Source organism: Populus alba, chromosome 10 (genome assembly GCF_005239225.2).
Source record: "Populus alba chromosome 10, ASM523922v2, whole genome shotgun sequence".
Lineage (NCBI taxonomy): Eukaryota > Viridiplantae > Streptophyta > Magnoliopsida > Malpighiales > Salicaceae > Populus > Populus alba.
Window position 1 is genome coordinate 486558 of NC_133293.1, and position 144179 is coordinate 630736.

The 144179-nt window shown below is 32.7% G+C and overlaps 11 protein-coding genes, 1 long non-coding RNA gene and 1 pseudogene across 19 annotated transcripts; 7 read left to right on the plus strand and 6 right to left on the minus strand.

The window, feature by feature from the left end:
- Positions 1-4382: 4382 nt before the first annotated feature.
- Positions 4383-5768, plus strand: LOC118057362 (uncharacterized). Its single transcript, XM_035069920.2, has 3 exons — positions 4383-4542; positions 4648-4732; positions 4852-5768. The coding sequence occupies exons 1-3, from the start codon at positions 4435-4437 to the stop codon at positions 5565-5567; spliced, it is 909 nt and encodes a 302-aa protein (XP_034925811.1). The 5' UTR covers positions 4383-4434; the 3' UTR covers positions 5568-5768.
- A 3302-nt stretch (positions 5769-9070) lies between these two features.
- LOC118057363 (uncharacterized) lies at positions 9071-15655 on the minus strand. Its single transcript, XM_035069921.2, is given in 15 exon segments — positions 9071-9478; positions 9804-9965; positions 10052-10126; positions 10996-11110; positions 11349-11428; positions 11552-11709; positions 12480-12617; positions 13156-13702; positions 13838-13926; positions 14231-14385; positions 14564-14679; positions 14781-14856; positions 14858-14922; positions 15130-15223; positions 15531-15655. Coding segments are annotated over 13 exon segments (1848 nt in total). The 5' UTR covers positions 15220-15223; positions 15531-15655; the 3' UTR covers positions 9071-9478; positions 9804-9821.
- Positions 15656-25063: 9408 nt separating this feature from the next.
- Positions 25064-28653, plus strand: LOC118057364 (probable polygalacturonase). Its single transcript, XM_035069922.2, has 6 exons — positions 25064-25270; positions 26340-26657; positions 26826-26946; positions 27039-27213; positions 27309-27379; positions 27611-28653. The coding sequence occupies exons 1-6, from the start codon at positions 25265-25267 to the stop codon at positions 28279-28281; spliced, it is 1362 nt and encodes a 453-aa protein (XP_034925813.1). The 5' UTR covers positions 25064-25264; the 3' UTR covers positions 28282-28653.
- Positions 28654-32217: 3564 nt separating this feature from the next.
- Positions 32218-37824, plus strand: LOC118057365 (pumilio homolog 24). Its single transcript, XM_035069923.2, has 17 exons — positions 32218-32548; positions 32657-32710; positions 32978-33039; positions 33147-33228; positions 33338-33461; positions 33596-33679; positions 34062-34176; positions 34308-34458; positions 34581-34694; positions 34847-34918; positions 35405-35455; positions 35552-35602; positions 35945-36052; positions 36152-36349; positions 36450-36524; positions 36971-37218; positions 37316-37824. Exons 1-17 carry the CDS (start codon positions 32303-32305, stop codon positions 37446-37448), a joined length of 1968 nt encoding a protein of 655 aa, XP_034925814.1. The 5' UTR covers positions 32218-32302; the 3' UTR covers positions 37449-37824.
- Positions 37825-38164: 340 nt separating this feature from the next.
- On the plus strand, positions 38165-41519 carry LOC118057366 (uncharacterized). Its single transcript, XM_035069924.2, has 4 exons — positions 38165-39396; positions 39495-39546; positions 39665-39732; positions 40792-41519. The coding sequence occupies exons 1-4, from the start codon at positions 39247-39249 to the stop codon at positions 41350-41352; spliced, it is 831 nt and encodes a 276-aa protein (XP_034925815.1). The 5' UTR covers positions 38165-39246; the 3' UTR covers positions 41353-41519.
- Positions 41520-45861: 4342 nt separating this feature from the next.
- Positions 45862-50166, plus strand: LOC118057368 (uncharacterized). The gene is made up of 7 exons (XM_035069925.2): positions 45862-46303; positions 46914-47111; positions 47938-48210; positions 48360-48462; positions 48772-48890; positions 48984-49160; positions 49331-50166. Exons 1-7 carry the CDS (start codon positions 46031-46033, stop codon positions 50078-50080), a joined length of 1893 nt encoding a protein of 630 aa, XP_034925816.1. The 5' UTR covers positions 45862-46030; the 3' UTR covers positions 50081-50166.
- Positions 50167-52279: 2113 nt separating this feature from the next.
- LOC118057369 (EP1-like glycoprotein 3) lies at positions 52280-53791 on the minus strand (annotated as a pseudogene).
- Positions 53792-60666: 6875 nt separating this feature from the next.
- Positions 60667-63282, minus strand: LOC118057370 (uncharacterized). Of its 2 annotated transcripts, XM_035069926.2 has the most exons (7): positions 62747-63274; positions 62555-62632; positions 62353-62397; positions 62172-62216; positions 62019-62070; positions 61535-61631; positions 60667-61025 (listed from the first exon to the last, which is right to left on the minus strand). In XM_035069926.2, the coding sequence occupies exons 1-7, from the start codon at positions 63185-63187 to the stop codon at positions 60860-60862; spliced, it is 924 nt and encodes a 307-aa protein (XP_034925817.1). In that variant the 5' UTR covers positions 63188-63274; the 3' UTR covers positions 60667-60859. The 2 variants fall into 2 exon arrangements, with proteins under 2 accessions (XP_034925817.1, XP_073267751.1); XM_073411650.1 differs by lacking the exons at positions 60667-61025; positions 61535-61631 and adding an exon at positions 61638-61869 and having other exon boundaries at positions 62747-63282.
- A 635-nt stretch (positions 63283-63917) lies between these two features.
- Positions 63918-66855, minus strand: LOC118057371 (probable protein phosphatase 2C 34). Of its 5 annotated transcripts, XM_073411770.1 has the most exons (7): positions 66419-66853; positions 65730-66073; positions 65330-65638; positions 64926-65043; positions 64586-64809; positions 64042-64283; positions 63918-64007 (listed from the first exon to the last, which is right to left on the minus strand). In XM_073411770.1, the coding sequence occupies exons 2-6, from the start codon at positions 65970-65972 to the stop codon at positions 64050-64052; spliced, it is 1128 nt and encodes a 375-aa protein (XP_073267871.1). In that variant the 5' UTR covers positions 65973-66073; positions 66419-66853; the 3' UTR covers positions 63918-64007; positions 64042-64049. The 5 variants fall into 5 exon arrangements, with proteins under 5 accessions (XP_073267871.1, XP_073267874.1, XP_073267873.1 ...); XM_073411773.1 differs by having other exon boundaries at positions 63918-64283; positions 65730-65984; positions 66470-66855; XM_073411772.1 differs by having other exon boundaries at positions 63918-64283; positions 65730-65984; positions 66419-66855.
- A 2771-nt stretch (positions 66856-69626) lies between these two features.
- On the minus strand, positions 69627-71942 carry LOC118057372 (probable protein phosphatase 2C 41). Its single transcript, XM_035069930.2, has 6 exons — positions 71736-71942; positions 71285-71539; positions 70838-71146; positions 70534-70651; positions 70213-70436; positions 69627-69962 (listed from the first exon to the last, which is right to left on the minus strand). The coding sequence occupies exons 2-6, from the start codon at positions 71525-71527 to the stop codon at positions 69729-69731; spliced, it is 1128 nt and encodes a 375-aa protein (XP_034925821.1). The 5' UTR covers positions 71528-71539; positions 71736-71942; the 3' UTR covers positions 69627-69728.
- Positions 71943-94344: 22402 nt separating this feature from the next.
- Positions 94345-105773, minus strand: LOC118057374 (phospholipase D zeta 1). Of its 3 annotated transcripts, XM_035069934.2 has the most exons (20): positions 105223-105772; positions 104770-104871; positions 104516-104631; positions 104280-104421; positions 103232-103399; positions 102089-102262; positions 101291-101533; positions 101078-101194; positions 100410-100549; positions 100152-100301; positions 99562-99718; positions 98955-99467; positions 98358-98468; positions 97123-97269; positions 96834-97031; positions 96571-96672; positions 96157-96288; positions 95988-96053; positions 95072-95133; positions 94345-94996 (listed from the first exon to the last, which is right to left on the minus strand). In XM_035069934.2, the coding sequence occupies exons 1-20, from the start codon at positions 105499-105501 to the stop codon at positions 94750-94752; spliced, it is 3366 nt and encodes a 1121-aa protein (XP_034925825.1). In that variant the 5' UTR covers positions 105502-105772; the 3' UTR covers positions 94345-94749. The 3 variants fall into 3 exon arrangements, with proteins under 3 accessions (XP_034925825.1, XP_034925826.1, XP_034925824.1); XM_035069935.2 differs by lacking the exon at positions 100410-100549 and having other exon boundaries at positions 100152-100264; positions 105223-105773; XM_035069933.2 differs by having other exon boundaries at positions 94345-95133; positions 105223-105773.
- A 7391-nt stretch (positions 105774-113164) lies between these two features.
- LOC140956010 (uncharacterized) lies at positions 113165-118467 on the plus strand. The gene is made up of 3 exons (XR_012170926.1): positions 113165-113448; positions 113746-114017; positions 118068-118467. It is a non-coding gene; the product is annotated as an uncharacterized lncRNA (long non-coding RNA).
- Positions 118468-127183: 8716 nt separating this feature from the next.
- LOC118057378 (uncharacterized) lies at positions 127184-128124 on the plus strand. The gene has a single exon (XM_035069940.2). The coding sequence runs from the start codon at positions 127412-127414 to the stop codon at positions 127979-127981; it is 570 nt and encodes a 189-aa protein (XP_034925831.1). The 5' UTR covers positions 127184-127411; the 3' UTR covers positions 127982-128124.
- The last annotated feature ends 16055 nt before the right edge of the window (positions 128125-144179 follow it).

Genomic DNA, 144179 nt, shown 5'->3' on the forward strand with positions numbered 1-144179 from the left:
AGGAGTTCTATGACTTCAAATTTTTTAGAAGGGATAGGAACTAGGTGAAATGGGATTTATTTAAACCACATATGCTCGTTTGGCTTAGCTTGGCACGACACAAACATGGACTTGGGTTTGCATTTGCGTTAGGGTTTAGGTTTATTATAAAATAATTTTTTGATCCATAGAAAATTATCTTTTGCCAGCTTAGCTTATTTTATATATAGCCCATCCATAAATAAAATATATTTAGTGATTATTTTATATTATACATAAAGAAAAAACCCATTAATGTTTTACTATAGATTGTGAACAGTGCAATCCACAATAAAATGATGATTTTTCCCTTCAAACACCAAAGGATTGAACACAAACTCAGGGCTAAAATAGTGTTTTTACACTTTATTGCATAGTGTAATCACGCCTTTGCCCTAAAAAACAACAACACAACTTATAACCGAGGGACTTTTGTGATTTTCATATTTTTATATACGGTGTAATTACTGCATAGCTCTTGGGTCAACATTGTTTTGCCTAAGGTCAAAGGGCATTTTTAGTTTTTTTACCTTTTTTTTTTTGGCAATTAGTGCTTGGGTCAAGGGTATTTTGTTCTTTTGATAAATAAAAACGCAAGTGGGAGGCATTCCCGCCCTTTCAGTAGTGCGTGCAGTGCCTCCCAATGGCTGTTGGTTGCCTTTTGAGGTTGCTTCCGCAACATCGCGCCACCCTCTACACGTGTCAGCCTCCATGACACAACGAAGCTCTAATAACAATTTTTCTCCTCCCCTTGTTTTCTCTCTCCTCCACCTTAAAAGGTGTGATGGCCTTGTAAAGTTATAAAGTGATCCTCAATATTTTAATTATATTAAATTTAATTTATATGTTTTTTTAATTACATCCCTTCCTTATTTTTTTATTCCTATTTATTTTGCTTTTAAACCTTTTTTATTGGATTTTATTTTTTGATTTAATCCCTAATCATTTGATCTTAATTCCTTTTTTTGTTGAGTTTTATCATCATTCTTATGATTGCAAATCCTTTTATTTTGAGCTCTCATTGATTATTATTGTTATTATTTTGCAATTTCATCCCTCATTGTTTAATTTCATTGAAATTTGTTATCATATTTGATGTTTATTTTTTTATCATGCTTTTAAAACCCGGCCCCGGGAGTCAACCCCCATCATGTCCCGAGTCACAGGTTGGGTCAAATGACTAAGGTTACCAAAGTCAATCGGAATTTTTATTATGTGGGAAGTAAAAACGATATTATTTAGATAAAAAAAAATGGCAAAAAATAATCAATGGATTTTGACATGATTTTCCCTTAGCTAATTGCTTGATTTTTTTTTTTTTTATTCTTCTAAAAAGTAGAAATGGTATTATTTTGATAAAAATAAATAAAATAATGGAGCAAAAAATTCAATTATAATCTTTTTTCTTTTTATTGGTTTTTCTTTGTTTTGAATTTAGCTTTTTTAGATTTTTTTTTTTTAAGCTTCATCCATTTCCATTTGATTGTTTATATATATTAGATATGGCACTCATTATCTTGATTGTTATTTTTTTATTCTTTTTTTTTTGTTTGTTTGTTTTTAAATTTTGTCCCTTAATATTTTATTTTATTTACTTATTTTAGATTTAGTTTTATTTTTTTAATTTCTTTTTTTTATATTGTTCTTAATTTGTTTGTTCTTGCAATTTTATCTCTTAGCATTTTATTTCATTTGTTTTTCTTATTCAATTTTGGTTTTCATTCTTTAATTGTTTTTTTTATCCTTTTTCTTTCTTTTGTTTTATTAAGTCCCTCATTATTTTCTTTCATTACTTTTTATACCAGATTTAGTTCTTATTATTTTGATTACTATTTGTTTCTTTTTAAAAAAAATTATGGTTAAGAATTTTGTTCAAGAATTTTTTTTTTTTTTTTATCTTCTCTATGATTATCTCGGTCTCATAACCAGAGTTGTTGATTTAAAAAATTAACCCGATTTAACTTTAATTTTTTAAACTTTTTTTATTTCATTATTTGACATTAGGGTACTATTGAGCCTTGAACTTTTTATTTTTTCTCCCTCTAGAATTATCTCAGATCGTGGATTAATCAAGTTAATCGGGTTCACTCAGGTTATCACCATTTGAATATCTTTTTTTATGTTAAAAAAAAATTGACCCATCCTGCAATATGGATTGCGGGCAAAAAAATCTAGTATATTGCTATAATTTATAGTAATCTCATATATTTAGTTGAATAAAATTAAACCTAAACAATTGCAAATGATTTTTTTATAATAATCTTAAGGTTGTGATGATAAACATAGTTTATTATTACTAAATTAGTTGCCAAGTTGAGCATGTATAATGTTGTTGCTCTAGAACTTTGCCCTTTCAAACAATGGTGGCTATTGACCATGACAAAAGTCACAATAAAAATACCCAGAGAGAATATAAAAGTTGTTGTTTTCATTGTCCTACCGACATTTGTATAGGATGGATGGTCCTCAGCTAGTCAGGAGCACTACAATCAAAAGTTTGTAGGGATGCCTTGAGATGGAAATTCTATAGCATATGTTAATTTCATTGGAATCATCCCTCGCCTAGGAAGTAGTGACCAATTAAATGGATGAAAACAATAACTTTTCAACATTTATACAAAATGCGAAGTTAGGAGACAAAAACATTCAAAAGAGTTTAATTTGTTCTACCAATATCACATGATATAAATATCAGATAAAAAAAAAAAACGTGTTTGGAAACATTGAGTTTTTGTTATTCAAAATTATAAAAGATAGAGAAAACACATGTTTTTTTCTACTGCCATATAACATACTTAGAAATTTTATTGTCAATTTAAAAAATACGACTATAGTTTGATAAATACCCTTCTTTTTATTAGAGTATATTCTATCATTTTTCAAATTTACTAAAAATACGACTATAGTTTGAGTTAAAAGTTAGATGAAAAATTATTCACCACTCTTACCATTTTGCAATAATTCCATCCAAACACACTATAAAATGATAAATACAAACAGGCACGCTAACATAATATTTCTGTCGATAAATTATAGTGAGTTTTTCTAGTTGAATATATCCTCGCAATATCCCTCAATAAACACCATAACCCTCACCTGCGTTATCACAAAGCAACTTCTCACTATAATTCTAGTCATCACAACAATCAATTTGTCAGCATCTCTGTTTTGATTCAAAATTTATTGAGGATTCTTCACTTCAAGTAAGCAAAACTATCTATTTTTTATTGTATATTTTTATAGTATATGTATTTTTGTAGGATGTTTACTTGTTTTATAGCTTTTTTCCATAGAATTTTGTTGTATGATTTAAACGTGTTAGAGTTTGTTTGAGATTTCATAAAATTATATTTGTTTATAAATTGATGAAATCTAATTTGAATTTGTGACTTAGGTATTTATAAAAAAATAAATAATGGTTTATTTAACAAATCCATTTTGTTTTTTTTTTTTTCAATTCTATGAGTCGTTAGATGTCGACCAAAAACATGCACTTGAGACACGGGCATTGGCTCATAACGCAGGCTCATCGAGTTCGATGTCGTCATGTCAAGGGGGGTCCCTTCATAGTGGGACCCATTTATCAAGAAGTATTATGCTCGATGACCAAAACCATAATATCAGCGTTGAAAATTTCATTGTTTTAATAGAGTTAAGTTTTCAAACATCCTGAATGAAAATCTATGATTGATGCATGGTTTGAAATATTTAAAATTAGATTAAATTTTAATTTGACAAATTACTGGATTAACCTTTAAGCCATACCGGGTTTGATAAAAATGATTAATTATTAAATGGTGTATAAAAGCATGGACGTAAGGGTAAAACCCCACCACCCACTTTAATGACACTTCTTAATGTATAACCTCCACTAAGGGAATCAGCTCTTCAGTGTCTCTATCAACCTCTATGACTAAAATGAGAGGTGGTTTTGTGCCTTGCAACCCAAATAATAAACAACAATTTGTCATTTTTATTTGCCTTTGTCATCTTTTCTTGTGACTAAAGGATTCCTTGATAGTGGATATCCTTACGCCTAGAAAAGCTACTTTGATGATTTTTTCTTGATGATGATGAACCCCCAAATGATCAAATCAACTGCTCTTCGCTTTAATTCTTTTCTATGGTCGGTCTGGATATCCTAAATGCATGCGTGCGCCTCCGTCAATTGCTGTAGATAGCCATCCATGCTAAAGCAAATTCCCTTTGGGAAGGTCCATACAAAAACACCGGCCTCTTTCTTGAAACCCTACCTCCGCCCTCTCCCTTCCCTTCTTTAGCATTTGACAATGACTCCTAAAGAGGTAAACAGTGCAGCAAATGTCATCTTCTTCCTCTCCCAGAGAGGAAAAAGAGATTCCTTTCATGTCCCACACCCTTTTGCCTTTCAAATATTCCCTCCTTTGGCACACATAAATGCCGCCTATTGATTCTTCATTCTTACTGATCTCGACCCTCTCTCCATCTCAGACAAAGCTTATCTCCTGGTTTCTCCATTCATGCCTCATGTTTCCAGAGTTAGAGGTATTCCTGATGATCCACACAGAACATGCATGAGCATCTAAGCTTTGATCGATATATGCCATCTTCTTGTCTGACCGTTCGGTTTTCTTCTCTTGTCGTGTGCAGAAACCTCGAGTCACAGAGATACAAGTCCGAATGGACTGTAATGGGTGTGTGCAGAAGATCAAGAAGGCATTGCATGGCATCAATGGTAAGCAATCAGTATGAGACTTGATAAATCCTCCAATCTAGTTTCTTCCACTTTCAGATTATCATCTAGGCTTTCACTTTCATGTTCCTTGTATCTCATTTCGTTCTCCTTTTCCTCAGGTATATATGATCTCTACATTGACTTCCCACAGCAGAAGCTGACAGTCATTGGGTGGGCAGATCCCGAAAAAATTATCAAGGCGATCAGGAAAACTAGGAAAATTGCCACCATATGTTCCCACGCTGAACCATCAGATCCTGCTGCTCAGACAACAGAAAAACCACCCGAACAAGCACCTGAAGGTGGGGCACCGCCGCCACCGGCCTCCGACCAGGCAAATCCTCCCACAGCAGAAGCTCCACCTGCTGAAACAGCAGGGCCTCCAAAAGATCCACCACAACCTGAGAACCCGCCACCACCTGGGGAGAATCCATCACCTGTTGCTGAAGAAACCAACGCAAATCAGCCACAAAAGCCCCCTGGACCCAGAGATTCAGGAGAGGTTCATGTTATATACCATCACCCACCTGACTATGGCTACAGATATGCTTATGGTCATAACTATGGCGGTAACTCGAGCAGATACCCTATTAGCCAAGGAGTCCCACAAGCGGCGCCAAGGCCCATCTACGTGACTCACAGCTACAACACATACAGGCCATCACCGAATGTCACTGAATATGAATATCTCCGACCACCACCACCACCACATCACACAATTTACAGTAGGATGGACCACTACAATGAGGATTATCATGACAACAGTCGCAGTAATAATGGAAACATTACATCTATGTTTAGCGATGAGAATCCAAATGCTTGCCGAATAATGTGAGGAGGCTCATATGAAAAATAATAGAATCCAATGGCACCAATCTTCTTCTAATATGCATGTGAACACGTTTTGAGAGGAGAATGAGATTCCAAGCTTGTATTGTGCGGGAAGAATTTATTCTGCGTTCCACTTCTAAGCTCTAAGAGGAAAAACATACCTTGTTCTATTCCTGTTAAGAATTAATTATATATTCTACGACTATGCTCTCGGCCTTCCATTTTAAAAACAGTATTCCACCAGCAGTTTCAATTCCCGTAGCTTGTACAGCCTCTGTATCTGCATAGGGACACTAGAAAGTTGAAAATATGCTTCCAAATGCCTTCCCCGTCAACCAAAAAGAAAACGTGCATGCTTCTCTACACGCATCTCAATATATTCCACTTCTAATTCTATACACCATGTCCAACCATGACATTGGTGGATAGATGATTCTTCTACTAATAAACCAAAAGAATTGGGGAAATTGATGATTATGTTGTTTTTAAAAATACAACTGAAAGATAAATTATCAAAATTGACATTTCACTCGTTAGTTGTTCCAATGATGTACAAATGTAGTTTCATCCCTCAATTTTCACTTTTCTCATATTCAATCGCTCTTCTTTACGCCTTTTACAATTCAATTTGTAAGGTCATTTTTCTTTAGTTTCGTTCCTAGATGTACAGAGAAGAGGGAAAAATCAACAAAAAAAAAAAAAAGAGAGAAAGCGAAAGTTATCAATAACAAAACTTCAATCACCAATTAATAACTAAAATTTGATATTTTTGAATTCATTTTTCAAAAGATAACACGATGGAAGTAGTTTTTTATTTCAATGATATCCGAAAAGATAGATTAAGCCTAAAAAAATATTATTTTAGTTTGGTTTTGAGTTTTTTTATATAATTAAAATATGTTTTGAAGTTGGCAATAGAATTTCAAATGTCCATATGATGTTTTTGGATCAAAACAATATTGAAATTCAAGTTTTTAGGGTCCATAAACTTGGACCCCAATTTTCCAACTTAAAAAGCTAGCTCTGAAGGTCAGAAAATATTTTAGGTGGACAATGAGTTGTCCATAATATTTTGAATATATATATATAAGCGAATATCTCATTTTAAAAAAAATAAATAAAACCCCAGACATGCTAGGGTCTGGAAGACACATGGGCCTGGCTTTCCAACCCCAAGCGTGTCTCTGCTTTATGGTTTGGGTTAGGTGCATAGGTTAGTCTCTCCATTCAATCATGCTTGGTTTCTTTATAAGAAAAAATTGTCACAACGTCAAATTTTTTGTCAAAAATTCCTAGTCTTATGCGAGCAGTCTAATTCCCCTACTAAACTTGGCATTTCTCTCAATTGTACTTATGTTTAGCCTACAATTTAAGTGTTTCATACACCCAAGAATCTTTCCTCCAATCTCTTGTTGATTATAAACAAGTAAATACAACATAGGTAATGAAACAAAATACAAAAGTACAAGTATTACATGAAACAAATCCCAACCTTTATTAACCTTTAACAAAAAAATACACAAAAGTCTTTTGTGTGTGCCTTGCATAATTAACTTTGCATGCCACAGAACCCTTTGACCTAACTATATTACAATAATATAAAAGCTATAAAAAAATTGCCTTCCAAAACAAATTTAGACAGTTTTCACCTAAGACAACCAACCACCGATAAATGCTAAAAATGCCTAACCCACCGCAACTTTCACTGGTCTGAAACTCATCAAGCTATAAGCCAATATAAACACTGCTAGAGTTACACCAACATGCAACCAACATGCATTGGCATTGGTTAATTCAACAATAGTATGTATCGATACGTGCAAGCAATGGGTTCATGTTCAACACAATTTCTGACTTGGATGGTAGGTTATCTTTTTTATAATATGATTGCCTTTAAAAGAATTCATTCAAATGATATTTAAATAATTGTTTCGATTATGACATATTTTGCAAATAATATTGTAGTCTCTCCATTCAATCATGCTTGGTTTCTTTTTAAGAAAAAATTGTCATCATGTCAAATTTTTTGTCAAAAATTCCTAGCCATATGCGAGCAGTCTACTTCCCCTACTAAACTTGGCATTTCTCTCAATTTTTTCACTCGTGTTTAGCCTACAATTTAAGTGTTTCATATACCCAAGAATCTTTCATCTAATCTCTTGTTGATTATGAACAAGTAAATACAACATAGATAACAAAACAAAATACAAAAGTACAAGTATTACATGAAATAAATCCCAACCTTTAACAAAGAAATATACAGAAGTCTTTTGCGTGTGCATTGTACAATTAACTTTGCATGCCACAAGAACCCTTTGACCTAGCTATATTACACTAATATAAAAGCTATAAAGAAATTGCCTCCCAAAACAAATTTGAACAGTTTTCACCTAAGACAATTAATCGCCAATAAATGCTAAAAATGTCGCCAATAAATGCTAAAAATGTCTAACCCACCGCAACTTTTACTAGTCTAAAACTCATCAAGCTATAAATTAATATAAACACTGCTAGAGTTACACCAACACACATTGGCATTGGCTAATTCAACAATAGTGTGTATCGGCACATGCAAGCAATGGATTCATGTTCAACATGATTTCTGACTTGGATGGTAGGATATTTTTTTTATAATATGATTGCATTTAAAAGAATTCATTCAAATGATATTTAAATAATTGTTTCGATTATGGCATGTATTGCAAATAATATTGTAGATTTTTATGATAATATTAACTTTTACTTTTAAAAATAATTATATATGAACCTAAATACGGATCTATACGCATTGATTGGAACTGGCCTCGTTAGGGGGGCTAGCATAATTTGTTACGTCAGCTCAAAAAGGATAAGTTGCTTTGACGTCAAGAAAGTTCCCTGGAGTTCATAATACTCACATAAACATTTATCTTTTGCTTTTGACAATGAAAACAATTATTTTTTTACAATTTATATATTTTTTAAAATAAAAACATTTTTTTAATTTTCAATTAAAAATTTTATAATAATGGAAAACATATACACAGCAAGGGAGCTTTCTTCTTTTGTGTTGCAACTTAGCTTGAAATCTTCGCACAGCGTAGCACAGGTAACCCTAAGTAGTAAACTCCAGGATGGTTAGTACTTCAGTTCCAGAACTTTCTGCTTGATGCAGTAATCAGCTGCTGTCCATGATTTGGATCAGAAGCTCGAACCACAAAAATGATCCTTTTTTTCTATTGATTTCCTAGACAAACGAAAATCAGTAATATGAAACAAGAGTTGTATGTTCATTGTTATAGACTACGTAATTCCTGGCCTCTAGTATTCTCATGGCCATGGAAAAGTCGCTAATTCGCTAGAAAGATTCTTATCAAACACAAGCAAGCCTAAAACGTTCGTGCATAGCTTTTTAGTCAGCTAAAATGACCTCTGCAATATAGATCAACTGCACACTTCTACAATGCAGAGAGATGTCAGCATGTTCAGCCACAGATGCAAACAAGATGCAGATATAAAACTCATGAAGAACTAACAGAGATGAAACCTCAACTAATTGGCTATAAGGTTATGCGGTAGTATCAGGAAAGGGGGCCTAGCAGTCATTGCCTGTTTACATGTTACAACAAGTATAATACATTCACATTTGAAAAAACTTGTGGGCTGTTAAAGGGAGGAAAAAGAAAAAAAAAAGTTAATTAGAAACGTAACACCTAGGCTTACCATGATCATTTCTAAACAAAAACATAGAGCAAAAACAAGATAAGAGGAATAAGCAGGTACAGAAGGAAACAAGTATTGCTGTACTCTATAAAGGTTGAAGATCAGTTTCGGTTATGCACCAAAAAATTCTGTGGATAGGCTGAACCAAAATGATAGAAGCCCACGCCAAAAGATGCCTCTCTGGGTAACAAGCCGCTATACTCACTGGGAAACCTTCATGATAACAAATTTAGGGGTAAATGTCAAAACGACCAAATCTCCACCAACAATTTTGAGAACTAAAAATCTAGCAGTTTTTTATGATCAACCGGGAAGTTTAAACAAATTGTGAAAACTCCATTTGGGAATTTTTTTTAAACATGAACATACATAGAACAAGCTGTGCTTCTTCCAAAAGACATGTAAATTCTCATCGGGAATAATGCAACCATACCATTGTGCAGTTCTATATTACAATCACCATCCAATCGGTCAACTTCTAATCACTCAAAGTTTGGCCATAGGCAGACAAATAAAATTATCTGTCAAGAATGATTACCTGGTATGGTGATTGCAGCTAACTGTCATCATCACTACTTAACTGGGATTCGTCATCTTCTTCCCCATAAAGATGTTCGTCGACATCATCATCATCCTCGTTATCATCCATTTGGTCATTATGCAATGAGATAGGGTTTTTGCTCAGTGCAACCTTGTCAATCTGTTAAGAGAGCACAGATAACAATATAAATATCAACAGACCTTATTAAAACCATCAAAGTAATGCAACAAAGAAAAGTTCGGAACCTGTGCTGTTACAAGCTGCAAACGACCTGCTAATTGCAACAAAGGTTGAACAGCCACAGCCCTTGATTTGGTGATCTGAGAGAATAGAACATAATTTGAGTCTGCCAGGCAAATAATATGACACTAAGGTCTGGTGCAACAGCATTATAATCCAACACCTTTTCTAACAGTCTCTATGAACTGGGACCTTTGAAAGAAGAAAAATGGGATAAAGGGATGGGATTGGAGATGAAAGCCGCCTTATTTCTAGATGCTTAAAATGGACAAATTGCATGTGATGGACCTGTATGGAAGGAAGAGCTCTTTTCCCTTCTCTCTACATAGAGATGGTGGAAGTACCCATCTCTTCCTCCACCCTCTTTTGCCCTGTGATCGTGTCCTTCCAACAAAACATATCATTGGAGAATAACCACAGATGGAAAAGTAATGCCCCCCCAGATGATAACAAAGCTCAGTCACTCGACATAGCATCACCAGAATGTTTATTACAAGGCCCCTGCAAATAAGATCAGCTTTGGAGTTGGCCTGGTCTACATGTTACAATGGCCAAAGTTGGTCTAGACCACAGAAACAAAGAGGCTGTCTCTGACCAATATGCTACTTTACTAGTAACCTCAGCCTATCACAACCTATTTGGCTTGACATCTTTCATCCTAGAAGTTAGAGCCACTAACAGAACAAGCCATGTTGTACAAGAATTTGAATACAAATGTTAATTACAATCTATAAGTCCAAGCATCTATAAACAAAAGTAAAGCGAACAAGTTATAATAGTGTATATAATTTTAAGCAGTACAGTTTTACCATGAATATGACACAGGGAAAGAGATAAGGGGTAAAAGGAGCTAACAGCCACAACAAGATCACTTCAAGTTATGACACAGCAAAGATAAAAGCATGAAAAGAGAAACAAATGATATGCCTACACATTCACATTATTATACCTTTAATAAGGAATTAAGCATCTGGGACTCCGGTTTTTCTTGAGCCACAATATATTGACCATGATTGACCAATATACAGTATATCCATGGTAAAACACACTTTCCACTATTTGACCTGCTGAAGACAACCACAGTTTAGAAATTCCTCCATAATTAGTGAATAGATACATGATGGCTTCCTATAATAAAAGTCCTTCATAAATATCATAAGATGTAACAAGATCAATGAACATATTCTTCTTGGCAGAACCTTATGTTCTACATAGAATTATCTGTTGTCTTTTAAAGAAGTCTACAATAAGAATAAATTAGAAGTTGAGAGTCAACACAATTATAGAAAAGTAAGAGCAAACCTAGATTGCCACTTAGCCACCAAGACTTCCAGTAACTTGTATGCATTGCTAGGTTCCATAGACAAGACTGTTGCCCTCATCTGATAAAAGAAAATTATCAGCTACTATTAGAAATGAAGAACATACATGAAGGAAAACACAAGAACATAATTTGGATGGGGATAAAAAAAAAAACCAAAACTGCCTTTAGATGAAGAACAAACCTTCTTTAGCGGGATATTGTCTTCAAGGTTAATACCCTTAAGTGTTGCAGAATCAAGTGTGGGGCTCAATATACCATCATCTTTACTACCAAGTATGTTCAATAATCTCAACTGCTTCTCCATGCCAGTTGTTACAGCATCAACCTCTACCATGACATCTGTAGAAACCACCATAATAAACAGATAAGAGCGCGCAGAAGAATTGACAAAACAACTCACATTAAACCAGAACTTCACAGTAGTAACTCTGAAGCAAAAGTATGACTTCACATTACTTATGCCAGCATGGCGATAGAACAATTTCAATATAATGTTGATTTACCCATTACATATTACAGAACTATATTGATATTTAGCACACACATTTTCATATTGAAAAGCAAAATCATTGCACAAAACTTGTGACACTTTTCAAAACAGTTCTTGGGTTCTTGAGGATCGACCTTTCCGTTCCTTTCTCTCATATCATTTCTATTTGTATATTATTTTCCTTGCTATCAGTTGCTCAATATTTTCATTTTCTCTCACTTAACAATTTGCATTCCATTTCGTCTACTTTTTTCCTCTTTCTCAAGATATATTATATTAAGTTACAGCTAGCCATTACTCAGTTGCAGCAGTATTCTCATTGGCTCATGTGATAAGGAATAAGCATATTGTAGATAAAAGCTTAATGAAATGAAGTAAAAGAATCATATGATGCAAGTTAAGAAAAAGGGAGAAATCATAAGATTCCCCATATTCAAGCATCCAGACACAGAAGTTATCAAAAGAAAAAATAACGGTTAAAGCAAGCAACCATTACTGTCCCAAAAAAGTGATCTGATGTATTCAACAAAAAAAAAAAACCTACCGGGAATAGAGAGATGAACCAACATCGGTGCATTCATTTACATAATCGGAATTTTCTGGAAAATAATAGATGTACCTTTGCTCTCAGCAGATTCTTCCATAACCTCATCATGGTCAACAATATTCATATTTCTCATCTTCTTCTCATGAAGATCATAAACTTTTGGGAGAGGAAGCAAGGCATCTTCCACATTGGCACGGTCTAATGCAGTAACTGTTGAATTCAAAGAAAAGTAATTAGCAACCATGCAAGAGCAACAATCCACATAAAAATGACATTAGAATTAAAAACTATCAGAAGAGGAATCTATAACATCAAGCAAGAGCTAGCATAATGAAGAGAACATGTTAGGAAACAGCTGAAGAAGCAGATTTTCAAAGGATGCAAAAAACATCAACTGTCTAAGCAAACCATAACTACTGAAATCGACAAAATATAAAACTAAGAACATTTTGACAGAGGGCTCCACCACAAGGGTTTGCCTCATCAGTCAACATGGCAAGCAAGGGCTGTAAAGGATATAGAAAATGGTCTAAGCACACAGTCAGACAAGGCAAAAGGAAATCATTGTTCAATCGAATGTATCAAAGAAGTCAAAAACTAATTTTTAGAATTCTTTTGTCCAGAGTTGGTGTCAGTATCAGAAGAGTTTGTCTACAGACAGATGTCCAAGATAGCATGTGGAAACCAATAACTCTCACAATATATTTCGCCTTATCCAAAAATATAAATAGTTATAGTCAAGAGTTACCTCGATTTTGTAAGTCTCTGACTTTCTTAGAGTTGCTGAGAGACTGACTCAGTGGTAGCAGAACTCCATCCTGAGAGCTATTTAACTTAATGTCTGTCCCAGGATGCATTAATATTTTCTGAAATGAAGGCTTTACAAGCAAACCATAGGCAATAAACACATTTGCAGCTGTAGATTTGGCAGTGCCTTGTAATTTTGCAGCGAGTACTGTTGGTAATGCACCCTTGTGATTTTTGGGAAATTCTTCGTAAGATAGTAAGACTTTTGTGGGTTTGGAATTGCGTAATTCCTCAACATTTTTTCCACACCACGTGTAACAAACACCAGTTTCTGAAATGGCCAAAACATACAGGCCTGCATCATCAACTCCCTCATTTTCAAAGCACTTGCAATCAATGAATACAGCAGGGTGCTCCATTGCGAGAACACAGCTTGCTGATTGCCGTTTGCCACCATCTATTCTCCACAGTGCAACATATCTTTCACCAACAGCAGAAGAAAGAATGTATTTTCCATCATCAGTAAAGACCATGGAGCGAACAGCTCCCTGTCAATATTGAGAGAGACTGATTTAGCTGAACATAGAAAGCCAAGGAAGATAACTGAATGGAAATGAAATATAGTGCCAGAAACATATCTTCTGCATAGAAACATAGAAAAAAAGGAATATGGAAGCACTCACAGGATGACCAGAGAACTTCTGCATCTTTTTGTGGTCAGAGCAATTGAAAATCTTCAATTGTGCGGCTGCTGTTGCTAATATCTTCCCATCTGAATCCCAGCAAAAGTATGAGAAAGCAGTAAATATTGCATATTCACAAAGCATTCACTTCCAACACACTCTAAAGAGAGTATCTTTCATTGATGATTAGCAACCCAAAAAATACCAAATGCCTAGAGTGTAGTTAAATTGAATCATTCACAACTAATTTCCCGAAGTACATCTTGGCATAAATTTTCCAGATTCTACACTTCATAAAAATAACTAATTAGCAAGTGAAAAAAATTACAGAGAAAATGTTTGGTTTCCCTACAACCATAAAGCAAGAGTAACACAAATGGAGTGAATGAATACCTGATGAAACAGACATGCAGGATATCGCCTTTGTAGAAGCTCTAAACTTCCCCAGAGTATTTCCTGTTTGTGGATCAGTTTTGCAAATCATTCCATCAGCACCTGAAGTGTAAATGCACGAATCACGTGTAGAAAATGAAACAGCACTGACACCCCTGCACATCAGAGAAAGAAAACTATTACATCTAAAGTTACAAGTCAACTTTTACTGTACTTTTTCTATTTTTGGCAATTCTGAAAACTGATGCTTACAAAAACCTAGGAACAGTGTGGTTCCAATTCATAAATGATAAAAGGCATGACAACATAATAATTATTCAGCAAGGAACTCACCCAGGATGGCAATCGCTAACACCCCACTTCAACTGACCAGCAGACACATCAAGTGCCAAAACATCACCACTGCCCGTTCCTAACACTAACAATGAACTTCCTAGCTTCCTTTTCTTCTGCAATCACTCATGGGTTTGAGCACAGAGTTATTTCAGATAGTAGGAAGCAAAGATCAAACATTTAGTAGCACAATTACAAAGCAACTTTTATATTTAACCTTCTTATCCAAAGACAACCACTTCATGCATTTATAATCAACCGAAAGGTGTCCTCGTTCAGGTTTAGCATAAAAAATCTCCTTCACTTGATGTTATGTCTGCAAACTCAGTTTGCACCTGGCCCTTTAGTGTATCCCAGATCTGAAAGGAAAAGGAAAGATTAGTAGTTCCTACATGAAAAGAAGAAGAAAAGCCTCCTTTATCAGACAAAGGATATTATCACACAAATAGCACTAAGCTGGCCAGAAATTCAATAACGAAGCATTGTCGGAAAACATATTCCACTATCAATCTCAATTTGCAAAAGCCCTAGCATTTTCAGAGTTCAAAGATAAGGGAATCGAGTACCTTTATTCGACCATCTCCCGAGCTGATTGCTAAGTAGTCCAATGAAGGACTAAATGCTGTCAAGAGGTCTCTGATATTCAAGGACACCATACTCCTGCGAAAAATTTAAAGTGACAAGCGACACTAATAACCTTTTCATTCTCATAACTCATAGCTTGTATAGTTAACAAATAACCATTCAACATAAACCAACATACCCGCCACAGAATTTTATGAGAATCATTGTAAATCCCTCTTAAAACGCATTTACCCAACAACAACTTCCAATCATGAATGTAAAGAAAGATTAAAACTTTTTTTGACATATGGGATTATGAGTTAAAAATTTGAAGTTTAGAATGGTTTCTTTTACACTGTGTTTTTAAGAACACAAAAGAAGAGGAGTGGAAGCAGAGGCTTACCTGAAACGGTGATGCCGGAGAGAGGAAGGTGGAGAGGTGGCGGTCACTGGGGTTTTAGGGGTTTTAGAGTTTCCTCAATATTCTCTCTGTCGTGGTTTTTGTTTAGGTTTTTGTTCTGTGCTTTTGTATAACAAAAAACACTTCATTGGGCCTGGGCGTTTTGGAGGGCTATCTTATCATGGGCTTGTTAGAAAGTTTAACACTCTATCTCACAAAAAAAATTTATTGTTGTTATTATTATTATTATTTGGTTTACATGTTTTAGGGTATTTAAAAAAAAAAAAATCAACCCTGAACAACCTGGTTCGAGAAATTATTAGAAGTTTTTCGGAAAAAGAATACTACTTTAATTTTTAAAAAAAAATTAGAGTTGGAAAAAAAAACTAAAATTATTTATTCAAATGTAATATTTTTTTGTTTATAAAATTATAAGACTAGTTTTTTAGTTTTATAATTTTTTACTGAATTTGAAAAATATATTTAGACGTTTTTCACAGTTTTTCAATATAATTTTTTCACTGTTTTTCAAACAAAAAAAACAGGAAGAATATAATTTTTATATATACACATAAGGATTTTTTAGCAAGGTAAAAGATTAAAATTATTTTTTTATATTTTTATATTTAGTTGGTGTCATATATTTAATCTTTACCATAAATATTTTTTTTTTAGTTTACAATATAGCATTTTCATGATAATTTTTAATTTGAATAAAATAAAATTAATATTAAGATGAATATAATGATTTATGTTTTCTTAAGAAAAATAATTATAATTTTGATGTATTTATTTTTTATGAATAAATTTGTCATCATTTTAAACAAATGAACATATTTTTTAATTCCTCCTAGAAAAATAAAACAAAAATGAAAATAAAATGGAAAATAATTTTATTTTTTACCCAACACGGCTTCAGATACCCTATATTTATTTATGATAGCGTTTAGTTACTGTCTTGAAATATAAAATATAAAGATGATGAGAATAAAATATATATATATATATATATATATAGATTTATTTTGAAAGTGTCAATTATTAAACTATATAGATTTATTTTATATTTTCATTTGTTTTTTTTTTCAATCTTGAAATACAAACCAAATATTAAAAAAACATCCATAGATAGTAATTATAGTGTATCCTATTAATTTTCATGCAAGTGGAAGAACAACATACCAAAATGTATCTAATAATTTTTCATATCCTTCTGTGTTTAAGTTTAAATAAAGTTATTTAAGTCTCTGTATTTACAAGAAAGAAAAAAGAAATCTTTCTCTTATCTTTTTCAAGACGCCAGATGATAAATTGGACTCTTCGTAAAACTTCTGAGGCGCACAGATTACATATTCATCGCTTATGCCTCTGGCAATCACCCTTTAAATGAATATTACGCATAACCAGGGCTTAAATTTCACGATGCCATGAAATTAAGAAAACGGCGAAAGAGAAGGTAAAAGATTCTTAGCTTGCTTGCCTTTCTCGAAAATTAAAAAAGAAGAAAAAGAAATCGGTTGAGAGTTCATACAGATGGGATTTTGTGTCCTGCTTCATACCACTGTGTTTGAAACCAGCCTCAGCCCGGCAAGTTAATCCGGGTGATCGAAGATCTAGATTGAACTTGGTTTCAACAAAAATAAAGAATAAACTGTCTCGATTGATCTAAAAAAAACTAAAAAAAAAATAGTATTATTTAACACAATATCATTTTTAATTTTTAAAGATTAAAAAAAGGATCAATTGAGTTAACCCGGAGTTATGCCTGGATGATCCTAATATTCTAGATTAGGTTTAAAAACGATGTTTCATATACATCATCAACCATCCAATACCATTGAATTCCAAGATTTCTTTGGAGCTTAGAGTTCAAGATTTTATTTACAGTCGTAATCTTCGAGCTCGAGCACCCTGACATTCTATCTATCTTTCCTGCTGCATGCTCCCTTGGATTTTCTTGGCGTTCCACGTGTCAATGACAAGGTATGGAGTGAGCCCATAAAAAAAAAGGTTGATAGTTACAGTACTAGGCCGGCAACTAGACTAGCATGGAGAAAGTTGCTTGAAACGCATTCCAGTCATAGCATGAACGCAGTTCCATGGTAAATAGTCATTGCATCATGGAACTGTTTACCTTTACAATAATTCAAGAAGCAGACAAAGGTTGTCTGATGTAAGCCATCTGAACTGCAAGCTTGAGAAGAGACATGGATCTCCATATCCATTAAACCTAGAGATTTTACTGCAAAATATCGTCAACTATACATGCCACTTTCACTTCTGTCCTAAATCCATAAATGGTAATATTATATTCTGCTGATTCCATCCACGATGCGGGGCACTGCAGTTCTCCCGTGGAACTCTTGTCAGTTGTCATCATGAAGAATCTCTGGGTAAAACTTTAGCACTGTTGCTTGCATTTAATTTATCTAGCTTGGATTAGCAGGATCTGGGGATAATTTCCCGTCTCTGAACTGTGGATGAGAGATCAAGAATAGTGATCTGGGAATAATTCTCTGTCAACAACAACAAAGCTAAGCCACAGTTTCGGGCAATCCTACATTTGTCCTAGCTACAGGATTGAAACACGCTAACATCAAAGCCTGTGATCTTGTCATGATATATGGTTAGCACACGAATGTGCTTATGATTTACATAGGGCCAAATTTGATTGTAGAAGTGAAGTTAGAGATCTCATTTTCTTTCAATTAATGTCAAAATTCACCTGAATCAATCTCTTTCAGGCTCGGGTTCCTCTCCCTTCCTTCCTCCTTGATCTGTTGCGCACCGTAATGCAAAACAAAAAGACAGCCACGTGATAAGGTGGATAGTTCTTGTACTTGAATAGAAAACACTTTGTTTTTTATGGAATAATGCCCGTCAATCATGGCATGTTATATAATCTTAGCCAGAGATATGATTCAGTGACAACATAGCAATTGCATGGCTGTGTTTTTTTTCTTTTCTTCCCTTGTGGAGTTTCTTCTTTTTCCCAAATGACCATATTTTCTATTGACCAGTCACTGTGCAAGAATGGGACACGCCTGGTTGGGGCCTTTTGCTGCCATGGACTTTTGTCACTATTAGAAGAAGATGTGGATCAGCTGCCTTCCACTGCTGATGTTACTGCTCACCACCAGAACGGTTCCAACAGGGCATGTTTCCGTGTAGGGACATGCCTGCAACAGTCGATATCCCCCCTGCCCTTCAATATTTGAGTGTTTTCTTCCATGAAGAAGAAAAACGTTTCAATTTCGGGGTGGACTTTCATGGATAAGCCATGACACAGCATCGGATGCTGCTACCAACTTGATTTTGAGCCCTTTAACTCAACATTGGATGCTTTAATCCCTCGGTATGATTTGCGAGAGTTGAAGACAACGTTGTTGCTTGCTAGGCTAGGAGATCTAGTGCTGACCTTAAAACACTGCAATCAATTAGTATGCTTGTTGGATTGCCATATTGTGGTTGCAAGGCAGGCACTTGCAGTTGTTATATTTATGGCAAAGATCCGAGGCCATGGTGAGAGCAGCCACGTGGAACTTCTAGGTTAGGTGTCATGTCATTTTATGTCTCGCAGATGGCTCTAATGATCACATGCCTGCATGGTTTAATCTTTGCTTAAAGTGTTAATTACCGCTACCCTTAAATATCGGCGGCTTAACCTTGCGATATCACCATGCTTTTTCTTTACACAGCCTGTCAATCATTTTGAAGCTTGGGTGACTGTCGTTTGGCTTGCAGTTTTTGACAAAGACAAGCCCACCAAAAGAAAATGGATATCATCATTATCAGATTAGATGTAATTCTGAAGCTCCCATGGAAGTATTACCATGCTTTTGCTTTTGTGATCTTGACTTGTGTGGCTTGTTGTCTTGGATCCATGACTTCTTAATTAGCTGTTGTGTTCAAATGTGCAGGAGCCGCGACCTCCGATGGGAAGAAATTATCCATGGGGAATACACAAATATTGCTCAAATGCCCCCGTGTTCTTATTGACTAAGGTCCCGTTTAGCCAACTGCGTTTCGAACTGCGATTAGCTGCAGAAATATATGTTTTTTATACACGGTTAACCGCGATTTGAAACGTGCTTGGCAGCGATGATGTCTCATATACTTTCATGGCTTTTCAGTGATCTGGGAGGTTGGAGAATTGGTTGCAGTATAAATTCTGTGGTTAAAACATGATAAGATTTGAAAGTTGGCTCCTGCGACTTATGATTTTATGAGTTGAGCTCGTAACTTCAGATAAATTTTCCATAGTATTCAAGTTTCTAAGGTTGTCCCATGTTTCTTTGTCCTTTAGAAAGGGATTTCTGAAAATTATTTTTAAAATTTTGTTGTGTTTATTTATCATGGAAACATTCTCCAATTTAAAAAAAAATTATTTTGATTTCTAAAAAAAACTTTTTTTTTTATTTAAAAAAAATACTTTTTAAAAGTTGCAAAACACTCAAAAATATCTTATTATTTGTTGATTATATCAAATTTGATCTTTAAATTTTTTATTGCTATATATGTTATTTTGTGTTATTTATTTCTCAATTTCATCTCTTGAAACTTTATTTTTATATCAACTTGGATTTTAGTTATTTTTATTGTTATTTGTTTTTCTCTTGTTATTTTTTTAATTAAATTTTTTATATATTAAATCTAGTTCACAATCTTTTGATTATATTTATTCTATTTGAAGTAATTTATAAAATTGTAATTTTTTTAATTATCTTTCAATTTTTTTATTTTTCAAATTTAATCTTTATTATTTTGATTATTGTTTCTTTTATATGAGATAAATTATTAAATTATATTTCTTTTTAATTTCATCACCCTTTAATTTTTTTATCTATTAGATTTGGCCTTTATTTTTTTTATATAAACTTGAAAAAATAAAATAAAACATATTTTCTAACTCATTTTTTCATAACATGGTTAAATACTATAAAATATTTTTTCAATTTATTTTCTATAATATTACTAAATATCATAAAATAATACACTTTCTAAAATTTCATATTTACTTTTCAATAAACAAACAATATCTTAAATTAAGGTTGCACAACGGGCGTAAGCAAAAGGTGAAGCATCCAAGGGAAAGTCTAGCATGAGATTTAATTCAAAGATTATTTAGGTTATGGTTTAGAAAATGTTATTTTCTTATTTTTATATCCTTTAATTCCTCCATAAAAATTGATTACGCCTTGTGAGCTCCATCTTGCTTATGAGTAAGAGTGAGAATTAACCAATGCCCATGATTATTTTATTTCCAATCATACTTAATCATATGTGTCTTTCTTCTCAAGGTAGCAGCAAGGATAGGGCTCAAATTCGAGATCGAGTCATTTTTTATTTAATAAAATATAAATATTATTTAAAAAAAATCAATTAATAAAATATAAATATCAAAATATATAGAAATTGACTAATCCAATCAAAAGCATACATATTTACATATAGTTTTGGAGGGTAGCATTATATTTATTTTTATAAGAATTTGCAGTCCCAGATAGCTATATATTGCTCTCTAATGATACTAATAGCCTATTTAATAATGTAATTAAGGTTATTTTTTAAAAAAAAATTTTATTTAAAAATATATTAAAATAATATTTTTTTATTTTTTTAAAAAATTATTTTTAATATTAGTGCATTAAAATGATATAAAAACATACAAAAAAGTATTAATTTGAAGTAAAAAAATTAAATTGTTTTTTTTAAAAAAACATAAATACAAATAAGACTTTAAACGTATCAGTGAGCTGTGATTTGCTAGTAATTAATTTTTTTTTTTTTTAATGTAAGCTGTGCTCAATAGTTTATAGCAGTCAACGCAACAGCAATTTATAGTATTTTTTTCAGGGAGCAGCTCACCAATTTGACACCCTGAATCTTTATTGGTCCAGCTCGACAAAGAAAATAAAATCAAACCATGCAACTTGGCATATGCGGGCAAAATCACTGGCGTGACTTTATATTTTCAAATAGCAATTTATAGTTTTTTTTTATCAACTTGGAATTAAAACAGATCGTCCATAGCTAGATTTATGTATTTATGGGGATTTTATCATGTATAGTATAGTTTTATCTTGAATATAAACCATAGACATCGCAGCATGGTAATTGTTCAAAAACAAACATTACAGCATGGTAGCCAAAGTAAAGTATTAGAAGCATTAGTGCTCCTTTCTTTCAAAAGTTTTAAACTTTAGACCATTTTTTAAAATTAGAAAAAAAGGATAAAATATATAGATTTTATATGTTGTTTTATATTTAATAATAAAGATATTTTAAGATGGTTTATGCATAATTAAGATTAAGATCTTTTCATGAAAGAAAATTCCAAATTAAATATTTAAAAGTATTCAGTTAATCAATATATATTATAATTAAAAAAAAACTTTATTTTTTTTAAATTACAAGAGAAAAATTTACCAAACCCAATAATTAATTAGCATAAGATAAGAATGTTTGAGAATGTAGTAGATGTTATTTTTTAAAATTTATTTTATTTAAAAATATATTAAAATAATATATTTATTATTTTTTAAAAAAATATTTTTAATATCAACATATTAAAATAATCTGAAAATAAAAAAATAAAATAAAAATAATTTTTTTTTAAATATACTTTTAAAAAATATATATACATGGAGGTGAGAGTGAACAAATAAAAAAAAACTTGTGCTTCTTCTCTCTCTCTCTCTCGGTAGTGTTCTGTTATGTTCTGTCAAGTGATTGAAGCCAGGCTAGCATCCTGCCATGATTGAGGTGGGTCCCACCCCTCCATCTCTCTGTCCTGTCAGCCCACATGCTGTCTCAGTACCCCATGCACCTCGCCTCCCTTATTTTTATTCCCCCGCTTCACCCATAGTTTCACTCGCTTCCCATTACCACTTACAAAATAAAAAATAATAAAATAATATAAAATAATTAGCCAGCATTACCGATTAGCAATTCACCACTTGAGATTACTGTTTTTATAACATTGGAATTTACCAAATATTCATTCAAGGAAAAAATAATCATTGAAATTAAGTTTTTTATTTCGATCAGATCTTTAACTGTTTTTTCTTATATTTAAATTATATATTTATAAAATATTCTATTCTTATTCCTTATAAAATGTAAATATTAGATGATTATATAAAATAACGTTGTTTACCAACAACATAATAAAATTTTCATAAATAGTAATTAATTATTTACTATGGTGTAGTTTTAAAAAATTATTTTCTATTCGGTTATTTTAAAAAGTAGAATATGTATATATTTGTATGAAAAATCATGATTTAAATTCTTAAAAAATATGTATATTTTTATTAAATGAATTATTCTCTTCTTATGCATGATCTTTTTTAACATAACATTGTTTTTTAAATAGAAAACTTATCATTTAATGAAAAATCATGTCTGAATATTATATGTGTATTTGAAGGACAAAAAATAATGATTAGTATGGGAAAGCTATGAAAATTTTTTATGATAAAAAAAAAAAATAAAAATTTTATTTTCATCAATTAGTGATGATTTAAAAAAAAATATAACATTTTAAAATCATACATGATAAAGTAACGAAATAATTGCTAACATTCCCTAAAAATGCTATAATCTAATATTTTCTGGAGAATAATTTAAATTATTTTATTCACAATGGATTTTAATTAAAAAAATTTTAAAAAACTAAAAGGCTTGTCTTAAATATAAAAAAAACTAGGAGTCAATTCGGGGGTGGGCCAGTGTGCGACTTAATATAATAAAGATCATGTAATTCACACCTAATTTATTTTTTCTTCTATTCAAAAGTCATTTTCTCTTTTAAAAACAAAACAAAGTAAATGACGTGTAATTTATAGCAATAAACAATATGTTACTAATAATAAAATTCTTAACCACTAAAGTTGGTAATAAAAAATAGGTTTTTAGACCTTGAAAACCCTTCATTAATTATTTTTTTTTCACTTGAAAATATCCGAGAAAAGAAACATTATGAGCACCTTAATAAACCAACCACCGACCTTAAAGCACACTTAAACCAGTTAAAAAAAATTAAAAATTAAACTAAATAAAAAAATTTAAAGCCTAATCTTTGTTGTAGCGAGATAGGAGTTCAAAAATATTTTAATATAACTTATCTTGTAAAGAGAAACCCAATAATACTAATATTGCTTATTTAATTGTCAGGTTAACTGAGTATCGCTTTTTTTTTTTTTTTTCCAACTACTTTTTCTCTCATATTTCAAAACTAAGGGATTGAAACATCAAAAAAAAAAAAAAAAAAAAGGAATAAAGTTTATGATGTAAATGTAAAGTCTAAATTTAAAGGGGCCCAAAGATGCGAAAATAAAGATTTGTAGGATGGAAATGATGTTTTTTCTTGTGATAATGAATAAGCCCTACTATTCTTTTTCTATTTTTTTTTTTCAAAACTACAAATTGAAATCTGAGTCTACTAAACTGGCTTTTAATTTAATTCTAAAATTCATGATAGCACCTTGAGTTTCCAATAATACATAAAGAAAATAAAATATTACAAACATTCACATGAAAAATGAAATTAAAAAAGAAGTTCAGGGATAAAAATAAAAATAAAACAAAAAACCAAAAAAACCTATACATAAAAAGAGAACTTACTAATTAACAAAACGGTTCACCAAAATTATATGCAACCTTGGGTAAATTATCAAACCCAACTACATTTTTTTTCATTTACAAAATAAAATATTAAGAAAAAATCTAAGGAAACAAAACAGAGGCAATGCTACAGCAAACACGACTGCTAAAATTTAAAGGGTGTTTGTCGGGACGGTTGCATTGTATTTTTTAATATTATTTTGATGTATTAATATTAAAAATAAAAATTATTATTTTAATATATAAAAAAAAATATTAAAAAAAAAAAAAAAACAATTTTGCTACCGTTCCACACATTCTCTCTCTCCCCCCCCCCCTCTCTCTCTCAATGAACGAAGCCCGTTTCAGACAAATTTGTCGGCGAGAGACGTTTTTAATCATATTCACTTAGAGGGTAATTACGCCGTTAGTGGCCATTAATATAATTAATTAATACATTTCCTTTTTTCTTTTATTTTTGCATGAAAATTAAGCTGTCATATCTTTACTCACCAAAAACATATTATTACTGAGCTATTATATAGTTTTGTGTAATGTAATTATAATTAGTATAGTTTTAAAATTTGATTAGTTTGGGTAATGTTTCGAGAGAAGAATAATTTAGATCGGTATAATTTTATTTTTAAAAAATTAAAAATTATATCAATTTTTTTTTTTAAAAAAAACAAATTAATAACCGTGTTTTAACCGCACTAGAACTGGGTCGACCAATTTTTTTTCTTCCTATAATTGGACTAATCCGAACTTAGATTAGTTAGACTTCCAGTTCGATACATCAGACTTGTCCGGATCTTAAAACAATGGTAACATGTGTACAGTGATGGTAGTAACAATGATAAGTAAATAAATAAATAAATAAATAAAGAAAATGTTCTTTGTCATTTATATATAATTAATGCTTATAATATACAAGCTTACACAAAGCTGTCCCTGTTTCCGTGCTTCTTCTTCTTCTCCCCTCCCCCCTCCTTTCTCTGTCTTTCTTTTTTCTCCTTTTGTTCTGCAGTTTGTTGTTATTGGGGCATTAGCTAGCCAGACTTTGTTTTCTTTGCTTCCGTTTTGGTTAGCACCGCTGAAGAAGAAGAAGAAGTTGTGAGTTCTTCACGAAGATGCCAGTAAGTACGTTTCTTTTATATATCTGTGTTTCTTTCTCCTTTTTTCTTCCTGCAAATCTTGAAAGCTTGGAATCTTGATTGGTTTTGTGATATATTTTTATTTTTTTCAAGTATTTTTTGACTGCCTTTCTGGGATTCTCATGTTTTGTATTATAGTGTATCAGTGTTTCACAGCAATGGCTATGGCTGTGAATTCGGTTCATTTTTGCTATATCTTGGTTCATGGGCATTCTATGCTTCTATCTTTTCTAAATATGGTGATTGTAAAGTTCCATTTTTGCTTGAACCGATGCTTTTAATTTGGATATTATGTGTGTGATAGATTTTTTTCCCTTTTTTGCTTCTTCCATCTCTTCTCTTTTCTCAATTTAGTTGTGTCTTGAATATCTGGTCTTTCTGTTTTGCTGTTATTCTGAGCAGTTCTGCTCTCATTGGAGTTTTTTTTTCACCTTTTATACTTTTGATTAGTTGATTTGTTTACTGCATTGCTTTCCTTTCTTTTGGATTCACCAAACCACAGTTCAGCTTCCACATCACAAGGAGGCTAATTTGTTTTACTAGAAAATACAGTATAATTATTTTTATTTTTATTTTATTTTTTATAAATTGCTTTCCATTATGATCTCATGTATTTCATTGCTTCACTTGAAGCATCCTCTTGTCAACTAAAATCTAATAGTTGCCTGCTATGCTTCATCATAATAGGATTTTCCAATATTTTTTGGGGTGTAAAGGGAATTGTTAGCTTGCGAAACTCTTACATAATATGAAGAATACTCTTTGTCTCCATATGGCATCTTTTTTTGTGATAAAATGGACAGCCTGGTTTTTGCTTTTCTTTGTTCTTATTCTGTTGTTGGTTTTGTGAGCTTTGTACAACTCACTAGATTCTAAGAATCCAATAGAGGAGGTCAGAGTCTGCTTGTTACTGTTTCAATGAATTTTCAATGGAATTCATGATTGCTTTGAATTTTTTATTGCTCTCTTGTTTAATTGACTGTTGCGCAAAATGAATCTTTATTCTACGAATCTGTTCTTAGATTTGGTTGTTTTTGCTCTTGTTTTTCAGGTGGCATTACTCTTGCTACTGGCACTGAGCATTGCCATTAGAATTGATGCAGAAGAGAGTAGCGGAGTGTGTGACTTTAAGCCAGGTTTAAAACCGAGGCCACATAGTGTGTCGATCTTGGAGTTCGGTGCAGTTGGAGATGGGAAAACATTGAATACTCTTGCTTTTCAGAATGCCATTTTCTATCTAAAGTCATTTACTGACAAGGGCGGTGCTCAGCTTTATGTCCCACCCGGAAAATGGCTTACCGGAAGTTTCAGTCTTACCAGCCATCTCACACTCTTCCTGGAAAAAGGTGCTGTTATTCTAGGATCTCAGGTACTTTTTCACTGTTTGCTTTCTCGTATTTGTTTTCCCTCATTTGTTTTGTTTGACCTGTTTCTAGTGAAGAGATAGATGCAGAAAAATCTTTTAACAATGCAAAATTAGTTTGGTTTGTTGTGTTCAATCCTTGGGATTCTTACGCGTGCTTTCCTTGCTTGTCAGGATCCATCCCATTGGGATCTTGTTGATCCCTTACCCTCGTATGGTCGTGGGATTGAACTTCCTGGAAAAAGATATCGAAGTTTAATAAATGGAGATATGCTAACTGATGTGGTAGTAACTGGTAAAAGCACTTGCGTTTTCATTTGTTTCTCTTTCAATCACAGATTGTTTGGTCTTGATTGCTGCTTACCTGACATTTATTTGCTGGTCTAGGTGATAATGGGACCGTTGATGGTCAGGGTTCAGTTTGGTGGGATTGGTTCGAGTCCCATTCCTTGAACTACAGCCGCCCTCACCTTGTGGAATTTACATCATCTGATCATGTAGTAGTTTCAAATCTTACCTTCTTGAATGCTCCTGCATATAACATTCATCCTGTATATTGCAGGTAAGTTTTCTAAGATCCAGGTGATTGCTAATTTAATAAACAGCTTATGATTAGATGGAGTGACTTAGTTTTGTGTGCAATTGTCTCTGATGCAGTAATGTGCTTGTTCAAAATATTTCAGTCTCTGCTCCTGGGGAATCCCCTTACACCATCGGCATAGTTCCAGGTTTGTGGAACTTGTGTTTGTGTAATTAACATGTTTTCCACTAATTTCCCTCAGTACGAATACCAACTCTATTTCATCCTCAAAATTTTAAGTTGTATAATTTGCTCGAACTAAGAATGCTTTATTAATATAATGAGCAAAGAGAGTGGGTGTGGATGAACTGCCTTGATTGTGTTTTGTAATCATTGTCGGACAAGAATTCAGCTGACTCTGTTTTTATAACATTTTCAGATTCTTCCAATAATGTGTGCATAGAGGACAGCCTCATCAAGGTTGGTTATGATGCGATTTCCCTCAAGAGTGGTTGGGATGAATATGGCATTGCCTATAATAGGCCAACACATGATGTACACATAAGAAGGGTCTACCTTCAATCATCTTCAGGCTCGTCCATCGCCTTTGGTAGTGAGATGTCCGGTGGCATTTCTAATGTGTATGTTGAGCAGGTCTCCCTATACAACTCGTTTAGTGGCATTGAGTTTAGAACAACTAAGGGCAGAGGTGGTTATATCAGACGGATCATCATATCAAATGTTGAATTGAAAAATATCAACATGGCGTTAGGTGCCATTGGTGATTGTGGGTTGCATCCGGATGACAGTTTCGATCCTAATGCCATCCCAATTCTTGATCAAATCACTTTGCAAAATGTGATTGGTTCAAACATCACAATGGCTGGCAACTTCACGGGACTTGCAGAATCTCCTTTCACCTCTATTTGTCTATTTAATGTCTCCTTAACAATTCCCACCGCCTCAACTTCTTGGACATGTTCAAACGTTATTGGCTTTTCAGAGTTTGTTTCCCCGGAACCATGTCCAGAACTCAACAGCTCATATTCAAATTTTTCCTCGGTTTGCTACTCCATCCTGAATTCCTATGGTAAATCCGCCAGCTTATGAATACCGTTCCTTCAAAAGTACAGTCATATGGGGTAAAAAGGGATTCTTCCACAGCTTATGGTCTCTAAAGTATGTCAGATTCTTTTCAATAAGACACATGTCTACAGTATTTGTTCCTTCATTCCCTTGGTTTTGCATTTCCTCCTGTTCAATTCTGCAGATTATTTGTACAGCTTCATATCTTCATTCATGTGTAAGAAAATTTTTGGTAGTTATTGCAACAAACCACAAAAGTGACATGAATATTCTTAGTATTGCTACCTGTATTCTATTAAACCCCTCACCTTGTTCACAGAATCAGACGCATTCAATGCAAGTTTCCTTGTGAAATCTTCATTGGATATGAATCAATATACCAGCAGCATTAGTTGATGACATGAATTGCATGAATTCAGTATTCTGTAGTCAAGGAAAAGAGCATCTTATAAAGTTTAGGAGCTTCTGCTTCAAGCTCTAGGACATGGCTGCTACGAGGATTCTGATAAAGATTTTGCACTTCTGGTTTTATGTGATGGGCATGGTTGTCGGGAAAATAATTGCAGTGTTTTAATCTCAAAATGTTACAGATTTGTTTCCTTCTGCAAAGTGTTCCTGCTACAAATATGTTTACACCAGAGCTTTGAGGTTTGATTAAAAAATGAGGCGTAAATCCCTTCTCTCACAGCCTAATTAAATCACAAAATCATTGATCTGCAGAAGGAAGATTATGGATCATATAAAAGGAAGAGCTCAGTAATTGCTTGATTCTAAATCAAAGTTGTGCTATGCCTGGTTGATAAACAATAATAAAGGAGGATTTTTTACACACACACACACTGAAGTCAGCTGTCACCCCAATAAACCACATCCTACTCCACAATTTTCATCAAGCTGGTAACGTCTGCAAGGTTATAATAAAGTACGGAACAAGAAGTCTTTGACATGGAAATATTCTCTTTTTTATCTTCAAGAAACCACAATTTAATCGGGCAACTAGTATTTTTATATATATAGATTTTCGCCAAACCTTTTTTAAGTTAAAACTTGAATTTTTGTTATTGTATTTTTCTTATAAAAAAGATATATTTTCAATTCATAGAATGATTTTTTTAGTAAAATCTCCTTTATTCAAGAAGAACTAACTAACACTAAGATTGATTTTTTTTTTTTATGATTAAAATGTGACTGGCCAAAACTTTATTATTATTTTTTTTTATCTCTCAACATTCAGGAATTGAAACACAAACACGCATTTTCCTTTTTATCCCTCAACATCCAAGAATTGAAACATCATGAAACTAAAGTTTTAGAATTGAAATGTAAATATAAAAATATAAGGACTAAAGTGTATATTTACATGCCTCAAGAACAATAAAACATGAGTATTTTTTATTTTATTTTTCTGGTAATGATTTTCACTCGTTAATCCACTAGTAAATACGACAGACATGCATTGTAGCTCTCTCCATTTTCGGAATCTGAAGGCCCTAAAATTTTATGGAAAGATATTATTGTCAAAGAACCAGTTCAACCTAAAAGCTTAAGCTATTAGGTGAGGTCCAAGATATAATTTGTTGAAACTTGCACAGGCCCACATTACCTTGAAATAGGTTGGTTAAATTTACAATTTTTTTATTTAAAAATATTTTTTTATTTTTCAGATCATTTTGATATATTGATATAAAAATTAATTTTTAAAAATTAAAATTAAAATTATTATTTTAATATATTTTTAAATAAAAAAAAATACTTAAAAAAAACAATTACTAATTTATTACTTATTTCACCCACCGGGGGCACACAAAATCAAAATCAAAGCCAGCCTCATAGTAAAGTGGTTGAAGTAGCGAAAATCATCTTAGCTATAAACTTGTTTTGACTTTCTAATTTTTTCTTTCAAAACAATGTATTTTTGGCTTAAAAAAAAAACAAATTGAAACCGGTTGACCCATAGTTGTACTTTGGAATTTGTTTGACATCAAGTCCAACATAATTTATCTATGGAACCAAACTATTCACATTACAAGGATTAATTATAAGCTTATTGTAATAAAGTTTTATTACTAAAAATTACTACAACAATCAATCAGACAGATTTGGATTATGTTTGATGTGTTTTTTTGGATTTTGATTTAAATTGGTTTTTATTTTTTTATTAAACAAATATAAAAATAAAATTTTTAAAAATAATTCAAAACAATTTTTTTTTAAAGGAGATAGTACACGTTATAATTCATAAATTAAGAGTTAAGAAATTCAACATTAAAGAAACTTTTAAATAGAGATTTTTTTAACTTTTTTTACCACGTGTTACTATTTATATAAATTAAGTATAAAGCTAAAAGGTTTTTCAAACACCCATTAGTAAGATTAGCACTATGAATTACAACAATAATTCATAATTTTTTTTTTTTGTGTCATGACATTTTTTTTCCTTTTAATTATTGATTAATTTTTTAAAATTTAGTCCTTATATAATATGTGCATAGGAATTTAGAGTTAATAATTTATTTTAATTTATCTTTTTATATGGTTATCTCTATATTAAAAAACATCACAACATCAAATTGATGTTAGAAAAATATTCCAATATCGCAATATGATCTATTTTTAAAGAATTTTATTTAAATAAAAATGATTTTGATGAAAACTAGTTTGTTCAACCTTATGGAGTAAATGACCCGGTTTGCGAGTTTGGTAATGTAACCTTGGTTGCTCTGGTTCGCGGGTTTAGCTGGGTATTTTTTTTTATTGAACTCGATTATGTAATCGTCTATGTTTTTTTATCATATAGTTAAAAAAATAGTTTTGAAAAAAAATATTTTATTAAATTTTGGAAAGTTCATGGGCATGCTGACGAGTTTAGCTTCTTTTTTTTTTTTTTTTTAATTCCATCATTTGATATTGGACTGATTGAAAACTGAGTTTTATAATTTGTTTTGTTTTACTTTTTATAAAGTTATCATAATTTTTTAAAAACAAGTCTTGGTATTGGTTTGATGCTCAATTTGACGATTGTCTAATTTTATTATCATATAGTTAAATAAACAATAGTTTTTTTTTTTTTAAAAAAGTTATTAATCCTAATGAAATCCAATACCTAATTTGCAGGTTTGATGTGTTGATTCAGGTTACCCGATTCATGGGTTTAACTAGTTCACCCATCAAACATGTTATGTTATATATATATATAGTTTTAGTTTTCGTTCTTTAATTTTTCTAATTTACTCTTCTTCATTAGTGGATTGCTTAAAAAATAAAATTTATGGTTTATTGTTTTTTATTTTCTCTAGGGTTATTATGATCTCAATAATGTTTTTTTCAGGCTTGGTACTCAATTTTATAAGCATTTAATTTTATTATAAAATAAAAATAATTTCAAAGATAATAAAGTTATTAAACACATTGAAATTCATGACCTAGGTCACTAGGTAACCGAGAACGATCCAATATGTCGTTGTCTTAGAATTTTTTTAAAATTGTTGTCTTAAAGTTTTTTTTTTTTAAAGCTATGCTATGTCTTTAAGCTGTCTTTATACCTATTAAATTGAATAATTATTTTTGGATTAATTTTCATGTGATTTAATTTAAAACTCAAATTAGAAAAAAAAATTGGGTAATAGGATTTCAAAATCAAATCGCTTGATTGAATTTAATAATACTATAAAAAATATCTCTATATTTTAAATATTTTTTTTAAGTTTAGAAAAAAAAAAAGCCTAACCTCCAGCAAAACATGGATGAATGTACCAGTACATTTTAAACTATAACTCCAAAATTTTAAAATTTATTTTTCAAAAGTCATGTCTAATATTTATACTACAGTATATTAGTATTGAAAAAAAAAACATATAAAGATAATGGGCCAGCCCATTACCTCAGTAGCCCATTAAGTTGAACTTGGATCCAAAATTGGCATGTGGCCACATTAGGACATATTCATCTATTATCATCTCTAACAATACCAAAACCCTCAAAAAACCCCTCAAAGACCAACCGAAAAGCACGAGAGCGACTAAAAAGCTCTAAAGCTTGTACTTCAATGGCGGCGAAGAAACAAGACAGTAACAACAAATCAAAGAAGAGAAAGCAAAACCCAGATGCTAAGACAAATACAAATAGCTCATTTTCTAAAAGACCGAAGCTTGTCAGCTCAAAACCTGAAAACAAGCAAGAAAAGAAGCCTTTCAAGCCATTTAAGAAGCAGAATTTTGGCAAATTGAAGTCGCAATCTGGTGAAGAGAAGAACACCCCTTTATCAAAAAGGGAGCGTAGGCTACATGCAAAGGTTATTTCTTTTCTAGTTTTTTTTATTTTTTATTTTTATTTTTTTATTGTTATTATGTATAGTTGTTTTTTGCGTACTGAGTGTTTTTGTTTGTTTGTTTGATGATAGGAATTGACGGAGGCTAGGAAGAAGAGAAGGAAGCAACATTACACTCTTGAACAAGTATGCGTATTCTTTTAATTTGTTTTTATATCCAATTTGATTCATTGAAGTCAAACATTTGTCTCTGAGTCGTGGTTTAAGGAGTTACCTGGGACTAACATGTCCTTTTAGGAATTTGTCATTTTTGAAAAGATAAGTTGAAGTTCAAGGCTTGCTGTTTTTTTTTTTTCTTAAGGAAATCTGAAGTGTGTATTGGCTATAGTTTATGTTGTAAGTTTTGTTTATTGTGATTATTGGTTTGAGCAAATATCTTTTATTTTCACACAGGAGCTTGCACGTCTTTGGGAAAAGATGAGGCAGCGTAATATTGTCAAAGAAGAGAGATCCAAGTACCTTTTTTTTTTTGGTTAAGCTTAACTCCATGATTACATGTGCATGGGATTTTGCTTTCATTCTTTCTCTTAACCATTTTTTCCCTTTTAAATTATCTTAAAAGGATTATTGCTGAAGCTATACTAAAGATGAAGGGGAAGATTCCGGAAATTGCAAGCTCCCATGTTTCGTCTCGTGTTCTGCAGGTGATTTTCTGCTTCCTTTTTGTTTGTCCATGATATGGGTTTTCCTAAGTTTACTGGTTTGTAAATGTTTGTTGTATCCCTCATTTATGCTGTTTTATTTTATTTTCAGACTTGTGTGAAGTATTGTACACAAGCTGAAAGGGATACCGTATTTGACGAGCTCAAGCCACATTTTCTGACCTTTGCGACCAACAAGTATGCAATTCATCTTGTGATGAAAATGCTAGATAATGGTACGTTTTGAGTTGAAAGAATCAAAAGAGAAAATAGAGGGACAATCAAAATGCCAGTTCCTATACATTATATTTATTCTTGTAAGTAAGACCCTTTTACTTTCATCATCTAAACTTCTTTATCTTGTTTGCAGCTTCTAAAAAACAGCTAGCAGAGTTCATCAGCTCCCTCCGTGGGCATGCTGCTTCTCTTCTTCGACACACTGTTGGATCTGTTGGTATGTTATACACTTGGGTTTTTGTTTGCTTTTTTTAAGGAGCAGTGGATCTCTTGGATACTCTGATCAAAGATATATTGATTCTGCTTAATTGTCTGTTACTCACTCTAAATCTCTCAATTTTCATTGAACTTAATTCTGGTGGTTTGTCAGTTCTGAAGATTCAATAGTTGATCCAAACCTGATTCATCCCTGTACTTGATGCAAAACATTACCTTGTTAGAGGATATTCCCTTGAATTTTTCTTTAGATTATGGTTTCCTTTGGTTTTTCCCTATCCTTTTCAGGAAAATATTGTTTCTCAAGTTTGATGAATTGGATAAAGGTTTCCTATTGAAGATAGAATGCAACTGATTACTTTTTTTTAAAAACTCCTTTTCAGTTATCGAGCATGCATACCAGCTGGGAAATGCAACTCAAAAACAAGAGCTTCTGATGGAGTTGTATTCCACTGAACTTCAATTGTTCAAGGATCTTTCATCAATGAAAGAAAGCAGGTGACTCATTTTCTGTTTCTAGTACTTTGCCATGCAAGAGTGTTCCCTATTGTAATATTTTCTAACAGTCCATGGTCATGCTGCTTTCTTGATTTTGCTGAATATTTATCTATGCCTTGGTTATCTTTCAGGTTACCAGATGTTATCTTGAAGCTGAACCTACAGAAAGGTTCAGTCTTACGACACATGGCTTCTGTCATTCAACCAATTCTGGAGAAAGGAATTGTTGATCACTCTATTATACACAGGGTGCTAATAGAGTACCTCAGCATAGCTGGCAAGGTTAAACAACATTTTAATGCCCTAAACAATTTCAAAAGAACAAATTTTGAAGCATTTTTTTTTCTACAGTAGCAGTTTCTCTTTGCAACTTTGTTGTCTTTCTAAATTAAGTTTGTTTTTAGACCTCAGCAGCAGAAATAATTCAACAATTGTCAGGCCCACTTCTTGTTCGAATGATCCATACAAGGGATGGATCTCGGGTTGGGATACTGTGTGTCAAACATGGGAGTGCTAAGGTTTGTTGCATTTTCTTTGATCTTTAATATCGACAAAGATTTAAAAATAGCTGTTTATTTATTCAACCATGTGAAAAGGGTTATTCTGATTTCCATCGGTTGTCCATTGCCCTTTAATCTTTCTTTCCTTTTCCTTTTGTGATAATATCCAGGAGCGAAAGAAGATTGTCAAAGGACTGAAAGGCACAGTAGGCAAAACAGCTCATTTTCAATATGGAAGTTTGGTAAGGATTTCATTTTTCATCTGTACCTGCTCTGTAGCTTGACGTATTTATTGTTCGTGGCTGGAGAAAAAATTTACAGTCACCTTCCTGACATTGTCTTCTGACTTAAAAAGTTTCATTTAAGTACTCGATGTTGTGTTTTACCAATTGAGTTCACTCTTATGTTTCCTATATTTCCTTGGGTAGATCCTGCAACACATAATTTCCTCCAGATCTGCATATATTGCTGAATTGTTTTCTGTAGTTGTAAATGGATTCTTTGTTCTGTGTTTTTTTTTCCGGTGACGGTGGGGGTGGGGTATGGTTCAAATTGTAAAGATTAGTGACTGAAGGTTATGTATATGCTTTAGACTATATCTCAGTGTTTTGAATTTTTATGCCCATTTGCATTATCTTCAGCTTCATCTGTTTCCTTGCTTGTGTCATCATATTTTTGTTCTGTGGTATTCTCTGACTATTAACTTTTTGTGCATCGGATGTTTTAAGGTACTTGCCTGCATTGTCTCAACTATTGACGACACAAAGCTCGTAACAAAGGTTGTTTCTAGTTGTGATGCTTATTACTGTTATTCTTTAGAATTTTCTTTTGAATGTCTTTCTGATTGAGTTTCTATTAAACTCTTCTGATTGCAGACTGTCATTCGCGAGCTTCAGTCGATCTTAAAGGAGCTTGTTTTGGATAAGGTTTCTACTCTTCTTGCACCTTGGAAGTAATTTTGGTTACATATATAATGGGAAAAGGTGTTGTGTAGCTTTAACTGTAAAACATGGATGGTCACCAAGTGTTTATTAAAATTCAGAATGCCACAAACAGGACTGGCTACTAATTATTAATTAATTCAACATATCATCAAACCCCCTGGGCACCTCTGCTAACAAAATTTGGGAAACTGGTTCTTACAACGCATTTATTTATCAATTAATTTTGTGGGATCTTTTATCTCAGTTTTTTTATATTGACAGATTTTTAGCTGTCTGGTTTTACCCTTACAAAACTTGTTCCTGATTCTTTTCACTGTTTATTAGAATGGAAGACGTCCTTTGTTGCAGTTGCTTAATCCAAATTGTACACGATATTTCAGTCCTGATGAAATGGCTTCTCTTAGCCTATCTATTTCCTCTCTCAATTCCATGGTAACGTGATATTCATTTATCATTTATCTGGACCTTGAACGATCTTAGATCACTGATGCAATGATGCTTGAATGTACTATTTTTCTTTTCCATTTGCAGGGTGAGTTGGAAGTAAATTCTGAAACTAAGTCTTTAAAGGACGAGGAATCTAGTGACAAGGACAACAATGGGAGAGAAGTTACAATGGCAAAGCCTGATGGAAGTACAAGCCCTGAAACTCTTCAACTCATTGAGGGTGGCAAAAAAGATCCTTCTATTAGAAGGCAAGAGCTGTTGGTGGGCAGTGGCCTTGCTGAGGTTTGTTGCATTAAGATCTCTAAAATTCCTTTTGTTGTTCTTTTCTATGGTGTCTCTGTATCAGAAAGACTTCTGGCTTTGATACTACTGTGCTTTGCAGGGCCTCATTGACATATGTATTGAGAATGCAGAAGAGTTGCTAAGATCAAATTTTGGTAAAGAAGTCTTATTTGAGGTTAGTCCCTGCATCTGATATTTTGTTGTAGTAATTGTTTACTTCAACCTCCAGAAGTTCAGTTGCTGAAACTTGTTATGATATTTTCACCTTTCTCTTCTGAAGTCTATGTTAGTGTGAACTTGCTATTTTGCTAGATTATTGGGTTTAGGAGGCACATACATGCCTATTAAGAGTGCATTTGATAATGTGATGCAGGTGCTTCTGAAAAGGCATCAAATTGGGATGCTTTTTTTATGGTTTCGACATCTTCATGTCACAATCATCCTAAAGCTCCCAAAAAAAACCAATCTGATGCCTTTTCAGTTCAAAATCAATTTGAAAAGCACTTTAAAAAACACAAACACAGAGCAATTGCACTACCAAACAGGCACTAGATGTCTTTGTAAATACCTGGCTTAACCCATCAGAACATTTGATTTGATCTATCTTGGTGATGAATGAAGGTTGCAACTGGGGGTTCTGGTGGTATTCTTCGAGAAACTTTGGGTGACAAGATGAACACCTTGCATGAAGCTATAGCATCTCTTGCAGCAGAATCTAAATTTGAGGAATCAGACAAGGATCATGTCCTTGAAAATTTCCACTCCAGTCGGACCATTAGGAAATTAGTTATGGAAAGCTCCATGTTTGCCACCACTCTATGGAAGAAAGCTTTGAAAGGAAAGTGTGAGCAGTGGACACAAGGTCACAGGTTAGGCTAACATTCAAGTCTCTCTTGCAAGTAGAATGCATTTAGCCAAAGCATAATTTTGATATCTGACGTAAATGTCTTTCCTAACATTCTGCAGTTCTAAGGTAATATGTGCATTCTTGGAATCGTCGGACTCCAAGATCAGTAAACTAGCCAAGGAAGAATTGCAGCCCTTAATAGACAGCGGTATTCTCAAATTACCTGAAAAGAAGCAACCAGCAAACAAATGAAGGTAAAATCGTTTGCAGCTGACGGTCACTATAATGACACTATCTCAAAGTACAGGCACAGCAGCTCCTGGATCACTGGTTGAATTGAATTTGAACTCAACCACGACAAGACAAGCATAGAGTGGATCCAAATCTGAAATGAGGTCCAAGGAAAAGGTGTTATAGCATGTACTGTAGCCTATCTATCTTTCTCTTCCATGAATCATGTCAACGTGCACGACATCTGTACATTAGAGAAATCACTCTGTTGCCGATCTGTGTCACAGCAGAATCATGTTTTTGTTCCTCCTATCAAGCTTGAAATTTTGTTATATTACGACTTACCAAGTTGTAGAAGCATTTGATCAAATATATGACTTCAACAATTTTGACGTTACATCATGTTAAGATTGCCTGACAGTCACGTCAGCTTCATCTCTTCCTTTGTTTTTCCCCCTTGAAAATTACCAGCTGTAAAATATCGACTGCATAAAACCATGAATCTAGTGAGACAGAAAAGATTAAGATAATGGGACAGAGGCCTGTTCTTCGAAAGGATAGATTTACTGTTATAAAAACATTTATTTTTATGAATTTTCTCTGTTATTTTCTATTTTTTTTTACATTAATTAGAAGCAATTTAGATGCATCAGCTGCATTTTTCTTTTAGAATATCAACTTAAATGACTGGAATCACAAAAAACGCTTAAAGCAAGGGACTAAAAAACACAATTAAGCTCAGAGATTTTCTGCTGTTTCGTAAAGAAATATACAGAGGAGAGCTTCTATTCTATGCTGTTTCATAAAGAAATATCTTAATATATTCATTGAAGCAAATTTAAATTAACATCGAGAAATGCCACAGCTCCATAGAACATATATTTTCTACTGAACCCTACGCCCTTACCAATGGATCTGTGATTCCCAATATTATTTCATGGCACGATAGATGCTATTTGACTAAAAATGTTTTGTTTGACTCCAGGAGTATAACATTTTGTGGTTGTCTCCTTCCTCTTGCTTTTTAGATTCTTAAGCATATGATTGAATCTCATTTCTTTTCCTTTTTCAAAATCCAATTTCTTGGTAATTGAGAATTTATTTTTTTCTTTCCTTTCAATTTTCTTCAGCAATTTATATATATATATATATATATATATATAGAAAAAATGCTTTAAATATCCCCATAACTGAGTATCTACCATAAATTCAAGGGATCGGTCTAGTGGATAGTGAGATTTACTCAATTTCCTAACCTTTTTATATTCAAATTTTAAGATGAACACTTGATGGAACTTATTAAATTCCATTTAATGCATGAGAATATCATTAAAGATCAATGGACGTGATCTCAATTGATATACTAACTGATTCGAAACAAATATTTCAAGGCACATAGCAGTATTTTTGAATACAGGTGAGCTGACACATGAAAATGGCTGCTCTCTTAATTTCTCGTGAAGAAGATAAAAGAATGGCCTCTAAGCTCTCAAAATCCAACCTCTAGATTTGATTTTAAAATTGAAATCAGCCCAACTAATAGGGATTGAGGGATGGATAATGGAGCCAAAATCCAAATATTAACCCTGTCAAACATTAACGTTAGCCTCTCCATCTCTTCTCTTCCCACAACCGATCCACTTTGAAAAATCTCTCCCACAAACTTTGCTCTCTTTTCTTAACTGCTCCACCATTGCAATCACTCCCTCTCCTTAAAGACCAACGAAACGTACACCAACATTAATACAATACACATTTAGCAACGATAGGAGTATATATAACAGTTCCATTCTTCATTTCCCCCCCTCTTCTCTCTTAAATGGGGCTAGAATTAGAAACCAAGAAATCCCAGTTAGTGTTTGAGATTTGTTCTCTGTCAGCCCTATTGGTTTCCTGTGTTCATAGGCATCATAGTAGTAGCTGTGATCCTGTAGAATCGCATTTTATTGATTGGTATCGCATTCTGGGAGTACGTAATGTGTTAATCTTCTTGATCTTGATTACTTCTCAAGGTTTCTTTATGTTTTATTTCAATTTAATTCAATGTGTTCTTGGACTTGTTCGCAGGTAGAGGAAAATGCAGGCTTAGAAGTTATAAAGAAGAGGTATCATAAACTTGGTAAGTACGTTTTGTTGATGTTGTTGTGTGCTTTTGTTTTTTTTGTTTTTTTTATATATATTATGTTGACGTGCTTTTCCTTCCGTTTGTGGTGAGGATTGTTAATTTCTTGTGGCAGCTTTGCAACTTCACCCAGACAAGAACAACCATCCTAAAGCTGACATTGCCTTCAAGCTTGTCTTGGAGGTTAGATAGACTATTCTCTTCTTATTTATTGATACAGGTAGAACTTGGCATGTATAGTTGCATGGATGACTGCTATTTCAATGTAGATTTATTGCTTAAATTGGTTTATGTAATCAATCAGATGAGATAGATATTAGATAATTCTTGTTTCTTGTGGATTAATGATGAAGATAGTCATTTGAATCAAATTGAATTTAAGAAATATAGAATATGGATAGATGACACAAAATCATTTGCATTTTGGGACCATCTGTGGGCACCGACTGAACTTGGTTATTTAATTTCAAACCAAGATTTAGATAACTACCATTAGATTCTATTGTTATTAGAGTACATAAACTCGCACCAGTAATCACATCAAAGATAGCAGCCTGTAAAATAAATGCTCACGAGGATGAAATGCAATATTTGATGACTAGTAATGGTTCTGTACTATGAGAGTTTGCCCTGTGTGACATAGCCATAAAGCCATGGCAGAGTTTGGGTGACAGAAGGGGCCCTGGCTGGTTTCCCCTGTAAAATGAAAAAATCACCAAACTTTGTTTTCTTGTTAGTTTTTCCATCTTCTGATAGTTCACTCCCTTTTCTTCCACCTTTAATACACCATGCTTTGTTATTTCACTTTGCTTCATTTCTTTCTGGGATAGCTTTCCATCAGGGTCGTTCCGTTTTCCAGAATCTATGGCTGCCTTGAATGTTCTTGCCGCAATCGCAGCAATGGCATTTGAATATCCCTGATTGAGGCCCTTCGTGGAAGTCATAAACTGGCCGATTGAAGGAATATGGGGCAAGATTGATGAACTTGTTAAAAAAAAAATCGGTGCGAAGCAGGAACTGCCAAGTTGGGGTATCGTGATATAAAATTATATCACAACACCCTTCACCATTCTCTTAGTAATTAAGAAACAACATAAAATTTCATGAAACAGTTCTGTTTTTTTTTTTAAATAAAATAAAATAAAATAAATTTCAATGTTTGTGTGTTTCTCTGTATATATGTATGCATGTCTGTATGTTCCTTTCAGCATCCTCAGAAAAAGAATACGCTTTTTCTTGCAGGCTTATTCATATCTCTCAGATAATATAAAGAGAAGAGACTTCAACTTGGAGAGAAGCAAGAACTTCTGCATTGTGTGCAACAGAATTCCATACGCATTTTCCAACAGTTTGAGCAAACCACATGCATCGAAAGTTGTCGAGGAATTGAAATCTGCAAATCGCACAAGATTGCTTCGAAATCGGGTAAAAGAAATGAAACAAAGATTCAAAGAGGAAATCAAGGTGATGGAGAACTGTTTGAGGGCTAATAGATTGTCAAGGAAAGAAACACCTCTTTTCAAACCATCAGAGAATTACCAATTCCAAAGCAACACTCGTTGTGTGTCACAGAAGGCCGAGTCCCCGGTTTTTGATCCATCAAACTATCTTTTCACAGGCTATCCTCACATTAGGAATCAGATTTACAAGAAACCCGAGAACTTTTCAGACTTGAAGAGGAGAGATATATTGAACAAGTACGGTGGCCATGGAGAAGGAAAATCATATAATGATTTCCCAGTTTTTGAGATGAGATCAGATGGAGGAATGCTCAAGGAATCTGCTGCTTGTGTTTATTCATAATCCTGAATACTGAATAGTATTCATCCATACAGTACTGTGGAATTAGAGTTGCAGAATCTTACATTAGCAGAGAATTCTTTTCATATTTTCTTGCTGACAGAGAGAATTTTTTCAATCAAGAAACTGGTATGTTGTAGAGAATTCATCCAAAGAAGGAATTACTTGTTGCAAAGAACCTCTACTTCATATAGAAACATATATCAAACTCTTCTCTCAGTATAAAAATAGCAATTGTAGATAATTCAACCAGATAAACATTATTCATTAGAAAGAATCATTTTCAGCAAGGAATTATGCGTAAAGAAATAATCCTTCACAAAACATTGCCAAAACGAGCTAGATTTTGTCCAAATTCAGCCTGGCTGAACCCGGGGCTCTAGTAGGCTGGTTCTAGGGCTACTCTGTGAAAATCAATGCCGATAATATACTGGAAAAACCATTAAAAATCTCATGTCTTTTGAAGGCGGAAACACTTCTGCATATCATATTTTCATTCATTACTGTTTCATAATTCATCTCACACTACTACGTTTTGAACCCGACTCGGTCAGACAAAAATGTGAAAAAGATTATAGATTTGTCATTATGATTTTCCTAATAACCAAATTACTCGTATAAATGAAATATTACTAGTTTTTTATTATGATTTTGTTAACATCTAAATGAATATCAGAAGGAGCTGGCACCGAATCGTGATTTTCCACAGCCAGGACACCAAGGAATCCATAAGAAGAGGGAATGATGCTGAGAATTGTTAAAAGTTCAGATAAATCATTTGCATCGATGCCAGAAGCCAGCAAGGTAGGTGACGTGGATGGAGGAGCTTTGCAACCAGGCTGCAAGATCTCTGATGGTTCTCGTGCTTCGACTTCAAAAGGCAGGCCTGGAGTGGATGAGGGCAATCATAAGAAGAATGGCTTAGTTGGCACTCAATCAAGCGAAGAAACTTGGAGAGCACGTTTCTTCATCTTCATCGATGCCAAGAGGCGAAGATAAAAGTGGTGATCGTAGCAATTCTTGGTCCTGCAAATAATTTGAATGGCACGTAAATCTGTCGTTACTTTTTACTCTAATGATTTAATTTATACGAAAATAAAAATCAAGGTGGATAACAAATAAACTGAGGCAAAGATCAATCATCTTATCTTAAAACAATCTAACACGTGTTCTCTAATAGCAATGATATGATTGCAATATTATTTCTCAATCTTACTTGATTTTCTATTCTTGATAGCAAAACCAAAAACAAACTACAAACCAAAATTTATACGTTACTCGTTACCATTTTTTTTTTTTGTAGAAAAGGGTAGAAGAATCTTGACAAGAAAGTTTGTAAAAGAGAGATTTTTTAAAAGATGATAAGTTTATTTAATTATCAAGATTTTATTAGGATTGTCTTTGTATAATATTTTAAAACGACACTTTTAACGTTAATTTAGTTTAAAACCTAAAAAATATACACAATTTTAAATTTTAATTTATTTAAAAGTGGTGTTGCGGTAACTTTTCAAAGTGCTTTTTATTTGGAAATGTATCAAAATAATAATTTTTATTTTTAAAAAATTATTTTTGATATTAGCGCATCAAAATAATTTAAAAACACCAAAAAAATATTAATTTGAAGTAAAGAAAAAAACTAAAATAAATTTAAATTTGTTCAAAAACGTTTTTGAAACCCAAAAATAAACATGAAGGATTCTAAATAATCAACATTTAATCTATGAAAACCTAGGGTTTCTTTAGAATTTTAAAAACAACAACAAAAATTGATTTAAAATCAAAGAGTTGTTTGGATTCTAAATAATCAACATTTAATATAAAGATTTTGTATTAGGTGTGAATTTTAATTTTAAAAAAATTACAAATCATTATTTAGGTATTGGATCTCATCATACCTCATAATTTAGCTTCCAACTCTAGCTTTGCCTTTGATATAGGTTCTTTGTTCGTATAAGATCACCAAATTGTTCTAACCTTTCATTTTGAATTCGTTAATTACAATGTTGATTAGGGATTTTTTTTATTTAAAATTCGTTGTCATTCTCCTCACTAAAGAGAGAAGAAAGATAAAAACATTGTAAGAACCTACATATTTCTCTCAATATTAATACTATATAAGTAATATTTATTTTTTTTAATATTATATAAAAAAATATTTATCCCTTATTAATGTTATGTAGAAAATATCTATCCTTCATCCTCATATACTATGGTGTATTTAGAGGAATTAGTTTCTTAACACTTGTATTACTTAATTAATTTATAATATTTTTCTTTAATCTCTAAAAGATTGCTTAGAATTATTTTATAAATGAATATATTTAAATATTTATTAAATAAATATATTTATTTTTCAAATGATTTCATATAAATTTATTGATTATAATGAAATTAATTTGTTTAATTTTTGAATCATGTAAATATTTTTAACTGGACTTAAGTGAAAATTAGGAATAGTTGAATTATCTTTCAAATAATTAGTAATTTATAGTTAGGATAAATATATATAAATTTTAAAAATAATAATTAAACACAAATTTCACCTAACATCATACCATTGAATAATGCAAGACTATAACCAAAATAATCATTAAAAACTAACTTAGTATTCAATTTTATAATTTGATGAATTTTGATATAATTTAATTATTTTTAGATTTTAATACTTTATATTTATTGTTGACTTGCTTTTATGTTATTTTAAATTTTTGATAGTTAAAATAAACTATCAAAATAGTAATATATAGTTTAGGAGCAATTCAAGTAATTTATTTATGTTATGTAGTGTTTTAAGAATATAAAAATATGAAAATAAGGGAATAATCCTATATTATAGAATCCATTCTAAATAATAGCCTATATTTAAAAAAATATTTCTTTTTTTACCTTTTTAATTAGATATAGAGTTAAATTCCTTACTATATTTAAAAAATAAAAAAATATTTTTTAAATAATTTCTAACAATAATTATTTTAAATAACAAAGGCCAACCAAATGAAGCTTTATTATAACAATCATAGTTCAACCTCTCTCTCTCGAATGACTTTGCAGTTTAAATAAAGATTGATTAAAATATAATTTTATTTTTTTATGTTTTTAAATTATTTTGATATATTAATTTTAAAAATAAAAAATATTATAATATATTTGTAACAAAAATGATTTAAAAACGAATCATTATCAAACCTCCCCCAGCAAAAAAAAAAAGCAAACCAGATGGATGTATATTATAAAAATGATAGTTAGTTGAACCTACCTCGTATGCTCGATGATGGCCCATCCAATTATTGCTGAGTAAGGTTGGATCCAGCCAGTCTCCAGGCCAACACGTTCTCGTGATTTCTGCCCTCATCTCTGGGACTCCTTTTTCACTTTCTCGCCTTGACTGCTGTCCTCGTCAAACCGTAGAGCTCACATTTATCATTGATTTTTATTTATTTATTTATTTATTAATTAACAACACACTCAAACATAAATACTGTAGTAAGGAATACTACTTTTTCATGTGATTTTATTTTGGTGTGCCTCTAAGCCAAATGTTTGTTGTTGTTTTTTTAATTTATTCTCTTGTTTAGTTTTTTGGATATCAATATTTAACACTCATAAAAATTTATTAGATCTTCTAAATACATGTGAAGATGTATTTTTAAAATTATTTGAAAATAAATTTAATTGAAAATACATTATCATCGAATAAAATAAAAATAAAATCATAGTGTACACGCACGTTGCCAACTTACCTGAGTCTTAAACAGAGGGAAAAACTTGCCCCTCCAACTAGTCATTGGTTGCCGTAACGTGCGCGCACTCTTTTACTTGGTTACTTGGTTATTTGGTTATTATATTCCCAAACTCAACCTTTCCGTTTTCAAATTATTTTCATTCTCCAAAATATCCTCACATTAATTATTTTTTAATTGGTTAGAAATTAAATTTGGTTAGAAATTGAAATTTCCAAATTATTTGGTTAGAAATTGAATTTATTTTTTAATAGTAATGGGTTTAGATTCTTTAAAGGTTACTACTAGAGACTTATACATTTATTAACTTCATGATCTATTAAATTAATTAAGATATATACAAGTTATATACACTCACATTAATTAAAAAAAAAAACATCTTAAGAAGTATTAAAATTATTAATAAAAATCAAAATTAAAATTTAAAATAACATTGCAAATTATATATTTAGATAAGATTTAGCTATGTCTGACTATAAAAACAAAGATAATAGTGATAGGGTAAACATGTTTCTTTTTATTTTTAATTTTAAAATATATTTATTTTATATTTTTATACCTATCTTTTCTTGTAAACAAGATAAACTTAAGCTTAGTGTTTGTTTTTCGGTTTTTTTAAAATTCTTAATTTTTAATTATTCTGATAGGTTAATTTTAAAAATAAAAAGATATTATTTTAATATATTTATAATTTGGTTTTAAAAAAACTACTATCAACACGATCGCAAGCATTTACTTAATAGTAATTTAACACCTAATCTTTCTTCGTTTCAATATTATATTATCTTCATCTATCCCTTTCAACATTCCACACTTCTTCTCTGTGTCTACAAACTTCTCTGACTTCTAATCCATACCCTTCCTCCAAAATCCCTGAAATCTGTTTCTCCTCGAAAAACCCATTTGCATGATCTCCAAAACTTGAAATTCTTCCAATCATGGCGGCGGCGACAATGGCGACGGCGGCGGGAGCAGCGATGCTGATGTATTACATAATAATCCGGAGACTAGCGGCAGCGAAGGGCGTTGATTTATCGAAATCGAGGTCGGGGACGAGGAGGATTGCCAGAAGACCGGTACAAGCGCCTGCCACTTGGCTAGAAACAATAACAACATTATCAGAGACGCTTAGGTTCACTTACTCTGAGACTTTAGGAAAATGGCCCATTGGTGACTTGGCTTTTGGAATCAATTATCTCTTAAGGAGACAGGTATATATTAAGAACTGTGTTTTGATTTATATTGGGTTGTGTTAAATTTGGGTTTTGTTTTTAAAGTTTGTCTTTTTATCATTGAGTATGTGAATTTTAATATTTTTTTGTGCGTTCAGTTATTTTAGTTGTGAAGAGAGAAAGGAGATAGTTGCTATTTTTGTAAAAACTGATGCTCTAGTTTAATGAGTAATTTATTTGTCGAAAATGTGTGGTCTTTTTTTATGATTTTTTGTGTGTGTTTTGAGTTATTTTTGGCTTTTTAATGTAGGCATTTTTTTAGTTATATTTTGCTTTCTGGTGTAAGAATCTAGAGTTTACTGCTTATTTAGTTGTTGTTTAGTTAAGCTAAAAGGAGTTAATTAGTGTTTTGATTGCTGTAAAGACGTACTTTACTGTAATTGGTTATGTATACTTTGGTTGGCCTTCTGCTTAAGATCAAGTGTAATTAGTTATTTATTTGTTCAAATTTGTATATTTACGGGAATAATGCAGCAGCCCTAGATGCAGATGACATGCCTTAATCTTAAACTTTGATTTGTATTACTCTTTTCTTAGGCCTTTGAGGTTTAGTTAATGTGTTTAATCGAGGGTTTTTTTTTTTGTGTAGGGTAATTTCCATGTTGCAAGTGTATATGCTGGTGGTAATTCTGTACAGCTGAAAGGCCCTGACATTATAGCAGAGATGTACGATCTATTGAGATTGTTGACCCTTTGCATGTATTTTTCAAAGAAGCCATTCCCGATCTTTTTGGAGTTGGCAGGATTCTCTCAGGAGGATGTTCTTATTCAGAAGCCAAAAGCAGGGGTAGGTGACAATCTATAATGCAATTTGTTAGTGTGCTTTGATCTCTTTCTTTACATTTAAAGTAAACCTGTAAACTTCTTTTACATAGGGATTTACATTATGGCTCCTTATCCTCTCTTTAGATATAGTTTAGCCTGTATTATGGGTTTTTATCAATTTTAAGTAGATTTTTCTGCATTTCTCGTTCTGTTTGTTCTTTCTAAAACGCTGTGCATACACAGCAATTTCCTTTACAGGTGAAACGTCCTGCTTTTACACCATTAAGAAGATTCCTTACGTGGTGCCCCTTGTCAAAATAAATTCACAAAGGACTGTGGAAACAAAAAGCTGATTTTAAATACCTTATTTTACAGTTTGTGGCTGTTATTTCTGAAAAGGAAAGAAATAGAAAGGTACACTATTGTAAGACATTGTCTTTCCTACTTGGCATGCCCCAACTAGGAGACTTGAACTGGATAACATCATTTGTGATTGGTGACATAGTCAATGGACCCCAAATCTTAAGCATGCCTAAAACTCAAGACTGCATGCCTAAAACTCAAGACTGCATGCCTTTTCTTATCAACCTTTTCCTCTTAGATTTACTTGTCCCAGAAAGGTTATGACACTGAACATACTTAAGATTCTTTTTCATGATTCAGCTCAGTTTAAAGCATCAATATATGAGGTGTGCAACTTTTTTCCATTGTAACAGTATTCTGGAAGAACTTGTTTAGATGATGTTCTTCCCATGTATCGTAATCTCTCCATGATCCTACTTTCTGCTTTATTTTTGTTCAAAATGTTAAATGAGTATTCCTTTTAATTTCCACAAGTTTGGATGCAGCTTCTGAAGCCTGCTTTCACAATTATACATGATAAAAATTCAAAACAACTCCTTCTACTGATTCGCGGTACTCATAGCATCAAAGATACACTAACAGCAGCAACTGGTGCAGTGGTCCCCTTTCACCATTCAGTTTTACATGATGGTTGGATTAGTAATTTAGTTTTAGGCTATGCACACTGTGGAATGGTTGCTGCAGCTCGTTGGATTGCCAAGATGAGCTCTCCTCTCCTGCTTAGGGTACATGGTGAATATCCCGACCACAAAATTAAGGTAATTGAATATATTTTTTGGCATGGATTCATCTTTCTCATATTAATGTCTCTGGTATACACTAACATGGTATTAGTGTAAGATGCTGACATGTAGTAAGGTTTACCTGTCTTTGAACTCGCCTCTAATTATTCGATTATCATTTACAGATTGTTGGGCATTCACTTGGTGGTGGTACTGCAGCATTATTAACCTATATACTTAGAGAACAAAAGGAGCTCTCTTCAAGTACCTGTGTCACATTTGCCCCAGGCATGTGCTATTGACTCCTGGTGATCTTTTATTTTGTTTTGACATTTACTTGGTTAAGCTTGTACTGGATTGGATACTTGTCATGCTTGCCGTTTACATTTGAACACCAATATTAATTTCTAAACTGAGATTCTGTGCTGTAGGTGCAATATTCTGTTTTCAGGATAAACCCCTGGGTTTTCTTGTCATCGTGTGTGAAATGCTCTTTGCACTTTGATTCTTATGGAAGATCTTATTTGGTTGAAAGAGGGTATACCTCCGGGTTACTTTGATACGCTCTCTAAATGCCTTTCATTACTTTATTTGCAGCTGCATGTATGACATGGGATTTAGCAGAATCAGGCAAGCATTTCATTACCACTGTCATTAATGGATCTGATCTGGTGCCTACATTTTCAGCTGCCTCTGTTGATGATCTTCGCTCTGAGGTTCTGAAATTTGTTCCTGAGAGGGTCAAACATTGATGTTCATTCTTTACCATCCACTGTCAAACTCCTGACTTTTAAATGGTTGTCAACCAGGTCACAGCATCTTCATGGCTAAATGATTTGAGGGATCAGGTTGAGCATACCAGAGTCCTAAATGTTGTTTATCGCTCTGCTACTGCCTTGGGATCCCGTCTACCATCCATAGCTAGTGCGAAAGCCAGGGTTGCTGGTGCAGGTGCACTTCTGCGACCTGTCTCCAGCAGCACTCAGGTAACATGATGCTTGTGGTTGTGAATTAGTGGTCCAGGGACTTGTAATCAAGCCACCGTCATTTAGTTCTAATTTGGAACGAGTAAAAACACCTGTAACTCACATTTTGTCTCCGAATTGAATCAGGATCAAGATAGGATTTTTCTGAATTTTATAATTGTTTGATATAGGTTGTGATGAAGCGAGCACAAGATGTTGCCCAAGCTGTTGCCAGAACACGCCCATCTTTAGCATCATGGTCGTGTATGGGGCAACGTCGACGTTCTGTGGGCCCTTCTTTGGTAAATTCTAACACACAGGATTTGCCTGAAGCTACTATAGTATCTGAAAACTCTGAAGCTCTTGTGACTGAAGTCCAGACAAAAGACTCACTGCAGATCCTACTTGAGTCAAGCTGTGGTTCAGGTCACGATGATGCCAGGGAAGATGAGCCATTTTTATCTGATGATAGGGTAATGACCTCATCAGTCATGGAAGAGGTTACTGAAGGTCAATTGTGGTATGAACTGGAGAGGGAGCTACAAAGGCAAGAGAGCGAAGTTGATATCCAAGCGCAGGAGGAAGAAGCCGCTGCAGCAAATGAGATTTTTGAAGAAGAGAATGATCTCGCCAAAGCAGCTGAAGCAAAAACTCACATCACCTCAGAGGATCTGTCAGAGAGCCAACTGTTCTATCCTCCTGGCAGAATCATGCATGTCATTTCCATACCTTCATCAGATACTGCTAACTTAGAACTTGATGAACCCACGGAAGAACACGTAGGTTTATACGAGACTCCCAGAGAACTGTATAGTAAGATCCGACTGTCCAGAACGATGATCAACGATCATTACATGCCTATGTATAAGAAGATGATGGAATTATTAATCCAAGAACTGAAAAATGATGAGGATTGTAGCTGTGTTATGTTTGAAGATTGAATATCTATAATAGAAAATTCGCATCAATCACCGATATTTTATGATCTCGAGAAAATATATACACGTTGGAATATTAGGCTTACAGATTTTCAGTGTTAAGTCTTGTCATTGTTATAAAACCTGAGAATCAACTCCAACTTAGTGTGACTCAGGATCAAGTTGGGAATTTAGAAATTGACTTTTTTATTTTCTGTAAAGTAGTTTTTAGAAAATTATTTTTTAAATTTTCTTGTATTTATTTGTTATTAAAAAAATTGGTTAATGAAAAATACTTTTTAATAAAAAACAAAATTTGACTTGGTTTTCAGAAAATTGTTTCTTTGAAAAATTTGAATGGAAAACACTTTTCAGAAGTTGTGAAAAATTTAGAAATGTCATAATATTTGCTGATTATATCAAATTTGATCCTTAAACTTTTGATTGTTATATATATTTTTGTTTTGAATATTTATTTTTCAATTTTATCTCTTAAAATTTAATTTTTATATTAAATTTATTCTTTATTTTTATAATTGTTATTTTTTTTTCTTATTATTTTTTTATTGAAATTTTTTATCTATCAAATTTGATCCTTATTATAGTTACTTATTTTATTTGAAATAATTTATGAAATGTTAATTATTATTATTTTAATTTCTTCATCTTTTATTTATTTGTTATTTTTTAGATTTGATTTATGTTATTTTGATCATTATTTATTTTATTTGAGATAATTTATGAAATTATATATATATATATATATATTTTAATTTCATTCTCATTCAACTTTTTAATTTGTAAGATTTGTTCCTTATTATTTTAATAAACTTGAGAAAAATAAAACATTAATAAGTTATTTTCCAGTTTATTTTCCATGACATAACCAAACACTCGAAAATATTTTTCAACTTATTTTTTATTACACTATCAAATATCAAAAATTAATTCACTTTAAAAAAAAAATTAATTTAAAAAAAAAACAGCCTAAGTACTTTTTAAGTGATATTTAGTTTTTACTATTTCAAGATTATTTTCTTCTAAAACAAAACCCAGGTCGACTTTTCATGGCCTGCCACCTTACCCCATACCCCATACCCAAGAATCAAACAACATCACAACTTGGGATTTTATTAATTTTAAGCACAAAAGATGTCGGATTTTAAAGAGAATTTTTGAAAGAGAACGAAAACAAAAACTTCTTTCATGATAGATTTGAAAGAGAATTTTCGTCTTCATTTTCTGGTTTATGAAAAACACCCTCTTCTTTAAAATTTATGTTCTGAGTTGATTCTTGATTTGCAGGCTGACCTCTTTTTTTTAGGTTAGACTAGGTTTTCCATGACTTAGTTTTTGTTGAATAATTTATTTAGGTTTTTGCGCGTTTTAATCAATAATAGAGGGTTCTAGCACATTTTATCCATAAGAAAATAAAAGATTCAAAATGCAAATCCTTGGATAAGAAATTACATATGCATTAACCAAAATTTTTTTTGATAAAAATATTGATTTGGATACAAGTTAGGTGAACCCCTAACCTTCCTCCATATCCAACTATAGTAACAACTAATTAAATTTTAAGAGATAAAATCTAACTGATTAAATTTTAAATTTGTTATTTTAGAGGTTACTAGTTTGAGTTTCACAAAACTTAAAACCATTGAAAACTTACATAGTCATTAATTTCAAGATCCGTATAATTAATTAAGGTACATAGAAGCTAACTCAAATACTCACATTAATAGATAAAAAAAAACTAATTAGATTTTATCCATATTCAATTTGATCCCAATCAAGTACTCGATTTTTTCTCATAAATGAAAAGTTTGAAACTAAAATTAATACAAAAAACTATTTAATGATAAAATTGAAACATATAATTTCCACAGGGGCATTTTTTAGATTTGTCCTACTAATAAAAAGAAGAAGAAAAAAAAAGAGCCAGGAAAAAAACAAAAATCAAACACTTCTTATGTATTATAACATACATTTGTTTTTATTACGGCTGACACTGCATAAGAATGAAATCAAAGAGAAAAGATGGATGAGGTAATTTAATTGTTCAATTTTAAATTTATTTTTTTAAAAATTATTGATTTGAATGTTATAAATTTTAAAATTATTAAAAATTTATATAATTATTAATTTTAAAACCTGGAGTATTTAGTTAAAGTAAATAGTAAGTTAGCCTGAATTTCTACAATTAAACAAAAAAAGAAAAAAACAAAGAGAAAAGGCTTCAGATTATTGGAAATAACACCACCTTTGTCGTAATCGATACATGACTCTAAATTCCAATTTCCAAACAACGACAAGACCAATCTTTCCTCGGCCATTCGAAGTGTTTGAGGAACGTTATTTCGGTGCCTTTATGTAGCCTACGTGAGTGGAGTTTCCAACCCTGGTTAGGGTATGGAGATCATAAGCAATCCAACACTTGAATGTCTCCTTGTTGTAAAAGTAACCCAAGCACTTGCAATCGCCTGAACATTTCCTCGGACAATCGTCCTCATTCATCGGACCAGTCCCGCTTGTGTGCTTACTCATATGTAATGATCAACCCCTTCCAGCTTGTAGTAGTAGAATTTCTTGGATCCACATGAAGACGACCTCACAGGCTGACAGTCCCTGCTCCAACCCATTAGTCCGTTCGGCAACGGGCAAGCAACACATTGGTTATCCTCACACAGTCCAAAGCGACCGCACCTCTCCGGCAATTGACACTCACTCTCCCAGCCCGAATCTCTAGAGAAAAGGGTGAAGGTCACTTGAAATCCATCATTGCTGTTCGCTTTATCATAGAAGGTGTGGATCCTAAGATTCCCATCTATCCCGAGTCGAAGAAACGACAGTACTGTGTTGTTGTAGTTGACTGTGGTGAGTATGGCATCTTGGAAAGGAGTTGAAAGAGCAAAATCATAATAAAATCCATCGACTTCTCCTCGGCTATACAGAGTTACATTCTGAATACGACCCTTGGATTCGCTTACCTTGTCTGGTGTGTAGTAAAGATAAGGCCTAGGAGAGCTAGGGCTCTTGTAGTACATGGCTAGTCTTTTGGGTTCCAAAACCAAGCTGTATGGTCCATCGGAGTTTTGCTTCTCAGATGCCCGACTCACAAGCCTAGCCGTTCCTTCAAGACGAAGAGACTGCCCCGCTAGAAGAGTATCGGTGGGATGGTCAAAACTCTGCCAAACAAAACCGCCCCTTCGAATCATGAAGCACCATGTTGCCATTGGGAAGGAGTTGCAGGCCAACAACTCCTTTCCGGGCAGTGTAGGTTTGCCAGGCAATGCTTCCATCGACATCAGCCAAGACAAGGTTTCCATCTTCACCAAGAGTGAGAGTGGCGTTTACACGTACTGCTTTGCCTCGGTTGGCTTCCCAGACAAAATACATCTTTGGAGATGCGAGAGGGTTTCCCATGCGGAGAGCGAGAGTGAAGGCATCAGGGGTGGTGTTGTAAAAGCTAAGCTGGAAAGGGTAGTTATCAATGCCTATGAGACGATAATATGCCCCGTATTCTACCGAGTAGTCCTCCCCGAAAAATGTGTCGACGGGGATCTGAAATCTGGCTGACGGAGGGACAGAAGCTTGAGCAATCAAGGAAAAGATTGAGCCGTAGAGGAGGCAGAGGGAAAGCAAGGAGACTTCATGAAGAAAAGAGGACATTTTCCTTGGGTCTGATGTAGAACAAAGGCAGGCAGGTCCTCTTTTATAAGAGAATAATAGAGATAGCTCCTGTCATTGATTCAATCATTATTCTTTTTTCCTAAAAAAATCTCGATTTTAATTTTTTTAAAAATAACTCTAAGATCTTGAGTTCAAACAGATTTCTCAAAATTATATTATCTCGGATATATGTAAGATTTAGTTTGTGATTATTTTTTAAAATATTTTTTACTTGAAAATATATTAAAATAATATATCAAAATGATTAAAAAGTATATAAAAAAAAATATTAATTTGAAGTAAAATATAATAAAAAAATATAATTTTTTTTAAATGTAATTGAAATAAAAATAAACAGGGTATTAATCTGAAGATAAGTTGAGTTAATTTGTCATTAATTACTAATATTTAATTACACGTGATCTGCAGTAGACTTTAAGTGAGTGTTTTGTTGACTAATAAATGGCAAAAACCTTTTTCTTATTTTTAATTAGATAAATATTGGGCCAAGTGGTAAGTTGTAATTCCTTTGTCAACAAATTGTGATAAATGCACGTGACATGACTCAGACTCGTTTATCATGAAGCGGAGAAATAGTCAAATAGGTGCAAGTTGCATGTTACAAAACACAGGATAACTTCTCTTACATTTAATTGTTCGTCGCAACAATATAATATAATGATTTTTTTCATCAAAAGTTAGATCTTTGACCAGGATTATTTCGATTATTTTGGTATTTCCACTAGGTGTATTAATTATTATTGATTTGTTTAGGGTATTTTTATTTATTTAATATTGTATAAATAATAAAATAACCAAAATATCTCTAAAAATAAAAAAAAATTAGTGATCTTGGATAGGGGTATTTAAGTATTTTTTTTATACACAGTAGAACTGCGCATTTACCTTTGGATATAAGAGATTTAGTTCATTGTAGTTAGGGGTATTTGAGTCTTTCACCTTAGATTTTGTTATTAATTGTAAGTTTAGTTGAGGATAGTAACATAATTCTATTTTAAAATAGTGATTTTTTAATTGAAAAGTTTTTGGCGCATGTAGAGCAAGCACCAATGTGTTGAAACCGCTGCACACTTTGTGTTGTGGGTGTGGCAGTTTCTAGTGGTCAAAAAATCTCTTTCATCATCTTAGCCAATTCCTCTCTATTTTCTCTTCCATTATAGGTGGCACATGTACTTTAAATGTGGTTGGTGTATCGCTAGTGACCATTTCTTTTATTTTTTTTCCTTCATCTTTCTCTCCTACCCCGGTAAATACAATAAAGTCCTCATTGTTATTATTATTATTATTTTTTTTTTTTTACATTCAGACCTTTTAGTTTTGATTGCTGCTTTTTAGTTGTTTCTTTTGTTGAAGTTTTATTTCTTTTCAATTTAACATTTGATTTTTAATTTGTATATCTAAGGTATTTCGATTCGGTCCTTCTACTTTTAATTTCTTATTTTTTTTACTTTGCTATTTTGTCAAAGTTTTTATATCTTTCATTTTTATCCTTCAAATAAAGTTTATATTTTTTTTGAATAATAATAATGATTTCAATTTAGTTCATTTTCTTTTAATTTCTTATTGTTTTTCTTGGCTCTTTTTTTTTTTTTTATCTAAGTTTGTATAGTTTTGAATTGTGAAATCTAAGAACAAATTTTACCAAAAAAAAGAGAGGGATTTATAATAATTTAAATTTTTATAATACAAAAATAGTGTAACTACAAAAAATAATAATGATCATAATTGTGGTGATAAAATTTAATAGTTTTGGAGAACAAAAAAAAAAGGGGGGGGCTTAATTGAGAAAGATGGAGAAAGATGGGGCCAAAATAGAATTAAGAAGAAATGGGACTATAAATACCCCATTCCTTCTCTCTCCCATGGTTGGTTGGACATCATCAAGAAGGGGGGAATTTTAAGATTTTCCTACATCAAACCTAGAAGAAAACACCTAAGTTAGTATACCTACACAAGTCTTGAAATTATTAAGTGAAGAAAACACACTTGGGCAAAGGATTTACAAGAAGAAAAGTGAAGAATTTGTGAAAAAAAAGAGGGAGAAGGGAGGGTCGGTTGTTGGTGAAGAAAAAGAAGTTGAGAAACTTTAATCACACTAGAAATTAAACCTAAATTTCCCTCAAGTATGTAGTTCTAAATAAATTGTGAAAGCCAACTTAAATTCAATTAAGAATTGTGTGGTAATTTAAAGTTGAAAAATTAGGGTTCTTGAGTAAAAAATTGAGAAAGTGCGGAAAATGATTGGAATTAAGTGGATGAGAGTTGCATAAGTTACCTAAGAGGATGAAATTAAGCAAAGAAGATTAAAACAAAAACCATAGCCAAAGGAGCAAGAGTGGCCGACAAAGGTGGGTTAGAAAGGAAGGGGAGAAATTCTAATTTTTTTTCCTTGTTGTTCCATAAGAACATTGAAACATATTGTCATTGGGTAAACAATGATGAAATGTTGTGGATTAGTGTATAAAAAAAAGGAAGGGAACCCTTAGTTCCCTTAAGCCAAATTTGGCCAAGAGTCAAGTGAGGGAGGGAAGAAAAAAACTTTGGTATGTTGTGTTTTCATGATGCATAAATTAGGGACAGTGGAAAACTTAATTGAAAATCATCAACGAATCTAGTTAGGTTCATCACCTCTTTTCCAAAGGAGATTCAAGCCCCAGGACAACAAAATCTGGGGACAATCTCTCATAAAAGTTGTAGCTAAGAGTGTTATTTTTTTTAATGAATCCAACCCCATCTAATTTAGAGTCCTAGAACTCCAGATATGAATAAAAATATGAACAGAGGTCGATTTGTCTCCCCTGCTGATAGTTTCGGCTGAGGTGATAAAATGATGAAATTTAGCCATATTAAGGGTAAAATTTGCTTTCTTGCTCTTTGTAAACCATGTAACATCATGTCTTGATCTTTTTTTTTTTTTTTTAAAAAAAAAGGATGGTAGAAGGAAAATGAATATCATCACCATTGCTGCTATTGTGTTGTGATATGATGAATAATATGGAATAACGATGGGTATTTAGGGTTTCAGGAGGAACCATAGAAGAAGTGCAGCAACAATAAGGAAACACGAGTCGAGCGTCCATAGTAGATAGGTATTCAATACCTATATCTTCTCTATTTCATAATTATTTTAATCATTAGTTGAGTTATAAGTTTTAGTGCCTAATGATGAAAAAAAAAGAAGAAAAAAAAAGAGAAGAGAAGGGAAAATGAAGGGGTAAATGACAAGAAAATGGAAATGGAAATGGAAATCTAGATTTAATTATGGGTCCTTATGGATGAAATGAACAATAATGATGATCCTTATGGATGATCGTTCCTCGAATTTGATTAGCAGTCCTAAATAAGGAGACTAATGATGTTAGCCAAGTTGGCTAACATCGGCATGATCGGTATAGGGGAGGAGGAATATGAAACTTGATTAGTTAATCGGGTTCAAAATAGTTAATGATATCGGTGGGTGATGTTAATATCGGAAAAACTCATGGAACTTGATTAGCTTTCTGAGGTGAGAGCTAATGATGTCAAGGATTCTTGACATCGGTATATCCAGGGACCTCCTAAGGTAACATGGAACATTGATTAACTATTTCGGCCCGGAAATAGCTAATGACACCAACAATTATGTTATTGTCGACATTTCCATGAACTTGATTAGTTGATCTCAGGATGAGAAACTAAAGGCGTTGATGAGGGTCATTAGTGTCGATAATAACCTTCCTATTTTGGGTAGAAGTGTTAGGGTGGATACTCTTGATTAGCACTTGGAATACCTATAAAAAAAAAGAGAAAAAGGGGATATAGTTATTGTATTTTATTATTTATTTATTTATATTGAAATCATGATTTACAGGTCCTTTTCATGCACGTAAGGAGTAGAAATTAGGTTATTGACCTTTTTTGTATAAGCTAGGGACTTAGGGTCTATTTATGTATTTTGTTATGTAGTAATCATGTAACCTGATCATAATAGTATACTCTTTGTACTATTTTGTGTTTGGAATATCAAAATGTATTAATTTGCGCTTGGAATATTATAATGTACTGGTTATGTTTAGAATGCTAAACTGTGTTGTGTTTGTATATGAATTTTCAATATTTGGATGTTCGTCTTAATTTCTAATTTATGTGTGTGTTATGAGATATAAATTGAATAAAATAAGTTGTCATGATCATTTTTTTGAATGAATTGAATAGTTGAGTTGGATCACTTGTGGGTGCATTTATTGTTGGGATGTGGATGCAAATGCATGCAGGGTTAATTGTTGATAACTTGGGACTTTCAGGTATAGGGAAGACTTTGTTGTAATTTCATTAGAAATTTTAGAAACTTATCGTTAGAGAATAATATAAATCATATCTTAGGACCTCACATAACAACTTAAGCTATTGGGTTGAGATGGTTCTTTGATATGGTATTAGAGCCTTGATGACCAAGCGGTCATGAGTTCTTGAATCTCACCATCCCCCATTTATTTGATAAAAATTAAGGACAAGGTAGTGTGGACCTGTGCAAGTTTGAAGCCCAAATAACTTTCATTTGAGGAGATATGTTAGAGAATAATATAAATTATATCTTGGGACTTTACCTAAAAACTTAAGCTATTGGGTTAAACTATTGGGGATGTTACATGAATTCTATCATTTAAATCAAGTTCATGATTTTTATTTTTTTTAATAATGATAATAGTAGTAATAATAACAGTAACAATAACAATAACAGTAACAGTAACAATAATAATTGTAATAATGATCATAGTAATATTAATAATGATGATGATAAAAATTAAAATGAAAATAATATATTAACAACAACAACAACAAAAACAAAAAACAACTAAATTAGTAATGATGATGGTGATGAAAATATTATTATTATTATTATTATTATTATTATTAATGATAGTAGTGATAATAATAAGAACAACAACAACAACAACAACAACAACAACTAAATTAGTAATGATGATGATGAAAATATTATTATTATTATTATTATTATTATTAATGATAGTAGTGATAATAATAATAGTAACAACAACAATAACAATAATAAAAGTAGTGGTGATAATAATAGTAGTCATTGTTGTAGTGGTAACAATAGCACTAATGCTGCTGCTGCTCCTACTACTACAAATAATGATAATAATAATAATATGGGAGAAAAGAATAATAATAATAATAATAATAATAATGATAATTATTATTATTATGATAATAGTAACAACGACAATAATAATAATAATAACAATAACAATGATGATTGTAGTAATAATTGTTAGATAATAATAATATTAATGAGAATGCTAATATTATTACTAAAAAAAACAATGTTAGCAATTATTGTGGTGGTGGTGGTGGTGATAATAATAATAATATTACTTATTATAATAGTTGTAATAGTGATTTTGATCATTAATTTTTTATTGCTAATTTTAAAATTTTTTTTGTATGATTAGAATTTTTTTTCATTTTATTTTATTATTTAATATTTAATTTTATAAAAATTAAACTTCATGATTTATTTAAATCAAGTGCTTCAAGTTTAATAAATCAGGTCACGAGTTTAAAAAAGTAGACATATTTTTTTAAAGACTTTATAATTCCTTTTATTTTTAATAGTCATATAATCTAGATCTCAGGTTTGATGGAATATTCCATGTTAGTTTAGCCCTAATTAGTGTTTTTACATATTTATCATATATATATATTTATTTATTTATTTTACCAATTTTCAATACTTAAACATCATTTATTGTTCAAAAAATAATCAACCCCGCAGCAAAGCGCAGCCCAGAGGCTAGTTATATACTAATACTAATATAAAAAGAAAATAATTATTTATTTAAATATATTTTTAGAATCATCAAAAAATTTGTTTCATGATTCAATTAAATAAAATAATATAATTACACGGAGTAGAAACATAGTGAACAGCATTGATCTGTTATTATATGTTTAATTAATTGAAAATATCTATTGGCAAATCTCGACTACCTTTTTGTTAATCGAATAATTAAAATGACTTCGCTCATCTCTAGCTTATATTATATCATACAAATAATATTCTATTTTGTTTTAAATATATATTGCTAATATTATTCCAGGCATTAACAACCGGATTCACAATCCATATGTTTTGTAAATTTCAATCTTTAATATTTTCCATGTGGATCTAGGAGATGAAAAGAGAAGCATAGCCAATTTGATTATTCCATAAATAAAAATCTAGTCATTCCTTTTTAACAATCCATTAGGGCTCCTTGACACGTTCGCTCTCATTATTAACTTAAAATATTTTTAAAAACAACCCTATTATAAGTATAATAGTTTACTAAAGTAACTCCTGTGAACGACAATTACATAGAAACAAAAAGATATAAAAAATAAAATAATATTACCTATTTAAGAATGTAATTATAATTAGTTTTTAAAATAAATTTTATGTAAAAATATATTAAAATATATTTTTTTTTTTTTAAAAATTATTTTGAAAATGAACACATCAAAATAATCAAAAATATATATATAAAAAAAATTATTTTTTAACATATGTTTTTTTAAAATTTTTATAAAATACAGCTTGCACCACTTTCTAAACAGTGTCAAACTATCTTGAGAAAGAATACAGAGAAAACCTTACATTAGTTCTTCCATCTATCTGTTGATTATTGGTTCTGAAGTAAAACATTTTTTTAATGGGGTTATCTATTTATTAGGAATTTAAAATCAAGGTCATTTTTGAAAATGGCACGGTAAGAAAAAAATAAAAAATTGAAAACTAGCACAGATGAAAAAAGTTGTAGGAAAAAGCTTAACTAAAAGGGGTGCGCTGTTTACAACAACGCAATCTACAAATTTGTTTTTTAAATAAATAATGTATCATATAAACACAAACTAAAATCTATTTTTACCCTTAATAAAAAAAATTATTTCCTCTCCTATATAGGGCATAGACCCAAAGAATTAGAGTTTGAACTTCAAATATATTCAAATGTTTACAAGCTACAGCTTTCTTTTCCTCCATCTATAGCTCAATGGAAGTGAAATCTAAGATGATTGCCATTTTGAAATACCAATACCTTTCATAGACCGCGCGGCAGTTTTTTGATATTAGCCACCGTAACGTGTCTTCAGGGACTCTGGGGGCTCTTCTTCCATTATGCCTGCTCCCGTTGTAGCTAGGTACTCACGAATGGTTGTTTTGCGGTCTCCAAGGAAAGTGTGTTCCAAAAAATTGTTGTAAGCTGCATCGCTGAGATTCTTCGCTGCCAACACACTGCACAACGTTTTATCACCCTCAATTTATATGAACAAGAATTGTAGTAGCAAACAGAGTGTAATGGAAGGCTTTGGCCTTGAGGATTTATGCTAATGGAAAATTTTGATCTTGTTTGTTTTTGTGCTTTAAAAATACTTTTTTTAAAAATTAATTTTTTAATATTTTTTTCTTAACTTCAAATCAATATTTTATTGTTTTCAGAATCATTTTAATGCGTTATGTCAAAAATATTTTTTTTAAAAAATAAAAAAATATTATTTTAATACATTTTTGAATGAAAAGTATTTTAAAAAACAACCGTAAACTTGCTTTGGTGAACAATTCAAAGAGGACAAGAAATCATCTCATCTCCAGCGAAAAACCAGTCAAATTTCTTTATTGACAAGTAAAGGGTCAGGCATTTGATCACCAACTTTTTATGGATGTCCACATCTGATTCATGGTAGCAAATCAATGCATACTTGAAAGCACACACACAATGTAGGCTTGTCAAAAATACCACTTACCAGTGACGAAGATAAGCACGACAAGGTAAGATATCATCTCTCCAGATCTTATCGATGTTATATCTTCCATAATGCTGAAAATAAATCTCCTTACTTCCTGCATGAAATTAGCTAGCAGTTATAACAATCCCATCCGTTACAGAAAGCAATAGCCAAGAAGCGAAAACCTCGAACATTAATTATTGCTTATTCATATTTGTAGTGCATGGTGAACCTTTTCATTACATAATAAAAAATATTTCTAATTCTCCTTTGATTAAATAGAGGTAGCTCTCAGAAGTTAAAATGTTAGAAATTCCAAATTTATGCAACCTTTGCAGACAATCAACATCATCCTGGATCAAAAGAACAAATAGCTCTCATTTATCAAAAAATCACAGGAAGCTGGCCACACAAATATAATCATGAAATGCAGAACTGCTAATCATGGCCATTCCAATCTCAATACTTGTATATAACATTACAGGCGAAATCCTGTACAAACCTTTGCATCTAACTTGGAAAAACTCTTCATCACTATAACGCGCACAAAGCACCTGCATCAATCCCCAAACCAGTAAGCAAATCTATTAACAGCAACTTGTCATGCAGACGAAATCAAAGAAATAACATTTTTCACAATTTCAAACCCACATACCGCAGGAAAATCAAACAGCTTGCCATCCAGTGTTTCAGGCACAACCTGCCAGAGGTAAACAAAGCAAAGTAGATACTAGAAATCTGAACAAAGTCTATCATTAACAGCCAGTCATCCAACAACTTACAGCTAGAAATCAGAACAATGTTTATCAAAAACAGTCAGTCATCCAGCAACTTACAGCTAGAAATCGAAACTCGAGCTCCCTCTCCATAAAAGCTGGAATCTAACTTCACGAAGCAACAAATTCAATTAAGCTTCACTGATATAACAAATATAATCACATATTTCTTTCTCAATTATTCAAATATCAAAATAATTAATTGAATCAAACACAAGACCTCAATAACAATTCTTTTAATGTTTATAAATAAATAAAATACCTCTGATTTTTCAATCTCAAAAACTGTAACTACTAGACTTTCACCTTCACACGGCTCCACACTCAAGCTCGAAATCTCCTGCAAAAATTTAAAATTTAAAACCTTAACAACAATACCGAATTAAGAAAAGCAAACTTAATTGATTTTTTTTTATTATTATTATTTGCAGTGTAGTGAAGAGTTATGAAAGACCTTGGTTTCAGGCTTGGCGATACCACGCTCAAAGAAAATAGGAGCCACGTGAGCAAAGACGCGTCTAAATCCATTCAGTCTTGCAACTCTAAAGTTGAGTAGATCTGGAAATGTACTTCTAGCACTTCTCTCAGAGAGGAGGGAGCCGAAGCCGCAGACGGAGATGAGATCGGAGTCCGACGAAGAGAGAAAACTACGGAAATCAGAATCGTCTCTGAGTTCGATCGGTTCCGGTCGGGAGATCGCAGAGGACATGATCAGAGACAGTCGACGGGGAGGAATCCGGCTGCCGGAATAGCGAGGGAGGCTGAGAGAGGGGAGTGCGGCGAGGTTGTTTGTGAGAGGCGAGGTTGAGGAGGAGATTGGAGAGAGAATTGTTTTAACGTGAGAAGCACGTGAGCAAGGAAAGTGAAGGAATGGAAGGGGGAGAGAAGTGATCATGGCATGGCAGGTGTTTCTTTTGGTGGCGATGGAGAGGGCCAGGATCAGGATGGAGCGTGGTGTTTTAGTGGTTCAATTGGGGTTTCGCTTGCTTCACATGCATTGCACGTGAGCTTCTTTAATTTATTTTGTTTATTCGCATGTACAATGGCTTTGACATTCGTATCAAGAGATTATTTATTTTTGTGTGTAAAAAATAATTTTTATTATTTTAAATTAATTTTTAGATAATTTAAATAATTTTAATATATTGATATTAAAAAATAATAATATTATTTTAATATATTTTCAAGTAAAAAACACTTTAAACAATAACTATTACCATTATTCCAAACACCTTTAAAAGTATTTGCATAACTTTTTATTTTTTTAGGTTTAATTTTTTTGAATTATTATTTAAAAAATTAATTAATTTTCTTTTAATACATAAGGTTCATACAAGAGATGTATTTTAAAATTACTTAAATAAAGACTAAGATTTGATTTAAAAATATTTTTATTATTGAACAAATGAAAAATAATAATGTAATTGTCTCTTTATCATAATTTTTTTTTTTTTTCATTACAGATAAGAATCTATAACCTAACCTGTAGCACTTAAATAGTGTTTAATTAGCGTCTCAAAATACAAAAAAAAATTTAAACAAAAATGATAGAGATGACATGTTTTCGTCCTTTTCTTATCTCCAACTATATATATATGGTAGAGCGATTGAAGGAGGTATGCTCGTTTACTCAATTCTCAGACGTGTAAATTCAATTCTGGGTCCATAATGCTTCTTCACAATTACATAGACAACAACTACTAGAGCAGTTGAAGGCATTGTTTTACAAAGCTTTCATCATGTTTGAAGGCATTGTTTTACAAAGCTTTCATCATGTCAGCCTGCGAGGAGATCAGTTGAGGGTCGATCTGTTGAGACGGTGAAGGGTGGAAGAAGAGACATATGGCTGAGATATCATCCATGGCAATCCCTTTTTTCTTGCAACTCCATGCACGGCCTGCGCATTCCACCAGTCTTCTAGCTGATTCTTCCCTATCTGGTGTCAAAGAAACAACCTGCACTGCTTCTTGGTTGGAAATCACATCCCATACCTGTGCAAAACAGCAAATAACCATCATTGATTTATATTTTACTACTTCTCAAGGCAAAGGCAATGTGTTTTGCATTGGCTAAAATCAACAGAAGTGAATACTTTGAACTGTGTTTGATTACTGTTTCGAGACAATATAGAAGAAGACATGTTTTCATGTCTTTTATCTTTTGAAAAGATAGAAACTCATTCTATCCTCGTTTCTTCTTCGACCAAACATGTTTTTATCATCTCTGTGCCTATCCTTTCGATCATGGAATATCAAGTTATTAGACGAAAGAGTGCCATTGAGAAAATGCATACCCCATCAGTCGCCAAGATGACGAACTGGTCTCTGCTTGATATGTTTCTTCGTGTCACATCCGGTTCCGAAACGAGCCCGAAATCTTTTACGCAGTGGTCTCCAAAGGCTCTTGATAATGATAGTCCTGGAGTCTTGCCGTTTGGCATCCAGACCCTGTAAACCCCTGGCTCGTCATGCAGGCAAAACACTCGACCCTTCGACTGTGTTATTCTTTCAGCCTCCTCTGCAATCAGCATCAGAAACGTTTAAACAACAAACTATAACTTATATGTGTGCATATATATATATATATATATATATATATATATATATATAGAATGAGTGAAGGAGTGCTCTAACCAGGTAAATTAGGCTTAAAATCGATGGTAAGCTGAAGTGGAACCAAACTGCCATCAATGGAAGTGGTCGCCAGCACAGCCCGAGAATCACCAACATTTGCTATAACAAGATTCTCACCCTGAAGACACCATATTGGACAAAGAAATTTAGGTTCCTGGTGATTGAAAGCCAAGAGATTCTCAAATATTTAGCCTACAAGAACACCCTGCAAACTAGTTTTATTTATCATCACATTCTGCATTTCGGAACTCCAATTCTGCTCTAGTTACACCTGATCAACAATTCTATCAGCCAGGGACAGCAATTTAAGACATGAACAGCTTTGAAAAACACCAGAAAGACATATTTAGTCAATATATCTATTGTAAAGAACAAAGAGATGCGTTTACTAATAAGCACCATACCTGTTTAATGATTGTTACGGCCGTAGTCCCACTAAAAAAGGAGTCAATCTTGCGATTCTGCTTAAGTTCCTGATCAATGGCAGCGTAAGTCTTTAGGTAGGACTGCTTCCAAATATCGAATTGGTGAAGGTTTCTATCCAAATCCATCTCGAAGTCCACGCCAAGCGATGTCAAAGCAAGGTTTTCTTGCCAGTTACACAGCAACAAAGAGGGTACAGATTCTCTAACTTTTTTTGAAACGAAATGGCCCCATGGTCCATGCCCATCAAAAATGCCACAGAAGATCATATCATCTTGACTCCCGAATCCCTACATGACAAGGAACAAGCCGAAAGATGAATCATGATAGAACTAGCTGCATATTGAATACACTGTGAAGTCTTCATATGGTTTGTCTTACCTCCCACACAACAGAGGAATCCTGATTAATTCCTTTTTGCCCTCTCTTGGAGCAGACCGATGCAAAATTATCTGACTTACTAGACTTAACATTGCCGGAGGAGCTCAACATCAACTCGTTCTTCCTCGCATCCTTTGCCAATGCTTCTGCAGCTTCCTTTCCAGTATCTTTTTGAGAGTTTCTGCCCTTGATTGTCGATATTATTCTGGACAATCCATCATGAAAAGATGGAAAAAGCACCATCGATTCTACAGCCTAATCACACAATCTTTTATCTCTTCATCTAATTTAAGTTGTTTGTAACTAATGTTTTGAATAAACATCCAAGCTGATCTTGACGCACACTTAAAAAAAAAAAAAAACAAAAATATATTGTTATATTAATGCCTGGGATTCCAAACTTCAATTATCAAACTTGAAATCTACATTCAATAAACAAAAGGGCTCCTTCTGTTTTCCCATTTTGAAGAAACAAGCATCACAAACAAAACCTCCTCAACGTCCCGAATGGTGAAATGAAAAACTGACTACGATATATACCTAATAGTTAAAACTTCATTTCTTCAACATTTTCTTGGCAACCAAACAGAACCCATTATATAGTATATATCGCATTCAAAATAAGATCTATAGTCGAAAAACAAAAGGCCAACAAATAAGAGAAGAAGAAAAGTGAACAAGAAACCTACTGATAATATTATTTCCCTGTAGGTTCACGAGAGGAACTTCTAGCTATTAACCTGAAATTAAGCTGGGATTTTAGCCTGAGATCTCCTCTGATCACCGGCCGGTACGCATCTGACGTGACCACTCAAGCGATCCAAATTATTAGTTGGATATTGAAGGGCTACTTGTTTTTTATACTCCAATTTCGTGCACTCTTGTCTACTTTTTTTTTTTTTGATCAAATGTAAGAAGCACTCTTGTCTACTTGATAAACGCGTACGTTGGCAAGCACTGTAGATAGCTTTACAGCAAGTCAGCAACTGTAGGTTGCTCACTGGGGAAATGGCTACAATTTGAATGTTATGTCAGCTAACGGTCGGTTTGGACATCTCCCAAGGATTTTTTTGGACACCTACGTACTCTCGAGGTTTTGTGTGGTTTCAGACTTCAGAGAGTTGCATCATGGCCGCCAATTTGGATATTTTTTGAGGAGCCCGATAATTCATTAGATCAACATGAATTTTAACTAGTACAATGCCGGTTCCTTAGCGACGGGTAAATTTGTAAATTCTATTTAAATATTTTAATTAATTTCAAAAATCAAAATGAATTAATATTAATTGTATATTTTTTTTAAACCAATATGAATTTTGTATTATTTTATGTTTTGAGTTTTGAACAATAAAAAAACGCTCAATTAGTCATTTAAGAAAATGTAATTGGAAGATGCAAATATCAACACTAAAAAGATGCTAAATCAACTTAAAACTGCATTTAATCTTAGTTAATAAGTACATAAAAATTAAAGAATAAAAGAGCTTTGATGATCAAGCGGTCATGAGTTCGAATTTTATTATTTTTATTTATTTGATAAAATTAAGCACAAGATAATATAAATCTATGTAAGTTTCAAGCTTAAAAAACTTTCATTTAATAGAGTGTGTTAGATAATAATATAAATTATATCTTGAAGTCTCATCTAACATTTTAATCTATTAGATTGATATGGTTCTTTGACAAATATAAATATTAATTATTGACAAGAAAAAAAATAAAAAAAGTTGGATATGATGCACTATGCCTACACCTATAAGAAAATCAGCCTTGCAAGTTTAAATTGGATGCATGACTCGGGTTTAAAAAAATAAATAAAAAATACAAATGATTGATGCTTGTAATTTTTTATGAACTAAGATCAAGGATGAACCGGTTTGGCTCTCTGAACTTAATCTTTATACTATTTTAAATTTAAAATACCTTCAAATCATTTCAAAAAAATAAAAGATAATTTTTAAACATCAAAACAAATGAAAAACCTTGATTCTCTCTCATCTCTTCTCTTTCTACATTTAGGGACTTCATTGTAACACAAATAAAAAGTTAGGGACTATATTGTACAAATCTTGAACATAAATGATCAAACCGAATTAAAATATATAAATTTTTTTTTTTTAAAAGAATTGCATCATCTTAATCAAAATCTTTCAATACAGTGCTGTTTTGAGAATTATTCATAGCTATATTACCTTTTAGTTTTTCATAATCATTAATCAATCCCCATTTGTTCAGAAAACATCAATTTAATTATGTTGTCCTTCTTATCTATTTTTTCATTAAAAAGATTGGGATATGAGAAAAGACCTTTCCAAGAAAATTTCTTATAAATATAATCTTTTTTTTTTATATAAATAAGAGAATTAATTATGGTGGGTGAGAGTTAGGCAGTGGATACCTCAATTCAACTTGGAATAAACTTTAAATATCCTACCATATTATTATGATACTATTAATTTTGCATTCAAAATATTTTTTATATTAATCATTTTAATTAAAATTATCTAAAAAAACATATAGATCTTTATATAAAACTATGTTTTTTCTTGTTTAAAAATAAATATGGATATAAAACTTTAATAATGTTTTTAAGTTGAACTTTTTATTGATAAAATGGAATGAAAAAGGCCTAGCCCAGCATAACAATGTGCACAAAGAACAATTTAGCTAAAGGCTCAATTATGACAATTATTATAGTGCTTAATTTGCTTAGTTTAGAACCATATTTGTTACCCGTGCTAGCAAATTTTTTCTTCGATATATATAAAAAAAACCATTAGGGTAAAGAAATATAAACTTCAGTCATTGGTTTAAGTGACAATCTAAACAAAACAAAAAAAATAAAAAACCACAACAACAAAAAAAAAAGTAAAAAAAACAAACTTGAGTTTATTGAGATGATCAAGCAACTAATGTCAGTTTAATAGAAAAAATCATGATAAATCTATTTATGGTATCAAAAAACCTAAAAAACCATCTAAAAAACCAAAACCAACACGAAGCAAAAAATCTTTTCAAGTTCATATGTGTTTTTTTCACAAAATTTAAAGAAAAAAAAACACCTAATATGAATTCTCATTATATCAAATGGAACCATTTGACACAAATTTTGACTGTTGTGGTAGTCTAAATTAGTGTTAACGATATTTTTTTTTCTCTCTATAGTTGAATTCCTGCAACCTTTCTCTCTTCTCTCAAACCATGGACTAAAAAAATAAAATTTTATATCAAAATTAAATTATAAAAAAACATTGAGGTGCCAAATACGTATAATTTTTAAAGTATAAGGACTAAGTTAAACTTTTGTGTGAACTTTGAAACTATCACTTATTTGTGGTGTCTTTTCTACTTTGATTACTTGTTTTTTTAATTTTATCTATAGTCAATAAATTTGATTTAATTGTCCTTAAATTTGGCTAAAAAGATAGCAATTGTATAAAAAAAAATTGATGATCAAATTATAAAAAATATAAACAGTATATCCATGGTGAAATATAAAGGGATGTGGAAATATTAACTCAACAATACTCGTCCCACATGTTTTAGTTTTTTACTTAGAAATAATCAACATGTAGAATTTGGCCTAAAAAAAATAGTAATTAGAGAAAAAAAATTTGAGTATCAAATTAAAAAAAAAAACCAATAAATTTACAGTTTTCTAGGTTTTTTTACTTGATAATAATCAACAAGTACGCACTCTACTTGCCTAATCCACTTCACTAGCTCTTCTGTAGCAGATTCTCTTGCTACCACGAATTCTATTATATTCTTTTCCTTCCATGTTCAAGCAAGTTAAGAATATTGAGGTGAAACACTAAAAACTTGACTAGTTTTGCAGTTGTAGATCAATTTAATGATACATGCAATATCAAAGGCAATAAAGATATTTAGGGGGCCTGAAAAAAACCATCTCATACATGTAAAACTCTTGGTCTATAATTCTTTACAATATTTACACGGACAGCAATCACTACAGTCGGTGGCTGAAGCTTTGTTTCTTTAAAAAGTCTCGATCATGTCAGCTTGTTTTGAGATCGTCAGAGGGGCAGCTTTTTGAGGTGGTGAAGGGTGAAAGAAGAGGCAGATGGCTGAGATATCATCCATGGCAATGCCTCTTTTCTTGTTCTTCCAAGCACGAACTGCGCATTCCACTAGCCTTTTAGCTGATTTTTCCCTATCAGGTGTTGAAAAAACAACCCGCACTGCTTCCTGGTTAGAGATCACATCCCATACCTATGAAAACCAAGAGGAAAAACACTTCAAAACTGTACAGATTCTTATTTGTTCACAAAGACACTAGAAATGCTGTAGAATTGCCATGAGAAGGGCTACAATTCATTCTGCTATCGTTCTTATCGTCTCTCTTACTCTACACTACCCTGTAGTTTTACCTGCTCGAGATGTCAGCAAAAGATGTAGAAAGAGAAGACTGAGGTGATACTTTTGTGATCATAAGAAAGATTGGAATCAAGAAAACACATACCCCATCAGTGGCTAAAATGACGAACTGGTCTCTGCTTGTGATGTTTCTTTGTGTCACGTCAGGCTCAGAAATGAGCCCAAAATCCTTTACACAGTGGTCGCCAAAGGCTCTGGATAATGCTAGCCCTGGAGTTTTACCATTTGGCATCCAGACCCTAAACACCCCGGGCTCGTCACGCAAACAAAACACTCTGCCATTGGACCTGGTTATTCGTTCAGCCTCCTCTGCAATCAATACAAGCAGGGAAATAAATAATCAATGCTCATATAATTATGCATCTGTGCAGGAATCTATAACTTGCGATAGGAAAGGCCAGCTGACCTGGTAAATTAGGCTTAAAATCGATGGTAAGCTGAAGGGGCACCAAACAGCCATCATCATCAGTAGTTGCCAATACAGCCCGCGAATCACCAACATTTGTTACAACTAGATGCTCACCCTGAACGCACCATTGCAACCAAAGTATCAGGCTCCTTTAAAACATGAAAAACTCTTAGAAAAAAGATCGGGCCGGTGAGATTTTAACTCGTGATCAACAAGGTTTTTCTGATTCTATGTTAAAGAACCAACTCAAGATAAGAGCTTAAAGCTGCCATGTTAGTTCTAGTACTACTGAGCACCATACCTGTTTAATGATTGTTAAAGCTGTAGAACCACTGCAAAAGGAATCAATCTCGGGATGCTGCTTAAGTTCGTGATCAATGGCTGCATAAGTTTTCAAGTAGGACTGCTTCCAAATATCGAACTGATGAAGGTTTCTATCTAAATCCATTTCGAAGTCCTTGCCAAGCGACGTCAATGAAAGAGTTTCTTGCCATTTGCATAGCAATGAAGAGGGTACAGATTCTCTAATCCTCTTAGAAATAAAATGGCCCCATGGGCCGTGCCCATCAAAAATCCCACAAAATATCATATCTTCTTGGCATCCAAATTCCTGTTTAAAAAAGAAGATCAAAACCATGTTGAGCAATTAATTTTCAATATTAAGAATCAGCAAGAACAATCCAAAAGGCTCCTATTTTACTCAAATCTTTTACGATGGTTTATGTTAAAATTAGCTGTGAATGCATACCTCCCACACAACCAAGGAATCCTGATTAATTCCTTTCTGCCCTCTCTTGGAGCAGACCGAGGCAAAGTTATTTGACTTTTTAGACTTAACAATGCCCGAGGAACTCAACATCAACTCATTCTTCCTCGCATCCTTTGCCAATGCTTCTGCAGCTACCCTTCCTGCATCTTTTCGAGAGTTTCTTCCTTTCTTGATTGATACTGTTCCAGCCAATCCATCGAGCAGAGATGGAAAAAGCACCATTGCTCCGACAACCTTATCATGCAACAAATCTCTTTATTTAACTTCACTGTAACTAAATAACTTCTAAAAGCACCTAATGATATGTTCTTATGCACGTTCTTTAGATGCAAACTATCTTAAGAAAGGTGAGTTAGAAGAAGATCAAATTCTCTATGATCATCCAAAAGTAAATATAAAAGAGAAGAAGAGAAGTAAGAGGAAATTAAACCTCGTAAACTATGCTCTTTAATTTGGTTCACAAAAGGAATGATCAGCTACTAGCCTGAAAGCTAAGACTTTAGCTTGACATCTCCTATCACCATCCAGTATCTGACGTCACTCCGGCAACCCGAACCTGTATTGCTTGAATAATCAAAGGCTACTTGATGCTTATACTCCATTTAAATTTGTATATTCTTTGAACTTGCTAGTTCATACGTATGTGATTTTATAGCCTTACAGCAACTGTGAGCTGCTTAGGAAATGGCCACCATGCCATTGCTCCATGTCAAGGTCAAGTAATGGGCACCTCGGACATTTCATGGCTGATTTTTCTTGGGACACCTCCTTGAGGTGAAGACTTGCGTCATGGCCAGTTTGGACATCCTTTTAGTTCATGCATGTCTATTGCTGATTAGATCAACAACATTAACATGCAATAGCTAGAATCAATTTTTTTTTTCCTTGATTTTTTTTTCTTTTATTCGACAAATGAGTTGTGATGGATCATGGTTTCTCAAATCAATCTCATTTAAGAGATAATGCGGAAAAATCATAACCCAAAATGAGACTATATCTTTTCGGGTGTCCAGCCCCACGACTGGATCCAAGCGCGACCACGCCTCTTTCCAATACTGGACTTGGCACAACCACACCCAACTCTACATTGGGCGAAGATGCGTCTATGCCCAGTCCCACAAGTGGGCCCAGGTGCGACCACGCCCAGCTCTACTTTGGGCGAGGATGCGCCCACGCCTAGTCCCATGCTGGGTTCGGGGATGACTACGCCTAACTCTATATTGGGTGTGGATGCGTCCACGCCCAACTATCTCTTGGGCTTGGGGCGTGAATTAAGCCCAATATCCCTTAGATTGGGTGTGAAGCTGAATAGTCACTTTACATTGAGCCCCTCATATCTTGAGCCTAAATTGATAATCATGATGCCCATCATAATACCATTAAATACAAACAAGCAGCCCATGCTTATATTAATTAGATGTAATAGCACGAGTAGTAGAATAATATTATTTTACTACTACAAGATTACATCTCTATCCCTCCTACGTTGCATAAAGCAAGTCAAGTCAAGTCAGGTGACACAGAAGGAAGCATGAATAGATAGGAAAAGTGAGGGGAGAAAAACCTTATACTCTAGGATAAAACACATTCATGGCTTCTTCTTCCTGAATTCTCCATCTTCTTCCCTCTCTTCTTCTCTATCTTCATAATAGCTTATTAATACTTCCATTAATATCTTTTGTTACATAAAAAATACCTAGTACTGACTTGATCTTCGAAGGGTCCTCCATCAACACCCTCGTGGGACTTTGTGCAGGTATTTATTCCAGAAAGAGCTAATATTCCCACAGAGAAAGATTTGCCCAAGTAAAAGCTTGCTTGGTCTTGAAGTGGAGGTCATTGAATACATTATAAAGGATGTGGGGTGATTCCAATGAATAATTCACCTTAGAAGATTCCCTGTGATTTTTATAACCCTATCAGTTGGCGCCATCTATGGGAACCTTACAAAAAGCTAATTACTTCTCTAGCAAGAAACTAAGCTTTGACTCGCGGTTCTATCTATTACACAACCATGGTAGATCTATTAAGAAGTGAGCATTCCTGCAGAAATCAAACTAACCACCGTGAGAGAGAAAAAGATCACCCCTCCCACCGTTCCATGCCGAATTCGTCCGGTTCATCCAGTCCACACTGGGAACAACATAGAAAAAGGGCTGAGGAGGTCTCAGAGCATCACCAACCTGCCCACCAATATCAGATGGAAGGCTCTCCACTATCCAATAGAGTTTAGGAAGCCAAAGTACCTAATGAGTATTTGTCCGCAAAGATAAGCTTAAACAAGTATGATGGACTCACAAACCCTTGAGAGCATATCCAAAATGTGAGGGGAAGCCTTGAGCTGGTCATCTATGGCAATGATATGATCTGTAAGATATTGCCCACCATCTTCAAGGGGAACATAAGGAGGTGGTATAATAACCTGAAGTCATGGTCAATCTTGAGCTTCCAAGACCTATGTGCCAAGTTGGTGGCACGTTTCAACACCAGCATCCCCACGAAGAAAAGCTCCACTGAATTATTTGGGATTGTCCAAGGCGAGAAGGAGCCCACCCGGCCTATCTAAGGAGATTTAATGAAGACATGCTTTAGGTGGAGGACTTACTGGAGCCCATAGCCTGTGAGGCTTTGATCAAATGAGTAAAAAATAAAGAGTTGTGGAAGTAACTCCACCCACAACGGAACAGAACTCTACTGAGGGTGAAGCGGATGATTGAGAGTCATAAAAGAGTGGAGGAAGCCTTGGCTGCTCGTAGAAGCTCCACTCATGTCCATAGAGGAGGCATTAATGATGAACCCCACAACAGGAATCGTTCCCTAGTCAGACGATAAGAGGTTAGGAAGAAAGGACCCCTTCGGGAACATCCTAATAAACTCAAAAGGGTCTATGGCCTTGTAAATGCAAATTACACTAACATCTATACAACTCTAAGAGTCCAAAACTTGCTTCAATATCCTTCTCCCTTAAAGCCCAATCCCAACCTCAAGTTCTTCAAGAAGTACTGCCAGTTTCATATGGAGAGGGGACATGAAACCAAGGATTATAACTCTATTAGAAAAGAAATAGAGAGGCTCTTGGCTCAAGGATACCTCAGACAGTTCTTAAAAAAATCATCTCAAGACGGGGATAAAGATGAAGTAAGATAGCAGGGACCAGCACTCCTTGAGATCCTAATCATACTAGGGGGCTCAGCAACCAATGTGGGTGTTGCCAGAAATAAGAGGACAAGGGTGGGGGATCAAGTTCTAATGGCAGCAAACCAAGAAAGGTTTTGGCATGAACCCATCACCTTCACCCCTATTGATGGACAGGGGATTGAATACCTACATGAAGATGCCTTGGTGATTTCCAATGTAATGGAAGGACACAGGGTTCATAGGATACTAGTGGATGGCAGCTCAGTGAACATCCTGTCAGCTGAGGCCATGATGAAGATGGGAATAGACGCCTCTAGAATGACTTCAGTACCCACACCCTTCATCAGGATAGAATGGACAACAGTGCACATGAAGGGAGCAGTGGGGTTGACTATCATTATAGGGTTTGTACCTTGTTATGTAACTCTCCAATAGACCTTCATGGTTATTGATACCCACCTCCCATACAATGCCATCATCGGGAGGCCACTGCTCCATTAGCTCAGCGTAGTAGTCAGCACTAAATATCTGACCCTGAAATTCCTAACCAGTAAAGGAATAGCACCAGTGAAGGAAAATCTAGAAGTCTCAAGAGAGTGTGTTAACACATGCCAAAAGGGCAAGAAGGCCATGTTGATTGATCGTCTTGAAACCTATAAGAAGAAGCTCGAGGTCAGAACAGAGGCAGCTGAAGAGCTGGTTGAAGTTTGTTTGGGGCCTAGAGACAAGAAGGCCATGAAAGTAGCTTGCACCCTGAACAACTAATAGAAACAAGACCTCACGAAGCTGCTGGTTTCACATAAAGGTAACTTTGCCTTCCGTCCAGAGGACATGCTAGGGATTAGCTTTGAAATAGCTTCACACCAGCTGAGTGTAAATCCTAGTTTTCCCCATGTATGTCAGAAAAAGAGAAGTGTGAAGGGGGACAAACAAAAGGCAATTGCTGAAGAGGTGGATAAGCTCATATCAGTAGGATTCATACGGGAGGTGACCTACCTTGAGTGGCTTGCCAACATTATGATGGTAAAGAAGGCCAATGATAAATGAAGAATATGTATGGATTTCACAGACTTGAATAAAACCTGCCTATGGGATAGCTATCCACTCCCTGAGATAGATAAACTGGTGAATTCAACAGCGAGGTACGAGTTTCTTAGCTCCTTGAATTCAAACTTCGGGTATCATATCATATCCCCATGTATCCAACTGATGAAGAAAAGACATCCTTTATAACCAAATGAGGGACCTACTGTTACAGAGTCATGCCTTTCGATTTGAAGAATGCAAGGGCATTACATACCAGAGGATGGTTAACAAAGTGTTTAAGCATCAATTTGGCAGATCATGGAGGGATATGTAAATGATATGTTGGTGAAAAGTATGACCTTTGAACAACACTTGCAGGACCTCAAGGAAGTCTTCCAAGTATTGGAGGACCACAATATGAAGCTGAACCCCTCCAAGTGTGTGTTCGCCATCCTATAAGGGAAATTCTTGGGCTTTCTAGTCAGCCATAGAGGGATCACGCCTATTCTAGAGAAGATACAAGTACTATTAGGCATGACTCCCCCCAAGACAATGAAGGAAGTACAATGTCTCACAGGGAGGTTAGCCGCTTTGAGCGGGTTCATAATTAAACTGGGGGTACAGAGTTTGCCATTTTTTAGAGTCTTAAGGAATGCCCCCAACTTCCAATGTACACCTGAATGTCATAAATCTCTTGAAGAACTAAAGATTTACCTGTCCTCCCTAAATGTTCTCTCTCAACCTAAAAAAGAAGAGACCATGTTCTTATACTTGGTGGTAGCAGACCGGGTTGTTAGTGCGACACTAGTCAGGGAGGAAAAAGGAGTATAACATCTAGTGTACTATGCTAACAAAGCACTACTAGATGCAGAAACCCACCACCTAAGAGTAGAAAAAATGGTATTGGCACTAGTGACAGCTTCCCGTAAGTTGAGGGCCTACTTCCAAGCACACCAGGTGGTGGTGTTGACAGACCAACCTCTAAGGCAGATTCTTCACAAACCGAACATGTCAAGATGACTAGTAAAATGGATAGTGGAACTAGAAGAATATGGATTGCAGTATGGGCCAAGGCCTACAATCAAAAGGCAAGCCTTGGCTGACTTTATAGCTGAATGTAGATTTGAAAAGGTCGCCACATAGGATCTTTCTCCCATTCCGAAGCTAGTAGACCTTGGGTCACCCGAGCAAATCTTCTCTCAAGATTGTTGACTCTATATGGATGGCAGCTCCACATAAGAAGGAAGTAGAGTGTGATCCTTTTTATTAGTCCAGAGGTGCAGGTTTACCAATATGGGCTCAGGTTTGGGTTCCTAACTACTAGCAATGTGGCCGAGTATGAGGCTATAATAGCAGGGTCTAGCAAAAACCCTGAAAGTGTATCCTCTACAGGTGCACAATGATTCCCAACTAATTGTAGGGTAATGCCAGGGAATCTATGAAGCTAGAGATTCGACCATGATATTGTATTCATAAAAGGTCAAAGCCATCCTAGCTCAGAAAGGCAGGGTAGTCAAGATCGTTAGAGTGCCAGGGAGAAAAATACACAAGCTGGCTTTCTTTCTAAGCTAGCCAATGCTAACCCGACAGAGCTCCCCATTGATGTATAGATTGAAGTCCTGGACCATCCCAACATGGAAGAGAGCAGTACTATAGCCTTTCCAATTATGAGAGCTAATGATTGGAGAACACCGATCAAGGAATACCTACTCACGGGAATTGTGCCTCTAGGCAAACTAGAAGCCATTAAGCTGACCAAGAGAGCAACGAGTTACCGTATGATTGATGGGGTCTTATATAGGAGATCCACATTACCACCGCTCCTTAAGTGCTTATCCTTAGAGAAAAGCATCTATGTTTTAATAGAGATGCACGAGGGAGTCTATGGATTGCGTGCAGGCTTTAAAGCCTTGGCTACCTAGGTTACAAGAGCAGGCTTTTATTGGCCCACCATATTACAAGATTCTAGAGACCCGGTGAAGAAGTGTGATGAGTGTCAAAGATTTGCTTCAGTGTCAAGGCAACCTTCAGCTAAGATGACAACAATCCCTTCCCTTTGGCCTTTCTGCCAATAGGGAATGGATATTCTAAAACCCTTTCCTAAAGCAATTGGGAGAAGATAGTTTATCCTAATGGCCATGGACTACTTCACTAAATGGGTGGAAGCTGAAGTATTGGATACATCACAGTTAACAAGGTAATCTCTTTTTTATGGAAGAATGTGATCTACCGATTTGGAGTACCCAAGATACTGATCACTAATAATGGAACCCAGTTCGACAACTAGAAGATGAGGGAACAATGTGAAAGGTTGTAGATTGACCACAAGTTCTCTTCGGTATCACACCCCTAGATGAATGGGTAAACTGAACTTACCAATCAGGTCCTACTTAATGGTTTAAAAAAGAAGATAAAACATGCCAAGTCAGAATGAGCAGAGTTTTTGAATAAAATCTTGTGGGCCTACAGAACAACAACAAAGAACTCAACGATGGAAACCCCTTTTCTCCTCACATATAGGACTAAAGCTATGATCCCAGTAGAGATTGGTTGCCCAGTGCTAGGTTATTGTACTTCTCTCCTTAGAACAATGAGCAAGAACTCAGAATCAATCTCGACTTACTAAAAGAGTCCAAACTCGTAGTTGCTGTAAAGAATGAGGCCTCCAAACATAAGGCCACCCAATATCACAATGCTAAAGTGAAGAACAAGAGTTTCAAACAAGGGGATTTGGACCAAGAAAGCTGGAAGCCACGGGCAGTAGAGAGAGAGTGGAGGAAAACTAGCTCCAAAATAGGATGGTCTTTTTAAGGTGACAAGGGTTGTTAAAGCCAACACCTATCATCTACAAGACCCACAAGGCTCTGACCTTCCTCATGCATAGCATTCAAACCACCTTAATTTGTATCATTGTTAAATATATAAATAAAGAATGCATATCTTTATCACTTGTGCTCTTATTTTATTCACATTCCTTTCTTAGGAATATTTCCTACCGATCCAATCGAGGTCACACACCCCTGTGGCGTCTGAGACCCACTACTCCAAAGTAGTAATAGGGCATCAATGCTTCTTTCTTTAGGGCGGCTGTCAGCACCCCCTCCCTTCCTTTTATCTAGCCTTTTCAGATGGAATCAAGAGTGCTGAAGCGGCCTTATCAAGCTGACATAGTCTATCCAACTCGGGTTGCAGACCCTATGTACAATTTGGGACCCATACCTCTCCTAAATAATATGAGTACCAGCCTTTACAACATCAAGAGTTCTGGGGTGGCCTTATCAGGCTCACACCATTTATTCAACTCAAGTTACACGCCATGTGTGTGATCCATGACCCACACCTATCCCGGATAGCACGGGTACCGACTTCTACAACATCAAGAGTGTTGGGGTGGCCTTCTCAAGCTCACACTGTCTATCCAACAAGGATTTTGACACCCTGTGTGCAATCCAGGACCCACACGTCTCCTGGATAACACGGGTACCCGCCTTTACAACATTAAGTGTGTTAAGGTGACCTTATCAAGCTCACACCGTCTATCCAACTCGGGTTACACACCCTGTGTGCGGTCTAGGACCCACACTTATCCCGGATAGCACGAGTACTAACATTTACAATATCAAGAAAGCACTAAAACCAGCCCTCCTATAGCAACAATACTTCCTATTGTTCCATACGGGGTTACACACCTTGGTGGCGTCTAAGGCCCACTTCTCCAAGACAATAGTGAGTGTCCAATATTCCTAAAAGGAAGAACTAGGAACAAATCTTGAAGCTTCAAATAATGAACTCTTTGGGAACACCATCCCCCATAATGAGGCCCTAACCAGGGTCACGATTCAATTAAGGTCAGTCCAAAATCTTTTTAGTCTTAAGTCTCCCTATTTCTCTAAAGATGAGCAGACTTGGGGGGCTACTGATGAGTCATGGTTTCTCAAATCAACCTCGTTTAAGAGATAACACTGGAAAATCATAACAAAAAATAGGGTTATGTCTTTTTAGCTGTCCGGTCTCACAATCACGCCCAACTTTAAGTTAGGTGCGGATGCATCCATGCCCAATCCCACGCTGGGTTCGGGGGCGACCACGCCCAACTCTACGTTGGGCGAGGACGCGTCCATGCCCAATCCCATGTTGGGTCTGGGGGCGACCACACCTAGCTATCTCCTAGGCTTGAGGCATGAATTAAGCCCAACATCCTTTAGATTGGTTGTGAAGCTGAAGAGTCACTCTGCATCAAGCCCTCTATATCCTGAGCCTGAATTGATAATCATGATGCCCATCATAATACCATTAAATACAAACAAGCAGCCCATGCTTATATTAATTAGATGTGATGGCACGAGCAATGGAATAATATTATTTTACTACTACAAAATTACATCTATATCCCTCCTACGTTGCATAAAGCAAGTCAAGTTAGGTAATACTGAAGGAAGCATGAATAGGCAGGAAAAGTAGGGGGGAACCTTATACTCTGGGACAAAACACATTCATGGCTTCTTCTTCCTGAATTCTCCATCTTCTTCCTTCCCTTCTTCTCTATCTTCACAATAGCTTATTAATACTCCCATTAATATCTTTTGTTACATAAAAAATACCTGATACTGACTTGATCTTCAGCGGGTCCCCCATCAAAACCCCCGGGAGACTTTGTGCAGGTATTTATTCCAGAAAGAGCTGATATTCCCTTAGAGAAAGATTTGCCCAAGGAAAAGCCTGTGTGGTCTTGTGTGGTCTTGAAGTGGAGGTCATTGAATACACCATAAAGGATGTGGAGGTGATTCCAATGAATAATTCACCCCAGAAAATTCCCTGTGATTTTTATAACCCCATCAAGTTTATATTTTTGATCAATTTGAGTATCCACATACAAAAAATTATTCTTTTTCTTCGGTTAAAAATATTTCTAAGTGGAATCAAAGAGATTTAAAAAGATTATCTATATGGGTTTAGTAATAGAAAACAGTTCTCTATTTTCATTTTTTTTCTAGTTTTTATTTTTTTTATATAGAAAATCAAGAAACATGTTTGTTTGTGAAAATGATGACAAATTTTTTCACTGAAAAATTAAGAAATATATCAATATTATAACTCTTTTCATAAAAAATCAAAACCATAATTTATATTGCAGAATATTAATTTTATTTCATTCAAATTAAAAACTATCGTGGAATAATTATATTGTAAACTAAAAAATATTTTTTTATATAAGACTTGTAATAAAAAATAAATTTATGATACTGACTAAAATATAAGAACATAAAAATTAATAATTCACTACCACATTTAATAGTTTTACCGACATAATTTTCTGTTGATATTCAAACTACCATTCCGTTGGCAAGAATTTTACTAACAGATTCATGGATGAAAATCATTCGTTGGTGAAAAAAATACCAATGGTCTTACAGATGAAAGATGCGTGCCAAAAATTTTTTTACTCACTTTAATATACCAATGGAATCATTATGTTGGTGATTGATAGTGGCATTTATTGTAATTTTATTTCAACCCTCTATAAAATACCAACAGAATTATTTTGTCGGTGATGTAACAGTGTTGTAGTGACATATGAAGTAAAATGTTTCAAACTCTATGGAAGATACTAGTGGATTGTGTCTGTCGTTATATCTGTCTATAATAATTAAAATATATATTTAAAAAAAAAATCTTTGGACAAAAAAATAAAATAATTAAAAAAATAAAATTGTATAAAATTCAAGTATGTAAAAATAAATTTGAATAATATAAAATCCAAATATTCATTACAAATTTATATTTTCAAATAAAATTAAACTAGAATAATGGTGGCACTGGAGGAGGAGGAGGTTGGTTGCTCCTAGAACCAAATGGCCAAAAAAAGGGCGCGCACACACCCATCTATGATCTCATATCCATGACCATGCAGCCGAGTTCTTCATAATCCGCTGAGAGTCGTTTATATTTTTTAGTGACATGGGTCGTATGTTCTTGCAAGGCCGCAAACTTCTGAGACTGGGTACTCGATATCGATTACGAGCTCCTAACAGTTAAGACACTATGGGCCATCCGCAAGTTCTCGGCCATAATATTGGAGAGTCCGTATACCTAATTTATATCAAGTCCACTAGACAATCCTGCCTCCATCCACAAATCCAGATCAAAATTCAGGTGGGTTGAAGGATCATTCTCGTGTCTCTTCCTCAACCGACTGTTACATGTCTCCTGAAAATAAAAACTAAAATTATCAAATTCAATTCAAGAAAATAATAATTTACAAAATAAAATGGTTGAACGAATATACCATAAAATGTTGAGCGCAGTTGTCGATGAATTGTTGCATCCCTTTTTAGCGGTCTTAACTTCACACGTGTGTCTCCTTAAAAGCTCCATTGGGCTTGGCTCACGTCTAAGAGTCATAGCCTGTAAGAAAACAATATTGCAAGTTAAATATATTTATAAATAAAAACAAATTAATTAAAAATAAACGTGATTAAAATTAATTTTATCATCCGCTATGCATGCGAAACAAAAGGAACGGAGCTGCTAGTGTGTGTGGTAACCAAGTCGTGAATTTGTCGGCTCTAGTTCCCTGCACCGGACTGCAAGCGTCATTTGAAACGCTCGGATGCCTCATACTAAAAATCACGCAACCTACATGATAAAAATGTATTCTGTATGAGTTAAAGACAACTGAAATTTTAATATTTAAAATAAAAAATAATTATCATATTATTTTCATTGTTACCTAGTTGCAACATAATTCACTCAAAACTTCTTTGCAACATTGTCATTTTCTCTATCCTATCCAAAATTACCCTTGCAATAACAATTTATAAAAAATAAATCAATAATCTAAATAAAGTAAATGAATTTACATAAAAAAATAGTTAAAATTTTAAGTTAACACTAATGTATCGACATGAGGTTTCCAATCAAGATATTTGAAAACCTAACTCCATTAAAACAATAAAATCTTCATTGATGATTTAAATACCGATGTTATTACATTGGTGACCTCAATGTTTGTAAACCTTAAAATCAATAAAATTAATGAAATATTAGTTGTTCATAAATTGTTAAACACAAACCAACTCAAAGCAAAACAAATTTACATTGAAAGGTCATCCTTCAAATGTGCCTCGTACTTATGGGTGAATGAATTCCGCTATGAAGGGACATTGCCTTTATGCTGTGGAACAACACTCGAAGATGCCACATCATGAGTCGACACAAGTGCCTCTTCTTGGTCGGCATCTAATGACATGTTGTCATCATCGCTGCTAAAAGAACTAGTTGTGATCATGTGCTCACGACATACAATTGATTTTTCTCTACGCATTGACATAAATTTTAAAAATATTTACATAATTAATTTTGATTTAAAAAAAAAAATTCAGCAGCACCTCCTCTATGCTATAAACTACCCAGAATTTTCAATCCTACAAATATACAAAATATGTGTTACAAACCAGTTGATTTTATTTTATTTTTACCAACAATTTTGGATTATTCAATTTTATCTTATTTTCAAAGTGATAATATTTTTAATCCTAAATTGACAGGAATGTTTTATAATTAAATTTAATCCTATATATTCAATTGACATTTATACTACAAATTTGACAATAACAATTAAAATTCAACAAAACAATAAAACAATATTGCAATGTAAACAATAAAATAGAAAAAATATATATTTAATTCTATATATTCAATTAACATTTATACTACAAATTTATCAATAACAATTAAAATTCAACAAACACAATAAAACATTATTGCAATGTAGACAATCAAATAGAAAAAAATAAATTAATCCTATGTATTCTATTAACATTTATACTATAAATTTAGCAATAAAAATTAAAATTCAACAAACACAATAAAACATTATTGCAATGTAGACAGTAAAATAGACAAAAAAAAAATACAAAAACAAATATAAGCTTTAGGAATGAAAAATGCTTACCTTAATGGTGTACTTAGTTTCAGATTTTATCTACATGTGATACAAAAAACAAAAATACATTGCTATTTAACAAAGAAAAAAAGATAAATAAGAAAAAAAATACATCAAAAAACTCACCATATATACCTGTTGATTGTGTTGAGAGGAAAAGCCTTATATTCTACTTGAAGATGTTGAGAAAGGAGAGGATTGAGAGAGTGAGAGTAGAGAGAATAGTGTGAGAATTGATAGAATTTTGAGAGAGTGAGAGTTTGTGAGAGAATTGAGAAAATGAAGTTTTGGTGTTCTCAATGGGTTTTTATACCTTGTTTTTACCGACTAAATCATCAATGGTATATAAAATAATTTTATTTTTAATTAATCAATTGGTGATTCCCTCGGTAAATTCACCTTAAAATTTTCATTTCGCACTAAAATTTTCAAAAAACCCTCCAAATGTTTAGCAATCCGTTCATGATTATGTCGGTAAAAAAGTAAACAATACATATTCAGATATGCATTAATTAACAAGACATTGGAATTCACAGTCTATCAATAATTCTTTTCGAAACTTGACATTTACTCAATGAACTTTAATTTCCATCACCAACATAAGAAGGGGAACAATTTTCTTCACCTCCAGAATACACCGATGGACAAGATCCATCGATGTACTGCACAGTGAACATGGTTAGGGAGAGAGGAACAATTTCCTTCGCCTCTAGAATACACTAACAGACACAAACCGACAAACATAAGGCATTGGAATTCACAGTCTATTGGTAATTCTCTTAGGAACTTGACACTCACTCAGTGAACTTTAATTGCTATCATCGACATGAGAAGGGGAACAGTTTCCTTCACCTCTAGAATACACCAACGAACAAGATACATCAGTGTTTTGCACGATATTTCCCTTTGTGTTGTTGACTGTGAACAGTGCTAAGGGGAGGGGAACAATTCTCTTCACCTATGGAATACACTAATGGACACAAACCATTAGTGTTTCCATCGGTGTGCTGCACAGTGAACAATGCCAGGGGGAGGGGAACATTTCTCTTTGCCTTTGAAATACACTGACGGACACAAACCATCGGTGTACTGCATAATGAATAGTGGCAGGGAGAGGGAAACAATTCCCTTCGCCTCTGGAATACACCAACGATTTATGCTTGTCGATGTTTCCATCAATGTACTACATAGTGAATAGTGTTATCGAGAGGGAACAATTCCCTTCACCTCTAGAATACACTAACAAACACAAACCGTCGATGTTTCCATCGGTGACTACATAATGAATGATGCTAAATAGTTTATGTATTCCCTATCTATCCATCATGCAAATACTGAAATTGAAAGTTGATCGCACAACACAATAACAGAAGTTCACATAATAATAATAAAATAAATACTTCTTTGTTGAGAATTTCGTCAATAAGTTCTCTTTTAGCCTACTCCCTTTATGTAAAATGCTTCTCGTCCATTCAACAATTATGTCATAACCGGCCTCACTTAACCCATAATCTAACTTGATGGCAAACACATGTGCAATGAACGATAATTTATTATGATTTGTGCAGCCATTTCATAATGGTTCGTTAGAATCTTTTAGAAGATAAAAAAAACCAAACAGCGTCTGCATTAGGTTCTTCATCTATGATTGGACATTGACCAGCATGGCCCTGATTCATTCTTATCCCATCCATAACCATAGTCCTATAAAGATTATTTTTTTCAGTTTCAACTCCATGCACGTTGCTAGCACTAGAAGTTGATTCAACCATCCTTTCTAGTGTGCATACCAACATAGGTATTCCTCCATGAACCCTTTATGTTGAAGATGCATCGTTATAATATCTGGATCGAAAAACAATTTATTTTTACACCTTTTGCATAGACACCTAATACCACCTCCACTAATATTTTTTAGAATAGATGTTGCATAATTAATAAAACCTTGAACCACATTAGAATAATACATCCTTCGCAATCATTGGAGTGAATCTCGATACATCTATGCACGATCATCCATGACTTCTATTGAACCTATAAATATCAAATAATGATGACAATAATATGTATTAATTAATTACATTAAGTAAATAATCAACCTACTTTCATACTTCTCTTAATTCATTATCAATTATGTATGTACATATAAATTTGTACACATTAGTTTACAGAAATTACAACTCGGCAATAAAATTGACAAAATATAAAATGAACCTATTAAATAAGCCATTATTTATATCATCACAGCACACCTAAGTCGGTAATTCGATATAAGTTTCAACAATTTACAAATAAATATAATTTTACAAAATCTAAAACAAACTGTAACATGTACAAAATCATGTATCCATACAATAAGTTTGTTTGAGAAAAAACAATAAAATAAGTAAACACCCAAACAAAATGCATATACTAAAAAAATAAGCAATAAAAAAATTGACATTTCAAAATTGTGTTCAAATTTTTTTTTTAAAAAATGGTAGATTTACTTACTTAAAATGAAAAATTCGCAATAAAAGTGCTACTGTGACGGGAAAGGTCGAGGAATGATGAGTTGTGTTGAGATTGAAAGGGTGGAGAGGGGATCTGTTAGTTAATTGCAGATTGAGGGGGGGTTGTTTAGTTGTAGAGGGGAAGAAGGTGAAATAGGGGAGGGGAGGGACGACAAACATGTCATATATTAACTATTATCGATGAAATTATCGACAAAATGTTTCTGCCTATCAATCCATTGGCAATTCTGTCAATATTAGTGACACGTCACTATATGATTTTTCCTGTTTGAATCCAACTGTAATTCTGTCAGTAAAAGCATCCATAAAAAATTACACGTTATCTTACTCTTTTATTTTTTTAAATTCCTTTTATTCCAGCTGAGATTTCCTCGATATTTACCGATAGAAATATTCCATCGGTAAATATCAATAGAGTTAGTGATGAAATCAATTCGGTCAGTAAATATGATCACCTCAAGATATCGATTGATTTTTTTTGTTAGTGATTTTGTTTATATTTGTAAATTTTCTAGTAGTAATTTATCTCTTTATATTGCTAAAAGTGCTTGTTTATAAAAGAAAAAAAAATGTATTGTTCATGGCTGTTCTTCATTTAAAAAAACTATATATATATATATATATATATATATATATATATATATATATATATATATATATATATATTGAAGTATTGCTATATTTCTGAAAGACCTCCTACTCTTATTGAAGTTGAATCCAAAACAATAAAGTGAAAAGGATAATCATTTATCAATTAACTACACATGTCAAACTTTAGTATTGTTTTATTTTATTAATCTAACTCACAATCAATCACATCTTCAGATCAACTTACACGTCAACAAAGCTAAATTTTGTTGAACGGTCTAGCTATTTTTCTAAACAATAGAAACAAATTTAACCTAACCCCGATGGTATATATAATTTAAGGAGGGTATGTTCTCCATCGTAAACTAAAATAAGATTTAGTTTGATGTCATGACTGATCGTGATTTGTTGGTTATATAAACTAAGTACTTAATTTACGAGTAGATTTTGCATGAAGTCGGTCAAAAAAATATATAAAGTAATGAGCGATGAGCTCAGTGCAATTAAAGTAAGATTAACATATGGGTAGGAGAGCAAGGGGATTAAGATTGTATTATCTTCAAGAGGTGCTAATAATTAAATAGAATATATAGCACCGATTACACAAAAAAAAGCAATTTTTTTATCACAAAGTTTCTTTGAAGATGAAAAGAAGAAAAATTAAGAAGTTGGTGCTAACCAACCTAAGTTTTATCACATTGGTGATAAAATATTGTGAGTGCTCCTGCATATTCATGATGCCAAACACATGGCTGGTGTTTAACGCAGCCGATGTGGTGACCCCTACGATTGTCGATTGTGATGTGTAGTGGACTTGGCAGGCTGGGACCATAACCCCTCAACTGGCTTGGTTCTTGTTCCAGGATTAAATCGAGTTTAAATTTGTTCAGATGATTTTACAAGCTGAGTTTCTATTAGAGACCTGCTCCATTGACCATTGAACTGTTGGGATCTTTCAAAAGTAAACTTAGAAGTTGTTTTTTTTTTTTTTTTAATTGTTTTCCCAGTTAATTTCAAATTCTAACTATTTGTTTCTTGTTTAAATCTGTTTTAGACTTCATTTAAACAGTTATAGTGTTGTTTTAAGTAATTTTCTTTATTTTTTTATAGCATTTAGCGTTGTAACTTTAAAACTTAATAACCTACTAAATCTCTACGGTCTCTATCTTCTTATTATTAAGAAAAGTATTTTTTTTTAATCTTAATCTCGAGAAGTGTAACTTAACTTATTAAATTCTAAATTTATTTTTTTAAAAATTAATTATTAGTTTGAATCCCACGAACCTCTAGATTTATTCCCTAAAAATTACTAGTTTGAGTCTTATAAATTTCAAGGTCATTAGAGACTTACATGATCATTAACTTTAATACCCATAAAATTAATCAATGCATACACAAGTTGATACAAATACTTATATTAATAATAATAAAAAAAAAAAATGTTTCTCTTCCATTAAGGCTTTCATAGAATACAAAATACAGGGCTTTTTCCATCTTTAGAGGCCATGTTTAATATTTAAACAAGAGTTTTTTTTTAAAAAAAAAAAAAAAAAAAACAGAAACTAATTTTTGTAATGCCAACATAAATGACTTGACTGTTTATTAAACTAAAACTACTTTTCGGCCGGCTTAATAGAGAAAAACAAAACTGCATGTGTTATTTTAATATTTAAGTTAATTTACTAAATACTTTTCTAATATTAAAACAATTTGTCCTTGTCTGTAAGCCTCAACACGATAGAGAAATAAACTTTTTATTTAAATAATTTATTATCATCCATCGTATTCTGTGGGCAGAATCTAATAGCGCCACTCAAATTAAAGTAATAATGGGTATAATTGTAAGATTTTAAACTCCGCGAGACTTGGCTTGAAATCAAATCTTAATAGTTAGAGGACTGAACTGAAAAATCTAATCTGTTTCTCTTAAAGTGCCCGCCTGTTTAATTATGCAACTTTGAGGATGAGGGAAGATGGCATAATGCCATCAAAACCATAGTTATTAAACCCGGCTCGGCCCGGCGGGTCCACCCGGGACCCGGTTGACCCGGTGGCTGGACCGGTTCGGGTTTAATAAAAGACCGGCTGTGGCAACAGCCCGGCCAAACCCGGGCGACCCGGTGGGTCGACCCAGGACCCAGGCGACCCGGGCAAACCCAGACGAGACCCGGGTTTTTTTTTTTTTAAATATGGGATAAAAAAAATTGGTTTAAATATTTCAACTTAAAATGATAACATAGTATCTTTTCAAAGTGAGGTTTAAAACCCTTTCATATATATACTCTATGTTTACATGAAAAAATCATGTTTTTTCAATGTGGGATAAAAAACCTTTTGATTTAAATACTTCAACTTAAAGGGATAACATAGTATCTTTTCAATGTGGGATTTGAAGTCCTTTCATATATATACTCTATGTTCCCATGAAAAAAGTTATGTTTTTTCAATGTGGGATTTGAAGTCCTTTCATATATATTCTATGTTCCCATGAAAAAAGTTATGTTTTTTCAATGTGGGATTTGAAACCCATTAGTATATATACTCTATGTTCCCAAGGAAAAAATCATGTTTTTTTCAATGTGGGATAAAAAACCTTTTGGTTTAAATACTTCAACTTAAAGGGATAACATAGTATCTTTTCAAAGTGTGGTTTAAAGCCCTTTCATATATATATTCTATGTTTAATTGAAAAAAAATCATGTTTTTTCAATGTGGGATTTGAAACCCATTGGTATATATACTCTATGTTCCCAAGGAAAAAATCATGTTTTTTCAATGTGGGATAAAAAACCTTTTGGTTTAAATACTTCAACTTAAAAGGATAACATAGTATCTTTTCAATGTGAGATTTGAAGCCCTTTTATATATATACTCTATGTTCCCATGAAAAAAGTTATGTTTTTTTCAATGTGGGATTTGAAAACCCATTAGTATATATACTCTATGTTCCCAAGGAAAAAATCATGTTTTTTCAATGTGGGATAAAAAACCTTTTGGTTTAAATACTTCAACTTAAAGGGATAACATAGTATCTTTTCAATGTAGGATTTGAAGCCCTTTCATATATATACTCTATGTTTTTTATCCCACATTGAAAAAACATAACTTTTTTCTTTGGGAACATAAAGTATATATACTAATGAGTTTGAAATCCCACATTGAAAAAACATAAATTTTTTCATAGGAACATAGAGTATATATACGAAGTGGCTTCAAATCCCACATTAAAAAGATACTATGTTATCCTTTTAAGTTGAAGTATTTAAACCAAAAGGTTTTTTATCCCACATTGAAAAAAACATGATTTTTTCCTTGGGAACATAGAGTATATATACTAATGGGTTTCAAATCCCACATTGAAATAACATAATTTTTTTCATGGGAACATAGAGTATATATATGAAAGGGCTTCAAATCTCACATGGAAAAGATACTATGTTTATCCCTTTAAGTTGAAGTATTTAAAATATTATTTTTAAACTTCATTATTTATAATATGTATAATCTATAATTACATGGATTTTTTCATATAAAATATTAATTTTTTTTTAATCAACCCGGATAATCCGGGTTGACCCATGAAACTCGAGACCCGGCCCCTTGGCCGGGTCAACCCCCGGACCGGGTTTAATAACTATGATCAAAACAAGGGGTCTAACAAAGAAGAAGTCAGATTTATGGATGACATTTGAAAGGGTCCCACATAGAAATCAAAGTGCAAAAATAAATAAATAAAAAAGTATTGACTCATCGGGGAGGATTGTAAAATATACTAAAACGAATCAGTGTTTTACTGTGGACTGCACTGTGTAGTCCACAGTAAAACACTGATTTTTTTTATATCCCTGTTAAGCTACGTTTTTTTTTTTTTTTTAACAAATTTTTTTTTTAATTTAGTTTATTAATGTTAAATTTTTTTTATTTAGTTATCAGACTTTCATGATACATTTTCTAGATTTAACGGGTTAACCTAAATTTTTTTTTCTTTTTAATTATTTTTTTTCGTTTAGTTTAATTCGTTAATGTTAAATTTTCTTTCTATTTAGTTGTTAAACTTTCATGACACACGTTTTTTCAGATTTAACGGGTTAACCTGGTTGGACAAGTTAACCTATAATTTATCTTTTTTGCTTTTTATTCTTTTTAATTTATTTTTTTCGTTTAGTTTAATTTGTTAATGTTAAATTTCTTTCTATTTAGTTATTAGACTTTCAAGACACATATCCCAAGTTTCACGAGTTAACCTGGTTTCACGGGTGAACTCAGTTAATTCTGGGTTGACCCGTCAATTTTTTTTATTTATTTTTATTTTCATAAATTTTTTTGTTTAATTTAGTTTATTAATGTTAAATTATTTTTATTTAGTTATTAGACTTTCATAACACAGATCCTGGGTTTAACGTGTTAACATGATTTGACGAGTTAACCCGTATTTTTTTTTAATTAATTTTTTTCATTTAGTTCATTTGTTAATGTTCACTTTTTTATTTATTTAGCTACCAGACATTCATGACACGGATCCAGGGTTTAACGGGTTAATTTGGTTTGACGAGTTAACCTGTAATTTTTTTTTTGCTTTTTTTTTTCTTTTAAATTAATTTTTTTCGTTTAATTTAAATTGTTGATGTTAATTTTTTTTATATTTAGTTATCAAACTTTCATGACACGGATTCCGGGTTTTTTTTTTTACTGTTTTTTTTTATGCCTTTTGAGAAACATTTTTTTGCTTCTTTCTTTGTTTTTTTCTTTTTTAACAATTTTTTTTTTTAATTTAGTTTATTAATGTTAAATTTTTTTATTTAGTTATCAGACTTTCATGATACGTTTTCCGGATTTAACGGGTTAACCTAATTTTTTTTTCTTTTTATTCTTTTTAATTAATTTTTTTAGTTTAGTTTGTTAATGTTAAATTTCTTTCTATTTAGTTATTAGACTTTCATGACACACGTTTTTCAGATTTAACGGGTTAACCTGGTTTGACAACTTAACCTATAATTTTTTGTTTTGCTTTTTATTCTTTTTAATTAATTTTTTTCATTTAGTTTAGTTTGTTAATGTTAAATTTCTTTCTATTTAGTTATTAGACTTTCAAGACACATATCTCGAGTTTCACAGGCTAACCTGATTTCACGGGTGAACCTGGTTAATTCTGGGTTGACCAGTCAATTTTTTTATTTATTTTTTTTTCATAATTTTTTTTTTAATTTATTTTGTTAATGTTAATTTTTTTTTATTTAGTTATTAGACTTTCATGACACAGATCCTGGGTTTAACGTGTTAACATGATTTGACGAGTTAACCCAGATTTTTTTTTATTTTTTCTTTTTTAATTAATTTTTTTCATTTAGTTCAGTTTGTTAATGTTTATTTTTTTTTTATTTAGTTACCAAACATTCATGACACGGATCCTGGGTTTAACGGCTTAACTTGGTTTGACGAGTTAACCTGTAATTTTTTTTTTCTTTTAAATTAATTTTTTTCGTTTAATTTAAATTGTTGATGTTAATTTTTTTTTTCTATTTAGTTATCAAACTTTCATGACACGGATTCCGGGTTTGATAGGTTAACCTGGTTTGACGAGTTAGCCCAGTTAATTCTGGGTTAAACCATTAATTTGTTTTTTTGTTTTTAATTATCAAACTTTCACGATACGAATTTAAGGTATGACGGGTTAACCTGATTTGAAGGGTTAACCCAATTAATTCATTTTTTTTCTTTTTCTTCATTAGTTTTTTTTCTTCATGTTGGTTTTTTTTTCTTTGTTTTTTTTTTCTTTTTAACTCATCTATTTAATTATCACACTTTAATGACACGACCTTGCAGCCAGATCCATGTCCAATGCTATTGGGTCTGGTATTGCAGTCCAGACACTTTTATGCTAAGGGTTAACCCAAGTTTAATGTTATTATAAATATTACTCTTGGGTCAGGCGTTGCAACCAAACCTGAGATTTTTGGGTATAACTTTATTAAAAGACCTAACACTTTTAGATCTTAATTATTTTTGAAATGCAAAAAATAATTGACCCGCGGCATCGCGCGGGGCATGTAACTAGTAACTACTAAAACTGATTAATTTTTGTAGCAGTTGTAGATATTGAATTTCATTTAGAATTTCATTTTTTAACAGTTAAAGGAGTTTCAAACATGAAATTACATTAAATTTTTTAATTAATTTTAATTCAGAGAATTTCAAACATATTGTAAAATTCATATAAAAATAAATCAGAGGTTAAAATTTACAATTATATAGAGAAAAAAATTTAATGTTAAAATTTGATTTCCCAAAATAATTATCTACACAATTTTATTTTATTTTTAGTTCTTTAAAGAAATAGGATGAATGTGATGAGGGTAATATAGAAAAAAATTATTAAATTTCATCTTTTCCAAACATGTGGATTCTATTTATAAATAAAGTGAATTCAAATTGAATTCAGTTTATAATATATAATTGGTTTCAAGTAAGCTATGAAGGTATGAAAGTAACAAAGGATATCAATTCCTGATTTATTATACTAAATAGAAGAAATTAGTGTTAAAACTAATTTCTTCATTTACCCATCACCTTTTTTTTAAAACATTTAAAGTAATTAGATGAACGTAATGATGATAATATATAAAATAAAATGAATTAAATTTTATTTTTTTCAAGCATATAATTCAATTTATTTATTAATTGAATTCAAATTAAATACTATAATTGAATTTAATTATAGTAGATAACTAGTTTAAAACGACTTATTAGGTTTTAATCTTTAAATTTTATTTTCATAATGTTTTACTCTCAAGGTTATGAGATAGAAAAGAGAAAGTTGCAAGAAAAGCAAAACGAGAGAGAAATATATAAAGCTGACCATAAAAGAAAAAAAAAAAAAAAAAAGCTTGGTGTCTATGAATTCATTTTAAAAAGGAGAGTTCACTAGAGGCGAATTTTTTATATAACTATAATAAAAAAAACAAAAAAAAAAAAAACAATCAGGGCTAATAAAGGTTTTTTTAATTGAATTTGATTTTTATATTTTTTTTAGTGATTAAAACATAATTTTAGTTGAAAATGAGATTTATAAGGTTACTAGAATGTTTTTTGGTGTATTTGGAGAAAAATAATGAGGAAATAAATTTGGAAAGTTCAAAAACAAAACATAAGTAAAAAAAATTTTATTTGACTAGGCGCGGGCTTGTTATTCTAGTTCTAGGCCCTTTTTTTAGATGACCCTTCACTTATTTTTCTTTTCAATTTTACAATAAATTCTCTTTCAATAAAAAATTTAAATAATTTTTTAAAGTATTAGAAATGCCATTTTCAAATAAAATTAATTTTTTTTCCTAATGATGTTAATATTTATGAATAATTATATATGAAACTCAAATAATATATTAACTTATTTTTTCATATAGTCGTATAAAAGTAATTGAAATATTTTTTTTTTATCCTTGGTTGAAAATTGCTTTACATATCTAGGTTTTTACATGAAGAAACACACTTTTGATAAAAAAAGAAAAAAAAAAAAAAAAAGGAAAAAAAAAGGTGGCAAAGTAAAAGGAATATATGAATAACGAAAATGGAGCTGTCTAAAGAATTAAGTAGGGTTATACACTCTAATGATTATTATGATCTTACCTTGACGATAGTCTCACAAGGCTTGCAAAAATATTTGTTCTGACTCAACATAAAATTATTTTAAAAAAATAAAATAAATTGAAACTATTCTTTAAAAACTCAACCGTCAGACCCAACCCAAGTTCAATTTATAGGATTAACTTGAAAAAACCAAAAGAAAAAAAAAACATTAAAAAAAAAAAAAACAGAAAATAGATAATCACGTCTGACCAAACCAACCCAAGTTGATATCATTGACATATTGAAATGAGGTATTTGTTATCAATTACATAATCGACAAGAGAAAGAAAATAGAACCCGAGAACAGATGATTTAATAAACTTTTTTTTTTTAATGAAAAAAAAATGCTGGAGGAGCAATGCTGCTTAAGTACGTATATATTTTGTATTTGGTTAGTACAACAAATAGTACTCTCCTTATCCCCATCTCTATCTCGTATTTATATGCAACCTACCAGAGCGAAAAAAGAAGAAAAAAAACAGGGGATTTTTTAATGAAATGATTTGAATGCTATAAAACAATGGTCAGCAACATTACCAGGAATCGTCGCCCGCCGTGTAACCCAGCAGAGAAAAACACTGGGACTGGTGACTACCCTCTACTCTTAAAACCTAATAAAAAACTTGGGATGCATAATACTCGCTCTCATTGAACACAGGTCTCAAGTCTTCCTTGCACATGAAGTCCAGAGGGAAAGAAACAAGATGCCCCCGCACCGACTGTAATCTCTCCAGTGGATCGGTGTTTTTCATGTCTCCATTTTGGTAAGACTCAAGCTTTTGAGGGGCTATCCCTAAGTCGATGGTGGTATGGCCAAGCCTATCCTTCCAGAACGCCGTACTTTGTCTGAGTGCGGCTCTGCATGTGATTACAGGCGGAAAGCAATTGGTTAAGATCATTAGGCAGGGAAAGATTAGTGAAGAAGTATCATACCTGGTGTGTATAAGATCACTTGGCACACAAGAAAAGACATCCTGATAGATCGTGGTATTTGTCTGTCAAATGAGAATCACCGATACATGATGTTAGTTTGTAGACCAAATTCGAGGCAAATGCAAAAGCCCATTGGGAAAAACCTCGGGCAAAAGATGCATTGTTTATGCTGTTTAGCATATACAATATATAGAATATTCATACCACTTGTATTTGGTTGATAAAAAAAAGCAGCCAGATTATTTTGGAGCAAATTAAAGTTTTTATGCAGTAGAATATGCGCTATAACTTCATAACCATGCTCTTTTCTTTGCCTGGAACCTTTCAGGATGACACCCATGCCAAAAACATACCACACTCTTCCACTGAAGTTTAAAAATCGACCAAGAAAAGAGGGGGCCAGGGTAAGAGGTTCGACAGAGGTCATAGCTTAGTAAAAATTGTAATATATTGGAAACGGCATGTCTAACAACAATTCCAATGAGTATATAATAAGATTAAGGGAACAAACACGAGAAGCAAACAGTGACAGTAATTTAGCCATTCAAAGCGCTCCATATATATCAGCAGATGTAGGAAGCACTTTTTAATGTGAACACAGCCTCTTAACATGTTGATATGTCAGCTGCAAAGAAAATCTATGTAGAAAAAGAATTTTCCTTATTAGCTTTTGTTTAAGAAATTAGAAACTTCATATGACAATGCCTAGTAACTCACACCCTATTAATGCAAGCTTTTGAACTCTGCCATCAACGCCTATGGGAAGTCCTCCAGATTCAGCATTTAACATACACAAACAATAAACATTGGATATTTGAATGCAGGAAGAAAATTGTTCCACATTGAATCGAAGTTCGGAAAAAGAAAAAGTGCTGTATGAAGTAGTCTTCTAAAATAAAATCATTTCTGTTCTCACCTTTGCAGTTGACATCCATCTGTCTTTGTAAGTCGACTCAATTACTGGGTCAATCACTTTATGGATCTGAAATTAAGAGAAAAAGAATGTGATGTGTCAGATGGAAAGCAACAGTAATCTATCAGTGATGTGACTTCATAATTGTGGAGCAGTCAATATTTACACTAACCTCTTTGGCATGAAGACCAAGGTGTTCAGACCACAATGAAAGGCGGAGACTAAGAGCAAATTTTCCAGCCTTCCAGGGTTTCCCTCCCATTAATGAATCCACAAATTCCTTGTCTTCGATAAGTACCCCAATCTATTACAAAATTGTACCAAAGAAACAATGTAATAACATTCTTTAATCATTGAAAGTTTTACAAGCCATATGCTATTCTCATTCCCTTTAACCTGTAATCACTACTCATCATAGATCCAATTTTATCTTTGCAATTTTCCATGTCACAAACAACTGTATAAAGGCCTGGTTAGAGTTTACTTTGACAGATCATCATTCTTAATTGTATTAGGCACGTGTTATCTTTGAGAATCAAAGTTTCAAACAGAAAACCATATAGGAAAACCTGGAATAGACCGATACCTCAGAATCTCGTGACCCAAGCAAACTCCTGTCATTAATATTAGCTGATCCAATCAAGGTTGCACGGTCATCAACTATCATTATTTTACTGTGGACATACACCTGCAGACACAACAAGGATAGATAAGCATTTTGTTCAATACAAAGAAACTCAGTACATAAAATCAATAGAGATTGAGGTGATGGGCTATAAACAGCATTTGTCAAAGGCTGGGGAGAGAACTAATAGACGAAGTAATAAACAGCATGAGATCTATGCATACCTGACTGGTGACCACAGGACCACCATTAAAAAGTTGGCCATAAGCTCTAAGGCCATAGAAAGAAATATAATCATGAGTTTTCGGACCAAGAAGATCATATAAGTTGTGCAATACTGAATTTTGTCCTCTGCAAATAGTTCGATATTGCCAATGCATTATGGCTCTGACAGATGCTGCACCACCATCATCTACACCACCCTGTGAGACTAAAACTTGAGCCAACAAAGAGGAGAAAAAAAAAGGGAACATCCAAGTTTCAAATTTCAAGTAATGAACAAAGAATTAGAACCTGGAATCCTGGAAGCAGAGGTATGACAATAATAACCCTGAAACACTTCTTATCATTAAATGCTCGCATAATACGCCGATACAATGCTTCTAACACACGATTCTGTATAATGTCATCTCCTGAAAGACCTGATATGAAAAATTGATTCTGGGAAACCCAGCAATGCAGAAAAAGCCAGGCAAAACAAATAGCTTCAGACTTTTACAATCAGCCTTAACATCAAAATATGAAACTTCCATGCTGATTAGAAAGAAAGCAAAAATAAAGAGCATCTACAGTTGATGAAATAAAATCTTTTACTCATGCACAAAACCATCTTTTAACCAAATTATTAAAAGCTTGAAGTAAATCATTCTTGATGCCTTAGACAAAATTAAAAACTCTTTACAATCATTCAAAAACCACTTCCTTGATTGCCCCTCCAAGCTATTCTTCTGTACAAAGATTCTTTCGTTTTCTCCCTAAGCAGCAATCACTTCATAGCTTCCAAAAATCAATAAACTTCCCCTCAGTCAACCTCTAAAACTGACTGAATTCACTTCCTAAAAACCACTCATTATGCCACAGTATACAGTCTCTACTTTTCCTTTTCTTAGCCTTCCCAGGGCCCAGGCTGATATTAGTGATATCTTTCAGGATGCAGTCTTAGTAAATGTGAATGAGCAAGTTCATAGAGTAAGATAAGAGTATCTAAAATCAATTCCTGACTCTGACATAAACAAATAAAACTGGAATCGAGTGCCTTGGCCATAGCTTAGATGGTGAAGGGTGCTACACACAGATGGGTAGTTCAATGATGGGATAGTCCCTGTGCAACCACCAACCCTCCACACTACCGGATAAAGCCTGAACACTTATATTTAGGTCTGATAAAAGTTTCTTATTGCAATTTTTCCCTCTCTAAAAACCATTTCTTTAAATACTTGCTGCACCATTAGCATCGTGTAAAGCCTTGTCATTTCATGCCTTGAACCAAATTCATGCTGCTCTTCCTTGCCAGTGATGCGAGGGAGACAGAGACTGAGCCAATATGACTTAAAAAACTCACTAGGAGTCAATACAATCATGAGTGGAAAAAAACTGCAGAAAAGCTCAAATTGAGTGTTTCAAAATATATTCCCACCGAGGAAACTATTTTAATTGAGGTGGATATGCTTGTCCTTAAGTTACTTGTTCAAAAGACAGTTGGTTCCATTCACAGAAGGATACAATAAATAGTGTGTAACGGTTTATACCTCGATGTAGACAAAGTTCTCCGCTTTCTCGATAAGAGAACAATAAGCACAGTGAATGCTCTCTTCAATTTGGCTTGTTCCAGCAGACCACTGACTCACACTCCTTATGACCTGGAAAATGAAAGAAATCATTGATGACAGAGGATACAGATTAAGTTTTATAGATGATTTATAAACATAACAAGTACTGAATAATCATAGCAACGTTAATGGAAAAAAAAAAAAAATCAATTGTGCTGCCTTGTAGAATGTGAAATTGTCACAAATAGAAACATGAAACAAGGCTGACACCATTTCAGATTTTCACGGTTCTTCCCTTTTTTTTTCAATAAATGGACAGACCCTTCAGTTCCTCTAAAATTGCTTTGAATTAAGTAAATTAAAAATTTGAACAAAACACTCTCTAGAGCTAACCGAAAGACGTGCAATGCTCAATCTTCACATGGATCATGAAAAGGTAAGAAATCCAGGCAAACCATGTTAAATATGATCTCCTGTTGGCATGGAGGACTGAGATAATCGGAAGACTCAAGGTGGGTTTCTTACACTTGATTACAAATATAAGAATTGCATAATATATCATGAGCAGTAACCCACCTGACAATGACAAGAGACACGAGAACCAACTTGCCCACTTTCATCCACAGAACCAATCTGATCAACCCTTTCTTGTGATTCCCACCATTCCAAGTCATCAGAAGTTTTGGTGCCAGGCTCCGCTGCTAAATCTGGAGACACTTTCACATTAAGATTCAAGGAATCGTGGTCATCAACAAAGCTTGTCATTGGCATGTCTGGAACAACTGGTTCAATTTTGGATTTCCGGAAACCATGTGAGTGGCTTCTGCCAGGGGTAGACTCCAGCCCATTTCGTTTTGGGCCTACACCAGAGCCATCAGACCCATCAGCTTCCTGAGGCAAAAGAAGAGGGATGTCTTGTAAAGATGAACTAGAGGAAAACGAGTCCTGCCTTTTAATGCCTTTTGCATTATCTTCAATATCTTTTCTTTCAACTTCCTTCTCTTTGTTTTGCCCCATATAGTGTGGGATAACCATGTGCTGCTGGGGCATAAGTAGAGGAATTGCTTCCTCATATGGAGCTTTATTTCTCTGGAAAAAAGAAAAAGGCGTATTCATGTTAAAATTAAAAGCTTTCCCCAACCTGCATCACAATCACCATACTAATTGGTGCTAAACTTTTGACCTTGGCATAGTTCCAACGCTGGACAAAGTGCCTAGCTACATCACGACAAGGTGGTCCCCAAAGAGCACAATGGACATCATGCCAAGGCATTCGAGGATATTTGCCACGATCCAATTCATCTTTCATCGCATCTTCCCATGAATTTGGTTCAGATTCCCTGGAAGATGAAGTAAAAATTCATTTCATAAATCCAGCAAATGCAAATTCTGCTTCAAAACAGGTTATTGCAGACTGTTGTAAGATTCCCTCTACTTCAAGAACATAGCATGAACACATTAAGTGGTTATCTATGATTAGCATTTGTTTGTTTATTAAATTCCAGTAATTATATTTGACTGAGCATTGCGTTTGTGTATGTTAAATTCCAGTGACTTCATTGTGTCAACTTGAAAAATCTTGTAACTACATTTTACAGGATATAATCAGTTAATCAAGCAGCAGAAACCACTGAAACAGCGACACCAGATACAAGATGAGATAAAGAAAATGACCAAAGTAATGAATCATTTATGTAATTATCAATCTCTCAGAATATGTTCATTTAACATTCTAAGAAATCACATTAGAGTAGAGAAAAACAAATTATTTACCTAGGGTTATAATAATCCTTTCCTGGCCATTCTTGAGGAGGGCAGTCGCCCACTCTATGTTCACATGTGTCATAGCGGCCAAAGCACAGGTCCAGTCCTCCAATAAAGCAAACCTGGTGATCCACAATGACAAGCTTTTCATGGTGGGACCTAAACATAACCAAAATATATATCAGAAATTGAAAGGCCCATCCTGATGAAGATAACTCAAAATTTACTTCTGCCCAACACTCTTAAAGCTTGTCCAATAATGCATACCAAAGGTAAACACCTGTTGAAAAGTGGTCAGGAGACCGCAGTACCCTCACATTCTCATGAATACTAAGAAGCTTTCTCTTGCTATACACACTATTTATTTTCAGAGCAAGAGCCACCTCTTTATAGAGAAGAATATATATCTGCAGTGAAAAATTTAGATTACACCACCAGTCATGCATATAAAACCAAAGCAGGTTGAAAGAAATCCTGCAAAGAAATCTTGATAAAACTCCATGTCACATACCATTTAAGGGCTTTCCATAGATTTTTATAACTTTATTTTGACTTGTAAATATACCTCAAGGTTCCTCGGTGCCTAAATTATATTGGGCAATTGCACCATTTAACCGGAAAAAACATATGCATGTGGGAAAGAAATGTAGTGGAATGCAATGCTTGCAGAAGCTTTCTATATATACTACAAAAGTTCATGCCCCTATTTCCATATAAGATAAGGCATCTAGAGAACATTTGTGCCCATAAAAAAGACTCATGGCCTATCCTCAATTTATCACCTTTAGTCATGCTTTAGAAAGAAAAAAAAAAATACAGCTTCAAAAGTTTAGTGCATATTATATTATAATTATTAATAAAACTAAATATCAAATCAAATGTAACAAGTAAGAAAGCATCAAAGCTGGAAAGAACAATAAACAAGCAATTTGCACCTGAATCCCTTGTTTAGCTTTGATTTCCAGCAAAGAATCAAGTCTAGAAGAGGCATGATCACGAAAAGGACGCCTTAGATAAAGTTCTGGGCACAGCCACCACCCACAAATAAATATCTGCAGAGAATTTACATCAATCCAAAAGATACTGTATAAATTAAATCTCAGAATAAATAACAATGAGGAGAGCTGATTCAATGCACTGGAGCTGACCTCAGATTTAGCATCCTCAATTGATGAAGCAATCGCATCAAAAGCTGCCCTACCATCTATAAACCATTGAGCCTGACTACCATCATCAGACAAACCCCTAGGAGGAGCAAAAGAGCCAAAGCGATGAGGATGACACCAACCCTCAGGAGGCCGAAGTCCAGCATCATTAATTGCAGCAACCCAATCTTTAACTCTGGCACCACTTTTAGATCTCAAGTCTATGCTTCTGTTTCCACATGTGACCTTTGAAGTTTCCAATCATCTGTTAGTGAGTGCAATTATCTGATACAATTTCCTCATCACTAGATCATTAATAAACTTACAGTAATGAAGAGGAAAACCCATCACAAATTGAATATATACCACCTAATAACCTGTTGTATCTAAAGGCATCTAGCATGAATTCCCTCTATATTTCTTTGTTTGGTTGTTTACTACACATTTCCTAAAAATACAACCAACGTAATCAGTCAGACTCTGACATGCAGGGAAGGATCATATCACTTTTGAAAATGTAATGGCTATCATCTAGTTTGCCTTGCCATCAACAACCAGCAATATGCTCATAGCTTCTCAGATTACAATGTGCTTGTGTGCGTTTGCATGTGTAACTGATCCTTAATCAAGAAAAGCAGCTGACACCAAATCCAGGATATACCATCATCAGCAAAGTATTGGGATAGGGCTAGTACAAACTAACATCATCAAATTTTAAGATGACTCAAGGTCAAATTGATTGCTTGTACAAAAGCACAATAATGAAAATCCCACAGAAGAAATAAACTGCACACTGCTTACCTTAAAACTGTGCCGCAAGGGATTCCTCTCCTTTATTTCTGCTGCTAATGACACTCGGCCTTCACCACTTCCATCTGAAGTAGGTAATACATCAAAAACAATTATATCCAAAGGTTTGGTAGCAAAAGGATCCGCCAGAAGTGCCAAGAATCCTGGTTTCAAAACAGCCCACGCCTACAGAAAATCATAAAACATGGACAATGTTGTGTGATTCCTCTTGTTGTGAAACCTACAGAAAGTTAGAGCAGTCTATTGTTGATGTACTATCAAGAAGACCCCAACTAAACCACAAAAGTTGGCATGCATCACCAGGCTAAATCATTGCTGAACTAATCTTTTCTCTTGCCACTACTAGTAATTTCCCTCTTGCAGCTTTATTACAACAAATCATATGCTCTATCTAAATTTTTCCAACAATTATCAAAGTTGAACTACAGCAGCAAGATCCAATAAATGAATTGTAATTTTGTGAATGCTGAATCTTAAAGGAATAAGATTCATAAAGTATAATACATGAGAGACGTAATGCATCATGTTCAGTGCGGGCAAAATGAATTAAGGTTATCAAGTTATCTATCAAGCTTTTAGATAACTCAGCAGAATGAAGTAGAAGGATCAGTCGTTTCACCCTGTCTTGTTCAGCAAAGTATTGGGACATGATCATAATTTTTTTATTAGTCATTTCTGCATATATTAACTGGCATATGTGGCACCCATATTACATTGGAGCTCCATGATGCATGCCCATGCATATAGAAAGTGTGCTTTTATACCAGCCTTCATATTTACCCAACAAACTTGACTTTCTTTTTTAAGAATTTCCTAATCAGGATATAGACCAAAAGTAATTCCAAACTGTACAAGACAAGAAAGGAGAAAACAAGGAAGTAATTACACAAATGCATATGCTTGTGCAAACATTCATTTGCAGTGATAGGAGGTCTCATTTATATGTTCTCAGAAGAAGATTCAGTGTTAAATACTCAAAATATCATTCAACAATGTCAATAAAACCAAATGCAATGATGAACCGTACACAGAAACCCTTCATTGTTGCACAACGGTGCACATACACAAAAATGACAAACGCATCTTCAAATCAAAGCCAGGTACAGACCTAGTCTAGGGGCAAGATTGCATTACCTTCTGCCAGTTGTCATTACAGCAACTAAAGCAACAGCAAGCACATTTCCTGGAATCATCATTCTTCACTATTTGTGGTAGATGCTTCACCATAACATATTCTTCTTTCAGCTTAGGGCCATATTCTGGTAAAAAGGACAATTTCGAGACCTCCAAAAACTTGCAAACCTACAACAGAAATTGTCTATTGTGAAATGCATCCCAATTAGCCATCAAGAAGCAGTAAAAATTAAAAGAGAGAGAATATTTAAAATTTCAAAACATTAGGTGTTAAAAACCCAAGACTTTGGAATTATGGGTTGAACTGGAAGCACCAGTAGTTCAAATTCTCTATTATAGGTTCACACGGTTCATCATCACACCACAAAAACAGAGCAAGTTCCTGACTGCATAGATATCAATTGATTTGAGTGTAATGGTGTTTCTAAAGGTTGTACAGATGAATGGCAGCCTGACAATTCAAATTATGCGTCACATAGAAATGAACTATAGGCTTGCTGATTAGGGCATACATTGAGCAAGTATGAAAATTGATGCTTCGATGAGATGCCTGGTGCATTGTGTTAGGCTCAAACTACTTGTAACCAATTTAAAAACAGTTGGGAGCTTAATTGATCATTGTCAGATGATAGAATAATAAAAAAGTCCTCAAGTGACATGCAAGAGGAAAAAAGAAAGTTGCCTTCAATGTTTTTTCAGAAGTTTCCACATCTGATATATGTACACACACACACATGCATATATGTATCTAAGCATGAGAGACAAAGAAGAGGGCATGTAGGCACTAAGGTGAATATGCCGAGCAGGCCCTTGCTTTGGAGTTCGAAGTAATGGTAGCTAGTAGAGATGCTGGATTTATCTATCTAAAATTTACATTTTTCTGCAGTCATCACCATATGAAAATTAATCCATGTTATTCACTTTGTTAATTTGAAATAAAGTTTTCACTGACCGCAAACAAATCATGGATATGTATTCCGAATAACACCAGCAACAAAATAAGACAGGTGCCACAAACTTTTTTAAAAATATTAGAGTCCAAACATACCTCTCGGGAGTTAACAATATCCATGTTCCCTAAAAAGTGATTTAAATATTGTTGCATTGCAACCTTTGCTTCGTCTGACATTGAATGCTGCTTTCCCAATGCTGGACGAATAACTGGTAAAGCAGCACTTGATGGAACATCTCTGAACAGAAAAATCACCTGTAAGAACTATGAGAATTACTGTAGACAAGGACATAATTCATGTTTAATAATTATAAAAAGGTGTAGGTTGTAACCTGTTTTTGGCAATTTCATCATGATGCAATGGAACAGTCTCATCATCAGCATCATCATCATCTTGCACCATGGGCGTATGTTCTCCTATTCCTAGATTTTGAAGCCATTCTTTAACCTTTAATATAATTTTTCAATGAAAACCACATCAAAACCACACCTTCGCATATAAAGTCATATTAACAACATAACAATCTCAAAGCATTCAGTTATACAAAAACTAAACCAATGTGATCCACCACACACAGAGACACACCTGTTCTTGCTTCTCCTGAATTTCCTCGAAAAACAATCGTTTCTTCAATGCAAAATGTAAATAAAACACTTGAGCCGCTTTCTTCAACAGTGTCCACTTGAACTAAACTCACCAAAATAAAATTACACGTTAAGAATCTTACATTTATACGCCCCTACTAATTCCAGAAAAAGAAAAAAAAAAAACTCGTACTTAAATAATTCTCCACAAATTAGAGGAGCCAATAATAATTAAATATTCTCCGCAAATTAGAGGATTCAATAATATATTTAAATATGTAATATATGTTAGGTTAATAGAATCTAAGCTTCAAATTTTACTTTTCAACTAGCTTTTATGATCATCCAAACACGGCCTAACATTCAAATTCAAATTCAAATTGAATATTCAAAATTCAGAAACCTAAAAAACAAAATCGAGTCAAAATTTAGTTAACCGATCGCGTATCTGTACCTGTTTGTATTGAACTTCGATAGTGTAAGATAATTGAACAGGACTAATATCGCTGAGGTCGGGTCTAGAAACGGAAACGATTGTGCCTTTCGGTAATTCATCAAAAATCCGACAGGATTCCGGTGTCGAACCTTGACGGAAAGAGAAGAAGGACGATATTATTGATGATGATTGTGGTTGTAACGGCGTTGATGGCTCTGATTGCATTTTTACGTATCGGGGACCACCACCACCACCTCCGACACTTCCACCTCCAATTAATTGCTCTGATGATGCCATTGATTTTGACTTAATTTAAATTAGTAATTTTTCTCATATAAAAAAATGAGAACTGGCGACTTTTCTTTTTTTGGTTTAGATCTGAGTTAAATTTTCTTGTTGAGAGAAAGGGAGAGGCGGTAGAAAGCTTGGAATGGTTGGTTTGGGGTTTAAATAAGTGAGAGAGGGCCATCGAGATTCGCGAACCCACGTGGTCAGATCTGGAGGCGTTCAAAAGGTGGGTTTTTTTGGGAAATGTGGGTTAACGGATTGTCCGAACAAGAACAGATGGCTCTTCTTGCACTTTATGAAGAAGCATATATAAATGCTATTATTTTGTTACGTGTTGAAACTTGGAAGCTGGGAGAAAAATTCGCTGGCAAATCGGTACCGACATGGCATGTTAGAATATTTTTGGTAATGCGGTGTGACAAGATTTAAAAATAAAAAATAAAAAAAATTATTTTAAATTATTTTAATATTCTGAAATTAAAAATAAATCTTAAAAAAAAAATATTATTTTAAACATATTTTCAGATGAAAAAAAAATAAACTACTATAATAATAATAAACACTATTTTAACTATTGGTGAAAATAAACTAGTACATTAGGAATTTAAGTTAATTTTTAAGAAATATGATTGTGTTATGAATATGTTTTTATATATAAATTTTTAAAAGGGAATTTATATCTAGTCTTGCTTCTTTTTTTTTTTAATTTATCTTTATGATTTGAAAAATTACATCTTTATATATTTGATTAACTCAAGAATTAAAATAATAAAAAAAAAAAAATTTCTTCCACCTGATATGCAGTGGCGTAAATGAGAATAAGGACAACATTACCACCTGCAAATATATCTAAGAAGATATATTCTGCTTCCCCAACTGAAACACGGCTGAATCCTCGCCTGCAAGTGGCGGAGGGGCAGAGGTACCACCCAATTCCTGGCCAGGCAACTCATGGCCTGTACAAATTCTAAACACAGGAACCCTAGCCAACAATTCCTTGACTGTTACAGCAGCACAGGGAACGGCGTAAGGATCTCCAGGTCCATTGCTGAAAAGAATTCCGTCTGGTTTCATCTTTAGAGTTTCTGATGGTGGCCGATTTGAAGGCACCACAGTGATTTTACAGCCATATGATGCTACGCGTCTGAGTAAATCATGCTTGATCCCAAAATCATATACATTGACCTTCAATCCAATGGTAAGAATTAAAAACAAAAAAACCAATCTATAAACCAAGATTTTCATTTTCATTTTATGCCTTCTCATTTGTTCTATCTAACTAATTCTAAAGATTTACTTTCTATAAATACAAATATAATTATGAGCGATAACTTAACTGGTCAGACTATAAATTTATTTTTTTAATTATTATAAATTTGAGTCTCTTCAGAGCCATTAAAAATTTGCATAATCGTTAATTTTAGTACCTGTGGAATTAATCGAGATACATGCAAGCTGATCTGAACACACACACAAAATATATATATATATATATTCATTAAAGCATTGTAAAATTAAAAAAAAAACATGTAAAAAATCAATCACTATTTAAAAATAAAACTAAACCAAATAATAGTTCAAGAAACCAGTAACAAATAGAAACCGACTATATACAATTCAGCCGTGTCATTGTTCATGCCTCTTTTTCGTCACGCGTAGCATGGCTATGCTCATTGCTTTGAATCTAACCAAGACAACATGATGTAAATCCCTCCAATATTGTCAGGAGATGTAATTATTGTAACCATGTTTGTTGGCTGGGAAACCATTTATGATATATGTGAACGTGAGAATAGTTCAAGACGATCGTTACCTTCATCTTTCGAACCAGGAATACATGTATGTATATATAAATAAATAAATAAAAACTGTCAGGCAAATTAAGTATGTCTCTGGACATATATCATTTTCCAGTATAATTTCTATTTTACTCTTAAAAACAACTAATGGTTTTGTTATTAAAAGTAATTTGATCTTTTTACATGGTTTATTGATCATTATCAAATTAATTAGAGATATATATTTTTTTTCACTTTTTCTAAATACACTAGAATGACTAAATTATCATTAAAATAAAATTAAAATAAGAACTAGTGACTTTTCACTTTTAAAAGCACAATAAAATAATTATATTACCTTGAAAAACATTTTTTTTTAACTGGGGTATAAAGATTATTTTTGTATTTTCATTATAGTTTTTTGTTATAACAAAGTTAAGTGAAAATAATTTAGATCCTTTTTGTTTGTTAGAAAATAGCTTTTATGGAAAGTGAAGTTCTTAAAAGTAAAGTATTTTATTATGTTTGATAGTATCATAAAAAACGAGTTAGAAATATTTTTTAATATTTGACTATGCCATGAAAAATAAGGTAAAAAATAACTTTTAAATATTTTTTTTAATTTATTAAAAGAATGAAAACTAATCTAATATATGAAAAAGTTGAAGGAAGATTGAATTGAAAAAAAAATCAATCTCATAAATCATTTTAAATAAATATAAATAGCAATCACAATAATAGATATTAGTCTAACGGGTAAAAAAAGTTGAAAAAAAAGATTAAATTGAAAAGAAGTTTCAATTTCATAAATTATTTCAAATAAAATAAATAATAAAAAAATTAAGAATTGAATATGATTGATAAAAAAATTTCAATCAAGAAAAATATAAGAAAAAAAAATAACAATAAAAAAGAAATAAGGACTAAAATTGATATAAAAATAAAATTATGTCAAATTCTAAGGGATGGAAAAAAAAATTCAAAACAAAATATACAACAATAAAAAAAATTTATGATCAAATTTGATATAATCAATAAATAACAAGATATTTTTTAATTTTTTTGAAATAAAGTACATTCCACCTAAAATAAAATATTTACCCGAAAACAAAACTAATTTTTCTTTTGGTTGGAAAGTGCTTAATGTTAACCAACTTTTCTGTAAAAAAATTTGAAAAATGATTGTTAGGAAACCACTTTTTATAAAATAAATGTGGGTGCTTTTTAATAAATATAAAATATTAGTTTTTTTACAAAATTGGTTGGCATATGCAATGCCTCCACGCTATTCGAGCAGCAAGTGAGTAGATGTTTGGTGACCAAACGATAGCTTTCGAGGTGCTTGGCGGCCTTACCATCCATTGGCAGTGCGTGTGGTATACAGACCTCCGATGTGGCACTATGTGTTTTTCCCTCCCTTTCTCTCTCTCTTTCCTTTTATTTTCACGCTTAAACCTTCAAACTTTCAAAGAAACCCTTAAATTTGTTTTTGTCATCAGATTTGGTAAGTGTTCTTTTGATTTTTATTTGTTTTTCTTTGACTTTTTCTTGATAGAATTTATTTTTTAATTTTATTCCTTGACATTTGATTTCATTTCATTCTTATATCAAATTTAATTGTTATTTTTTTTATTGCTATTTATTTTACTTTGGTAAAATTTTTAGATTTAAATATTTTTTATTTTATTTTTTAACATTAAATTTATTATGAATTAAGCTTTTTGGTTGAATCTAAGTCTAGAATTTTACAGGTTACAGGTTTAAAAAACTAACTCAGGTTTAAGAGATTCATCTGAATTTTCTTATTTTTTTTCTTTTCTTTTTGCTTATGTTGTTTCAGGTTTATCATTCAATATTTATTTATTTCTTAAATTTTATCTCTAATTTTTTTACAACTCTTCAATTTATCCATATTTAATCTAACCAGAGGTCAATTAAAAATCAGTCAAGGCCAACCAAGAATAGAATAATAGAAAGAAAAAAAAAAGACACATATTGTTTTAACTGGGTTAACTTATTGTGGTCAAGTCCATTGTCTAGACTGTAAATTTCACATGTTAACTTTGGTTAGTATAATGTGTCACCATATTTTCACTTCACTTTTTTATTTTTTTTATTTTTATGATCTGATCCTTCGATAGTCTGCTATATTACATTTAAGTTAAGGCTAGGTAAAGATTAAAAAAATACATTGTGATTTACTTAAAACAAAATCACCTACTTGTACGCTCTTGAATCATGAAGTCAAGCCACATTGAATTTTTTTTTTTGTATTTATTAATACATATAGTAGTTGATTAATTTAATTTGATCACTAATTAAGTTTTTTATTCTCATTTTAAATATTATATCATATACAAGAAAAATAACAATGCTTAGACTTTTTTATACAATAATTGTGTTTTAATTGGATCCATATCGAATGCTCTATTTGGGAATATAGTTGAAATAACGTTTCCTCAAATTAAATTTTTTAAATATTTTTAGATTTTTTTGATGTGTTGACCTCAAAAATAATTTTTAATATATATAAAAAATATCATTTTTAATATATTTCTAAATAAAAAGCACTTTAAACTATAATCGCTAAGAATCCTAAATAAAACCGAATTACAAGCACGAGGCCTAGTTATAGACTAGTGACATGACCCGCACGATACCGCGGGTTAATTGTTTTTACATAAAAAATATCAAAAAAAGCTAAGATTTAAAAATGTTAGGTTTTTCTACAAAGTTATACCTAAGAGTCTTGAGTTTGGCTGCAACGCTTAACCTAAGAGTACTATTTATAATATTAATAATAACATTAAACTTGCATGACCCAAGTTTAAGTGGGTCTGGCTGCAATACCAGACCCAACAGCCTTAGATGTAGGTCTGGGTGCAAGATCGTGTCATAAAAATGTGATAATTAAATTGATTAATTAAAAAAAAAAACAAAGAAAAAAAACCAACATAAAGAAAAAAACTAATGAAGAAAAAGAAAAAAAAATCTGAATTAATTGGGTTAACCCTTCAAACCTTGGATTTGTGTCGTGAAAATTTGATAACTAAATAGAAAAAAAAAATTGATGGGTTACCTAGAATTAATTGGGCTAACTCGTTAAACGAGGTTAACCTGTCACATCCGGAATCCGTATCATGAAAATTTAATAACTGAATAGAAAAAAAAATTAAACATTAACAAACTAAATTAAATGAAAAAAATTAATTAAAAACAAAAGGCATCAACCTTTTCATTGTGGATTGCATTGTGTAATGCACAGTCAAAGGCATAAAAACGGCAAAAAAACAAAAAGAAAAAAAATTCTCTAATTAGCCAAACCTAAGATAACTAAATAGAAAAAAGGCATCAACCAATAACTAAATAGAAAAAAAATTCATATTAATGAACTAAATTAAATTAAATAAATATTAATTCAAAATAAAAAATAACAGAAAAAAAAACTTATAAGAAGAAAAAAACTAATGAAGAAAAAGAAAAAAAAAATCTAAATTAACTGGGTTAACCCATCAAACCTAAGATCCGTGTTATGAAAGTTTGATAACTAAATAGAAAAATATTTAATATCAACAAACTAAAAAAAAATTAATTAAAAAAAAAAAGAAGGCATCAGCCTTTTCGCTGTGGACTGTATTGTGCAGTCCACAGTGAAAGGCATAAAAAAAACAAAAAAAAAAAAACTAGAAAGCATCAGTCTTTTTACTGTGGACTGCATACAATATTAAAAGATGAAATCGGAAGAAAAAAACTAATGAGAAAAAAGAAAAAAAATCCAAATTAACTGGGTTAACTCGCCAAATCAGGTTAACTCGTCAAATCTGGGATTCGTGTTATGAAAGTGTGATAACTAAATAGAAAAAAAACATTTAATATTAATGAACTAAATTTAAAGAAAAAGATTAATTAAAAAGGAAAAGGCAAAGAGAGAAAAAAAAAACCTATACGAAGAAAAAAACTAATGAAGAAAAAAAAATCTGAATCAATTGGGTTAAACCATCAAACCTGAGATTTGTGTCATAAAAGCCTGATAATTAAACAGAAAAAAATTTAATATTAAGAAACTATAGAAAAAAAATAAACTAAAGGCATAAGTTTTTTCACTGTGGACTGCACCGTGCAGTTCACGGTAAAAGGCTTAAAAAGAAAAAAAAAAAGAGGAAAAAAAAAAACAAAGGCATACGCCACTGGTTAATTTTTTTTCTTGCATAAAACAATATATAAAAAAAAACTAAGATCTAAGAGTGTTAAGTTTTTCTGCAAATATATACCCAAAAGCTTTGGATCTAGCTGCAACGCTTGACCTAAGAATAATATTTATAATAATATTAAACTTACATAACTTAAGTTTAAGTGAGTCTGATTGCAACACCGGACCCAAGAACATTGGATATGGGTCTAACTGTAAGGTCATGTCATAAAAGTGTGATAATTAAATAGATTAATTAAAAAGAAAAAACAAAGGAAAAAAAACCAATAGCAAGAAAAAAATTAATGAAGAAAAAAAAAATCTGAATACTGGGTTAACCCATCAAACCTGGGATTTGCGTCATGAAAGTTTGACAACTAAATAGAAAAAAAAAAATTGACAGGTTTACACAGAATTAACTGGGTTAATCTGTCAAGCCCGAGATACGTGTCATGAAAGTCTGATAATTAAATAGAAAAAAATTTAACATTAACAAATTAAATTAAACGAAAAAACTTAATTAAAAAGAAAAAAAATCCTTGGTTAACTCATCAAATTAGGTTAACCCATCAAACCCGGGATCCGTGTTATGAAAGTCTGATAACTAAATAAAAAAAAATAACATTAACAAACTAAATCAAATAAAAACAATTCTTTAAAAGATAAAAAATAATTTATTTTTTAAAAAAAAGACAGTTTGACGCTTCATTTACTTTTTAGTATATAATATAATATAATATAATATAATTATAATAATATAATATATTAATAATGGGGAAAGTGTAAATTTAGTATATGTTATAACATAATATAATATAATAATTATAATAATATAATATATTAATAATGAGGAAAGTATAAAAAACATGGGAAAGTAAGTGTAAAAGGTGTGGAAAAGCTAAGTACTTTTCAAGTATTGTTAATTAACAGTGTGTTTGATATTGCGATAGCTGTTGTGGTTGTGGTTTAAAAAAAAGTTGTTTTATAAAAAGTACTTTTAGTTGAGGTTGGTTTGAAAAAATAGGTGTTTCGTTAAAACTGTGGTTAAAATTAAGGTTGAAAAAAAAAATAGTTTAATGTGTTTGGTTAAGAATGCTTTTGAAATTGAGATTATAAAATAATTTTAAAAAATATATATTAATATTGATGGTTTTAAATTTAAATATTGTAAAATTAATTACTCCTATTACATCATGAAAAAAATAATACTTTATATAAAATATTTTTTATTATTCCATTAAACTATTTATAATTCCATTACGTACAAAATTCATTTGATAAAAACTATAAAATTGATATTACTGTGCGAGTGAATTTAATTCACTTTATACTAGTTTTTCGAGAAAAAAATATTGTTTTGTCAATGAATTTAACTCTCTAAACTATTATTTTAAAAAAAAAAATTAATACAATTAAAACTTTCACAAAAAAAAAAAAAACCGTGAACAATGCGAGTGAATTGCACTGTTCACGTGAACAGTGCAATTCACTGGTGAACAGTGCAGTGAATTGCACTGTTCCTATTTTTTATAACATGCAGAGAATGAAAAGCATGTTTTCGTTGCTTTTTCTTTTCAGCGTTTTAAACGCAAAAATTGTGTGAGTCCCATGAACAGTAAACTGCTTTTTTATATTACCAAATGGCTGCGTGCTGCATTTTAAATAAAACGCAGCCGCAACCGCGTAGAAAAACGAAGTCTAAAGATGAAAGGATGAAAACATGATATATGTAGTCTTCCAACTAACTATTTTCTCCATAAAAATCAAAATTCCCCCAGGAGTGGACAAGACCAGAGGAAAAGGGGGATGCCGTGTCGAAGAAGACAAGGATGAAAAGAGCGAGGGACCGGATCTAGCGTCGATGAGGATGGACGACTGATGTTGATGCTTATTTCGTAGGCAGATATGAGACGCACGGAGACTAGTGTGAGAAAAATCGTGAGAGAAGACCTCAATCTCTCCAAAGTCGAAGAAGTCGTTTCGTCACAAGTTCTCTCCTTTCCCTCTAATTTTTTCCCTAATTTGTTCGAATCAGTGATTTTTCTTTCGTTCTGTAAGGAATCTGCCTTTAAAAAAAAAATCATTTATGTATCATTGTTGAAGGAAATATAAATTCTATGGTTGACTGTGGGACTGATTTTGAATGCCATGTAGTTGTGGTTTTTACCGTCAAGAACTCTCATTTAATGGGGTTCCAGTAATTGTTTGCTCATCATGTTTATGAAGCTTGGAGCTTGAAATTCATGTTAATGGGGACAATACTTTTTGTTGCTTTTTGACATCCAGGTTTGCTTAGGGAAGTGACTGGTCTTTCTATTGGCTAATTTGATTTGGCTTTGGATTGTCAATTGCTGGTATGACTACGTACGTTGTAGTTAGCTCTTTCTTGCTGGTGTTTCTTTTCCTGTTGTCCACACGATTTTCCCTTTTTAAGCTGTGAGCTGTCCATATTACTGGTATGACTACGAACTTTGTAGTTAGTTCTTTCTTGCTGGTGTTTCTTTTCCTGTTGTCCACACGATTTTCCCTTTTTAAGCTGTGAGCTGTCCATATTACTGGTATGACTACGAACTTTGTAGTTAGTTCTTTCTTGCTGGTGTTTCTTTTCCTGTTGTCCACACGATTTTCCCTTTTTAAGCTGTGAGCTGTCCATATTGTATTTACTTTCAGAATTGTATTTCTTCATCCTATTGATTGAATAGGAATGATATAATTTATAGGATACAAACCTATATAAAAAACAGGAAACTAAATATACAAGGAAATCTGGAAACTAATTACAGGAATCAATTTTCCTAATTCAAGGAACAAATATAGAATCTTACACCTATACAATCCCTGATTAGACGAGATAAAATCTCAACACTTCCTCTCAAGTTGGTGCATAGATGTCACACATGCCCAACTTGTCTAAAAGCTATGAGAACACTCGATTTGAGACTGCTTTGGTGAGGATGTCAGCCAATTGATCCTCATATCGAATCTTAGGCAACTCCACAATTTTTCCATCCAATTTCTCTTTAATAAAGAATCTGTCTACCTCGACATGCTTTGTACGATCATGTTGAACTGGGTTATGGGCAATATCACATGCTGCTTTATTATCACAATATAGTTGAATTGGTTGCCTAGATTGGTAACCAAGGTTCTGTAAGAGAAGCCTTAGCCACAGTGCTTCACAAAGTCCAAGGGCCATACCTCTGAATTCAACTTCTGCGCTAGAGCGAGCAACAACATTCTGTTTCTTGCTTCTCCAAGTAACAAGATTACCTCCTACAAAGGTAAAGTAACCAGAAGTAGATCGCCTATCATCTATAGCTCCAGCCCAGTCAGCATCAGTATATGTATCTATGCTTTGGTAATCTGCATTCTTAGTGAACAAAATCCCCTTTCCTGGAGCAGCCTTCAAAAACCTTAAAATTCACATTAGTGCATTCATATGTTGTTCTCCAGGATTATGCATAAACTGGCTAACAATACTCAATGCGTATGCCAAATCCGGTCGTGTGTGCGCTAAGTACATTAATCTGCCAACAAGTCTTTGATATCTTCCCTTATCAGTAGGTACCTGGTTAGACTCAACACATAACTTCAGACCTTCTTCCACCGGTGTTTCAGCTGGCTGACATGCTAACATACTAGTCTCTTGTAATAAATCTAAGGCATATTTTCTTTGAGATAGAAAGATCCCTTTATTAGATCGAGACACTTCTATCCCAAGAAAATATTTTAAATCACCTAAATCTTTCATTTCAAATTCTTTGGACAAGTAATTTTGTAGAGCCTTCCTTTCTTCAGGATCATTTCCTATAACCACCATATCATCCACATATATAATGAGTGCAGTGATCTTACCCCGTTGTTTCTTCAAGAACAAAGTGTGATCTGAATTGCTCTGATGATAGCCAAAAGCTATCATGGACTTTGTGAACCTTCTAAACCATGCTCTCGGAGATTGTTTCAACCCATACAACGATTTCTTTAATCTGCACACCTTCTGACTCTGCCTTGTTGATATCATGCACCCCGGTGGGAGATCCATATAAACTTCTTCAGACAATTCTCCTTGTAAAAATGCATTCTTTACATCAAATTGTTGTAATGGCCAATCCAAGTTCGCAGCTAAAGATAACAAGACTCGAACTGTGTTGATTTTAGCTACAGGTGCAAACGTCTCCGTGTAATCGATTCCATAGGTTTGGGTGTAACCTTTTGCCACTAGTCTTGCTTTGAAGCGTTCAATTGTGCCATCAACTTTGTACTTCACAGTGTAAATCCATCGACATCCAACTGGTTTTTTTCCTAGTGGAGGATCAACGAGTTCCCAGGTTTCATTTTTTTGTAAGGATTTCATCTCCTCATTCATAGCTGCTTTCCACCTGGGATCAACTAAGGCTTCCTGCACACTGTTAGGAATAGATACAGTAGATAGTTGATTTACAAATGACATATTTGATTCTGACAACCGATGGTTAGACACATAATGACTCATGGGATATTTAATTTTGCTAGAAAGTTCAGGTTCATATGTGGGTTTAGGAATACCTCTGGTGTGACGTTGTGGTAATTGTTTTAGAAATGGTTCTGAAACCATATCAGAAACATCCGCAGCAGAAGATTGGTTTGGTATTATACAAGGGTTTGACTCGGATAAAGGAGCAACGTCTTCAGCTTCTAGACTTTCATCCTCACTTGTATCTAAAGACATACCACTTAAATCCAATTCACCCACTTCATGATTGACTGGTCCAGCTTGTGAGACGTCACCACTTGAATCCAAGGTTATACCACTTTGATCCAAGTTGCCCACATCCAGGTTATTAGATTCAGGAGATTCGCTTTCCTCAGAATTATGAGTATAGTTTAGACCATCATAATCTAGAGTCTGAATTTCCTTTTGGTTCTCCCCTTGAAGTTCAGGCTCAGGGGAAAAATACATTGAGTCCTCATTGAAAACAACATCCATTGTGATAAACATTCATCGAGTTAGAGGATGATAACATCTGTATCCCTTTTGATGAGTAGCATATCCGAGAAAAACACATCGTAACGCTCGAGGAGTCAACTTGTTGCACTGATGTTTGTGAAGGTGCACAAATGCTACACACCCAAAGATATGAGGAGGCAAATTCGGGACTGTTGGGGCTACAACTGCGTCACTAAGAGCTTGGAATGGTGTCTGAAAATTAATAGGGCTAGAGGGCACCCGATTGATTAAATATGCTGCAGAGTTAAGGGTTTCTCCCCAATAGGATAAAGGCATATGAGCTTCTATTAGTGAAGCTCGAACAACCTCCAATAAGTGTCGATTTTTTCGCTCTGCAACTCCGTTCTGCTGAGGTGTATTGGAACAAGTAGTTTGATTAATAATTCCGTATGTTTCCAAATACTGCTGAAGTTCAGAACTCTGATATTCTCCTCCATTATCACTGCGGAGAACCTGAATCTGTGCATTGTATTGAGTTTCAATCATTTTATGAAACTTCTGAAATAACAAATTCACTTCACCTTTGGATGTCATTAAGTATAACCAGGTCATTCTGGTATAGTCATCAATAAAAGTAACAAACCAACGTGATCCATCAAAAGTAGTAACTTTGGATGGACCCCAGACATCAGAATGTATAACCATAAAAGGGAGTGGACTTTTATTCAAACATAACTGAAAGGAAGCACGATGACTTTTTGCTAGTTCACAGACATCACAATGGAAACTAGAAATATCAAATTTTGCAAATAAACTAGGAAATAATTTCTTTAGATACCCAAAGGAAGCATGCCCTAAACGCCGATGCCATAGCCAGATTTCACTTTTTTTTTTTCTCCCCCTCAGAGCCATCCACTGTTAAGGCTTTTCGTAACTCACTTGAACTCGTTGGCACCAGGTCCAAGTAATACAACTTCCCTTGCCTAATACCATACCCAATCGTCTGCTTTGTTCGAATGTCCTTAAACACACAAAATTCAGGCCAAAAAATTACAACACAAGATAAAGTTTTGGTTATTTGAGAAACTGATACCATATTTACTTTTAGAATTGTATTTCTTCATTGTATTGATTGAATAGGAATGATACAATTTATAAGATACAAACCTATATCAAAAACAGGAAACTAAATATACAAGGAAATCTGGAAACTAATTACAGGAATCAATTTTCCTAATTCAAGGAACAAATATAAAATCTTACACCTATATAATCCCTGATTAGACGAGATAAAATCTCAACATATTGCTGGTATGACTACGAACTTTGTAGTTAGTTCTTTCTTGCTGGTGTTTCTTTTCCTGTTTTCCACACGATTTTCCCCTTTTTAAGCTGTGAGATGGCCATATTGCTGGTATGACAACGAACTTTGTAGTTAGTTCTTTCTTGCTGGTGTTTCTTTTCCTGTTTTCCATACGATTTTCCCTTTTTAAGCTGTGGCATGGCCATATTGCTGGTATGACTACGAACTTTGTAGTTAGTTCTTTCTTGCTGGTGTTTCTTTTCCTGTTTTCCATACGATTTTCCCGTTTTAAGCTGTTGCTTGGTGGCATGGCCATGTTGCTGCTGCTATGGTGTTCTTGCTGTGGCTGCCTTTTTTCCAAATGATTTGCTTGAGCAGCAAATGCATAACTTGGAAGAGTGAAGGTGGAACTTGAGCAGAAAAATAATAGGGGCTTGCAAATACAAAGGAAAAGCTTAGCATGGTCGTGACCAAGGGAGAGAAATTGGTTCAGCGACAGGATTCACCAAGGCACGCTCTAGCTGAGAAAAAACAAGCGGGCTTGAGAAACGTGTGGATGAATTGCAACAGCATGATTATCCACAGTGTTAGTCAGTGTTTAGGAATGTACAGTAAGCCGTCTTTCTAAAAATTTTAATTTTTTTTATTTAAAATATATATATATATATATTATATATTCATATTATTTTAATATACTAATCTTAAAAATAAATTTTTAAAAATAAAAAAAAATTATTTTGATATATTTCTAAACAAAAAATAATTTAAATTATTACCATTACCGATACCGCTACCATAATCTCAAATAAGCTTTAATATGCAAATGTAATCAGTTACTGTTTAAGTTACTGTTTAAGCGTGTGGTACATATTATATTTTAAAATAATTTTTTATTTAAAAATATATTAAAATAATATTTTTTATTTTTTCTAATATTAGTATATTGAAATGATAAAAAAATATTTAAAAAATTAATTACAAAAAATCAAAATTGTTTAGAAACAATTCTGCTTGTAAGATTTTGTGTATCGAATAAGTTCAAGCCGAATAGAAACTATAAATTTATCTAAAGGACTTTAGTTTAATTTATTAAAATAATATATATAAAATATTTTTTGTAGAATTTTTTATATTAGCACAGAATAATGAAAAAAATATTAATTTAATATTATTTTAAACCAAATATACTTTTAAATATATACAGACATGATTTCAAATACAAAAATAAATTGTGCTTGAACATAAACCTCAACAAAAAAAACCTACAGGTTCTTATAAAGTGTTATGTTTAACCTAAATTGATTTATTAACATATGCAATCCTTCAACCAGTTAAACTTTCATGAATCTATTAAAAGTTGAAATTTCCATCAATATCACAAATTGATATTAAATTTTAACAAAAAATACCACCCTAAGAAAAGTTAATATCTTTTCACATTTAAAAAAAAAAAAATTATTTTTTTCTTTACTTCAAATTAATATTTTTTTAGTGTTTTTAGATTATTTTGAAGTGCTAATAGCAAAAATAATTTTTAAAAAATAATAAAAAATATATATATTATTTTGATATATTTTTTAGTAAAAAATACTTTAAAAAGTAATCATAATCACACTTCCAAACAAAAATATTCATATATGCTAATTATTCGGTTTGTATTCGATTATTCATGTAACAATAATTTGTGTGATTTAAACTTTGTAGTATTATACACGTCAAAAACTTAGTTCTGGCACACAAAACTGGTCCACGGACGGAGGATATTTTTATTGTTAAAACCTTTGCAAAAACTAAAAACTTTAATATTATCTAAGACTATATATAATTGAATCTTATCAGTAGTTTGTTTGTATAATTGCTAACTGTAATATTTTTTTTTCTTAGATGTGATATAATCTAATTTAATAATTGTATGATTAAAGAGGATTTTAAGCTTTCATTTTATAAGATGCAGCAATAAAAGAAAAACAAACAATAATATATTTTCAACTTGGGAGATTTTTTATTTGTTTTTTATTGTAAATATATATAATTAATATGATGTAGACTTATCATAGCAAGTTTATTGAATAGAATTGGAATAGATATTAAACTACTGTTTACCTATAAATTGCCACTAAGTATTTTACAAAGGAAATGAAAGGAAAATAAAAGGAGTATATCCATAATTGTAAATAAAGCATGGAAGTCAAAACGTTTTATTTGATCAAAATATTTTGAAGTTTTAATAGCAAGTCTCAAAATCCAAGATGTTTAGAATTAATATATTAAATAATCAATTAATTTTTTAGTTTAAATATTTTAATCTATTTTTTTATACAAGATATTTGATGGCTTGTTATAAAATCTCAAAATGGTGCCTAGTAAACTAAAATGGTTGGTGTTTAGTAGCTGATACTTGATTAAAACAATATGTGAGGGACCTATAATTAATTTTAAAATGATTTTGGAATTTTTTTTTAGAATTTTTTAAAATTATTTGGGGTTTGTTTAGAAAAATATAAAAAAAAACAAAAAAAAAAACAAGATTTGAAAATTTTGTTGGGCGTATTTGTCCAACAAGAACAAAAAAAAATGCATTTTTCTTTGACAAATTTCTGTCAAGTCCAAAAATATTTCAAAGACTTAGTCTAGCCATGCGCGGGCTGCACTCTCCAGCTGAAACCAAAACCAACACAAACCTGGTTGAAAACTTATGTTAAGATCTAAGTCCAAACAAAACATTCACAAGCCCATAATATATCTATTTATGCCCATGGAAACAAGTGGGCTTCAGCAAAATCAAAACCCATGAAAATTATCCAGCTAAGGCCCAAGATTAAACTTATCTACACCAACCCATTACTACAGCAAAAATGAAACATTTGTTGGACATAACTCTTCAACGTGAAGGCTGGAAGAGAAACTTACCTGTTCCTGGGTTGTCGAAATGGCTGGGGATGGATTGAAGGCTGCTGCTCACGGTCTTGTGGAGGAAAGGTTGCTGGCGTGGAGAGGCTGGAACGCTGCCGGAAGAAACTACACTGTTGTTGATGGATGTCACCGTTGACAGGTTGTGCTCACTGTGCTGGTGCAGGGGAGAGGAAGTGCAGCTGTTGTTCGCCTATTTGATTTCTATATATTATTTGATAGTTTCATCTATATTTAACTAGTATTTCGTTTATGTTTTATATATAAAATGTCTTGATATTCTTTATTTTATATTTTGAAGGGACTTTTTGATGAAAGATGCAAAAAAAATAAATTGAAGTTAATTAATAGATTTAACTTTCAGTCGATATTTTGTGCAAAGCGTAAGCTCTAGAGGTCGAAATGAAGTGATTCTAGTAGCATTAGAAAGCTATCATCCATACATTTCTGTACATTTAAGGCAAGAGAATTAAATAAGAAAGAACATGGAAATCACAGCCTTCAAAGTTAAATCTCGCAATTTGTCAATATTGACCTTCAGCCATTCCGACTTGACTATCTTGAGCTACAGAAGTCCATTTGATGCAAACTTAATTTTTTTTGGATTCCTGACTCAAAGATCTATTCACGTACCAAAATTTAGACAAAAAATATCTTATATGAGGAAGATATGATTTTTCTGAGATGACAAATGAATTCTGCCAGCAAACAAGTTTTATGAAGAAACGATTCCAAATTACATCTTGAAGCATTCAAACAGATATCCAAGTTTTTATTTCAGCAATTTAGCTCCTCTAAGTCAAAACTTGAAAATTTCATGCAAGGCTATTTCTTATTTTTTAGAAAAATAGTTATTAAAGTACTTAAATGTAAATTGTTTAGTTAAGGGAGGACTATGTTGTAAAATAAAGACTAGGGTTTCATAGGATATAAAAAGAATGAGAGAAGAGAAGGGAGAGGAGCAGCCGGCTAGAAAAGAGAAAACACACTCCTCCTCCACAAACTTGAAATCATGTTTTCTTCTTTCTTTTTGATTAGTTATTCAATAAACATGTAAGGCTAAACTCTTTTTCTTGATCGCAAAGATACATAAATATTCGGATTTAAAAAATTATAAGATTTATTTTACCTTTTCTTTTCAGTTTATATGATGAATGAATATGTTTGTTCTCCTACGCTTATTTCCTATGATTGTTTATTTTAATTGCTAGAGCGGATTCTAAGTTATTATTATAAACAATCTATTGCTAAGTTTGCTATCAAAACTGGAGTTGTGGTATATAAATTTGTAAAGCAACTGAGATTAATAATTGTGGCGGATCCAGATTAGTAATCTTAGGGAGAGCATTCAATTGATCAAATCAAACATGGATTGCGGACAATTATGTTGTTTAAATTAATCAACTCATCTAGTTCTTAAGGCTGCCATTAAATTAAATTACTAGTGCGAACACTGTGGTTATTTGATGGTTAGAATTAGTTATACAGTGGATCTGTTAACTAATCAACATAAGAGTGTGCTTGGCTTGGAGGTGTTGTGGTTTTTTTTCAAAAGTACAACACCTTTTAAGCACAAACAACACCTCTAAAAGCTAAAAAAAAAAAAAACATGTTTTTTACTTAAAAAAAAAAAAAGAGCACAAGCTACATCCCATCCAAACACACACTAAGAAAAGATAAATATTCAGAGTATAAATTGACATTTTGTTTTTATGATGTTTACTTGTGACCAAGATTTATTCTCTTCATAATTTTTTGATTTTATTTAATTTTGCTTGATAGTTTTCTGTTTTCTTTTGCTTTAACCTAGATAGCATCCAAACCCCTCTAAATTGCATATCATCTAGCATAAAAATCTAACTTGAACCTTCCTCATGGGATCGACCCCTTGCTTGCTCAATTATCTTGAGTGTTGTGTTTTAAGCTAGGATAATTAATTTGTGTGACCGCGACATCACAACACTACTGTTGAAGCACGATGCTGAGCTGAAGACTTGCTGCTCACAGTGCTAATACAGAGCTGATTCCATAAGATGTCATTGCTAGAAGTGTACTTGGAGGCTCACTGCTGCACTACTGAGGAGGAATGGCTAGAGCGTTGGAGCTGTCATTGGAGAAGAAAAAACCTCACTATTCCTAGGTTTCTAGATTTTCGTTGTTGTTAGAGTTATACTTTTCTGTTTCACTACCATATAAATTATAATGAGTTATACCCTTTTCTCCGTACAGGAGACATGTCAGTCTTAACTCCCTATCGTGTACGAACCATCCTGCAACATTTTTTCAAATCACATTAATATTCTAATCCCTGAAATTTCAACCAGAAACTCTAATACCAAATCTATAACCCTTTTCACGTTCCTCAACCAATGCCCGACAACTTCAACATCTTTCTCCTTTGAATAAGTCGTACAACCCATCTCCAACTTTCCTTTCACCCACTGGACTAGGGTGACCACTCTCTCCGGTCGAGGAGCGGGATTGGATATACCCGTTGTCATCCCTACTACCACTGCCTTAACTAAATGTTCAATGAATGTAGGATCTTAATACAAATTAGGTGCAATTGCTGGTACCATCGATGGGGGCCTACCATTAGGTCCTTGACCACCAGTTGCCCTGAACAATGATACTTATACCTGACAGGATGTAGAGTCATCTTGTTGTCCTGTTGATTCCCCCTTCTTAGAATGGGTTGATGTTGCAGGTAGGTGAGAGGCAATATCTGTTAGTGGATCCCTTTTTGTTTCACTACCATACAACGAGTTATACCCTCTTCTTTATACAGGAGACGGGTCAGTCCTAGCTTCTTATCATGTACGAACCATCCTTTAACATGCTTTCCAAATCACATTAATATTTCAATACCTAAAATTTCAACCAGAAGCTTTGATGATACCAAATTGTAACAATCTTATTTCCAGGATCAACACACCAATCATGAAAAGAAAAAAAACATGGTATTTTTTTTTTCATTTTACCAAATTCATGCCTAGATCATCGAAATTTTGACCAAAATTTCGGCAGAGTCCCTCCTATACCGGAAAGTCTCAAGTTATCGACAATAACCTGTATACTACTAATACTCATAGTTCAATCACATCCCAACCATTCAAGATATCCACATCATTATATTAAAAAATGCAACCACAATATCACAAGTATACACATCTTAACATAGAACATTATTTAATACTTAGGTATAAAAACAACATACATAAAGATCACATAAATATCATACTACAATTTACGTCCAAATATTTAAATTACAGGATGTCTTTACAATTCAAGTTCTATAGTTCTTAAAGACAAAATACATCAATATCCATTTAATTTTAAATAACACAAAATACAAAATCTAAGATACTACTTTTTTCGTGGATATGAAGGACCTGCAACAACATAATATTTGAAAAATAATTATATTAAAGCAATAATATTGTAAAAGGAGAAAGATCAAATGACACATATAAATAGTTATGCAAGGTTACGTACTATCATAAGTCTTTACAATTCATGTCTAATGCTTCTAAATAATTCCCTCACATTTTATTCCATAATTTCCAATCAATATTCGTCTCTTTAAGGCCGAAGGGATAATCCCTTCAAGATGTTGATTGATTAGTACTTAAAAATGCATTTTTATCAAGGTTTTATATCATCATTTTGCACTTCAAGTATCAAAACTCATTAACTAAAGCATGTTTTTTAATAATATATCTAATAATATAAGATATCTTTAATTTATAGTAAATGTTCCTCTTAAATGTAGGCCTATCACATAAATAAAAGGATTGATTGATAAGTTTAAGTACTGAAATTGAAAGGACAAAAAAAAAGGCCAAACTTGGAAAAGAGATGTTGGTGCAGACCAAACTGGAATACTGTTCGGTAATTGAGTCATATCTGGAGTTGTAGATCTCGGATTTAAGTCTGCTTTATATGGATAGAAAGGTAAGACATATGTCTACAACTTTCATGTGGAGTCCAAGATTTAAAAATGCCATTTTCAAGTCCAAATTATTGCAACAACGAAGAAGTCCGAATCTGTCTTGTAGCCCAGACACTGTTCAGTGTTCAGCCTATATCTCAAGTTTTAGAAGTTTAAATGACCTCAATTTTGTTTCTTGGAAAGATAAGACAATTTCCTATAACTTTCATGAGTATAGTTGGTTCCAGTTCAGATGTTAGCAATGATGTTTTGTTTAGATAAGAAGATAAGGATTTTCACCAACTCAAGAGTTGGCCACCCACTCAGTAATCAGTCATCAAATCAATAGTTTCAAATTTTGGCCTATAAAAGGAGGCATTTGCCATGCATTTAAGATCTTGGTTGTTTAGATCAAGAACTTGTTCTTGCTCTCTCTTTTTATATTTTTTTTGTAATTCTTAAGTTTTGCTTTTATTAATATCTTGTTTATGCTTTTCATTTCCTTTCCTTTACTTAGTTAACTTGTATCTTATTTATGTTCTTATTTTGTTTATTTATGTTTCTCTTTTTCTTTATGTTTAGCTAAGTTTATTATGTCAAGGTAAAAAAGTTACACTAATGGTGTAAGAATAAGTATAGTGTAAACTCAACATGAACCTTAATGTTTAATATTAACATGTCTTATTTTTTTATCTTACTAATTCTTAATACCTTGCTTGTTAAATGATTAATATAGATTTGTGTTGTATAACACTTGGTACAACAAATGCTTAACACTTTCATAGCCAACCGTATAGTATAACTTATACTAGTGCTATGAAAGGAACTTGATTTGTTGTTAACATAAGTTAGCATCATGAATTCCTGACAATATTTAAAAATTTGGTGTTACTTAAATAAGATAATTAATATGACCATGTTAACAATTTATAATGAGCTATTAATGATAAATCATCCGATTGGTTTCCAGTTAAATAATAAGAGTTTATAGTATACTTGTTTAAAATACCATTAATGGATCCTCTAACCTTGATATTTGTTTTTATCATTGTTTAATCCTTACATTAATCTTCGATCTCAAAGTCCTCATCAACTTATTCTTCTTTATTATTGTTGTTGTTGTTGTTGTTGTTGTTGTATTATTGTTGTCTATAATTTATACAATTAACCTCCTTGTGGTTAGACCTTGGTCTTGCCGGGTTATTTATTACTTCGACACTCTTACACTTAGGAGAAGAAATCAATTTTTTGGTTGTGTCAAGTTTTTGGCGCCGTTGCTAGGGAGGTAAACTCTTGTACAAATTATAATATTTATTTTATTTTCTCTTTTCACTTTTCTTGTATCTAACTTTGTTTTTATTATTATTATTATTATTTTATTTTCTTCTTCCTTTTATTTTTTTTTTTATACGTGCATAAGTGTTTTGTCATGTACATTAAGTGGTAGACTTTGTAGAGTATTCTCATCTTTCTATAAAAATTTATTTTAATTTTTGTTTAATTAAATAAAATTATATTTTAAAAATTACTCCATAGCTACGCACTAATATATATTAAAGATTTTTAATTATTGTCTCGTGTAACCTTTACTTTCTTTAAAAGAAAGAATTTATAACTTTTTTACAAACTCTATTAAAAATAATTCCTTCGTCAAGAGTCAAGAGTCAAGAGTCTAAAGATAACAATTTTTTTATTCTTACTTATATTTTGAACATTTTCTTTACATACAATAAAAACAAACGATTTAAATAGAAGTAATTGTAAAAAAATATAACCAAGTTAAAAGTTAATAGAGTTTTGAATAAAATTTATATTCATATCATTCCTTATTATTTATCTTATATAAAAACTTTATTTGAATAAAAGAGTTTTTTTTAAAAAAATAATTTTTTAAAAAAATCTTTATGATTAAATCATTTTAGAGATTCAATTATTTATTTCTTGAAACCTGATAAAATTATATTATTTTTAAAATTATTTTGGATATTAATTTTATTAAACTCGAGTAATTTAATAGATTAACTCGTGATTGTATTGATTTAATTAAATCGGATTAATTTTTTAAAAAATATATTTTTTAATTTTTATTCAAAACAAAAAATTAAAATTAAGATTTATCTACAAATTAATAATTCAAGCCCTTAAACGGGTTAAATAACTCATTTGAATTGGGCCTAACCCATTATAGCTCAAGTATGCAAAGGATATTAAATTCCAACAATTGTACAAATAATAAGATGATTTTAGATTTTGATTTACCATATTTTTACTTTTATATTTTATTATATTTTTTTATCATATAAACAAACTAAATTTATTTTTAAATAAAAATAACAAAGATAATTTTTTTAAAACGAAGTTATAATTGTTGCAAGACAAAAAAGAAGCTCTCTCTCTCTCTTTTTAAAAAAAGTATGAAACTTTCATTTAAAAAATATGTTTTTTTTTTTAACTATGCTTGTAAATAAACTATATAGAATTATTAAAGCTATTTTTTTTAGAATTTCTTATAATATTCAACTATAATTACTGAATCAATTAATGAAAAGGTGGTCAAAAATATTGAATAATATGCAAGTGAATACGTGTCAAGAAAGCTAAGTTTACATAAAAGAGAGCATGTTAAATTTGGCAACCACACATGCCAGTCCGCTTCGATGTGGATTCCGTTTTTTGACCCAAAACCCGCCAAGCCAACACACAATAACAGTCAACACGTCACGCAATCCACGCATTAATTCTGTCCGTTTCAGTTTCAACATTCCATTTTCCTTCTCATTTTCCCGGAAAATCTAATTCCCAAACCTTAACCAACCAACCAAATTCGAAATTCTTAATTCTTTCAATTTTCAATAACAACAACAACAATAAAGGAATCCCGATGGACGTCTCTCTAATCGCCGATACATTGACAATAGCTACACAACAAACCCTAGGGTCTGCAAACTCGCTTCTTCTCTACCGCCAAAATTGCATCAACCTCGCAGATCAATCCTCTCAAATCTGCGCCGTCGTCGTTGGTGCCTTGGCTCCGCCGCCTGTCAAGTCCAAAACCTCACGCCGCACTCTCCTCCGAAAGCGGCGGCGGACCAGGCGTAGATCGCAAACTGACGGAGACTCCGGTGGTTTCGGAGAGGAGTATGGGTTTTTTTGCGGTGATGATGGTCTTTTTGGTGGCGGCGGGGGCGGGGACGGAGGCGGTTTTGGTGGTGGGGGGAGAGGGTGGAATTTTGATAAATTCGGTGGGCACGATTGGGATGAACCTTCGTGGTGGTTTTCTTCGCGGTCTTCGGGTTTCGCTTATGGGTTTGTTTATGAGGTGATATATTGGATTGCGCTGTCGAATTGCGTGCATTTTGCGTTTAAGAAGGTTGTTAGGATCGTGGCTGATGGAATTGGTGATACCGAGAGAGGGAAAGCGGTGCCGATGAGATTGGCTACCGTGTGCTAATTCGGTAACTGATATTTCTGAATCCATGAATTGAAGTGTATTATAGAACTTGGTGGCTTATGTTCTCTTCTACAATGCAATGTACATATATTGTATATAATTGTTCTCATTGTTTATATGAATCAGTACATGATTTGGTTGTATGCGTATGACCTGCCTTTGATGATTTGATAATGATTGATAACATGCTGCATTATTTATTTGAGGAATGTTATGGAGTATTAGTTAGAGAACTGGGAGTTCTTGATTGTGGAGTGGGTATTTAGAGAATTCGCTATGGTTATATTCTTCACATATTCTGGTTTTCGATAGCCTTTGTGGCTATTTTCTTTTCCACAGTGCAATGTACATGTATTGTATATAATTGTTCTCTTTGTTTATATGAATCAGTATATGATTTGGTTGTATGCGTATGACCTGCCTTTGATGATTTGAAAATTAGTGATAACATGCTGCATGATTTATTTCAGGAATGTTATGGAGTATTGTTTAGAGAACTGGGAGTTCATGATTGTGTAGTGGGTATTTAGAGAATTCTCTATGGTTATATTCTTCACATCATCTGGTTTTCGATAGCCTTAGTTGCTATTTTCTTTTCTACAGTGCAATGCACATGTATTGTATATAATTGTTCTCATTGTTTATATGAATTAGTTTATGATTTGGTTCTATGCGTATGACATGCCTTTGATGATTTGATAATGAGTGATAACATGCTGCATTATTTATTTGAGGAATGTTATGGAATATTAGTTAGAGAACTGGGAGTTCATGATTGTGTAGTGGGTATTTAGAGCGTTCTCTATGGTTATATTTTTCAGATCTTCTGGTTTTCGATAGCCTTTGTGGCTATTTTCTTTTCCACAGTGTAATGTACATGTATTCTATATATTTGTTCTTTGTTTATGTTTTGATAATTGTTGTCATTGTTTATATGAATTGGTGTATGATGTGGTTCTATGATTATGACCTGCCTTTGATTATTTGATAATGAGTGATAACTTGCTGCATGATTTATTTGAGTAAAGTAATGGAGTGCTAGTTAGTGATTAGAGAAAATTGGAAGTTTGTGATTGTGCGCACGTAAAAGTGGGTGTTGGAGAATTCTTCATGGTTATATTTTTCATATCCTCTGGTTATTGATAGCCTTTTGGATGACATAGTGATGGAAATAATGTAGTCATGTATTTTATGTTTATTTGTTGCATCATCCTTGGCTAGTGGTGCTTCTATCCTATCTGCAATTACGGTTTGTTCCTTGGAGGCAAGGGCAGGATCACTTTTTTTTTTTTTTTTTTTTATTTGAGACTAGCTGTTTGATGTTGGCTGCGGTGAAGGGTAGGAACCGAAATGCATATGGGCATGGATTATGCTTGATATTGGTTATTCCTTTTTGTTTCACAGTGACATTTTTCTTGAGTAGATATTCAAGGAGTATGTGGCACCCTACTTATATACCATGAAAAGTTAGACAGTGGCATTCGAAGGTTTTCTGAAAACTTTTGCCCCGCTGATGCAAATTAATCTCAAATCTAATTTTATAGGCTACAGAATTAGCATTTCCATCAGGATCTTACTGTTTGATGCTACTGGAGGTTTCTTGCTGCAGATAGTCGATGCAAGACTAGTGAAAATTATATTCAGAGGTAGAATGGGTAATATTGTAGTGTTGTGTGCCATGACATAAGGTAAACAATCCTCATGTTCAGGTTCAGAGGATGATATGATCTCAAATAATTACTTGTTTGAATTCTGCATGGAAGAAAGAAATTATAATTAGGAACTTAAGGTGAACAGCTGTCTCGCAAATCAAATGGGATCTCTAAGAAAGGTATATCGTTTCAAGCGATGATAAAAGAAAGGAAACAAGTAGATTGTCAAGGAAAGTCTGTAAATAAAATAGTAAAAAAAAAAAAATGTAAATAAGATAATTTTAATTGAATATGTGAAATCTTCGTATTGTAGTGGATTGCTTTCTATATTTCCTGGTTGATCTGGACTTTTATTAGTTTGGTTGATCTTATTATTCATGTGAAAAATTATTGTTCTTATTTAATATTTTTATCTTTATTTCTCAGTGTGGAAGTGAAAAACTATGGTTCTTGTTTAATCCACGCATGGATGTTTGTATTTTGGGTATAAACAATAAATGACGTGGCGAGAAAGCGAGGTTACAAAAATCCATCGACCTTTAACATGTTAGCTAATTAAATCATTTAAAAAACCAAGCGTGTTCTGACTTTTAGGTGTATCGCATAAATTTCCATAACCCGCAATGTTTAATCCATAACAAGGCATCCGCAGCGATTTAATATTATTTTTTATAAATATAAAAAAATATAAAAAATATTTTAAATTTTTTAAGTTTGGCAATCATGTTCGAATTGAATCTAGCAATCATGTGAGATCTAAGCAAATTTAATATGATAATTATATCAAACCTAAGATTCAAGTGTGTTGGATTTAGTATTATCACTAGACCCCATATATTTGGGTCTGTCGGCAATGCTAAATCCAAGTCTATTGTGTTTGGTGACCATGCAAAATCAAAGCTACTTGGATCTGGTAAATGATCGTCATATTTAAGTAAACAACAAACAAATAAAAAATAATTGAACATTTTAATTGTTAGAAGAGAGAGAAAAAAAACAATTAATTACTAATAGCAATCCAATCATAATATATTTATATGTGTTGCACCATGTAAAAAAGGGTATGATTGTACATCTATCTAAATTGTGAGTGGCCAAATTTGGCTATAGAAAGGCGTTTTCATGCACCTTTTTAATGGCGCAAACGCTATCCACTCACTGAGACGTGTGGAACACACACCAATTACTTTTTCCACACACATCAATAGCTTTTTAAATAAAAAATAGAAAAGACAATATAACAATATTAAAATACTCTTCATGATGCTTTTAATCACACCATATCCCAAAAAAATTTATTGTCACAATTTACAGTAATCTATATTTAGAACTACTGTAAAAACTCCACGCTATTTAGAAAATCTTACTATTATAATCTATAATAATTTAATCTAGAGCAATAGTTAAAACTCCCCACGCCACAGTTAAAACTCCACGTCATTTATCTTTCTTTGTAATTTCACTAATCCTATGAGTAGTAACTAGCTCATTCATCTCTTTTATAAAACCTTCAGCAAAACCATAGATTCTTAAAACGAAATAAACTAAGAACCTTGAGCTCCCTTTCTCCTTTCAACTCCAGTGATGGCATCTTCCCTTTCCACTCCACAAAATCCTACCATCGTGACTTGTTTCCAAAATTGATTGATTGAAAAAAATGCAATAACACTTCGGTGGAGAATAGCAATGCTAGAAGATTTTTGACGAGATCCAACTGCTTAGTGTCAAAGAACCAATTCAACCCAAAAGTTTAAGCTGTTAGGTGAGGCTCCAAGATATGATTTATATTATTCTCTAACACCCCCCCTCAAGTGAAAGCCCTTTGGGCTTAAAACTTGCACATGCCCACATTACCTTGTGCTTAATTTTATCAAAATAAATGGGGATGATGAGATTCGAACTCGTGACCGCTTGGTCATTAAAGCTCTGATACCATGTCAAAGAACCAATTCAACTCAAAAACTTAAGCTGTTAGGTGAGACTCCAAGATATGATTTATATTATTCTCTAACACTTAGAATCCCAAAGGAATTGTTGGCTGCATTTTTTATTTTATTTTTTGTTTTGTTTCATGTTCATGTTTTAGGACTTACATTTTGCTACTTTTTCTTCAACAAAGAAGTAAAGAATATCACAAACATTTGAACATCCTGGAAAGTCTGCATATTCACCCATGTGAAGATCTTCCTTCACTTGGGATTTCACAGCTGCCTTGATCTCATTATCTTTAGATACCAATGAACCAACAAATGGAGGAACTTGTCATGGACTATCGAAACTGTAACCCTTACAAACCAGATGGGGATAAAAGCTTGACGAAAAGACTTGGGATTAGTTTTAGAAAGAATTTTTGCCTAGGCTTCTTTGCTATTGTAATGAACAATCTTTATTGTTTTATACCTTTCACAATTCCATGAACGCAATCTGCATCTCTTGATTTTGTGTTTGAAATCCAACCTATTTAATTCTTAGTTTTTGATCCATTGAGCTATAACTGCCATGTAACAGGTTCAATCATTACTATATCTTGCAAATTATTCATGCGAGTAATTTAACTAATTCTATAAATTTTAAAATTATCAAACATATAAACTTTACAAATTAACTACTAAGTTAATAAACAAAAATTAACTACCAAGTTAATAAACAACCCGCATATCTCCAGCTTCATTTTCCTATGCCAATATTTAACCAAGAGATCCTTGTGCAGCGTAAATGTACAACCTCAAAGGCTTTAATGGTTTCGGTGAAACCAACTCTAGAGGTGACCGATGAAGGGACAGTCGGGCTACAAGTCATCCACCTCAGTAGAAGACCTGTCACTTGTTATTAAAAAAAAAAAAAAAACGAGCTACTTAACTAATAAACACCTAAATATATAAACTATTCATGTCATGTAAGGAGATTACATGAATAATACATACTAAATTCTGACTTTTTCTATAAATAGTAGCTTATTCCATGGAGGACTCCTACTCTAATTAGGACCGCATCTTTTAATTGATTATGTGAACTCTTATTGTTTTGGTCAATTGCTTCCCATCTTCTATTGTTGATCTGGAATCATAAGAAAAACATAGCAGAGGATGGTGGTGAATTAATTCTCTTTTATTGGAATGAAGAAAGAAAACGCGAGCAAAAGGATTACAGTACGTAGGCAGGGGTACCTTATATACAATCAACAATTGTGTTTAACTAGGAGAAGTTTTTTCTCCATAAACCCAAGAATCCTTTCCTTCTTTGAGACATTTGATCAAGCACCCACCGCTTCTGCTGAGTTTCCATCTTGATTGCTCAACATTACTGTTGCAAATTGCATGAGTTTCCATCTTGATTGCAGAGCATTACTGTTGGAGCAAGGTTTCCATCTAGGTTTCAGGACATTACCGTTGCAGAGTGCATGGTTGTAGCTCCCTCTTATGCTGAGTTTCCATCTTGAATGCAGAGCATTACGGTTGGAGCAAGGTCGTGGTAAGTGTCTTTATGGAAAAGATTAGCGTTGTGAAACCCTGCTGTGTGAAGACATTGGCATGGCTGCTGTCCTTAACAGGTGGATGGCTATTATGATGCGCCCACAAACTTAGCCGGGGCTGGAGGCAAAGTTTGGATTGAAACCGAAGCATAGACGCTTTGGAGAATGGCTTACTGAAGAGGTCAGCAACTTGATCAGTAGAGGAGATGTGTTGAGTTATGAGATGCCTAAAAGCAACTCGTTCACGTACAAAGCGATAGTCTAATTCAATATGCTTACCGCGAGCATAAAACACCGGCTTAATAGTCATGTGAAGAGCACTAAGATTGTCAGAGAAGAGAACCTGGAGGTGCTACGGGGATGTGAAGGTCTCTAAGGATAAAGCTTAGCCAAGTAAGTTGAGCTGTAGTATTGGCCATGGCATGATACTCCACTTTAGTGTTGGAGCGTGAGATAGTGGGTTGCTTTTTTGCACAAAATAAGATTCTGACCAAGAAAAATGCAATTTCAAATGTGCAATTGAAAAACATAATTAACATATCTTAACGTGTTAGTATGAGATATTATAGGAACCAACAATCTCTTGAAAGAAGCTAGGATCTTTCAAAGGATCGACATAGAAGATTTATTGTTTATTTAAAAGTGTTGTTATGGTTATTTTTCAAAGTGTTTTTTACTCAGAAAAGTATTAAAATATATTTTTTTATTTTTAAAAAATTATTTTTGATATTAGTAATCAAAATAATCTAAAAATATTAAAAAAATATTAATTTAAAATATAAAAAATACTTTTAAAATATAAAAACAAACGTGAACTCTAGTCTTTGCTTCAAAGGTGTGCTTATAAGTTTACAGTCCACCATGGCAGCCCATTCAAGATTGGGACAAATGAAGACCACTGCTAGTTTGAGGAATTTCAATTCCAAGAAATTGATGAACAAGCACTAAATCTTTCATTGCAAATTCACGGCTCAGTAATTGAATTTAAAGCTTGTGACAAGAGTAGTCGTGGATCTTGTAAGAAGAACGTCATCTACGTAGAAAATAAGGATTAGTGTGACATAATCAGATCGTAAAAAATAAATAAATAAGGATCTGCAAGACTATAGTGAAACCCAAATCTCAGAAGAAAAGTGCTAAACTGATTAAACCAAGCACGGGGTGCCTGTTTCAATCCTTAAAGGGCACAATTGAGTTTGCAGACATGGTGTGGTAGTTTGGGGTCTGTCATGTCTGGTGATTGCTCCATATAAATGTCCTCTGAAGGCAAACCATGCAAGAATGCATTCCTTACGTCAAGTTGCTGAATAGTCCAATGCTTAACAAGCCCTATGGTAATGATCATGCGAATGGTGCCAGGTTTGACAACGAGAGAAAAGGTTTCAGTATAATCTACACCATCAATTTGATGGAATCCTTGTGCAACAATCGGAGCTTTAAGTCGATCGAGAGAGCCATCAGGTTTGAGTTTAGTTTTAAAAACACATTTTGAACCAATGCCATTCATGAGAGGATTGCAAGGGACAAGTGACCAGGTCTGATTTTGATGTAAAGATGCAAGTTCTTCCTCCATAGCAGCCTTCTATCCTTGGTGAGCCAAGGCAGAGCAAACAGTGCGGGGCTCACGAGGAACATTAGTAGAGGCAATAGATATTAATGCATACTTGGGGTTGGGCTTGAGAATTCCATGTTGAGATCGTGTCATCATTGGATGAGAAGCATGTGCAGGAACATGAGGTGGTGTCGGAGGAGTGACAGAGGCAGCCTTAATGATAAATATAAAGAGTAGAGGGAGCTATTTGACAGTCAGCTTCAGCTTGGGAAGGTAGTGTTTGTGGTTTGTGAGTTGCATATGATGTAGGAGGGGTAGTCTCCATTGTATGTGTAGGCACAACATCATGAAAAGGCAGTGATGGTGTTATGAGTGGAACATCAAAAGATTGGGAAGACCACTGCTGAAGCATGGCTGTAGGCAGACACACAGATGAAGATTTTAGCAAAGACATTTCTGCAGAACTGTCAGTAGCAGGAGGTATCCAAGAGTTGAAAAATACTTATTACATGAGATGAAGGCAAGGTGGTGCCAGTGGAATGAGTTTTTCTGTATGGAAAAACTAATTCGTCAAAGACAACATGGTAGGAGATGATAAATTGTTTACTTGTAGGATGAAAGCATTTATATTCTTTATATTTATCATTATAACCTAAAAAAATGCAAAGCACAGTTTTAGGATCAAACCTATAATGTCTTATATTCCAAGTATAAGGAAAGCATTTAGAGCCAAAGGCACGAAGTGAAGAATAAACCAATGCATTGTTGGAGAATTCTGACCGGTGATGTTCTGATTATTATCCATTGAAGGATTAGCACATTGACATAATATATAATATAGTTTGGCAAATTATTTACATCCACGAGATAGGTTCATATTATTAGAAATAGAAAAATGATACAATACAAATATATAAAGGAGGAGGATTTCATTCACTCTAACTCAACTCCAAGCTCTCATTCACTGTTTTACATGATAGCAGGGTTGTTACCATTGTTAGCCCTTCACTTTTTATCTTGATCTCTTACATTCTGCACTCTCATACTCTCTCTTTGCTCTTAAATGATGTTTTTATTTGTAGATATTAATGGTAAGCTTCTCTAGTACATTTGTCAATATAAAAGGGACAAAAAAACCATAAAACATGGCATCAATTATGCCATCAATTGTGTAGGGGGCAGGTTCTTCATTGTTAAAATGACCTACCAAATCTTGGCTTTGTGAAGGGCTAAGGCTAGTTCGCGCCAGAGATTAGTTGGTTGGAGTGAGTTTTAGTGTAACAAAGTTTTCAACATTCAAAGATAGTGTGTTCATTGTTGACAGCGGAAGATTTGTGCTGATGCTCACTTCAGCTCTGATAGCATAAGAAAAATATAGCAGAGGATGGTGGTGGATTAATTCTCTTTTATTGGAATGAAGAAAGAAAACGAGAGGACAAGGATTGCAGTAGTTTATTTTAATAATTGTGTTTAACTAGGAAAAGTTTGTTGAAGAATAAACCAATGCATTGTTGAAGAATTCTGACCAGTGATGTTCTAATTATTGTCCATTAAAAGATTAGCACATTGACATAATATATAACATAGTTTGACAAATTATTTACATCCATGAGATAGATCCATATTGTTAGAAATAGAAAAATGATACAATACAAATATATAGAGGAGAAACATTACATCCACTCTAATTTAACTCCAAGCTCTCACTCACTGCTTCACATGGCAGCAGAGCTGCTACCATTGTCAACCCTTTATTTTATCTCTTGGTCTCTCACATTCTACACTCTCACACTCTCCCCTTGCTCTGAAATGATATCTTTATTTGTAAATATTAATGGTAAACTTCTCTAGCGCATTTGTTAACATGAAGAGAACAAAAAAACCATAAAACATGGCATCAATTATGCCATAATTTATGCTTTCACTTTGTACCAAGTGGGTGATGAGTTGTCCTACTTGTACAAAGTGGAAGTGGTATATTTACCACAATAATGACAATATCCTAACATGCATACCATGCAGTTTAAAATATGGTGTTTCAGAATTGAAGGTAGATGACAGCAATCGATTTTTTTAATAGCTGCAAAGCTGAAAATTATGGGTGTCCAAGACGTTGGTGTCAAATCTCTGCTGTGCCATATTTAAACCGATGAGAGAAATATAGTTCTAGCAAATTATGGAGTAAATAGAGGTCACCCTTGTATCTCCCCATGATTACTGGATGTCCTGTTTCTCGTTCCCTGACACAAAAACCAACATTAGAAAACTCACAGTTGATAGGAAGTTGTTTAGTTAATTGACTTGCAAATAATAATTTTTTTGTCGGATCAGGAACATACAAAGCATCCTTAAGAGGTAGTTCAACATTTTTTTTTGTTTTATAGCAGAGTCTCCAATAACAATAATTGGTGGTGCAGTGAACCACGAAGAAGAAGAAGAAGACGAGGAGTCCAAGGGCTTCTCCAGAGAGTGTTCCAATGATCCAACCACGAAGATGACGATCTGATTTTTGCCAGGGAACAAAGGCTTCTGTTAGCCCAAGCTCTGAGTGTTCAATAAATGAAATATTGATGGTATTTGGTGTTGGTGAAATGTATTGTGTAGGGGCAGGTTCTTCATTGTTAAAATGACCTACCAGATCTTGGCTTTCTGCAAGGGCTAAGGCTAGTTCGCGCCACAGAGATTAGTTGGTTGGAGTGAGTTTTAGTGTAACAAAGTTTTCAACATTCAAAGATAGTGTGTTCATTGTTGACAGCGGAAGATTTGTGCTGAAGCTCACTTCAGCTCTGATAGCATAAGAAAAATATAGCAGAGGATGGTGGTGGATTAATTCTCTTTTATTGGAATGAAGAAAGAAAACGAGAGCACAAGGATTGCAGTAGTTTATTTTAATAATTGTGTTTAACTAGGAAAAGTTTATTTTCCATAAACACTAGAATCATTTCCTTCTTTGAGAGATTTGATCAAGCATCCACCACTTCCGTTGAGTTTCCATCTTGATTGCTCAATATTACCGTTGCAGATTGCATGGTTGTAGCTCCCTCTTCTGCTAAGTTTCCATCTTGATTGCAGAAGACAACCGTTGCAGATTGCATGGTTGTAGCTCCCTCTTCTCTCTTCTGCTAAGTTTCCATCTTGATTGCAGAAGATTACCGTTGCAGATTGCATGGTTGTAGCTCCCTCTTCTGCTAAGTTTCCATCTTGATTGCAGAGCATTACCGTTGGAGCAAGGTTTCCATCTTGATTGCAGAGCATTACCGTTGCAGATTGCATGGTTGTAGCTTCCTCTTCTGCGGCGTTTCCATCTTGATTGCAGAGCATTGCCGTTGGAGAAAGGTCATGGTAAGTGTCTTTTTGGTAAGGATAAGCATTGTGATTCCTGAAATCCTGCTGTGTGAAGACAGTGGCATGGCTGCTGTTATTATTCTTAACCTGGTCGAACTTGCTATTCATATTGTTTTAGCTTTCATTTTCTTTTCTTGTTCGGTAGTTCTTATATAGTTAATACTAGTTATGTAACTGCGATTTGTGTAGATATTTTTAATTTTTATAAAATATATATATATGCAAGTTTTTTCAATGTGTTTAAAATATTTAAGTTTAAATTTTTTTTATGAATATATGTAATCAAATAAATTGAGAAACATGTGCTAATAAATAAATAAAAAGTTATTAATGATACCTAAAAATAAAACTTGAAAAATCAAGAGATAAATGTATATTAAGATAATCAAAATGATTTAATCATGAAGACATGAATAGTTTCAATGCTCTCTGAAATATATCAATAAACTCAATCTGTCGGTCATATCATATGTATACCCAAATAATTACCGACGTCTTTCCCATCAAAAAATTAAAATTTTTAATTTTAGTTTTGTTGTCGTTGTCTTTTTCTATAAAGTCAATTGAAAATTTTTAAAAACCCGTGAAATATCATCGACGTCTTTCCCATTAAAAAAAATTAAAATTAAAAAATTAATTAATTTTTTAATCGGTGTCTCCTTCTATAAACTCTAATTAAAATTTTCAATTTAATAAAAAATTTCAGAAACACACCAAGTATTACCGACATCTTTATCGTTGGAAAATTTAAAATTAATTTTTTAATTTTTTTTGTTTGTGTTTTCATCTATAACGTCTAATTGAAAATTTTAATTTAATTTAAATTTTTTAGAAACTTGCCAACTATCACAAGACTACTTTTTAGTATGTCAATGATTTTTTCTGCAAAATACAATAATAAATATTGTGAGAGAGAAGCGAACAATATTTTAGATTTTGGGGAAACATCGACAGACATTAACCATCGATGATCCTGTATGTACTAGAAAGAAATAAATAGTGCAAGCGAGAAGTGAAATAGTACCTTATCTCTTGGGAAAATACCAATGAAAGTTAACTGTCGGTAATCCTGTATGTATTGAACAGTAATGAACAGTACAAGCAAGAAGTGAATGGTACTTTAGCTCTCAAGAAAATACTGATGGATTTTAATTGTTTATGATCCCGTATGTATTAAATACAATGAATAGAGCTAGGAGGAAAGGAACGTACCAATGCTCTCTAGAATATACCGGCGAACTTAATCTATTAGTGTATCTTTTGGTATTTTATAGTTTGTCAGTATTTCTAGCAGTGTAAAACAGTTTATATTGTCAAAATGTATTTGTTTTTCTTATGTATCTATCCATCATGCAAATACTTAAAATCTCAACAGCACACACAACACAATAACACTAGTTCTGTGTATAATAATAAAATCACATAAAATAAATGTTTCATGGTCATTTAATAATTAAATAAACATCATTGTCATTACATTAAAGTTAATTTTGTCCAAAAATATTACGTTATAGATTATGGCATTAAACTTTCATGTTGTGAAAATTAATCAGATTTTTTTTTTTTCAATTTCATCATCATTATATCTATCGCAATCTTCTATGTTGATTTCATCATTATTATCATCTTCATCGACTTGTGTATGCCGCTAGTTTTCAATACATCATTTAACTGCTCAATGTCAACATCAATAAAAATATTATTGACAATGTGAAAATTTGAATTTTTTTTTAAGTTATTAGATGGAACAACTCAATATGAATTAACTAACTCATCAAGTCGATTTCATGGAAATCAAGTAAACAATGCAGTTGTCCGCTCCTCTACTGCGGCTAAGTATAAAGCCTTAGCAGATGGCACTGCCGAGGTTATTTGGCTTCAATATTTATCGACAGATCTGCAAATCCCTTCCGCTTTTGCTCCTACCATTTGGTATGAAATCTTGGTGTTACTTATTTATCTGCAAATCCTATATTTCATGCTCGTACTAAAGATGTTGTGGTTGATTATCATTTTGTACGAGACAAGGTTACGAAGAAAGAGATTCAGCTTCGTTTTATCTCTTTTCAGGATCAACTTGCAGATGTCTTTACTAAGTCATTTCCTACTGTTTCTTTTACTGGTTTTTTATTCAAGTTTCAGGTCAATCCTCCATCTTCGGCTTGATTTGGCGTATTATAGAATGTATATTTATAGGAAATGCTATAAGACTACTCTAGCGTTTTAATTTCTACACTTACTACTGTATATTACCCTACACACACGTACACACAAAAGATTTGCTAACTGATAAGTTAAGGTTTCTATTATTCTCAACTTTAACTATCGTGAACTGTGTTTCAGATTTGATTAAAGATGTGTTTCACGTTTGATCCTCGTGTAGTATTGCACCCGCACCCACATGCAGATGCACTTGTTGGCTTTCATTTGCCCTTTCGTGCCGACCACATAGTTTGTTGGATTTTATTTAATTTGATGGATACAGTTTCGTAAGTTCAGAAATCCTGCATAGGAAATGAGCACAGATGCGGTATGATTGATCTGATTGGGACGACTAGGAAATACTTGGTAGTGATTGGTTCTGCTTGCTATCCAGAATAAGTGACTTCAGGAATTCCGAGCCTCAATTCTCCATAGTTTTGATGGAAGGAGTATGCATCAATTCGTTCCTTTAATCCATGAAATGGGTTTTCAATTTTAATTTAGAGGTATACTTTTTTTGGTAAGAGAAAAAATTTTAAAAATTTAAATTTTTTTGTTATTCATAATTTTAAATAATATTTTCGATAAGAATATGAAGCCAGAAAAACATAGTTAAATTAAATCACATAATAAATCAAAATAATGGCATATATAGAAAATACCAAGCAAAATCAATATAATATAAGATAATTTAGTCATTATTTAACTCGATAATGAGTGACAATGCCATCCATTGATATCCACAATAATTACAGCTATTGACGTGGGGAGATTTAATTGGTAGGTTCATTGAATTTAATCAGTAAAATAATTCAGGATTAATATAAAAAAAGCTTAGATCTTAAAATCAATAACTCTAGAGGATTTTGTGTTTTTAATTCAATGGTAGGAATGATTAATGAGCTAACGAATCATGAATCTCCAACATGTTAAGCTATAATCAAGGCGGCTGTATTTTATACATTTATAAATTAAAATTTTTTTTAAATTTCTTTCTTGGTATTGATCTTAAAATCTAAATATAAAAAGAAATAAACTTTTTTAATTATTAGAAGAATTGTTTAACAATGATTTTATAATTAAGCCGGCTAACCTGAGTAGCAATAATTTAAATATTATAGGGCATGTTATGAATGTAGTTATAATTTTTTTTTAAAGTATTTTTTATTTATAAATATATCAAAATAATTTATTTTTAAAAAAAATAATTTTAAAATCAGTACATCAAAATAATATAAAAATATAAAAAAAATTAAATTTAAAATAAAAAAATAAATTTTTTTAAAAAAATATTTTTAAAATATGAAAATAAATAAATTTATACACATTAAATTAGCCTAATAATTATCAATCAAAAGAAAAACAAAAAACAAAAAAGGTTGGGTAGATATTCCTTTTTCAGAAAATGTCATTTGTACGCTTGAAGGTCCCACTAGAAATCTAGAGCGATTGCAATCGATTCGGTTCATGCACCTTTCCCTTCATGAGGACAAAATTTCAATTACTTGTCCCTCATCCTCACAGATTAACTTTAAAAAACTCGGGGATTATTTTGACATGTGTTGCTAGGTAGTTGGCGCCAAGCGTCACAAACTCTTTGATAATATTATTAAATTTGATTAAATTTATTAATTTAATTAATGATAAAATTTTTAATAACTAGCTAATATAATATGGAAGAACAAAATTAAATAAAAAACGATAACATGAATAAAACTTCAAAAGACAAAAAAAAAAAAGAGAGAGAATATTATTATTATAATTTCATTGTTTTTTGCTCACAGTCTATTAAAAGAAGAAAAAAACTGATTCCTCTTTGTTTTTTTTTTTTTAATAGATAACGATTTGTTTAATTTTTTTATTAACGAGGGTATACGTGTTAGTTTACATGCACCTTAACTAATTCTATAGGCTCTAAAATTAACAATCATGTAAGTTTTCAGTGACCTTAAAATTTGTAAAACTCGAACTAATAATTTTTAAAAAGTAAATTTAGAATCTGACCAGTTAAGTTGTATCACTGGAATTACAATTAGTTTAATTTTGAAGTAATTGATCTTGTATCTGAAGGCTGCAATTATTTTTTGTGATTAGCCTTGTGGCTTGTGTGGTGCTCAATCTTTCTGGATTGGCCTAAAATGTTTGATATAATAGAGCAGGACTGTTATTTTTTTTGTCATGATCTCAAGCTTTGTGGATAGATGCCATGAACATAGGTGGTGAAAATCCATGACAATGATGATGCTTTTGATCGTGAGACACTCTGAAGTCAAAGATCATTAGCGTTTCCAAATTGGCTAGCCACCCGCGTTAGCCAAGGCACTCCCATTTTCCTTCTTTTCAACAGAGAGCTAGAAAGGAGATGGAGATGCATTTTCTCGATCGGTGGACCATCTCGGGACCTATCGACCATTAACGAGCTAGCTACGGTGAATTTGGTAAGAATTAGGTTATGAAGAAATGGGAAGCAAATTATAAGTCTCCCGTGAGAGAGAGAGGGAGAGAGAGAGGGAGGCGTCACTGCTGAGGGAAACTTGTTTGATTTCCTTGACGCATGTACTCGGACGCTGGTTGTCGGAGACCTCACCGTACTTGTTGAAATTTATAGATACAAATTAGCCTTTGGCTAAGACTTTCTTGTTGCCAAAAAGGATTCAAACCATTTTCTGTGATCGATCTTTCAGCTACGTTGTTGGCCGTCTCTTGAATGACAAACTAATATTTTTCATGTGTTTTGTAACATGGTATTTGTCAAAAAAAAAAAAAATGATTATGATTGTTTGTTAAAAGGGATTTCATGCTAAAATATATTAAAATAATATTTTTTATTTTTTAAAAAATTATTTTTGATATTAGTGCATCAAAATAATTTGAAAATAATAAAAATATATTAATTTAAAATAAATAAAAAAATAAAATAATTTTAAATTTTTTAAAAAATACTTTTAAAATATAAAAACAAACAAATAAGTCAATAAGAAAACAGCTGAACTCCCACCATGACAAGATGCCAAAACGTTTACTTAGTTATTTTATTTCCATTGATCATGAAGTGGAATATACCAGTCATTGCTGATGATAATTAGAATCCCAGGACAGAAAAAAGTTTCATCTAGCTAGATTTAACCCCCGCTAGGCATTGCGTTTTGAATAGGTAAATTATAAATATATATATTTTTTTTTTAAATTATGGTTTTTTATTTTAAAATTATTTTTATAAAAATACTTTAAAAAACAATGTAAAACAATCATAAATACCTCCGTTCCGTACTGTCCAACGTCAGAGTTTTGACTTGTGTCGTTAATGGAAGTTAGAATTCAAGATTTACACGATATTATGGTTCCACTCTCAGGTCAGCAGCACGGGTCAAGAACTGGGCATTCAAGCCATGCATGTGCACCTATCAAAGCTATGCATGTGAACCTATCAAAGCCATGCACGTGTACCTGTAATTTCTTATCGTTCAGGAGCAAAGGGTTCTGGTGAGGTGCTTTTCCCAAAGCCATGTTATTGCCAAATATGTGCCTATCAAAGCCATGCACGTGTGCCTGTAATTTCTGTACATCCCAATGGCATTAAAACAGGGGACGGTTTCGTTTGCTTCAATCACGTATTTATAAAATATTTTATTTATTTATTTCTTCGAAAAACTATCACAATATCTTGTAACATGGTTTTAAATCTTGTTAATCAGTCAATTACTAGGCCGGCTGCATGATTATTATAATGTTTATTTTACATTATTACCGTGTAAATATATTTATTTGTAATGTACATATATATATATTATATATATATATTTTATTAATGTTGATGTCCAAACTAGTTTTTATATATTTCGATTAATTCTGCAGATTCTAAAATTAACAACTATATAAATCTTTAGTGACCATCATATTGGCAGTCATATGACTTGAACTTAAAACCATAAAAAAAATAAATTTTTTGATCTCACACACACACACACACACACA

What these genes read in the sequence shown, in the direction of transcription:
- LOC118057371 (XM_073411773.1), bottom strand. Translation starts at nt 65,972, where the DNA reads ATGGTGCTTTTTCCATCTTTTCATGATGGATTGTCCAGAATAATATCG. An exon ending in ATTCCTCTGTTGTGTGGGAG is followed by an intron (nt 65,639 to 65,729) that starts GTAAGACAAACC and finishes CTTGTCATGTAG; the next exon opens with GGATTCGGGAGTCAAGATGA. An exon ending in TCATCTTGGCGACTGATGGG is followed by an intron (nt 64,284 to 64,585) that starts GTATGCATTTTC and finishes TGTTTTGCACAG; the next exon opens with GTATGGGATGTGATTTCCAA.
- LOC118057364 (XM_035069922.2), top strand. An exon ending in ATTCATCCTGTATATTGCAG is followed by an intron (nt 27,214 to 27,308) that starts GTAAGTTTTCTA and finishes TCTCTGATGCAG; the next exon opens with TAATGTGCTTGTTCAAAATA. An exon ending in CACCATCGGCATAGTTCCAG is followed by an intron (nt 27,380 to 27,610) that starts GTTTGTGGAACT and finishes TAACATTTTCAG; the next exon opens with ATTCTTCCAATAATGTGTGC.
- LOC118057378 (XM_035069940.2), top strand. Translation starts at nt 127,412, where the DNA reads ATGGACGTCTCTCTAATCGCCGATACATTGACAATAGCTACACAACAA.
- LOC118057365 (XM_035069923.2), top strand. Translation starts at nt 32,303, where the DNA reads ATGGCGGCGAAGAAACAAGACAGTAACAACAAATCAAAGAAGAGAAAG. An exon ending in AGGAGCTTGTTTTGGATAAG is followed by an intron (nt 35,603 to 35,944) that starts GTTTCTACTCTT and finishes ACTGTTTATTAG; the next exon opens with AATGGAAGACGTCCTTTGTT. An exon ending in GTAAAGAAGTCTTATTTGAG is followed by an intron (nt 36,525 to 36,970) that starts GTTAGTCCCTGC and finishes TGATGAATGAAG; the next exon opens with GTTGCAACTGGGGGTTCTGG.
- LOC118057366 (XM_035069924.2), top strand. Translation starts at nt 39,247, where the DNA reads ATGGGGCTAGAATTAGAAACCAAGAAATCCCAGTTAGTGTTTGAGATT. An exon ending in GAAGAGGTATCATAAACTTG is followed by an intron (nt 39,547 to 39,664) that starts GTAAGTACGTTT and finishes TTCTTGTGGCAG; the next exon opens with CTTTGCAACTTCACCCAGAC. An exon ending in CCTTCAAGCTTGTCTTGGAG is followed by an intron (nt 39,733 to 40,791) that starts GTTAGATAGACT and finishes TTTTTCTTGCAG; the next exon opens with GCTTATTCATATCTCTCAGA.
- LOC118057374 (XM_035069933.2), bottom strand. Translation starts at nt 105,501, where the DNA reads ATGGCATCATCAGAGCAATTAATTGGAGGTGGAAGTGTCGGAGGTGGT. An exon ending in AGCGTTGGAACTATGCCAAG is followed by an intron (nt 99,468 to 99,561) that starts GTCAAAAGTTTA and finishes TCTTTTTTCCAG; the next exon opens with AGAAATAAAGCTCCATATGA. An exon ending in CTCTGCTTCCAGGATTCCAG is followed by an intron (nt 97,032 to 97,122) that starts GTTCTAATTCTT and finishes TTAGTCTCACAG; the next exon opens with GGTGGTGTAGATGATGGTGG.
- LOC118057362 (XM_035069920.2), top strand. Translation starts at nt 4,435, where the DNA reads ATGCCGCCTATTGATTCTTCATTCTTACTGATCTCGACCCTCTCTCCA. An exon ending in TCATGTTTCCAGAGTTAGAG is followed by an intron (nt 4,543 to 4,647) that starts GTATTCCTGATG and finishes TGTCGTGTGCAG; the next exon opens with AAACCTCGAGTCACAGAGAT. An exon ending in GGCATTGCATGGCATCAATG is followed by an intron (nt 4,733 to 4,851) that starts GTAAGCAATCAG and finishes CCTTTTCCTCAG; the next exon opens with GTATATATGATCTCTACATT.
- LOC118057372 (XM_035069930.2), bottom strand. Translation starts at nt 71,527, where the DNA reads ATGGTGCTTTTTCCATCTCTGCTCGATGGATTGGCTGGAACAGTATCA. An exon ending in CTTTAACAATCATTAAACAG is followed by an intron (nt 70,652 to 70,837) that starts GTATGGTGCTCA and finishes TGGTGCGTTCAG; the next exon opens with GGTGAGCATCTAGTTGTAAC. An exon ending in TCATTTTAGCCACTGATGGG is followed by an intron (nt 69,963 to 70,212) that starts GTATGTGTTTTC and finishes TGGTTTTCATAG; the next exon opens with GTATGGGATGTGATCTCTAA.
- LOC118057370 (XM_035069926.2), bottom strand. Translation starts at nt 63,187, where the DNA reads ATGATCACTTCTCTCCCCCTTCCATTCCTTCACTTTCCTTGCTCACGT. An exon ending in TCGAGTTTCGATTTCTAGCT is followed by an intron (nt 62,217 to 62,352) that starts GTAAGTTGCTGG and finishes TACCTCTGGCAG; the next exon opens with GTTGTGCCTGAAACACTGGA. An exon ending in CGTGCTTATCTTCGTCACTG is followed by an intron (nt 61,026 to 61,534) that starts GTAAGTGGTATT and finishes AACGTTGTGCAG; the next exon opens with TGTGTTGGCAGCGAAGAATC.
- LOC118057368 (XM_035069925.2), top strand. Translation starts at nt 46,031, where the DNA reads ATGGCGGCGGCGACAATGGCGACGGCGGCGGGAGCAGCGATGCTGATG. An exon ending in TTCAGAAGCCAAAAGCAGGG is followed by an intron (nt 47,112 to 47,937) that starts GTAGGTGACAAT and finishes GTTTGGATGCAG; the next exon opens with CTTCTGAAGCCTGCTTTCAC. An exon ending in TTGATGATCTTCGCTCTGAG is followed by an intron (nt 48,891 to 48,983) that starts GTTCTGAAATTT and finishes GTTGTCAACCAG; the next exon opens with GTCACAGCATCTTCATGGCT.